Consider the following 127,812-nt stretch of genomic DNA (forward strand, 5'->3'; position numbering starts at 1 on the left):
ATATAAAGATAAAGATCCATAAACTCATCGTCTTAAGATTTTGGGTTGAAAGTGGTGTCAATTTCTTATGTGTGAGTTGGACTCATGTCTCATTAGTGTTATATCTCTCTTGTGATTCTTTTTCGAAAGATCCAACAAATAATAATCCATTTTAGGAGAAGAAAGTGTATATATGTAGAGGGAGATCTGTTCGACATTATGTGGAAGTTGTTTGATATCTGGCAAACTGGCTGCTCTCATAGTTATTATGAATGTTTCCAAAATTTGGTTTTACTAAGTTGTTTGTTCGTACTTAAGTGTTATGGTAGATTGTTTTCTGTCACTGATTAGCTGATGTCAATTCTGCAGGCTATGACAACTGCATTTACATGAGAGCTGGGTAAGTTCGATATAGGACACGATATCTGGCTATTCCTTTTATTTTGACCTTAAATTATACAAATTCAATTTAGGATCAGTTATGACATTTGGGTTTTTCTTCCATTGTGCTTTTGCAGAAGTAACAAAACTGTGACAAGCAATACAACGGCAATGTCTTCTTCAACTTCATCCTCTTCCCAGAAGGGAAATTCAACACTAGTTTTTACTATTCTTCTTGTAACTTGTCTCTCCGCCTTGATGCATATTCAACGGTACTGACAAGCTAGATTGTTGAAAGTGCAGCACGATTTTGCTTTGTTTTAGATGTATGCTGCATTAGACATGGTTGGGGAAGTAATAGTTTAGTGGAAAGCGTTGGTATGCTCTGTGTAATGTATGCATCAGAAAAAAAGTGTAAACTCCGTTGTTGTTATATAAGAATTGTTTTTTCTTCACTGCATTGGTACCAGTTTTGTGTGACAAGTGATAAAAGAAAATGGCTTGCAAAGATAAGCTGTTGGACTGGTCAATTATGCATGTGTAATGCGTTGCTGCACCTCATTGTTATTGGTTCAACACAGTGAATTATTAAATAGTGAACCCGTGTAGACCATCCAACAATTCGTAGCATATTCTGTAGCAATGATTTAGGAAACTGTTAGGTTTTCTTAATGAAAGGAAATTGTAGGGTTGTTGTAATAATGGGTCTTTTCAACATCCTACCCAATATTCTTTTATTCATTAAAACCAAAAATAGGAATCCACTACTACTATTTTTAATAGTTAATGAGTCATAATAAGTTATATTGAATGTTACTACTAGCTAGAAAAAGAAAAATGGATTAACCAAGTTGATCCAAATTAGATTTCTGAAAAATTAATTGGATTGAGTTAGTCCATGTTTGAAAGTAAATTGGAAATCTTGACCCAACCCAAGTAAGAGTTAGGTTGAGCCAACTAGACCTAACTTGAGACATAATGCAAATTTTGAGGTGAGATATTTTTAAAATCAATAAACATAGCATATTATACCGACAAAATATAAGTGTTTTTTCTGTTGGCACTGTTCGAACTCATCCACCAAGAAAAACATACACTAAGTTGCATTGCAGTGAACCAGCCAATAATTATATTTTGCCTAAATCAAGAACTTGGTTTGTTTGTCTTATGCCTGACCTTGTTTTGCCTAAGCTCGGCATAATTTTTATAACAAAATATATGAAGGTAATAAATAATCTAAAAATAACAATAGTAATCATTAATCATTCCACGAAAACATATAAATACTTAAAAACCATCAATGATCTTCAAAATTTAGTTTATCAAGAGATGCCATTACCATGAGAGCACGTTAGTGGCTAATCACTACATAATATCATCAGTTTATCACTTTAATTAAGCCCTTTCTCACCAATAAAACCTTTTTTTTTTCATTTAAATTGTTTCACCAAATATACTAGACTTATTAAAATATATTTTACTCGTAAAAAGAGTTTCAGGTACTATTAACCTAAAAAGTTATTGTGAAGAAAGCTTATATCAACCAGTCATATTTACTAAAAAGGAGCAAACATGTATAACACAGTACAGTCGTATAATAGTGCAATCTTTTTACCTTACTGTAACATGGATTTTCATTTATATTTATGTTGCTACGAAATACAAGCATAACAGGTGTAGAATCCTTCAAAGAGGTTAAATTAAGATAGTTTTATAATACTTGTAAAAAGAAACAAAATATAACAAGATTAAATTTATTTTCCTTTATTTAAAAAAAACTAAAAAATATTTATAGAAAAAGGATTTTCCATTTACTTTTTTTTTCCTGATATTAAATTAAACTTAAACTCACTCAGCAATAACTTTCAACCGTGCAAAGTCATCACTAAAAGTGAGATACAATTATGGAATATGTGGCTACAATTAAGGTATGAAATGAATATCTGGGGATAAAAGCTTCTTTTTCAAATCCGTAAGAGTGATGAATTTATTCTTGAGCTTGGACAAAGGTGGTGTTCAAAGTATTGGAGTCATAGTGTTCCTTTTCTTTAAAAGTAGTCAAAGAATCCCTTTTTGTCATTACAGAACATAGTTCTCATATCGTAGTAGAATAGAATAAGTACATTCCTGACTTGCATTTATATCCACAAATACAATACGTATCGAATAATATTATATCTGATATGGTATGGCCATAGATTTAATTTGAAAATAAAATATATACATATCGTAAAATATACAGGAATTTTTTAAATATAATAAATATATGTTATTGCGTGAATCTAAATTAAAATAATATATATTAAATATTATAAAAAATATTAAAATATATTATCTTTATAAAATATTAATATTTTATAAACTAAATATTCCATTCATAAATATTAATACAAATATATTGGTGTATTATATCATGCAATATATTGTTGCTTATTATAGCCTTTAGTTGTATTTTACCGATGGATGTATCAAAGTGAGATATTTGAATTTACACCGATTGATTAATATTTCACTTGATTGAGATAATAATACACTTCAAAACTTGCGTTTCGTTTTGTTATTGAGAAGCAAATTCAAATTATGAGCAGACTAGTATGGTATTGATTTAATAAATAGCTAAGAAAGTTAACATATGTGTTTGATTATGCTTAAACACACACTCGTTGTTAGTATCATGTCAAATATTAAAAAAACGGGGAAGCTAGCTCATGCAGCATTAAAAGGACAAGTATGTGGAGTAATTTTATTTGTTGTAATAGATTATTACATTCCAATAATGACATTGAAAACAATTTTAAATTCAAATCTATTTCCAGGTCAAGACTTTTAAAGGTGCATTGTATACTTTATTCTATTAACCAACCAAAACCTGGTTTTCCTTGCGTTTCTTTCATTTGTCTAATTAATTTCTAGTATTCACCGAGTTGAAACAGTTGCAGGAGAAGTGTAAAATTAGAAAGTACTTGATTTTATCTAACACAATCAAGTAAAGGGTGTAATGATGTACTTTGGAGGATAAGCTTTGACTGAAAAGATAGCACCTACCTTCATTCTCCAAAATGAAAACAGAATTTATACAACAATATTGAAACTTCAACAGATTCTTCTATCTTTTATTAAGCGATGTCTGTATCTATTAAACCAACAAGAAGCATTTTTTGGTTTAGCTTCCGATCCTAGAACACGAACAAGGACAAACAAATATTGTTAGAAACACGCTTTCGATTTTAATAGCCCAATAATGACCATGGTATTTAAACAAATGAGGAAAAAAGGGGAGGACTTCTCTCAGCACTCCGTATACCCCAATAATTACCCTTTTGATTCTAATCAAAAATATGACACGGATTTTGAAATTCGTTTCATAAATTTTCATGTTTTTTTATGAAACGAATTTCGGAATCCGTTTAAGAAAAGTATGAAACGGATTCCGAAATTCATTTCTAAAAAAAAAATTAAAATTTGTGAAACGGATTTTGGAATACGTTTCAAAAAAGTATGAAACGGATTCTGAAATCCGTTTCACAAAAAAAAAAAATTGTGAAACGGATTTCGGAATCCGTTTCAGAAATATATGAAATCGATTCCGAAATCCGTTTCACAAAAAGAAAAATTATGAAACGAATTTCGGGATTCGTTTCAGAAAAGTATGAAACAGATTTCAAATTCCGTTTTAGAAAAGTATGAAACGGATTTCGAAATCCGTTTCTAGAGAAAAAATTAAAATTTGTGAAACAAATTTTAGAATCTGTTTCATACTTTTCTGAAACGTATTCCGAAATCCGTTTCACAAAAAAAATATTGTGAAACAGATATCAAAAATCCGTTTCAGAAAAGTATGAAACGGATTCCGAAATCCATTTCTAAAAAAAAATTAAAATTAAAAATGTGGTTGTCGTTGATGTCGCTGAGAGAGAGGTCGAAGGTAGTGTCGAACTTGACGACGAAGGAGGTTGAGCTGAGGGAGGGTTGGGGGAGGCCCATGGAAAGGACAGAAAAGTGGGTGGATGAGGCAATGAGAAAGGCAATACCTTCGTCGGAGGGGCAAGAGGGAGAGGAGAGGATGGAGAAGGAGAAACGGGAAGAAAAGGAGGCAGTAGAATTGATTTAGGAATCAAAAAACAAAAAATTAAAAAAGTAATTATTGGAAGTCGAGGAGAAAGTTTGGGGGTTCATGGACAAGCCCCCAAAAAGTGACACCTGAGCATGGAAACTTTCCAAAGCTAAGCGTTTACAATTATCCAAGGTCCTCACCGACTAAAATTAAGCTTTATTATAAACTGTCTTATTCTAAAAATTAGATTTTGAAATGGAACATTTCATGTCTCCTCAGATTTTTAAATGGGACATTCAATGTGTTTTGTTTTTTTCCTTAAAAGGACAATCAAATCCAAGCCCAAATCCTCAACAACTTTATTAAGAGATTCCCATGCAGGAAGAAACAAAATTATCGCAGATTTTTTATTTTCAAGAACAGATATTTTAAAAAAGAAATAATAATATTTTACATCGTCATCCTAATCATCACTCATCACCCATCACCACATTTATTACCATCATCACCGAGCTATTATTTGCGTCTACCACTATGATTTTCATCAACACCACAATACAATATTAAATTTAACCTAACTTTGATGTAATAAAAAAATTAGTTTAATCTGAAACTCAACAACTAAATTAGTTGTGACTTTTAAAAAGAGGAAAATTAATTGTGATACGCTTTTGATCAAAGTTTATTCTGTTCCTATACTTTGAAATTGCAAAAAATAAAAAGCAAAATCAAATTTAACAAAAACTCGACCTAACGGGATTTTATATAACTAAAAAAATAATTACTTTTAAAATAAATAAAGGGTGGTAGGAGTACCAAGATGGTATAAATATGAAGGAAGAATATCTGCCAGATGGATAAGAATCTGCCAACTTCTGATAAATGTGAGAACCATTATACCATATCAATAAAATTTAAAACCAGTGTAATGTATACAGGTACCCCACTAAAAAAGTACAATCATAGAGAATAATAGTCATAATTCTTAAGCACCAAAACACTTTCTTCGCAACACGCACATGCCCTGACTTTTGATACCCAACAATATTATTACACGGCAATCAAAGCATTCCAGTAGAGGTCGAAGCAAAAACTTGTACAGAAGCCAATGAAATATGCACTATAACAAGTCACAAAGAGGGGATTAGAGACCCTGATCAATGAGATAATCACCAAGCCTTTCAACTATCATGTTGCATTGACCCGGAGTCATGGGCTCATCATAAATGCCAATGACCAAGGCCAAATTGGTCTTCTTGACGGTAACACCACCAGGACCCTGGTTTGATGGAGATAGATAATTAAAGTCTCATATTACAACTATAATGGCTAAACTATGCTAGAAGAATATATCTGGACTAACATGTGCAAGAAATACAACTGATGTATATTCATTAAATTTCATTGAATTTAAGGCAACGATTGCATAAGACAACACTGGTACACAGCATTTACTTGTTCAGAGGATGCAAACAATAACCCCACTGCTTAAAGGTATCTATGTACATCTGCATTTGCTTGAAAACTATAACTTAAATGATGAGCATTTCACATCCACATGAATGGATTGCAAAAATGTGTATTGCTTTAAAAGAGATGTTAGATATTGTGCAAATAAAATCAAATAGCAGATATTGTGCGTATAAAATCAGATGCAAGATGCAGTTGCATAACTAAATTACTGCAGTACACCATAAGCACAACCCAAATAAAAGACTGAAATTTTAACTAGATCATAGTTTTGACAACAATATATGATTGGAATTCACTCCACAATCTATTGCTTGATTCTAACTCTAACAATGTACACAAAAATGCATCACTGTCATAACACAAAAATGCATCACTGTCATCACATAGTCGAGATCATCATCACACTAGATATCAACCTATGCACCAGGTTCACAAAAGATCATAAAGAGTTACCTTCTTGCCTCGAATGACAGCACCAGGTTCACCTTGGATGACCATATATTTAGTGCCACCAATATACAATCCAGTGGGAGCAAGTGTTCCAGGCTCATTAAAGTCATTCATGATCCCAGTTATTTCCTCAGGTTTAAACTAAATAAACAAAAAACATAATATTAAATCTCCAATAACAACAGATCAACAGAAACAAAAGCAGATCCGTTAACACCATTGTTCATAAGAGCATCAGACACAAATAATCAGATAATCAATCAATCAAGCACGCATCAAACTAACGACATCAAATTAAAGCATAGTTGTTGTATCAAACGGTTCAAAACTACTAAGGTGCAGTTCATTTCAATTCGGATTGGTTTCCGATGCAGATCAGGTTTAGCAAATTGACAAACATGCCGTGAAATTTGAAGTGTATTGCAAAACGATCCTTCTGGAATCTTGACTTGATTTATAATTGAAGGCGGTGAGTAGAGATCGGAGAATCTAGAGACTTGAGTAAAGAATTGAGAATAAACAGCGAAAGGAGGCGATTGAATAAGTGAAGATGGAAACAAAAACCTGAGGGAAGCTGGAGCTCTGAGCCCAAACGCTGCCGTCATGGCCGATGATAGCGGCGTGAGTAAGGTGGTTTCCCTCAATTTCGCAGAGGAGGTGGTCGTCCACGTAAACTTGCCACGACATGGTTCAGATTGTTTTGGGGATTTTCGAGAGTGTTCGGTGATCGGATTTGAAGAACTCTCTGTAACTCTGTATATCTATCTTTATCTCTCTCTCAGCTGCTGCGTTGATATCACGGAACTATATATAGCGATGAAGTTACGTTTACACCCTTTTCATTACCCTATTTTCACTCTCTCAGGTCTTGCAGAAAATATAGGAATTGTAAACCCTCTAAGTCTCTATAAAAATAAAAATTAATTGAATATTATCCAGTTATGTGTGGTTTTCTTACCCTAGATATACTTAATTTATTTTAATGTTGAATCATAAAACACACTTTATCTAGCCATTCAAAAGGAAGACAGACTATGATTAAAATAACATAATGAACTATTCATACCATCTCATCTTCTTGAATATACAAATAATTACAATAGGTTAGATTAAAAAATTATATTTAATGTGACGAATTTTTAGAAATATGTTATGTTTATGATCAGTTAAAATTTTTAACAAGTTATTCAAGACTTCATGTATAAAAAGAGTACGAAGAGATAGAAAGTACAAATATTAAAATTTATAAAAGAAAATTATTTTTTAATCAAAGTCAAGTAATTATTAATGTAATTAGGGATATGTATCACTTGTAAACGTTGTCCTCCACCTTCTTTAGACAGAGAGTTAGCTGTACTAATTTATATCCATTAGTATGTTATTGGTTCAAGTTTTATATATACATAGTATCATCATTAAGATTGATCAAAATTTTATGATATTGTCATTAATAAAGGTTCAATTACATTTTTAAAATAAATTTTTCTTTGTTGTTTGGGTTGCAAGAATAAAAAAAATAAAATAAAAAAATGATTTAAGTATATTTTTAAAACCTTTTAGGCATGTTTGCAAATATCGATAGACAATATTCGAACCATAATTTTATATATTAAGTATTTAATTCATGACAATTCTCTTTAATGGAGTATAACAAACAAAATTTAATTACTTAATAAACTAATAATGTTTTGATTGTGCATGTTCATACCTTCTAAGTCGGTGTGAAAAGAAAATGCCATATAAAGAGATATTAAGAAAAAAAATAGTTTTATAATTAGGTTCAGTTAAAAATCAATTATCAACTTATTTAGTTTTATTAAGCAAAAATAATGTTACGAAATACAATACAAATATTCTTTGTACTCGTAATCATTTCTTACTGAACTATTAAGTATTGTTTACAGTTGTATTTCACTTTTGTCAACTCTTTGAGTACTCTTTTAACAATTTTTTATTTAATTTGAGTACTTTTTTAGCTTCTAACCACTCTGCATGGCCATATTCAAGTAATCTTTCTACAAGTCCTTTTTTACCTAACTTGGGTATTCTTTTTTGTTCTCAGCCACTCTTCATGATCATTCAAGAATTACTTCTATAAATTACTTTGGGCTTAAACAAGTGTTCATTCACAAGTCACTCATGACTTACACAAATATTCTTTGAACAATAACTACTTATAAATAATAATCAAGCATTTTTTTCTTATCAAAAAATTCAATCTTTAAGATGTTTGTAGTTAAGTGATCAATGATCACATGATTACTCACCAGAGGATAGTTTGTTGATGTACATCAAATTGATGTTCTCTCTTCTAGCTTGTTGGATATTAGCTCAAAAAAATTGAATAGCATTTTTGCACTATACAAGGTGGTCTATCTTATTGTTATTCTTCTCAAAATTGTTTTATATAGATTTTAAAGAAAGTAACTCTTACAAAATTTGTTTTTGGTTATTGAGTCACTTAAGCTCTTTTGAATGTCTTGTCTTTTAATAAACTTGTTCATGATGGATGTAATTAATGCACTCCATGTGACAATAAGTGTTATTTTCTTCTTCACTCATCATTCTAATCTTCTTCTTGTGTAATATGCATATGTTTTCATTTTGTATGATTAACTCACTTTTATATACTTAATGTATGAGCACATTTATGTCATGATAAACATAAAGGAAGATCGCATTGTGTTGTATCAAACAAAACGCTTTTATCTTTTATGATTTGTTATTGATTTAAAATATTATCTTTTAAACCAAGCATGATTATGATTTGTTATCAACACTACATCGAAAATAAAAATATGTTGAACTTATTCTCTAACAATATCCATACATTCACAACACTAATTACTCTAAAAGTTGATTATTAAAAATATTTCATATCATAACAAGTGTTAACCATTTTTCATATATTGAAAACTATGAAGTTGTGACAATTTTCTATATTATAAATGGGGCAAACCAATAAAACTATCAATAAAGAGTATCCCAATTATAAACACCAAAATAAACTTTTAATTGTTCGGCATTTTGCAACCATATTTATACTAATCTTAACAAAGATGATGTGTCATTCATGCACATCAAATAATGTGAAAGTGTTCAATTATATTATACTTATAAGACTTGTGCATGATAAAGACTCTAATATAAGATTTGTGCATAACAAAAGGTCTAGCAATTTGAGTTGGTTTGTATCGAAGATCAAGTTAAATTGGCTTGAAAGTCGAAGTTTGGTCTGAGTCAACTCAGGCTAAAGGTCAATCCAAGTAGTCTAGTGTCAAGGGTCAAGTTGAGACAGCTGAGCCAACTTGAACCGAGAGGAAGCTTGTACTAAGTCAGGCTGGACAAAAAGGCGAGCTGAGTCAGGCTAGGTCAAAGGTCATGCCAAGACGCTCCAATTGAAGGTTGAGTTGAGTCAGCATCATCAAAGGTCATGTCAAGTCGTCCCTGACCAAAAAACATGTCAAGTTGTCCTTGACCGAAGGTCATGCCAAGTTGGTTCCTACTGAAGGCCTAGTTGAGTTGGCTCTAACTAAATGTCGAGCTGAATGAATTGAACCCAAATTGACATAAGTGAGCTTGGGTCCAAGTCGATGTTGATGCGCTAGTGCAATCAATTTCCAGCAAGTATACTGGGTAGTTGTAGTACATCTTCATCAGCCTGAGTTTGAGGCATATTTACATCTTCATCAGCATCAAGCACTAACTGCTATTTTGTTGGAGTTATTCAGACTTTGACAAACTTGTCCTGATACATTTATTCCTTTATATTCACAAACTCTGGAGATGAACAGAGAGAGTAAGGTAGAGGATAGGAGGAAAATCTCTTGGCCTTTAGCATAATGTCAGTTAACATAATGTCAATTACCAGACTTGGCCAATCAATAGGAATATTATTGATAATCCCATACAGAATAAGGATATCAGTTTCTGTGTATTGGGCATGATTGCTTGCTCTTGCACATAAAATCCACACCGAATATAGTGAAGCAATCTTTCATTGATCTAACAATCACTTGGCATTATGTCACTGATGCATATAAATTATAGGGTGAGAAGGGTATAATATGCAAACTTATTGAGTGGAATAACTGTATTATGCGCTTACAACAATTAACACCTGGGATTTCTTAGACAAGAACCTGTAAGATAAAAAAGGTTGTACTAAGAGCATCTGAGATACGAATCATTCTGAAAACTTGAATATAAGGGAAGATCAAGAGCCCTTTCAGCAACTCTGCGATCTTCATGAATTTTAGCTACCAAGCTTTCAAGGGAGGGAAAACTGGCCTGTTGTGCACAATGCCCAATTTTAGTGAAACTTTATAAGTATTCAGGGGACAGTACAAGGATGACAAAGATAAATTGTAAGAAAAATACTCATTCAGCTAATACCTCGGGACGTATATGTAACCAACTATAACAAGCCGTAGTTCTTCCCCATAGAAATCCTCGTTAAAGTCATGAAGTAACCATGGTTCCTACAGTAAAAAGGCAGAAGATAATATGAAAATTCATTGGTAAATAGTTATAGTTAGGGGTGGATAATAACACTTACTATAGTCTTTTCTTTGTTGTTAAAATATGGATTCCAACCAATGCTCATCACCATTTTAAAAACACCTCTTGCTGACAATCCAGCCCAACCAAAATAAACTCCCGTTACCCGTAGGATGTTCTGAAAGGAGATCTGAATATCCCATTGTCGATAAATTTGCTGGAAGAAAATAGAGTTCATATTACTATCAATATAATGATACACCAAAGATGTTTAAGACAGTAAAATGGACCAAAAATTCTTTGAGAAATAAGTTGAAACAAAGTACAAACCTGTAGGGATCCCAAGTACCTTCGAGCCACGACCAAATCCCTTGACAATAGGACCACCAATATACCAAGGATCTAAGGGCAAAGTTCCCTCCACCACTGCAATAATTTAGAATACTATACTAGTTCAAAAAGAAACAATAACAAATGCAAAGAGGACTATCTTATAGTATTTGGGGTTTACAATCTTCAAAGGGAGGCAGACCCCACTTTTCAAGTTACAGATCAAGTAGGAAATTGATCACCTCATCTGCTGTAGTGTAGATATGCAACTGGTTTGGAATATATATATATATATATATATATATATATATATATATATATATATATATATATATATAACTGATTATATATGTAAAATAATTCAATGGACCATAACTAAGATTTTTATCAGGTCCAACACTGTTCTTGATTTAATGCCATGAAAAGTTCAATGAGATAATAACCAAGTCATAAGAGGGGATCAGAGACCCTGTTCAATGAGATAATCACCAAGCCTTTCAACAATCATGTTGCATTGACCCGGAGTCATGGGCTCATCGTAAATGCCAATGATCAAGGCCATATTGGTCTTCTTGACAGTAGCACCACCAGGGCCCTGGTGTAATGGGGATAGATAATTAAAGTCTGATATTACAACTATAATGGATAAACTATGCTTGAAGAATATATCTGCACTAACATGTGTGCAGGAAATGCAACTGATGTATGTTCATTAAATTTCATTGAATTCAAGGCATTGATTACATCAGACAACACTGGTACACAATATTTACTTGTTCAGAGGATGCAAACAATATCCACACTGCTTAAAGGTATCTATGTACATATGCATTTGCTTGAAAATTATAACTTCATTGATAAGCAATTCACACTCACATGATGTGAAACGCTTTAGAAAAGAGATATTAGATATTGTGCAAATAAAATCAGATATTAGATATTATGCGAATAAAATCAGATGCAAGATGCAGTTGCATAACTAAATTACTGCAGTAAACCATATGCAAGCACAACCCAAATAAAAGACTGAAATTTTAACTATATCATAGTTTTGACAACAATACATGATTGGAATTCACTCCACAATTTATTGCTTGATTTTAACTCTAACAATCTACACAGTAAAAAATACAAAAATGCATATCTTCACAGAAACTGCGACATTGTCATCACATAGCCCATATCATCTTGACACTAGATATGAACCTATGAAATCAAAATGAAGCAAAGATCATAACAAGTAGTTACCTTCTTGCCTTGAATGACAGAACCGGGTTCACCTTGGATGACCATATATTTAGTGCCACCAATATACAATCCAGTGGGAGCAAGGGTTCCAGGATCATTAAAGTCATTCATGATCCCCAGGTTTTAACTAAATAAACAAAAACCCACATAATATTAAATCACCAATAACAACAGACCAACAAAAACAAAAGCAGGTCCGTTAACACCATTGTTCATAAGAGCATCAGACACATATAATCAGATATAATCAATCAATCAAGCACGCATAAAACTGACAACATCAGATTAAAGCACAGTTGTTGTATTCAACAGCTTAACTAAAGAATAAGTGAAGATGGAAACAAAAACCTGAGGAAAGTTGGAGCTCTGAGCCCAAACTATGCCGTCGTGGCCGATGATAGCAGCGTGAGTGAGGTGGTTGCCTTCGATTTCGCAGAGGAGGTGGTCGTCCACGTAAGCTTGCCACGACATGGTTCAGATTGTTTTGGGGATTTTCTGGCTGAGAGTGGTTGGTGATTCGATTTGAATTTCATTACCCTATTGTCTCCATAAAAAACTTTGTAAGCATCAAATTCAAGTAATTATTAATTTAATTAGGGATATATATTACTAGTAAATCGGCCTTCTTTAGAGGAAGAGTTAGCTATGCTAATTTATATCCTTTTGTATGTTATTGGTTAAGTTTTATATATACATAGTATTAATCATCCTTAAGATTAATCAAAATTTTATGTTGTTATCATCACTAAAGGTTTAATTACATTTTTGAAACAAATTTAGCTTCTTTTTGGGTTTGTGCAAATAAAATAAAAATATAAAAGAGATTATTTAATTATAATTTTAAAATCTTTTAGACATTTTTATAAATATAGTCAAATAGATCATGTTCGGACCATAATTTTATATATTAAGCAATTAATTTATTACAATTGTATATGATGGATTACAACAAAAAATTTATGACTTAACAAATTAAAGATGTGTTAATTATGTGTTATTAATATGGCTTTCCTTCTAAGTTAGTGTGAACAAAAATAATATGCAATATAAAAAGATGTAGGAGAGAAAATACATATTTTACTTTTATAGTTACATCTAGTTCTAAATTTTATTAAGCAAAGTAATGTTGTGAAGTATTTTTTTGGACTCTAGTTATTTCTAATCAAATTATGAAGTATTCTTTAAACTTGTATTCATTATTGGTAAACCCTTTGAATGCTTTTTTAATAACTCTTGACTCAATTTGAATATTTTTTCATCTATTAACTATTCATGTCTAACCTTACTCAAGTCATTTTTTACTCAATCTGTGTATTCTTTTTCCTCTCAGTCATTCTTGACCATTCAAGTATTCATTCTACAAATTACTTATAGTTCAAACAAGTATTTTTTTCACAAGTCACCCATGACTTACACAAGTATTTTTTCAACAATAGTCACTTATAGATGATAACCGAATATTTTCTTACCAAACAAATAAGATAAGATATTTGTAGTTAAGTGATCATTGATCACTAGTCACTACAGAGGTTGATAGTTTGTTGACAATGTTTTCTCTTCTAACTTGTTGGACTAAACATGAACAATGTTTCTTCTAAAGCCTTTTATTTGTAAAAAAAAAAATAATAGGATTTTTGCATTGTACAAGGTGGTTTATCTCATTCTTTTTATTTTTCTTAAATTGCTTTATATAGACTTTAAAGATAGGAATTCTTATAAAGAATTTTTTTTGTTATTGAACAACTAAAACTCTTTGAATGTCTTCTTGTAGTTTAAAAAACTTGTTGATGATGGATGTATTTCATGCACTCTAAGTAGAAATAAGTGTTTCTTTTTTCTTTACTCTACATCTTAATAAGTGGATATCTTAATAATTGAATGTACTTTTTTTTTTTCTTGTGTAATATACATTTACTTGTCTTATCTATATTGAAGTGTCTTATGATATATTTTTCGTATTACATTTATTTCCTAACTTTATTCTTTAAGTTAAATTAATTATTTTATCAATTTTGTCCAACAAATTACTATTTCTTTAAATTTAACTAACTATTGTTTTTGATTTATCATATTTTTAAACCCAACTATTTTTTAACTAAAAAAATACATATAAAATAAGTAAATTTATTTATAATAAATTAATCAAAAATATTTTTATTTAATTTTTTATGTATAGTAATAATTGTAATGATACTTTTTTTTATTATATTAGTGAAAACACATTACATATGTTCACCTTTCTATGTAATTAATTAATTTAATTTTAAAAGATAACTAAGTTGAAATAAATTATGATTTAAAATGATAAAATGGTGAAATAAATATTTTAATTTAAAAATAATTAAATTTAAATTAACAGTGATTTAGAGGATAAAAATATAGTTATTTTAATTTAAAAAAACGGTTACCAAAATTAAAATTAAAATATATATATATATATATATATATATATATATAAAAGAAAATTCCTTTTATACATAATTATAGATAATTGATTCTATATTATTATACAAAGAAAAATAATCTCTTTTAGTTGGTGTTCACATCATTTTTCATTTTCACTTTTTAAAAGTGAAGATATAAGAAATGTTTTTTCACTTGTAAGAAAGTTAAAACATGTAAAATTTGGTTTTCACCTACGGGCTTGGATCGATAGAGAGGGAAATCTCCGAAGTGTTTCAACTTACTAAAGCTTGACTTAAACAACTTGATAGATTTTCAAATACATTTTTTATCTAATTTATTTCTAAAAAAAAACAATGGGACCAGTCCCAACTACTTTCAATCTCAGCACCATAAACCAGGCTATTGCAGTTACCAAAGGTTGAACATGTCCACCTGGTCATCATGATTATTATCAGCGATTCGCAAATAGGAGTACGAAAGTATAAATATTAAAGGCTTTTTTGCCAGAAAGACAAGAATTCGCAACATTTTGATAAATATGCCAACCATTATACCATAGCATTAAAATTTTAAAAGCACTGTAATGTATACAGGTACCCACTAAAAAAAGTACAACCATATAGTCATCATTTCTCAAGCATCAAACACTTTCTTCACTACACGCAGATCCCGTGACTTTTGACACCCACGAGATTATTAAACTGCAATCAAAGCATTCCAGTCGAGGTCGATGCAAAAAACTTGTGCAGAAGCCAATGAAATATGCACCATAACAAGTCATAAAGAGGGGATCAAAGACCCTGTTCAATGAGGTAATCACCAAGCCTTTCAACTATCATGTTGCATTGACCTGGAGTCATGGGCTCATCATAAATGCCAATGACCAAGGCCAAACCGGTCTTCTTGACAGTAGCACCACCGGGACCCTGGTAATGGGGACAGATAATTAGAGTCTGATATTACATTGAATTAAACTAAACTAAATTACATTGAATTAAAGGCAACCATTACACTAGACAACACTGGAACACGCATTTGTTTGTAGATTATAACTTGATTGATAAGCAATTCACAATCACATGGATAAATAGCAGATATTAGACACTAGATATTGTGCTTATAAATCAGATACTAAAAGATTAGATGGATGATGCAACTGCATAAATAAATTACTGCAGTACACCATATGCAAGCTCAACCCATGCTGATCTCACCCTCAACATCAACCCAAATAAAAGAATGTAAAATTTAGACTAGATCATAGTTTTGACAATAATACAATAATACCTATGGAAATTCAATCCACAATCTATTGCTTGATTTTAACTCTAACAATCTACACAATCAAAACATACAAAAATACATATATTCACAGAAACTGCATCATTGTCATCACATAGTCCAGATCATCACCATCATCCTAGATATGAACCTGTGCAATCAAAATGAAACAGAGATAATAAAGAGTGGTTACCTTCTTGCCTCTAATGACAGAGCCGGGTTCACCTTGGATGACCATATATTTAGTTCCACCGATGTACAATCCAGTAGGAGCAAGTGTTCCGGGCTCATTAAAGTCATTCATGATCCCCGTGATTTCCTCGGGCTTGTACTAAATGAGTAAACATCCATACATCATCATCATTACTATTATTATTATACCACAAACAAAAACAGATCAACTAAAACAGATACAGATCTCTAGCAATTAGATTCAACCACCATCTGATTTGTCTCGTGAATCAACAAATCTCTCACACATCAAACTCAACTAAAAAAAACCATTATTTTAGAATTAAGATATAGTTGTTGCTGAAAAGTACATACTCAGAATTAACACGTCATTAATCAGTTAACTTTACAGAATCATGCAGTGAACTGTGTTGCATGTTAATCATCATTCCATTAGCAGGAGGAGTGATAATAGATCTGCTAATCTAAGCTTAACAATATTAAGAATTGAGTAAAGAGTGAACAAAAATGGAAACAAACAAAACCTGAGGGAAGCTGCCGCTCTTAGCCCAAACGCTACCGTCATGACCGATGATGGCGGCGTGAGTGAGGCGGTTACCTTCGATCTCACAGAGAAGGTGGTCATCAACATAAGTTTGCCACGACATGCTTCTGATTTTCTCTCCAAACTTAGAATTTTCTCTAGAGTGTTTAAGTGCTCAGAGAATGGGTTGGGATTTTCTTTTCTTGGCTGCGTTGATTCCACGGAACTATATGCATATATAAATGGGTGCAACCACCTTGAAATTACGCAGATGCCCTTTTCATTACCCTATTTTCGCTGTTTCGGGCTGGCAGATAAGAAAAAAAAAATCTTATTTTATTATTGGCAGCACTTTATTAGAAATGAGCAATTATAATTATAATTATTACTAAATAAAACATTAATGGTTAAAATTATTATTATCATAGAATTCAAACTTAAAAACGCATTCTAAAGAATAGGTAAATCTTTTATTATTAATTGAGTTTAACAAAACTGTCTGTAAAAACTTTTAAGGCAATTAATTAATATTTTGCTGAAAATAATAAATAGCAAATAGTAAATTTATTACAAAACAGTGGTTACTGATTTGTTTTTCAAGTTACCCGTGAGTATACAATTTATTTTTAATATTTTAAGATTAATAAATATGATATTAGACGTTAAAAAAGAAAAAGAAAAACTTGGAATTGAGAGTTCACCATCACTTCTAACTTTTTCTTTTTCAGTCAGCTTTCTTTTTCAAGTAGCGACGTTCTAATTATACTATTTTTATAATTTATCAGCATGATTCATTCTGCAGTGGTGATAAACACTAATAAAAAATATATTCATATGTTAAGATTTTGAATTTTATGAGTTTAAGATTAAATCCTATGATACAGATATAAATTCATTATATTAATTAATGTGCAATAATTATTCTAATTAATTTATATAAATTATTAATTAATTCTTTTCGATTTTTATTGAGACAATAAAAACTGTTGATTGTTATTAATGGAGTGAAAGAATGTGCATTTTATTGTACATATTAACAATGATTTTTTATATTTATGCATAGTTGAATAGTAAAATTGTTTATTACAAAATTACTTAACTATGGGGATAGAGAAATTGAATAACAAACTTTAATATCATATTTTGTATGAGAAAATCTTATTCAGTTTAAGTTATTGCTTTGTTTTTGTAAATTTAAAAATTATTATGTTTTACCTACCTGTATTGCTTCTTAATATTTATTTTTATTTTCCATTTTCCAAATGAACGTGATGGTTTGTGAAATAATTTAGCTACACTAACAACTAAGTCAAATAGATACTGTAAATAGAACAAAATATATAAAAAATATTTAAATAATGATTGATATTTAAATTGAATAATTGTTATAAAAATATTATTAATATTGTTAATTTATATATATATATATATATATATATATATATATATGCTTATGTTATGATTTAAAATTGTCACATTAAAAATGGAGATAAAAATGGAGAAGATGAGTACGTTATTGTGAGTACAAATTTATTTTGTTGTAATTAGTTGAAAATATAATTAAATGTTTCAATTGAAAAATATAAATACAAAAATATATTGCACCCACTTAATTGGGTTAAAGTAATCTTTTATTTGTTTATTTATTTATTTTTACCTATTTTATTTCTTGGAATTTTATTTGATTCTTAATTTTTCTTCACACACTTTTATTTTGTTTATATCAATGCAATTGAATCTCACAATTAACTAATCGAAAATAATATAAAACATTACTTAAGTAATTACAATTTTTTCTTCTTTTTTATATTAATTAGATTTTCTTTCTTTTATATATACATTTTCTCACCTACAATTAAAATACAGTAATAAATTAAAAGTGCTTGTAAGAAACTAAATTTTTAGTTAGAACTATGATAAAAAGTCGGTTGCTCATTTTTTTTATTCTAATGAGAGTAATTAGTTCTAGAGAGAACTAAGATGGAATAACAATTTTTGCTAAGTTCTCTTAGTCTTGTTAAAATTCATGATCTCACGGGTACAAACTAGGGGTGGGCAAAAAATTTAATTTTCTTGATCCAATCCACTTTTGCTTCGATCCACTCTATTTATAATCCATTTTATTAAAAATCTAATCCATTTAAAATCCATTTAATGGATATAGATTCCAATCTAATTTACATTTTATATATCTTATGGATTGAATATCCATTTTATAAATCAAGATTTTTAAATATGGATAATCCAAAAAATTCAATCCAAATTTTCAATTTAAATTTTTAGTTGGGTTAGACTAAAGGTTGAGATGAACTATGCTGAATTCAGAATTGGATGGGTCTTGTTCGACGACCTATACGGATCGGACAGGCTCGACAACCATAAGAGGTTGGACGGGCCTAAAGATATGAATGAGATAGGCGGGCCCGACAAACCGAACGAGTTGATCAGGCCCAATGACCTGATGAGCCAGGTGGGCCCGAAGATCCAAACGGGCCAAACGGACCCGAAGACTCGAACAAGCTAGGTAGGTTCGAAGACCCGAACGGGCCAAGTGGGCTCGATGACCCGAATGGGTCAAGCAGGCTCTAAGAACTGAACGGGTCAGGTAGGCCCGAAGATCCGAACGGGTCAGGCGAACCTGATGACCCAAACGAGTCAGGCGGGCTCGAAGAATCGAACGGGATAAGGTGGGCCCGAAGACTCGAACGAGTCAGGCAGACTCGAAAGGGTCACGCGGACCCGAAAACCCGAACGGACTAGGCAGAACCAATGACGAAAACAGGTCAGGCAGCCCAAAGACCCGAACGAGTCAGGCAGGCCCAAAAACCCGAACAGGCATGACAACCCGAACGGGCCCGAAGACCCGGATGGGCCGGACGACTTGGCGACCCGGACAGACCCGACGACCCGGACGGGCCTGACGACCCGGACGGGCCTGGCGACCTGGATGGGCCTGACGACCATACGGGCCCGACGACCTACGAGGGCCTTACGACCCGGATGGGCACGACGACACGAACGGGCTGGACGACCCGAATGGGCTGGACGATCCGGATAGACCTGACGACTTGGACGACCCTGACGGGCCTGGCGACCCGGACGAGCCTGACGACCTACACGAGCTTTACGACCCAGATGGGCTCGACGTCCCGAACGGGCCCTACGACCCGGATGGGCCCGACGACTCAGACGGGCCTGATGACCTTGACGTACCTGACGACCCAGACGGGCCCCACGATTTGAACGTACCCGACTACCCGATTGGGCCCGACTATTTGGACCGGTCCGTCCGGGTCGTTGGGCCCATTCGGATTGTCCAGCCCGTTCCCGTCGTCGAGCTTGTTCGTGTTTTCGGGTCCGTTCGGGTTGTCCGGCTCGTTTAGGTTGTCGAGCTCGTTCGGGTCATTGGGCCTGTTAGGGTCGTTCGGATCGTCGGGCCCGTCTGGGTCGTTCGGATCGTCGGGCCCGTCTGGGTCGTCCGGGTCGTCGGGTCCGTCCGGGTCGTCGATCCCATCCGAGTCATTCGGGCCTTAATGACACAAGTTTTAAGAAATTCAATTTAAATTTCTTTTATTAAAAATGGATTCTGGATTTTAAACTTGATCTAAATATTTGGATTGGATTTAAATCTTGATCCAAATATTTGGATCTGAATTTTAAAAAAATCCAAACTACTTTTACTAAAAAAATGGATTTGAGTCAAAAATCTAATCCAATTATTTGGATCTAAAATAGATGTGGATTGGATCATTAAATATCCAATCCATGTCCACCCCTAGCACAAACATATTTGACACTTTTTAACGCTAACACATCACATTATATTTCTTCATTTATGTTTCATGTGTTGGACATTGATGCTCTAATACTCAAATCACCTATTACAAAGATGATTTGAAATATATGCAAAAGAAGTTATAATTTTCTTTCTGATATGTTGCACAAAGTTTATTCTATCACCAACTTAATTAACCACGAGAGAAGAAAGGATAGAAAGATACAATGAAAATTTAGAAGAGACATGAGAGAAGAGGAAGAAAAGGGAATCATAACTTAAAAATTCAAACAACAAACAATTGTTCAATTCTCATATGGTTATTGTTGGCAACAACTCCCGGATTTAGGGTTGATATGTAGTAGATACAACTCAAAATATAAAAAAGAAATAATAAAGTATAGTATCCGAGAAATAAAAAATGTTCCAAAACATGATGTGTATATCTAGAGACCTTGATCAACTAGGTAATCTCCCAGCCTCTCCACAACCATGTTGCATTGTCCTGGAGTCACAGGTTCCTCATAAAGACCAAAAACTAAAGCTTGACCAGTTTTTTTTATGGTGATTCCTCCAGATCCCTACCACAATACACCAAATATGTTACTGCCTTCAAAACATATTAAATTTTAGGAAGTGATAAATTTTATATTTAATCAACTCTACCGAATCGACTTAATCAACTTATTATAATGTATTATTTATGTTCACTTATATATTATAAAATATTTTTTTTTTCGAATCGAAAATGTAACTAACATGTATGTAAATGATGTGAATACCTTCTTGCCACGGATGACAGCTCCCGGCTCTCCTTGGATGACCATGTATTTGGTTCCAGCAAGGTGCAAACCTGTAGGAGCAAGATGACCTGGTTCGTCGAAATCTTTCATGATATCAGACACCTCACTGCCTTTAATCTACAGAGGAAGTAACAAAATAAGGAGGTTGTGAGAAGAGAATTTATAGATGGTAATAGAAGATTGATTACCTGAGGAAAAGAAGTGCTTTGAGCCCAAACAGAGCCATCGTGACCGATGATGGCAGCGGCGGTGAGATGGTGGCCTGTGCCATCAATATCACACATCAAATGTTCATCGACGTAAGTCTGCCAAGACATTTTGTTTCTTTGTCTCTTGTTGTTGTGATGCTGATGTGATTTTGTTTGTGTCTCTGTTTGTCAACTTCAAATTTTGTTTTAAATAAGGGTTGGATCGTCGATTCTTGGATGCAAGTTCATGCTCCTTCTACCGTCTCTTTGTCTCCGTCCAATTCTTGCCACAACTTCACTTTCTCCTTATTTTTAGGATCAAAGCTTTTTATTTTCCTATTCTTATTCTCATTCTTTTATGTCCACAAATATATTAGAGATACCTGATTCATCAACCAATTCACCCATCACAATTCACAATTATTATTATTATTCTTATTTTTTTTTCATGAATAATTACGGAATATAACAATAAAATGCTACATAGTTTATGTTCTGCTAGATAAACAAATATAAAGATATATGAAATTGTTGTACTTTGAAACTGAGTTCTAACATTTACTTGAGGACATTTTTTTTATTGTTTAATTATCTGTAATTTTTTATATATTAATATTATTATTTATACTAAAAAAATTAATAGAAGTTCGAATAAATAGTTAATTACGACTAACAAAAAGAAGAAATAGACTTATGAGATGTTTTGGAAGGTCGAAGTTGTAAATAACTAAGTGTAAAACGTGTTAATCATTTTCTTGAATACAAATGCAGATATTACAGAGTGCGTATGAGATGGTAAGCACGTTAATTAGCCGAATAGGTAAAATATTGCACTATTATTAATTGTTATTGAAAAAAATAAATAAACTAATAAGACGCACGATCAAAACTGTTATCACTGCCAAAGAAATTGTCTTTCTTCTTTTCCTCTTTGCTACTTTTAATCCATTATTTTCATTTTGATTTATTCAAGGGAAGAACATTCTGTTTACACATACTTTTTATTTTTTAAATAAAAATCATTTTTATTTTATTTTAGTTTGTCACAAATTTAAAACATGTAATATGGAAGGTTCATATGTTTAACTTTCTTATTAGGTTTTATTTTATTTTAAGCAACTCTTATTATGCGATATAAATTTAGAGTTTTTGTAAATTTCGTTCCAATGATAAGTTTTATAAAATCATATTTTTAGTTTTTTTATCATTCTCTAGTTTTTTTTTCATGACTTAAAATTTTAATTTGATTAAATATAATTACCAGCAACCCCTAAATAAAGTAGAATAAGTTATAAAAAATTACTAACAGATAGTTAAGTTGGCCCACTGTGTAATCTACCTCCACCTCAAGAGCTATTTAGAAAAAAGCTTGGCAACTCTGTTCAAATATTGGGTTCTCACCGAAAACATTCATGACTCGAGAATAATCCGTAGTCACTAAATGACAAACAAGTATCCGAAATCGACTTTAATCTGACAAAATTCGGCTCTGGTTGCAACTTTTTTTATTTAAGAAACATGAAAATACGATAAAATCTAAACAAATGCAAAGCGCAAGTTAGAGGGAGAAAACCCCCGTCAAAAGTATAGACGTCTTGAAAGTGAGCACAAAGTAAAGAATTCAGAATGAAAACTCGATGATTAATTGATAAACCTTCACTAAATCTTTCTTACAAGTAAAAGCTCCGCATAGAATACATTGAAAATTATGAGGATACCTCAAAAGAAAGTTTGCTTTTCAACGAACAGTCAAGGTTCATACTCTGCTCCCATTCTAATTCCCAACTGATGTTCAGCTCTATTTGTCAGTGGTGTCAATAAGCAATAAGAGAAGACGAAACAACTCACTCTATTACATCTATCCACCAAGTCGATAGGATCTTCCCCTGAAAGCAACTCCGGAGCCACTCTCTTGCTGAGGGTTACTAGCAGCAGCCTGCGAACGGCTAATCGGTTGCATTCCAATTCTCCACCTTCCAACCAATTTACGTCTGAAAAAATATAGTTAAGAACACAACAGAGCTACCCCCGATTATAAGGAGTTAGACGTCATTGACTAAACAATAAGACCATGGCTAGGTCCTGCCCCCTACAATGCAGCAAAAACAATATGAGGAACAACTACTAAGTTTCTAAATGTTTATCTTTGATCCATTCCTGTAATTTTGATGTGTTTAGATGGAAGAGTTTAGAAAGGAATGGTGGTTTTTAAAGGTGAGGGGGAGGATGTGCTTCCTATGTTGGGTTCAGCTTCACAAAACCAATGAATAAAGCTTCAAGACACTATAAAATAAAAAGAAATCAAATAAATAAAAACTTAAAAATGAATACAGCATATGCATAATAACACCCTAAGCAACAGGAAACTAGAAGGATACACCCACATTGGAGTCTTCAAAATGTTCTTTCCACCTGCTAGTGGATGCAACACCGTCAAAAAGTAGTATAGATGTCCTGCGATGATACCTAAGAGGTCAGGTATAAGAGGCGAGCCAAAAATGACATCTAAAGCAAGCATTGCCCATGGAAGATAGAAGGCCTGGAAAAACAAAAAGATGTGGATCCTATCAGACAATGAAAAGATGTATCTCCTAGAGCTTATACAGCAGAGGCATAAGAACAAAGCTAACTTACAGAAGAGTGAAACATACCTTAAGAGCAACAAGCCCATATATGTTGATTTGAGCATTCGGAAATTCTCTACTCCAAACATAAAGGAGCATAAAAACAAGTGGTACTCCCAAAAATGGAGACCACAAAAAAGGGATAGCAGACAAAACCTATAATTGAGGAAATAAAATTAAAAAGAAAAAAACTGATGTCAGGACTTAGAATATCAAAGTGAAAAATGAAACTAGAAAGAAAGAACCTAGAAGTGGGGAAATGGAATTGGTGCAATTTCAACAACAATCAGACATGTGATCTTTCAATCAGAATTTTGTATCAGCAAAATTAACTTCCCAGATATTTTCTGAAATTCCCAAATCCCTTTCTCCACTGAACCAAGTGGTTATGTACAGAACATTCAAGCCTTCATTGACACTTCCTATCCTACCTAACAGAATTTATATTCCTCAGTCTCCTACAGATTCTCTCCAACTAACAGTAATCTCATACGAAATTAGCAACTAATCTTCACTTACCATTGATCATTTCGGATAATCAATCAGAATAATCATTCATTTGATAAATGAACCACCGATCTGAATATTTATCCATCTAACTTTGCATTCACTAAAATCAAATCAAATATAATTTGATTACCAAATGTTTTGAGATGTGACATATGCTAATGCATAAATTCTTAAAGACTAATGGAGCATAGCTTTCACAGGCACAATGGCCAAATGGAACACAGATAAACAAATTAGATTGGATATATCAATTGCCCATCATCTTTACCCCCAAAAAATTAAAGTTTTGTTATCTCTTGTCCAGTTCATAATCCAGAACCACTAGAATAGATTCTACAAAATATATCTTCCAGCATTTTGAAGGATAAATGTCACATTAGCAATCATAAGATGAAAAAGATATCTGGAGGATAAACATACTAATAGCGCAAACGAACCAAATATCATCATCCACAAGAAATCAGAAGTCCGTCTGTCAAATGGTCCCTTCTCAAGTTGGACACCGTACCTTAATCTGTACATTATAAGAATATGAACCAATTCAGATGAAGTAAAATATACCTCAACACTTAATATAATCTGCTTGTTCGATATACAGAAACGTAGAAATTGATGTAACAAATTATTCTTCAATTACTTACATCATCAAGAGACGGATCCCAAAATTGATAGAAAATGGTCCAAGGAAAAATAAGTTTGTGAATAACCTCCAGACCTACATATCATGGCAAGTACAAAAGATTTATTAAATCGGTCAATGGGAAAAGAACAAACTAAGATTATTACAAAAGATTGTCAACAGCAAGTTAAGCTTAAGGAAAAATCACAGACTTCAACAATAAAACTCTAATTGACTGCTTAATGTAATTGGCGGCCTGTCAGTCGCCAAGAGATTAAACCATTGCTACTTAAAGAAGCAGTATAATGTAATGTAGTGCCCAGATTACATAGAAAATATGGCAAAAAGGAATTGGGGGGATGCCACAGATAACATAGAAATTTCCTATATCAGTCTAGAAGGAAGTGGAGAGCACTCCATTTAACCCATACAATCATTCGATACACATGGCACAATTATAAATAACAATGAATGGAATGTTGACCTCAAAAATACAAGTATGTCAGCACATGATATGATAAACAAACATTCACGAAAATATGGCATAATCTGGTTGGCAATTGGAAGGCAGTGTTTGGCTGCAAATCTGGTTATGTAACAAAAGTTAGGATTAAAACCAAGTATGTCTCCATGATATTCTTTCAATTTGGCAACTGACAAACACAAAAAGATACTGAATCTGTCTTATATATAAAAAAAATTAAAAAAATCTTCACATCAAAGACGCACAGAATGGGATATCGAAAGCGAAGCTTTAGAGAATGAGTGCAACACTTGGCAAGAGGATTAACAGCACATTCCTCTTTCTTTGATACTGATACCAATGATATTAAGGAATTCTCACCTGAAAACCGTAGAACACTTGTTCGTACAATAGTGCAATATGAATTGGCTTATATAATCCAAGATGGTAAGCGGCAGTAGCCAACACGCAAACAGTGCCATATGCCTTGGTTATTGGCGGAAGAGAGTGATAAAAACTGAAAGCATGAAACATTTGAAGTATTAAACAAAGTGATTGAAGCAATTATAAAAATTTCCAAGAAAATTTCTACACCTAATCCAAGAATATCAATGAAAGCAGAATTTGTAATAGCACGCTTAACTGAATATTTCTGATACTAATGAAGCTGGAAATTGCTCAGATTAGGTTTAGCGAAAGAGAAAAAATTAATCAAAAACCTCTTAATCGACTTAAAGTAACGAAATGGATTAAAGTTGGCAATGATTCGACAGTAGAAGTTTGATAGGTCAAACGAACAAGAATTAAAATATTCATCAACATTATCTTTATTTGAAAAACGATAAAAAAAAAAAAAAAAAACGAAGGATGAAGAGAATTACTCAGCGGGAGAAGACATTGCGTACTGAGGAAGAAAATAAGAACAGAACTCTGACTCCAGTTTGGAATTCAGATTTTTAGATCTTCCTTGTGATACCGTCTCCCTGAGACCCAGAAGCTTCCGTGCAACCTTTTCGCACGTGACCGTCGAAGCCTCACATGGCCCAAATTTTATGGGCCATTTGAAGGCTTACTCTTTCAATGTCTTTCCTTCACGAACCCCCCAAATTCATCCCTCAACCCCCGAATTTCTTCTTGCACCCCCAACTTTGAATTCAAATTGTTCTATTGGGCAATAAAAAGTCTTGATAAAAAATCGCTATAATTGCTTCACTTATGCTTTAAAAAGTGTTCTCATTGCTTTATTATGAGTGAAGGAAAATACACGTAATGTTTATTTTCGAGGATTAAAATTTATATTATTTTCGATTTTTACAAGAGTAGTGATGGTGTACCTAATGGTCTTGTTAGATGTTCTCATTGAGTCATGGATTACGAATTTTTAAAGAGATTTCGAATATATTTGCAAAGTTATTTTTCTTGACTTATAAATTAGTTCAAAATTTTAAATTTATTAAGAAAGGAATTCAAGTTAGTAATTTTTAACACATTTTCACAAATTAGTAATTTATGAAAATAAACTAGCTTGTTAGTTACTATTTTTTATCCTCGCTTGTTTATTTGAAATTCGTTTTTCTATAAAATTATTAAATATATTTTTTATGCCATTTTATTTTTATCAAGTATTTTATTATCTTTTTCAAACACTTTGAAGTGAATAACACAACTTACATATTTTTTAGCTTAGCATCTGCAGTTTACAAGTGATTGCCAAGACTTTTTTAGTAGCTTATTAGTTATTTTGAGAAAATTATAAACTAATTGGAAAAAATTAATCTTGATTCAAATACAAGGTTTTTTTTAATAACGTATAAGTTGTTTAGGTAGTTTAAAAAAATAAGTTAATTTATAAAATATTTTTTTTAATTTAATTAGATCCCATTTTAGTCGTTTAAATTTGATTTTTTTTATTCTATCCATCATTTATGCACGTTGATATCTATATATGGATCAAGTTTTAAAAAATAGTGTAAAAATAAGTATTGATATCCAAATTTAAAAGTTAAATGTAGCAATACTTTACAAAAGTATTTTGCAAATAAAAACCTTACAGTCAAATTTGTTATGCAATTAAAATTCAATCAAATAAAAGTTACTTTTCAATTCAATTTTATTAGCACAATGATACTATAAAGATATTATGACTACCATCTTTTTATTTTCATCATTTACTTTTTGATGTGACTTAATGTGGACCATTGATTATTTCAAAAGAAAAGATAGTGGTACATTAATCAATTATTCATAAGTCATGTTAGGAAATAAATGATGAGAGCCAAAAAAATGGGAGTTAAAGTATAATTTTCTCTTATAAAGCAGGGTTTAGAAAATAAGGTCGAATTTCACTTATATACTATAATGTGAAATTTTGATACATTTTATTACTTAGATGATCAAACATATCCAGATATTATATATTTATGAATGATCTAATAGTAGTTTAATAATAAATTTTACCATAAATCCAACTAGGAGAGTGATTTCACTGAAGAACCACATAATTAATAAGATATGAGTCTAACTCAAATTAATGATTGATATTACTCATAATACAAAACCTCAAAACAATGAGTTGATGGTTTTTTACTTTATAAACTATTCAACTTTCTCAAATATATAAAATGTGAGACCTATACTTAATTTAGACCTATACTTACAACCAGCTAATACATGAAAGCAATAATATTTTTAAATATAAAGAACAAATAAAAAAAAAACCTAACTGATTTCACTTTTAATATTTTTTTTCAAACGAAATGACATTAGCAATATTTTAAAAAATTCCATACATTAGTAAAATTGACTTGAAAAATTATTTTAATTTTAGTAGTATGTAATATTGTAGCTTTAAAGTGTTGTCGAATTAAATAAAATTAAAAAAAAAAGTATATAGATCAATCACATATAATACATACACTTAAAGCACTTCATTCCATTTCAATCCAAGCTTGCCTCTTTCTATTACTTAACAAAAAAAGAGATAGATAGAATAAGATGATAATTATATGGTACACCCATAAAGCAACAAAGTCGAAAAATGATGTAAGTTGTAACATTTTGAGCATATAGTATATGGTTGGCGTTTGTCCATGCAATGGATTCACACAATTAATTAATAGCATGATAGGAATTGGTGAAGAAAGTGTATGTGTGAGTGTGTGCAGGAAGAAGAAAGGATCATAGTTTTGGTGGCGTAGAAACGCAACAAACATTAATAAAGCAGAGAGAAAAGGAAAGAGAATAGCACATAGCACCAACACGCATGCCCCCATGCTTTTATCATTTATCTTACTCATGCTCACTCACTCTCCGCTGCCTTCAATTGGGATCAATGAAAAAGACGAACCCAAAAAAGTGCAAAACTCACCAATCAAAACAAAGGGATCAACTTCAATAACACACTCCTATGCAATTCATCTGCTTTTCTTCTCACACCACAATCATTTCAATATCAGTAGACTGGATTTTTCAATTCTTAGTTAATCAAATAAATTATATTTAAATTATATCAAATATAGATCGAATGTACTTTTGTTAATAAGATTAAATTCAATAAAATATATCTGATATATTTTTAATTTAGACTTATTCAATTAAACTTTAATTCGAAATTACTTGTTTCGATTTTCGATCTAGGATAATCTATTTCAATTTTCAGTTCAAATTGACTTTGATTGATCTAGAATCTAAAACAATTTTACTCAACTTATCTTAAACTATCTTAATTCAATTTAGACGTACCTTAATTTTAGATTTTTAAAATATAAACGATAACTAAATCTAATTCTGATTAAATTTAATTAAGTAGATTGAACTTAATTAAAATTCATATGTATAAATTCAGATTTGGAATAAATTTATTTAAATAAAATTATTATAGATTTAGATTATTATGGATTGAATTTTACAAATTTCCCCCTTCAATTTTGAATAATAATTTGGCAATCTTTTGATCAAAATATTATGGATGTTACAAAACCTTTTTTTTTTTTTCTATTTTGGAACTGGTTGAAAGTTTATCTCTATTTTTGTGTGTGGATAAATTGAATTGAAGTACTTGTCCACTGAAAAGACATGATTGATTGTTGTAATGAATGCATAGTATAGGATATACATTATAGTTAACATGCGTCACTTCAATCTATGTTCAACCAATGAAATTGGTAATACTCACTTGTTTGTTTCACTTCAACAATGTCCTATGTCATTTTTTATAATTACCGACTTATGTACTCTTAAAAACGGTTGATTTACTCTCTTTGTTATTCATTTTTAATTTATTATTTTAATATTTTTTAATTATTTATTTTAATTTTTTTAAATAATATGATGTGATGATTTAAAATTAATATGAATAATAAATTAAAAATGATCAAAAACAATAAATTAAAATATTATTATCCTAATTACAAGTATTAATGGGTATAGTGCGTAACTTAAGGTTACTTAAACCATTTAAGAAGTTAAGATATCTCTAATTCTTTTTTCTCACTCAATTTCTTGAAATTAAAAAAAATTCAAAGTAAGAACTTTTGTTTTGAAAACTATTTTTTTTAATAGTTGATAAACTTGCCAAATTGATTGAACTATAGGTTTGATATCATAATAGCATATGAAATATTTTGGATTATTTAACTAGATGAAACCATTTGTTTTTATTTAAATTTACTTGTTCATTTGAATATAGATACGTTGAATTTTGATATCAAATGTTATATTTTGAGAATTTAAATTAATTGGAAAAAAATAAGCATATTAATTAAAAAAGTAGTCAAATTCTGGTTTTAAAAAGAAAATAGAAGAGAAGATGACATATCAACATCAATATTTGAAATAAGGTGATATTATTCCCATATTCCTCCACGTTTACATTTAATAAAAATATCTTTTATTCATTTTTTTGGTTTAAACAAATTAATTATCAACGAAGAATTGATAGAGTAAAAACAAAAAGTACGCAAAAAAAAAAACTATTTAAATTAAAGATTAATGGTTGGAAGGTAAAAAAAGAATAAGTCAAAATTAAAAAAAATCAAATGAGAAACATTATGGTTTCTATCTTATTCACCTACATGATTTTTTAAAAATAAATTTACTTCCAAAGGCAAATAAAATGAAATAATAAAAAATATATGAAAAAAGAGAGAGAGGGGAAGGAATGGTATTTAAAATTAGGGTTAAAATTTGTTTTCCTTAACTTTCATTAAAATTTAAATATTATTTTGATATTTTTGACCAATTTAGTCCTTCAATTTTAAAAATACATAGATTTAATCATTTTAACTAAATTTTATTAAGTTTATTTGACGTTTCAATGAAATTTCAAACACGTTTCTCAGTTAGTATTGAGTTGAGAATGTATCAAATGTGTAAACAACTCAAATATTATCATAAAACACATTTGAAACATTAAGTAAAACGAGTAAGTAATTATACCCGGAATAATAAGAGAAAGGAAGAACTAAGAGAACAAAAAATATAGAAGAGGAGAATGAAAGCTCAAGTGGTGTGTCTTGGAGGAGGCAAATGACATCTATTTATAGATGAGAAAGAGCTCTTCACGGTAACAAAATTAAATATCAAATCAAAACTGATTGTGAAATAATGGCCAAATCAAAATTAAAACACCAAGACTTGCAACACAATTATGGATGAAGATGATATTAGGAATCAAAACATGGTTTATAAAATAGACCTGCAATGCATCATGTATCATTGATTGGTTCAAAATCGCTGCCATAAATGTAAAGATTTTGTTTCTAGACTCTTCTTTCCTTTTGAAATATTCTCTATTTCCCAAACATAAAAAATCTAAATTCACACATTTCAAAAATTAAAATATTAAATTGGATCTTTGAAAAATTATTTAATCGTATGTCGATGGTAAAGATCTTAGCTGGAATGAAAAACATATATTGTTTTCCATTGAATCATGGAAAGAGAAAAGTAAGTAGGAAAGGAAATAATAATGGATAGAGTTAGAAGATATAGAGGATGTTGAGTATTGGTCGTAAGAAAGTGATGAATGTAATGAGAAGAAAGGTGGGCGAGGTGGGGTCAAAAAACAGCTTGGTTTAGGGTGTCATCCCTTTCTCATTCTCATTCTCATTTCTCACTCCAAACAAGGAACAATCCCTGCTTCTCTGCCACCACTTCACTTTCTCTTTCATTCACCAAAATTTCAGACACAAATTTCAGCCACAACTTTACACCTACATTCATCACTTCATGCCAATCTTTTACACAAAAATATTCAAATAATAAGGACATGCATTTGTTCAGTTTAGGACCAAATCCCTAAACTTGGTTGTTTATTCTTAATCCTCTACCAAATTAATCTTTAATGAAGAATAATCACGCTTGGACTTGACTCCGATTAATAAATAATAATAAAAAAAAGCATCGTGAATGATTGATCCAGCCTGTGCTGGGTTCATCTGAACTCATATCTAGCCAGATATGAAAGAAAGAATGTCATCAATTGTATGAGAAAATGTTCCTTTCACATATTGTTGTTTAATATTCTCTTCGTTTATTAAAAGATAGTCAAATTAATTATCACACAATAAAAAAATTTGATTATCTCTTCGTTCTCAAGATCATAATTGTACAATTTTAGTTGTATTTGTCTCGATTAAACTTGATTCAAACATTATATTTTTTTAGTGTTTTTTTTTTTCGAATTTCACTTCAATGTTTAACAAAATTTGTAAACGTGATTCGGAATAACATTATAACTTAGCGTTTGACACATACGCTAATATTACTTATGCATTTTTGGTTTTTCGTGTCAGAAGGACCACAAATATAAACCAGTTATGTCAATAAATAGTTATATTTTAACGACGAAAAGAATTACACATTTATAATATTAAAGAAAAGTTCACTAATTCAAACTTGAAAATTCAAAATTGTATAACAAGGATTTTCTAAACGGATAAATGATGCAATAGTTGGAGAACCATTCGCGAAGATTAGCTCAAAGATTGAAAAGATAATAATTTACGCAAAAATATTACATATAACTTTGTTGTAATTTTCTTAGAAAGGCATGAATAAAATCTTAACCTAGGCAAAAACATATATGTAATGAATTAAATACTTAAATTCTGAAATTTTGAACGGAAAGTGACCATGAGTTTACTTCAAAATAATCAATAAACATTTTTAAAAGTAATGATTACTTCTTGAAAATAATGCAGTAAAAATCATTTTTAATCAGGATAACGATATTGTTTTATATAATTCATTTTTCTACCCCTTATTTCATTCCCTTAGACACGTTTTGGATTTCGAATTATAATATTTTTTTATAACGTAGTGGAAAATTAAATTTTGATTTGTAGACCAAAATTTTAAATAATTTATTAATTTTCTATTCCTTATTTCATTAATTTAAAGAAGTTAAGCTTTCTCTCATCTAAACAATTGTATATTTCTATTGTTTCTCTCTTTACTATTTCACTCTTAACTCAAACATAGTTGGTTGGCGTGAGCTGCGAGGGATCCACATGCATATATCTACGAGGCAATTGTCCCCACAACAATTATTATTTTTTTAGTTTTTGCACCCCAAAAAAAATAACACCACCCATCAGAATGTTTTTTTTTTTTGTAAGAGATAAAAAAATGCATTTGGTATTAATTTTAATTTTTAAAAGTTATATATATATGTATAATTTTATAATTGATTTTTTAGTCAATATATTAACAAAGAAAATTATATATATTTTTAAATGCTCATAACTAACTAAAATAAACTTGTGTATTAATACAACAAAAATCATTATTTTTGTTAACAGAAAAACTGTTCCACAATCATGAAGTGATGAGAATGAGAAACCACCCATCGGTTACTTCAGGAAAAAACTGGTGACTACAGTGGATACACTTTGACCCTACATTTACCGGTGTATTATTTTCTATTTTCTTGACATCTGAATGTGCTGTATCTTTTTTTTTTCTCATTCGAGAATTGGATTTCAGAGAAAAATCCAGAAACTTCATTATTGTAAAAAATATATATTAATTTAATATACCAATCTCTCCCTAGTATTTATTTCAATGACTATTTAATTAGAATAATTGACTTCTCATTTTTTTTCCTCTGCATAAGGTTTAGTCTATGGTAAGAGTATCTATGTAGATTCTTATCATGGCAGACATTAATAAATTATAGTGTATATTATTAAGGAGAATTATTATTATGACAGAACAGAAGCAAGCATGCACCAATCCTCGTATTGTGATTGAGTCATTTTCCCGCGAAAACAGCCAAAAAAGAGAGAGAAAAAAAAAGAGAGAGGATCTCCAAGAAAGTGTTTTAAACCTCGAAGCCGACACCCACATTTGTATTCCACAAAGGTAGATGTTTGGGCAGTTGTGTCTCTGAAACAACCACCACAACTATTCTCACTTCCTCTCAAACTTTCTTCTTCTCTTCCTCGTTACAATGGATCCTTGTCCCTTCGTGCGTCTCATAGTGGAATCTCTGGCTCTCAAACTTCCCTCTCCAACAAAACCCCCTCCACTCTCCGGGGTGCACCCCTCCACCACCCCTTGCTTCTGCAAAATCCGCACCAACACCTTCCCCACCCACACGGCCCTCCTCCCTCTCTCCGCCTCCGCCTCCACCCCCGACACCACCACCTCCACCCCGGCTTTCCACCTCGACCCCGCCGCCCTCCGCCGCCTCTCCGGGAAGCCTCTCAGCCTCGTCCTCTCCGTCTACAACGGCCCAATGGGCCGCTCCTGCTGGGTGCGCGGCGCCAAGCTGTTGGGCCGGGTTCATCTCACCATTAACCTCTCCACTGCCCTCTCTCACTCCAACACCTTCCACAGCGGCTGGTTCAACCTCGCTGGGCCCCACAGCACAAACAAACCATCGGCCCAGCTTCACCTCGTCGTTCGCTCCGAACCGGATCCCCGGTTCGTCTTTCAATTCGGAGGCGAACCGGAGTGCAGCCCGGTTGTTTTCCAGATTCAGGGGAATATACGACAACCCGTTTTCAGTTGCAAGTTCAGCGCCGATCGCAACTACAGATCCCGGTGAGTCACTCACTGTCTCACTCACTCAATCTATTAAATTTTTATGTATTTGATTGAATGATGTTATTGAATTATGCAGATGAAATTATAGAAGTAAATTGTTGGAGTGCAATGTGTAATTTTGATTTTGGGTTTAGGTATGGTTTAGGCATGTGGGGTGTTTGGTTGGGCCAAGCCTTATTCAACCGAATTCATTTTCATGTTCCTTTCCTTGTTGGTGGATATCATTACCTACTGTTGTTTCTTTCTTTTTCGCCTGAAAAAAACGTGAAAAGTGACAGTGCTGCTGCGATGTTTTCGTTCCCATCTGTCGTTTTCAATTGGCTGGATCGTAATTCCAATCTTCGAAACGGTCTGTCATTGACGTTACAGTTTTCACGTTCCGACACTGTTTTCCTTCACATGAACGAATACTGTGCCGGTTTTATAATTTCCCTTTTCTCGAAAAATAGACATATCTACCCTTTCGGTTTAATCTCCCAATTTTATGATTATTAACTTGAGGATTACGATAAAAGACAATCTTAATCGAGACGATTTAGTGAAGACTAACTGCCTCCCCCTCTTGAAACATCAATATCTCATTGTTTTAATCAAACTCTTAGTGCCTTTTCTTTTCTCAATTACCGGCTTAACTGGTTTTCGTGCAATTCAAGAATCCATTGCTCAGTTTTATTTTGCCCCTTCTTTTTCCTTTTCGCATATACTCCCACTTCAACTTTTGGTCCTCCACCTTTTTCTTTTCCCCTTCAAATCCTAGACTACTACAACTAAATAAAAATAATTCCGTTTAAGAGTAACTGCTACTTCATGCCCATGTTCCGTAAAGCAGAGACGAGTTAACATCATCCATCCAAACTACCACATATTCTACCTAGGATTCCATCTTATGTGAAAGCCATAAGACAGCAGTAACAGTGTCTTGTTGATTAATTACCTGTCACTGTTTGACAATTTCATTGTGTTTGTTATCCAATAATTATACTTATCCACTTTATTTTCTTTCATTGGTCCCTTTGACTAACGAGGTAGCATGGGTGGTTAGTTGAATGAAGTTTGATTTTTGTTTCCGTAATTGAAAACTCAGGTCTCTTCCGTCAGATTTCAGAAGCAATGGCTCAACAGGTGACAGAGAGCGTCAAGGGAAGGAGAGAAAGGGTTGGATGATAATGATCCACGATCTCTCAGGCTCACCCGTTGCTGCAGCATCAATGGTGACACCGTTTGTCCCATCCCCTGGCTCAGATCGCGTGTCTCGTTCAAACCCCGGAGCCTGGCTCATCCTCCGCCCCAACGGAGCCTCCGTGAGTAGCTGGAAGCCATGGGGTCGTCTGGAGGCGTGGCGAGAAAGAGGCCCTGTGGATGGGTTGGGCTACAAGGTTGAGCTTTTCTCTGACAGTGGACCAGCCAACAGAATACCCATCGCTGAAGGCACAATGAGTGTGAAAAAGGGTGGCCATTTCTGCATCGATTACAAGGTCATGAAGGATGCAGGGTTGGGTTGGCGGTTGCCGGTGGCAGAAGGGTTCGTCATGGGTTCAACCGTCGACGGTGAAGGCAAAGTTAGCAAGCCCGTTGTTGAGGTTGGTGCACAGCATATCACGTGCATGCCTGATGCTGCTCTCTTCATTGCGCTCTCTGCTGCAATCGATCTCAGCATGGATGCATGCACGCTTTTCTCCCATAAACTTAGAAAGGAGCTTTGCCACCATCAACAAAATTCCCTATCATAGATAAAGATGACATTACTATCATGATTCATGAATATTCTTTTTGCCTTCATCTGGGAGTGAGTGCTTGAAGCTTTAGCTGATTTGGGTTGTTAATGTTCTTAGGCCTACCTCTACAATTTGTTTCGTCTTTGCATTCAGAGTGTTGGAAAAAGATATCGCAAGCAGTTGCTGTAGTACCTACACGTTGGGTTTTTTTCAGCAGCTCACATTTTAGGGGTGTGATTTAACTGCTCAACCACGTTGTCTGGTTATTGGGTGTATAGATCTCAACGGAAGATTTCAAATGTACAAAAATATTAAATGCACATGTCTATTCATAAATATTTCAATGCAACTTTCTCTTATCATTCCATGTCTTTTCTATTTTATTTATTTATTTATTTACCTGAAAAAAAAAATCCAATTCACCATGTAACAACTATTTCCATATGTATACGGGCGTGTTTGAAGCATCGTTCCATTAAGTTCAATGTCAATCCTTCATGAGAGAAACTTTCACTTGAATGGGAAGTTTGGAATGTATGTTTTACCTAAAACAAACACACACCAAGTCCTAACCACGTCCCCTACATATTTTACACGTATCATATGAAGGCATGCCAAAGCCACATCTTCTAACATGTCAAAATGACACCAATAAAACTTAGTGACAGAAAACAAAAATGACACAGTGATAATATACTCTTCACACGAAAATGGAAAAAATTCTTTAACAATTATTTTACATTAATAGAGAATAAGAGTTTATTTATTAATATTTTCCCATCGGTCAAACTTACAAGTATTATATACGATTTTGATAATTTAAATTTTGAGGCATATTAATAAACTATTTTCAATAATTATTAATGACTATTTTCCCATTGATAATATAGTGAGTAAGATAATTTATTCTTGTCTGTTTTTGAATATATATATATATATATATATATATATATATATATATATATATATATATATATATATATATATTGAGATGATTTTGGGTCACGCCATTATGATCATCGGCCCCATGTTTGGCGTGGTGAATGTTTGAAGTGATTGTGGTTTCCATGGTCCATGATCCACACTTCAAAATAGTTGCCAACTTACAAAGGAAATTACATATTTTATTTTTACTTACCAAAAATGTGTTATATGCATTTTATTTACTGAGTATTTTTCTTTTCACTTGAAATATTAAGTGCGTCAAACCTACAGTGAAACCTCTACACCTTGTTTCTCCAATAGATTATATGATTCACTGATTGAATATGAAATGATCCCTTAAAAAAACTTCATATAATCCAGAATGTCATATACTTGAGCAATTCCAATTCAAGGAAAAAAAATTATGCTTCAACGAATTCAGCAAACAGTATAACTAAAGAAAAAACAAAATTCTTGCTTTACACGATACTAGTTATTAGCCCGAAGATTTTTAGTGATCGTGGTTTTGTTATGTGATCCATGTCACAGATAAAGCTTAAAACTGAGGAGATGAATAATAACAATACATCAATAGCGAGAGAGAACAACAGGACCAAATGAATGTAGCAGTTTGTTGTATTTGGAAGGTAAAAGAAGTACTAACGTAACTTAAGCAGCCTACATCATGACTCTGGTGTGAAGATTCAGTAGTCAGAAAACAAGAAATGAAACAGGAGGTTCGTGATATTTATGAGGAGAAAAAACGTAGCAGAATACTGAATACACAGTCTTAAAAACCCTTGGTGGTAACCAAATGGCACGTGACATATAAACTATCTTGTTTGTTAAAACATCATAGAACTTTCTCATTGCTGGTTGCCCACAAGATCAAGGTGAATCTTATCCGTGCGGGCCAAGTATAACAATAATAATAAGATACTAACACGTATACTGAAAGCACCAAGAATAAAATTAGCAGGGTGTGATTCTGAATTAACTTGGCAGCATTAGTTATAGGATGAACCTGTATCAGGGAGAAGAAGAGTAAGATGAATTTGCGTGGTTGGACAAAGTTGCAGCCAGAGTTGCACAAACAAGAGGCTTTGGAGCAGGGATTCTAAGACAATTGAGACTACCCCCAGGGATCCCAGAACACTCTGGTTGTGGTCTCTGCATATTCCTTCCAGGGATACAGTTATCCGAGAAATCAAACCCCAGATTGAATAGCCTTGAGCATCCCTGGCTCAGCCCAGAGAAGAAATTGTGAGCAACAGTTAGATTCAGTAGGCTTCTCAAGGAGCACACCACATCAGGTAATTCCCCTGAAAGCTTGTTATTTGCCAAATTTAGAACCTCTATATCCTGCAAGCAACTCATTGTGTCAGGCAAATGGCCCATCAGAGAGTTGAAACTCACATCAAACACTTGCATCTCGGTGAAGATCCCTACACCCTGAGGAATGCAACCTGTTAACTGGTTGTTAAGGAAGAGAATCTCCTTCAGTCTTGAACCCATGAAGCCAAAGCTAAAAGGGATGCTTCCGCTCAACTTGTTGTTGGCCAAGTTGATGACGGAGGCGGGTGAGTTTCCGAGATTCTCTGGAATTTCACCCACAAAATTGTTGTTGTTGAGGAATATTGCATCGAGTTTCTTGTTGAAGAGTTCATCGGGAAGTTGCCCTGAGAAGTTGTTGTATCTGAGGTCCAAGTAGACGAGGCTTGGCATGGATAGAGTGGCGGTGGGAAAAGGTCCCGAGAGTTGGTTGTTGCTGAGGTCCAGCTCTCGGAGGGAAGTGAGGTCTCTGAAAGACTCGGGAACTGAACCAGAAATTCTGTTGGTGTTGAGATGGAAAAGAGTGATATCTGATAGCAAAGAGAGGTCTTTGACGAGAGTCCCTTGGAGATTTGCATGGTTGAGATCTATTCCGGCAACAACAGAGGACTCGGTCGATGCTGTTGTCGCAATTCCATTGTCGTCCTGGGAATTCGAGCAGAAGACACCTTTGTAGGAACACACATTGGGACCAACCCAAGTGTCCAAAATCTTCAAAGGGTCATCGGTGATGGCAGATTTCCAAGCTTGGAGGGCCGTGAAAGCATTGTTGAGGTTCGACACCGAGGATCCTGGGGTGTTACTGCCACCACTACCCCCATTGCCAATACCAATGCCAACACCTATGCCACCTCTTCCACCAACACCCACACCCACACTAATGGCCCCTTTTGCTGCATTTGAACGGAGCAGGAGGAGGAAAAGAAGAAGGAAAAAATTGAGGAACAAGGTGTTCTCCATTTGGAGCTGAAGAAACAGGATGATTGTTTGATGAAAGGCTTTTGAGGTTGTCGAAATAAAGTTGCTACATTGAAGGGGGAGGAGAGGGTGGTACACTAATAGGGTCTTCATTCACCATTCTCTTTTGGAATCACTCATAACTCACTTGAATTCTTCAATTAACTTATTTTTATTATTTTATCACACTGTCTTTTTCCCACTTCCTTCTCTAGGGTGTGAAAAGTGGTTGCTAAAATTCTTAGTAATCAGATTATAACATGGAGTATTATTGTTCCCACTTCCTTCTCCTCAAACAACTTCCAATAAAAATGAATTCAGATTAAACACTTTAGTAGTTGCAATTTTTCAATTAATTAACTAATTAAAATCGAATGTATTTGCTCAAACTTAAGACATCTGATTAAATTAGGAGAACTCATGGCTAAAAATATATCTATTATTTTAAGAAATAAATAGGGTGTAGTGTATATGTTAGGTTACTTACTAGCTTACAAATTTAATGAAAAGCTGGTAGATTGTGCAGACATAACCATCAATATAATGTTGTGGCTGCGCTTTCATTTAAGTTTTTGATGGAGATAGACATAACAGAACCTATGTTTTCTGAATTTGTATACGACCTTGATTCTTTTTTAGTGTGTGGTGTGTTCCAAACGAATAAAGAAATGAATCATGTAAGGGTAAGAAAACAAGAGCGTTACCAGGTGGAAATTTTTTGATAAACTAGTCAAAAAGATGTCATAAAAAACAAGGGCTAATCATGTATCTGACCAAATCAATATCATCATGATTATTGATTAATCTGTTTCTTTACACTTGACTTACGCCAAGACCAAAGTCCTGTTTGATTACTTGCACAAAAAAACAAATCCTTCTCTGTGACACTATGGCATAATTAATACATCACATAGGTTTGGTTATGTTAGTTCCCATCAAGAAGTCGAATCCTTCACATTTCCACCAAGAAAAAGCAGAGAAAAAAACACAGATATCTGCCCTTGTAGTTGTAGCAGCAGGTCTGGTAGAGGGAATTGAAGTTGCGATAAATGGTTGGCAGATGGTAGCTACCAGCCAACGGTCGTGAAAAGTTGTCTCTTAATTTCTAGCTCTTAACTTTTTTCCAAACATAATAATGTGTTACTCTTTAAAAACATCCTCGTCATGCAATCAAAAACTTAGAAAAGGAAAAGTCTTAAAATAATCAAGATAAGTTTACCAACGCGTGCTCTGCAAAACATCCACAACCAAATGCTACAAACAACACTAATTATTGGTGTGAATGAACTCGAACACGGTTTATTGCTAGCAACTCGGGTTGATTCAAAGTGGAGGAGTAAGGTTTTGTTGAATTATGTATTTGGCTGAAATATGTACAGTTCAACAAAAGTTAGTGGGATGCGCAGTTCAGTTCCCTTGCCTAAATAATGGGAGAACAGTCCATGAATCAATGATTAGAAAAAAAGTGATCTTGCAATACGCAATTTAAACTTCATTCTTAATGGATAATCATATGTTACATTGAAACAGTCAAAAGTCTACTTCATTCACTTTGAAAAAATTTATATACCAAACATGAGGCATGAAACACACATTATAAATATTCTTTTTTGATGATAGTTTGAAGCAGTTGATTAAACCACAGAAAGCAGCTAGTTTGGATGTGAATGGTGGTGTGAAAAGGGTGAGCATAGAAGAGCGCACACCATTTTGAAGAGTAATATGGAACAGCTAGTTTCCAAGTTCTATGGTTGAGAAAAAGGAGAAAAAGAAAGGAAATAAAAGAAGATTGAAAAAAAGAAAGATTCCTCTTCCGAATTCTCCATCCACTCCACTGCATAAAAGGAAGTTTGAGTAGTAAGTAGTTGCGTTTTCAAAACGTAGCCACCAAGCTTATATTAGTAGCAGTAGATTTTATAAACATGATGGCACCTACCAACCCAATGCATGCTCTTAAGTTAGGTATTCATCCCCTTAAACTATTCTAAACCAACCTTTAAGGAATTAAACAAATGAGAAACTCAAACTGATTTAACACAAAAAGTTACATTAAACTTGGCCAAAGCCTTCCTGGTTGTTTGGATTGAAGATCCTACATCAAATAGAGATAAGATGAGTTTATGGTATGTAAGTGGATAAAAACTTCACTCTACAAATCGATTTATAAAGTTGAGTTAGACTTAAAATTCATTTCTTAATAAATATAAGAGTGATGAGTTTGAGTTTATCCTAATCAAATTGGATATTTTTGAATTTATTATGTCAGATATTAAGTGGATTTAAACTTCATCTTACATGGTTCTTTACTTTGTGGAGTTTACATGGTTCTTTACTTTGTGGAGTCTGTGACCGGTGTAACCAAGGACAGACTTCCATGTGCTGTGGTCACCTTCAAACATATGTGATTAGACAAAAAGTGTGGTACTTTAGTTCGATGTGGTGTTTTTATCCAAATTAACTAAAGTTTCGTTTTGCTAATTTGCTCATTAAAAGATTATGGTAAAGATTAGTGATAAGTTTCTAATTTTAAGAAGAAAAAAAAAAGAGAAATTGTGTGGTTAGTGGGACCCATCTTTAATCCTTGGAAAGAATTTGTTGGGTTAGTTGGTTTGGTTGCATAAATGTTGTTTTACTTGGCCTTTACGTTTACTCCCTCCTCTGTCTCTCTCTGTCTTTATCCTATGAGAATATTGGTGCACAGCATTTGTGTATGATTGTGGGACTAGGACGTGCAGGGAAATGGTAGACAAATATCTGTAACCTTTTTCTACACCATTCAAAACAAATACTCCAATATATAAAATCTAACAACATAAAAGAAAAAAGAAAAATACCATAAATTTAATTTGTTAAGATTTTGGATTGAATCTGAATTTAACTCGTGTTTCATCTATCAATCTGTTTATCTTGCTCGTGTTCCTATTGACCATCAATTTTAAACTTTATGTTATCCTTAAAAAACGAGGAGGATAAAGAATCTATGATATGATAGTTTATAAAAGATAAATATACTATAAAAAGTTACACTGAATCTTAAAATAATAAATAAATTAAACGTTGTTACCATTAAATGTTTACAGATATTAAAGAAAAAAAATATTATTGAGTTTCTTTAATAAAAAACATTATTAAGTGTGACATCCCTTTCAAATAGATTAATCTATCAAATAAAACATCACATATTTATAACAGTAGGGAGCAAAAACTGACAGATAAATCATAGTCAAGGAAGACACTTTTACAATCATCCACGGAAGTACTTGCAAGGAAAACTAGGTATACAACCATGCCATAACCAAAACATAATCCAAAAGTTCAACAATTACACCAAATCAAGACTCCTAGAACTAGAAATAACAAAATACTATTGTCATTTAAACACTGCTCCCAAGAGCCAAAGGGGACAGGGCCCTCTACTCCGCACCATTGTTACCCTCAGGTCCACCTTCCACATGCTTCCCATCTGCTCCCACCAACAGGGTCATCATTGCAAAAGAGAAACATACAAGCACAACACGAAAATAAAAGGGTAAACTAGAGTGAAAATATGGGTTAACAGATTATAGAGCACGTACAAGGCAAAGCAAGTCATTACATTTAACAAAAGACACTCAGATCATGCAAGAACAATCAAATGCAGTTACTATGACTTGATATCTGGATCATACACTTGATATAGGATTCTAAAGGAAGTATGCGCCTGTGCTGGTTTCTAAACTCTGCAGAGTTTAGACGCAAGGGGTTATCAGCCAACCACACACAAGGTTAATCCTCTATTGTCTCAGGCCCAAACTGTCCTAAGACAAGGACCTTCTGCCACTCTCACCACATAACCCATTCTGCTCTACATGAGCGTGAATGCTTATTAGAGTTCAGGATACCCTCCTTTATCTAGACATCTCCTATATCAAGGTATACACTAAGCATGCATCTATATATACATATATATACATATATATATATATATATATATATATATATGTATATATATACTTATCACTAGGGGTTTTCCATGAAACTCCCTCACCAACACTGTTCACATGCCTGTCCATCACCCAATTCTCATGAAATTTCACCAACAAATATATCATGTTTCTCATTTCATACTTATCACATGCATACCAACATTCAATCCAACGAAATCATAGCTTATTACCTAACAACACTTTCATTCAAAACCCATTCAGGCATACACACCAAGCATGGCCACATACTATAAGCAAAGAATTAATTAACACACATATAGAGTCACATCAGCCAACACAGCAGTCCCTGTCATAACATCTCACCCAAGCTAAAGGTCCTCATCCAGGCGAAAGGGTTCCTTTCGCTCAGGCGACCCCTCCTCGCCTAGGCGAGAACGCGACAATGGCCACTGCAAGATTCTAGCGGGTTCTCGCTCAGGCGACAGCGTCTCGCCTAAGCGAGACTGCGCCTCGCTCAAAAATAAAAACCAGTCGCCTAGGCGACAACACGAACTGGAACTCAGGGCGAGTCCCTGCTATTCTCACTTAGGCGAGGTCACTCGCTCGGGCGAGATTAGCAGGTTCTGCACCTGTTGATACATGCACTACCATTTCAACCAAGCATACACACGGGTTTAAAATAGATTCACACCACCACAGACATCAGTCAAGCACTAGACTCACAAAACAGACCATAAATGAGCAAAATAACCTAAGAGCACAAAGTTTCTAGCTTCCCTTACCTTTTTGGGGTACTAACACAGAGAATGGTAAACCAAGCAAGACCAAACGAGTTCTGGAGCAACCTACAGAACTGAGAACGAACACTCACGAAGATGAGAATGGGTATTAGGGGAAACCTACAACAAAACCGAAGTTTTTAACTGGAAAAAGAGGAAGGATGAAGTTAAAGCTCAACTTACCTGAGAGCATTAAACAGAGAAGCTAGCTGGAAACAAAAGGACTTATGCCCTAGCAGAGCTCTAACTGAAGTTCCAGAAGTGTTTGAGGGAGGGAGACAGTCTTTATAAAATGGCACAAGAGAGGGAGCGAGCTGCAAGAGTGACAGGGGCTCCTTACAAGACAGGCCTTGGGCCTGCGAAAGGCCAGGCCCAAACACAAAGAGCTGAAAAGAAATGGGACTTACATTAAGTACTCTCAATATATAGTTATAACATTATAAAATTAACAAAAAAAATTATAATTATTTTGCATGTACATAATTTTTTTATAATTTCAATATTTCTTTTAAATCTAAATTATTATATTAATTAATTTTTATTATTATTACTGTACATAATTGAATACACGTGTTTCGCTTATATTTCCACCAAGTTAATATAATGTAAATAAGTTTTTGCTTATTATTTTTTGATGTTTTAAAAATTAACACCGCACAAACAATTTTCAACTATATTAATTTCAATTAAAGGAAATTTGTTTCATCCGATGTATTCTTTTGACTAAATAAATATCATAGACATAATTTTGTTTTCTGGCTTTTGTTAGATGGTTTAAATAGTGAGTTGGGGGTGCCAATAGCAGGGCCGAAGTAAGGACATTGTATCGATTTAAGCTTTTAGCCCAATTATTTCTTTGGTTAAACTCGGATATTCATTTTGTGTTTGGTCAAATTTTTAAAGAAAATGGATTAACATGACTTCGTTCTTTCATTAAATTTATAATTGAGATGTCCCAAATAGGCTTGATTTTTTGAAAAACTATTTTTGCAAAATTAGACAACAAAGAAAAAATAAATCATTAATTCATTCACTAGTCAATGAATAACTAACTAACAATCCACTTTAATCCTTCTTTTGATATCACTACATGTGCCTACAAAACAGTATAATATGAAACCATTAATGTTAAAAGTCTAATATAGGAATAGCGTAATAAGTTTACCAATTAATTATATTTAACAGCTAATTTTTTTCCTTAAAATTGATTTAGATAAGGAAATAAATATCGTATAAGAAACGTGTATCGTAGATAACTTAGGTAATTGTGACCATGCTTAAAAATACATATTATTTTTCATTGATGACGTGGATAATTTAATTTCACATGTATATAGAAAGACATGGGCTTAGTCCATTCTTTCGTACATTTCCTTCTTTCTTTTCTTTTTATTTCATCTTTTCAAAAGCATGCAGTCTCTCTCCACATCTTATCATCTTCCATTTCTCTAAGTTTTTTTTTTTTTTTTTTTTTATCTGAAAACCCAACGATGGGGTGCACTAGCATATAACGAGTACAATATCATTTTCATTCAAAATGATTTCAGTTTAGGTGAGTAACTTTTTTTATTTTAAAATCTTTTCACATGTTCTACGTATCTAGTCTTTTGATGAAATTTCAACTTTTGCCTGTCTTTTTTATGAAATTTCAATATCTGGTTATCATTGTTTGAATTGCAAGCAATTTTTATATAAGGAAAATTATTTCAAATAGCAATTAATCATAGATTTGTATATAATTTGTTTATGTATTGAGATTAAGTTGGATAAATGTGGATGATTGATTACATAAGTTTTTTAACTACGTAACACAACTTATAAAGGTCAACATGAGTACTAGTGACTATTTTGACTCATTTGTGTTTTATTGAGTGTGAAGTTATTTTAAACTTGTTCAAATATTGATTTTAGTTGAAATTTGTTTTTGGCGAGTTTTAGATTTTGAATAGAAATTGTTGTTTTATGTGTACCTTATTTAAGTGTAAAATTATATTCTATGTTAAATTTAGAATACAAATTACTATTATTTGAACTAATTAATCATATGTTTTGCAAGATTAAGGATGATATCGGATCAAGTCAGGCATGAATAGTGATTATCCAATATCGAATCACAACAAAAAAAATCACATATTACTAAGGGTGACAATATGGACTTAGCCCAACGGGCCAGCCTGCAGGCTCGCCAAAAAATACGGGACAAGTCAGAACATTGAGCCAACTAGCACACAAAAGTATGGCTTGCAAAAGCCCACAACCCGCACGGGCCAACTCGTATAGAAAAAACTTTCACTTGTGTATATTAGTTACTTTCCTTCTGAACTTCTATATGAACGTTTCAAATTCTTGTATAACTGGAAAATACAAGTATTATGTATTTTTGAATGTGCTAAAATTTGACTAGTACATCGTGTATGTCAAAATACGAATATGAATATGATAATGTTAAATTATCAATTTATCATCCAACTTCCAAAGGTATTTGCTTAATTTTGTGAACTTTTTAAAGTTTTCCAATTTATTGAATATTGAAAATTTTATCATAAGATTTTTTTTTTTAAAAAGGCAAGCTGACCCGTGGGTCCGCACTTATGCGAGACGGGTCAGAATTTTCAATCTGCATTGAAAATGCGGATCAGACCAACTCAACCCACATTTTACAGACCAAGTGTAGGTCGAACCTAAATAGGTCGGACCAACCCACATTGTCATTCCTATCTAATATCCATTATGTTACCCACCGAATACCCATTTAAAAAATATATACAAATATTAAAAAATTCACGTATATTCGTGAATACTTACAAATGTTTAAAAAATTTTAATTTTTAGTGATAAGAGATCTTCATCGTCTATGATACTTTCACCTAATCTGTTTGGGTAAAATTTTGGATTGAATCATGTATTATTATTCGGTAAAGTTATGTTTAGTATGAGGTTTTTTTTTTTTTTTTCAAAAGATGAATGTCTGTTTTTCTTTTTTTTTGTGCCGGTTATAATAAAACAACATTTATCTAACAAATAGACATATGAATATATTAAAAAAAATTCACACACTCTTTTTGGGTGACACAGGCCACAAAATTTTGTAATTGTACATTTTGAATTAGATGAAGATCCTTCTTCTCTTGTTCCATTTTAACTGAATGATCCTGTGGGGTCTCTTCACTTTTTGTCCTCAACCGTAGTGAACTTTTCTTTCTTTTGTTCGTTACTCACAATAATAATAAAAAATAGTCACTCTTATCCGTTCAAAATATTAGTTTCGCATATCATTCTTTTTAGATTATGAATAATACTAATAGCTACGTCGTATATGAAATTTGTACCCTTGTATCACTTTTACAAATTTTAATTAAAGTATTTATATTTTTCTTATTTAAAATGGTAATAAGATTGTTACGTCATTTGAAAGGAGATTTATCAAATAAAGTTAAGACAGATTTAATAACAATCAAATATATGGCTTCAACTCATATAATATGTTTAAATAATTTTTAAACTAAAAATCTTAATATAACTAATTTATAATATATATATATATATATATATATATATATAGTTTTCTTATTTTCTCAGTATATATTTAGATTTATTATTGAATTCCTAATTGTTGAAACTAAATGTTTGATAAATAACTTTTCATGTAACTATTTTATTAAAATAATATATATATATATATATATATATATATATATATATATATATATTAAATAATACGCTTTTTACTAATTTAATAATTTGTATAAATATGTTTTAGACATATCAATATATTTGTTGACTTATTTGATTATCTTATTTCACCTCTCAAATGTCTATTAATGATAAAATTGTGATAGAACTCCAATTTATTAAGTGAACAAAACTTCATATATAATGATTGATTATAACAAAATTATTGACATTGTTTATGAAATGTGGAAGAGTGATTCTAATAAATGGAAAAGTGATTATAGAGAAACTCTGTAGGAATTGTTTTAATACGTCTAACAATTCACGTCACTTGAAAGTTGAAACTAAAAAAATTTTAAATATATTTTACTTCTTTCTCAAAGTCTTATTGTAAAGACAAAATTATGACAAAATTATGAATTTTAAAATGAACATTTCATGTATTTGAAATATTCATTCCCTTAACTTTTTAACTGAAAATAAAAATATAAAAATTTATTTAAAAGAGAAATTCTCATTCTTCTTAGACATTAAATTGTTCTGATATCCTAATAGTCTTATATACCTTAAAAATAATCTTTATAGTTATTAGAAATAGATACAAACAAATTATATAAATGAATGTTACCAACAATTTGAGATATGAGTAATTATAAATGATTTTTTCGCTTATATAAAGAAATAATTGATTCAACAAAAGTGTTTTTGAACTCGGCACGTTTCTTGATCATGTAAGTTAATTTCCTTTATTATAATAGATACAAATTAAATATTTTCAATGATGGAATAAATATGTAGAGTTCAATTGTTTAGGGTTTGTCTTCCTTAGATCACCCCCTTTTAAGTGTAATTTTGAAGGAAAAGAAAATGTTAAAGAAATTATTTTATGTTCAATAATATTTAAATTTGAGTTTTTCTGTTCATACTAATCTATTTCACCAAAGTAAAATTATCTTTCGTGAAGCATATACATATAAAGTTGAGCGATTATAAATTATCCTATAATATTTCCTCGTTCTACTTTGCTTTAAAACCGATTACTAAATGCATTTCATGTTAGTAAGATATTAAATAGATAATTTTTTATGTAACTTTTTTGTATAAAACAGGAATTTTTGTAAAAGAAAGTATTGCTTTGTAAATAAGGAGAAAGACATTGTAATAGAATTTAAAAGTAATTTTTTAATTTATGAGATGAGAAATAAAGCAGGGATTTATTTTAATGGGGGAACCTATTTTCAAAACCTTACAATATCATTATTAGGTATTATATAATTTATGTGACACGAATTTCTCCCTATCATGAAAAGTTTGTCACAAGAAGAAAAAAAGTGTTGAAACTATATTTTTCCATTACACGTTAATTATTATTATTATTATTAATGAAACTATATGTAATTTAATTGCCGTGATGTTACTATTATTATTTTCATTACATTTAATAAGATATTAAAACATAAAATACACAGCAGCCGAAAACATAGGAAATAAAAAATATATTAAACATAAGTCTCATGAACATGATACCATTTTCAATTATATTTATTGTTGATTTTGCAATGTCTTCAATTTATTAAGAAATTTATTATTGTATCCATTTCTCGTACATATGAATGTATATAAGAATGAATATATATATAGTCTTTCATGAAAGAAACATATAAAGGTATTTTATGTTTTTAAATTGTAAGAAATACAGAATAGTATTAGGTGTATTAATGATTACCTTTTATATTTCCAATGTTTGATTGTTCTGTTTCACATATATTTATAAAATATTTCATTTATACAAATTCAATCCTATTTATTGTTTCGAAACAAACAAAAAATAGGAAAACACCTAAGGTTACAAATATAGAAAATAATTTATTTTAAAACATTAAATATACTGTGAAATCAGACACTTATTTATTTCCCTTAATATATTTTTTCTTGATCAATTAATAAAAAATAATTTGCTAAAATCATTAGAAGAAAATTTATCAGTAGCGGTGCAATTAAATATAATATTAGGTAATAACTTAAACAATTGAGCTTTATGAATATTTCTAAGACAAAATTAATGTTTTAATTATCAATTAAAAATAATCATTCTGATTATTTTTATTAATTTTTTGCATTAATTATTTATCATGAAAAAATAAAAAAAATGAATTCCAGAGCAATAAATAAATAGATTTAATAGTGAATTTATTGTTTCATAAATTTGGGGCATTGACTATTACTAAATTATAAATGATGGTACTTACCAAAAAGCACACCCGCTACCCATGCTTTCCAGCAATAATATTATAAATATTAATAGAAGGGTAATTTAGTTGAGAAATAAGGGCATTTTTGTGAAGGATCTTACACAATCCACACTCTACTCTTGTGAACATTGCATTTCTTTCACCATTCTCTTTCTCCTTCACACCCAAAATTCCTCGTTTTCTCTTTCTCTTTTTCCTTCTTCCATTCCATTTCTTGTTAATTCGCTTGTTCCTTCGTTCCCAAGTCAGCATTAAGGTACGATTGCTTTTCGATTCCCTTCGTTTTTTCAGATTTCTAACCGAACCAATTTGGGATCCGTGTTGCGGTTTTTAGGGTTTCGTTTGGCGCGTGCGATGAAGATCGAGGAATTGGACGACGCGGAGTGTAGTATAGACGAACAAGAGAAGTACGAGAGGCAGATTGTCAGCGTTGAAGTGAAGAGAGCGATTGTGGGCGCAGGTGCTCGGATCCTGTTCTATCCCACACTCTTGTATAATGTGCTTCGTAACAAAATTGAAAGTGAGTTCAGGTGGTGGGATCGAATTGATGAGGTTTTGTTCTCTCTCTCTTTCTCTATCAACTTTAATTTTGTTCTTGATTAATTGTGGTTTTGAATTGTTGTATGACCTGTTTATGGATTTGTGTGCCTTGTTTGCCGAGAATCATAGTTGGGATTTTGTTAATTTTGGTTGTTGCTCCTTTTTAGTTTTTGTTACTGGGCGCTGTTCCGTTCCCCAAGGACGTTCCTCTTTTGAAGAACCTTGGTGTGGGTGGTGTGATTACTCTCAATGAGCCATATGAAACCTTGGTGCCGTCGTCGCTGTATCGGGTGAGTGACATCCCCTTTCCTTTTCTGAAGGTCTCTCTTGACTTTTCAATTTGTGTGCTACTAGAGCCTTCTTGTAGTTAGGAAGTCTTGTAATCTCTGATATTGGTAATGTGCGGGTTTGTAAGTTTAATTGACACGTACGGGAAATCATGAATTTCTATTTAAGCAAAAATAGTGTCACAATGTATTTGCTTTAGTTGTTTTAGTATAAATAAACCATTCATGATATCTAGGTTTGTTACTTGATTTTTTTCAGGCTCACGGGATTGATCATTTGGTAATTCCCACTAGAGATTATCTCTTTGCCCCCTCGATTGTTGATATCAACCAGGCTGTGCAGTTCATTCATCGTGGGTGTTTTCTTGTTAATTTAATTTTGAGAAAGGGGGGGATAGGGTAAATGCATCCGTCAATGTGGTTCTTTGTTATTTTTTGTTGCTGGTGATGAACTGTAGTTGTGTATTACCTTTGTTTTTTGGCAGAGAATGCAACTTGCGGCAAAACTACTTATGTTCACTGTAAAGCTGGACGTGGGAGGAGTACAACAATTGTGCTCTGTTATCTGGTAATTGATGGTCTTTATGATTGAGTTTAGGCATTACTGAAGCTTGTAGGTGCTGAATGTTCTCCATGTGGTCTACTTGTGTTTTCTAGGTTGAATACAAGCACATGACACCTGCTGCTGCTCTGGAATATGTGCGGTCTCGACGACCTAGAGTCCTACTAGCACCATCACAGTGGAAGGTATGACCAAGTCCGTTTTGTGTGTGTCTCCTTCTCTGCAGAAGGATAGTGGTTTTATGCAATGATTTGTAACTGTTGGTTGTGTTTGTGGGCAGGCTGTTCAAAACTATAACAAGCGCAGGCCGTGTCCTTTACCCTACTCCCCCTCTGGGGACGCAGTACTTATAACCAAAGCGGATCTTGAAGGCTATCATAGCACATGTGATGCTGATATGGAGCTGGCTATTGTCCCCAAACTTCCAAGGACTATGCCCATGATTGCAAGATTATCTTGCCTGTTTGCATCATTGAAAGTATCTGGTAGCAGTGTACCAATGATCAGGCGGCTGCCGGTTTCTGAGTCACGTGCTTGCTAAGCTAGCTTGATATTCTGTCAAGCAGGTGGCCTGTACAGAAGATGATGATGAAAATAAGTGGAGTTTCATAATTTCCCAAAGTCGGTACAATTGTGTAACATGAAGAGAGGATGCATAGAAAGATAGGAGAGAAGGTTTCTCCAATGTTGTGTTACAGATTAAGGGGAATATGTAGTTTCTTGTACATATATTTACCTTTTACATGTTTGTTAATCCAAGTGAATCATCGTGCAAGTTAAAGCATTGTTAATGTGAGATCAGGTGGTGACCTAAGGGTTACTTGTCTTTACATGAAGAACCATAGCCAAATCACTCATTCGCTACCTATTTTGTACCTGAATTGTTTAACTCTCTAGTTAACCTGTTGACTCTAGTTTACAATTCTAGACAGAATATAGAGCAGAGATTCTCTACAGTCCTGCAGCCCCTACAGCAACATATAATAAATCTTTCGTACTTATTTATATAATAAATTTATTTATACCCTAAATTTTAATAATAATTGGATTAAAACCAGTGGTTGAGATAATTGCTGCAGAGGATCCAAGTAGGAGAACATGGATAGCTATCTATCAATCTCGTAGGAATAGTGACTATTTTATCCAACTCATGAATTGTTTTCGAAGCCATCTCTGTTAAATTTTCACGGGTATGTTAAGTTTATGGAAATGTTTTTCAGTTTGACAGCCTTGCAGGCTATTGCGAATCTACCTAGTGGCGTGTGTTTTAGTTTTGGTTGTATAATGATAAGACAGGGGAATGAGCATGGAGTGTGGATTGTTCCTCACTGTCATCACTCCTATTAAGCTGCATCAAAAAGAGCCGCGAATTTTACTGCTCTAGTTACGCCTATTGTTAACATCAACATTCTTTTTGGGTCAGGAAATGACTCCACATGCATGCCCTTGCTTCCTGCGAGATATTCTGATGGACCAATTTCATTTAATTATAAATTGTACTGTGCAATAACAATGTTAACCTTTTGTAATTGCTTTAAAACTCGTAGGATGTATTGTATTATAATTAAGTTGATAATGTAAATTTTTTTACATAAAACATATATAAAAACTAAATTAAATTTAGATAGATATTTTATTCAAAAAATTGACAACCAACCAATTTAAGCAAATGACAAGAGATACTGGAGTGATGATAGCCACATGTATGTGGAATGGAGCATATACTGTCAGGCATCAGCATCTCCAAAAGGTTCAATACTGAATATTTAAACCCTAATGATTCCATGTTGCAGTAGGATTGGGAGGTAGATTCACGAAAGAAGGATAACTAAACAAAGTTCTCATTAAAGACAAGAATTTATATTCTCGATTAGCGGGCAGTGTGCATATATTATGATATTACCATTCCACATCATGCTTTTGCCTAAACAAATTAATTTGGGCTTCAAATATTAGTTTTGAAACACAGTACATGCACAAAGGTCCAAGTTCGTTGTTTTTTCTTTTCTTTTCACAACATCAAAATACATATGCCAACATGAACACTTTGCAGTTGAACAATAAGTCCTGATATTAATTTCTTTGTAAGTTTTTCCCGTTTTATGCAAAAAATATTATACAAGTTGCTGGATTTTCTTGTCCTTAAAATATAAGTTTATTTCCAAAACAGCTTATTGGTATTAGATTACTATGTTAATGTTTGATTATACCTTTTCCCAATGGAGTGTGCTTTACAAAGAAGAATCAACAGTTAAGATCTTTGACACACAAATTATGGTAGACAATTGATGGAAGTAAATTACGTTGGAGAAAAAAAAAATTAAACAAAAAGCAGCCATAGATAAAAGAGTCAGAGGATGGTGCACAATAGATGGCTGGAAACATTTTCAAGTTAATGGGAAGATAAAACGCAAAAGCTACGATTGGTTGTGAAACGTAAAATCAGACATAAAAAAAAGAAAACCATCATTGGTGAGTGAAAATATTCTTAGTCATTGACAAACAAATATTTTTCATAGTGAAAATAGTAGAGGACGATGGAAGGAATAGGGAGGTTATTAATTATTTTTTTTCCTTATATATAAATATAAAATAACCACATTATGCATATATTGTGTTAGGAATTTAAGATGAATAATATACACATAGAAATACTTACAAATCCATTTTAAGATTTTTAGGTGTGTTTCTTTCTTATACGAGTTCTTGTAATTTATTGATGTACAACTCACTTTTAAAATTACTCGTTTAAGTAGTACTCTTTACCTATACATTTTTAGAGTAAGATTGCTTACCTCATTAGTTCATTCATTCATTCATTCTGTCACTATTAAGAATAGAAATGGAGTCAAGAAGTTCCCTACCTATATATCTAAAATCCTTTTTAATACTAAATTTTTAAATAGCGCTACTGTTCATTATATTCACGTTCTTATTAATTTAATACAACCATTAATCCACTTTATTCTCTCATTCTTCTCATAATATAAGAGGAACTCTCAACAAACTTGAGTCATATACCTTTCCAAAATTTACCTTAAGAATCAACCATGATTTCATCTTAGAGCTCTCAGGTGATGAAGGTGTTTTGGACACAGAAGAAAACCTAAAGTTGAACTTGCTATATTCAACTTCGTTACAGTAGAAAATGAAGCAGAAAATTAAAAGAAGCAGTTGGTGGGGTCTTAGGGAAGAATCTGAAAGAGCATGTTTATATATTCGTCCTTTCACTACCACCATTCCTCCTGCGACTTCTTTACGGGACCAAATCTATGGCACACCCAAAAACCATAACACTTATACTCTCTCCATATATGCTCCTTCAAAAGCATCCAAAGAACTCAATATCACCTTTCTTTATTAAATTCCTCTTCCTATAATTTCACATTAACTTTCTCATATATATATCCTTGTTTTTTCTATCTAACAGGAGTAGTTTAAAGATTCTCCTAGCATTTCATTGCCAGAGATCCAAAGCTATAGGTATCGTATCTCGTTTCACACCATCATATATACTTGAGAGTGAATAAAATGATATATAATTACACACCGAAAGAAAGTATGGCTAGCTATAAGAGTTTGGGTATGGCACGCAGTTCTTAAAAAAGAGTACAAGAATAAAAGAACCTAAAAAGTTTATTCTTGTCTTCACATTCTCTATTCACTCCTCTCTTTATTCCCTTCAGAAACTACAATGAAGTTACCCTCTCTTTATTGCATGCATGTCCCTTTAAAGCAATATATATAACATGCAACTTTCTCTCTCTATATGTATCTAAGATGAGATAAGCACATCTTTACTCTAGTAATATATCAGGAAATTTAAAGCTCGAATCTTTATTCAGAATAAAGCAAAAAAGACGTGTTTGTCTCCTAGTATCATCACTCTCTTTCTGAAAAACTAAATAACAAAATCAAGAGATGTGAAAAGCTCATAGTGTTCAATAAGAAATTAAATTTCCCTCCTTAATTCCTTGAATATCACAGACACGAGCCGTACATGCCTTTGGAAAGTAAATGTAGCTTCGTGAAATCATTAATTTGGCAGAAGTTAATTAAAAAATTGGTTGGTGGGTGTGCAATTTAGAGAACAAATGCGTTTGTGTATGTATATACGCAGCGTTTCAAAGTTCAAACTCTTGTGCAGTTGAGGGACCCATGAACACTAAAAGATATTCTTGAAACCCATATCCGAAAGTAAATTTTCTTTTTATTAAGCAAACATCAGAAGCAGTAAAAGGTTCAGGGAAACAGCAACTTACCCCAGGTTTCTGAACATGGTCGTGTCGCAAAGAAAGCATACTCTTAGTAGTGAATCCATCAGATTTGGACATAAAAATTGTTCATTAGAGTTTATTAAAAGTGGGTTTAAAGCCTAACTAAACCCTTAATGTCCAGATATATTCATCTCGTACCTGGGACAAAAAATTAGTGGGTGATCCGTTAGCAGTCCGATATCGGCAGAATGTTCAAGAAAATTTGCTAGGATAGACTTTAATTTGGCTATGATACCATGTTAGAAGTGAGTTTTTAAAACCTAACTCAATCCCACAAAATCAGTTTGTAAATTGAGAATTACATCCACTTAAATATTGTGAATTGGCCTTATTTCTAGACAAACTGAACTTCCAACAAAGTTACTATTCAACATGACTGGCATGGTTCCGAGGGTGTTATAACATTATGTTCGGAATCAAACCTTTTATGACATGATTTGATCTCTAAGTTAAAAATTTTAGTTATAAAATTATTAATTAGGATAGATTTGAGTTTATTAGTTTTTCTGTGTTTGAATATAAATTTTATAGAATTTGAGTGAGTTTAATTTTTTCTATTACTATTGAATTTGACATTTTCCTTCATTTATTGTATGATTTAATAATCTTTTATACCATATGTTTTAGATATGAAATATACAGTAAATCATTAAAATTAAACCAGTTTAATTCAGGTCTAGTTCTTAAAATAAACCAGTTATAGTAACATATATTTCTTCAAATCTATCAACTTAATTAAATATATGTTAAATTGTAATGGAAAATAGTCGATTTTGTCAATTTAATGACAACTGCGGGGCATATTTGCTTTGAGTTTTGTTTTCTAATTTCACTTTAAAACTGTTATTTTTTTAACATGGAAAGTAGTAAAAAGTAATAAAACAATGAAACAATGTTTGCTTTGATTTTCAATTACAAAAGTACTATAAAAATAGGAAACTAAACAACAAGGATTGACGTTTTCTAATTTTACAATTAGATTTCAACAAAATAGTTTTATAGATAACTTGGCCTAATATGTATTTTTTTAACATTGTTTTTAAGAAACATTCCACAATTTATTAATATTTAAAAATAATTAAAAAAATCAATAGATCCAATAGATATAAAGTAAGCCTCGCTAAAAAGTTGGTAGTTTTCATTAAATTTTCGACCAATAATAAAAATTGTGTTAATTAATACGCTAAAAAGTATATTATTAACCTTATAGAATAATTTTACAAAGAAAAAAAAAATCTAGCATGAAGTAAACTGTATATATAATACAAATTTATCACTTTGGGGATGAAATTATATATTTATTCTATTCTAAATTTAAAACACAAAAATTTATTTGTATATACAAAGTCAAATTAATTTTAACTTTCCAAACAACCCAAAATGAACAACTGTGACTTAACAAAGCAATTTGAATTCTGAATAGTAGTAGCATACATAACCTTGGTCCTTGCAGCACTAGCTAGCATGAGGTATTCCCTAAAGTTCTCGATAATAAATTGTAAAAGAAAAGTAAAAGTTATATGATTCCTCACTAGCCTTTAAAAATGTGAAAAGAAGAAGAAAGTTAAACCCTATGACAAACAGTACATAATAAGATCAATGATATAAGAAAAAAAACTGATGTTTAAGCTAATGGTTTGAATGAATTATTCGGTAAAACTGATAAAATGCATATAGTATGAAAAATATATGAATCGTTTGGTAGAAGATTCTCTAACAACGAACATAAATGGTTTAATGTAAAAATATAATCTTAAACTATATATATGGAATAATACCTAATATATATGTATATGGCTCGTTGGGAGAAAAACGGGGAATGTGAACCAATACAAACATCTTAAAATAATAAAATAATGTGAATATTATAAAAGGGATATGATACTGTAATCATAGTAGTGATGATTTTTATGCAGCAACTTTGGTCGTTCTCCCTCACCATGTGTCAGGAGGAAGAGCAGCTTTGTTTCGATTTCTTTTCTTTTCCCCTTTTTTTCTTTCTCCCTTTCTTCGCAATTTGTTCCGTTGCACTCAGTTAATTCCGATGAGAGCCACCAAAGCTTATCACAAACTTGCACCATTGGAAAATGAAAGAAAATGAGCAAGCCCCGATCTCATTACTTGGTTTTTTGTCGAAAGAAACTTTATGTATGCTTCAAGTATTAATGATGACCACAATGATGTTGTCTTGTTTGTGTTTTTTTTTTCTTTGTCTCCTCCTACTCATGATGATCGTGCATGTTGCCAGGGTCTGGCCAGTAAGAAGAGTATTTCAACCATTCAGCCTCTTGTTGGTTTGTAATGGATGACTCCTGCATGAATAATGCAAATAATGAGAAGATTAGGTTTTTGTTTTGTTAAATGAAATAAATATATGCTCACTCTGGATCATGCCTTTCCACCTCATAGTCAAAGTCATTCAGAACTATTCTTTCCTAATAAGGACAGGATTGCAAAAAAAGATATTTTAAGTCACTGTCACCTTTTCCAATATTTCATTCTTATGGCAGAAGTTGAAAATTTTCAAAAAATATTCAGCATCAGCACCAGTGCTTCCATGGAGAAAATGTTAGCAGAAGTTTTTTCATGGCGTAAGGAAAGATATTCTACTGTTCAGATATGCAAACATAATGAGAACAGTAAAAAGTAATAAAGGGAAAAGATGAAGGCTTCTGGTCTTTTGCAATTCAAATTAAAAATGATGAAACTGTATTTTCAACTTGAACACCGTATTTTTATCCAATACTTTTCCCATTTCTGTTTGTCACGTATCAATCATGTTATAACACATTTCGAAAATTTCTGAGTTGTTTATTCTTGAGCCTCTTTTTCTGTCTCCCTAGTCTCGTTATGGCAAACAAAGTTGATACATTTGAGAGAGTCAAAAGGTTGTTAATTACCTCTTTGATATCAGTTGAAGTGCAGCCCATGATGAGTTCCTCCAAACCAGACGCAGACCTTCCTCCTAGTTTATGATGCTGCTGCTGCGGTTGCTGTTGCCATGTGGATGTACACATTACACATTCATTAAAAAAAGACAAAAATCAAATTCAAACCCCACATCTTAATCATCATGTTTCAACTGCAGTACTCCAAAAGTGAAAAGACACTTCCATGCTCCTAATTTATAACAAGCACTTATAAAAGCTTCCTCAGTTACTGAATCAGCCTCGTGCAACACACACACAGCGCAAAACCAAGTACATTTTGAGCTTAATTCAACACACTCCTTTGATTGCACTATCCAAACTACAATTTCCGTTTTCCTACTGTTTTAAACATAAAATCCTTTCTTCTTTGCCAAATGTGATTTGAGTCAGCACCAACACCTTTTTTTCTCTTTTTTAAGAAAATTCTGTCTGTTATTTAGTACCTATCTATATTTAGATCATGAAAATTAAAGGAGAAATAATAATGATAAAAAAAAAAAACTATTACCACTAAAAATTGTGTCCTTCCCTAACTTTATTTTAGAAAACATATCAACCTAACCTCTTTTGACTAACTTTTTTTATACTTATTTACTCATCCGATCTTTATATTTATATATAATTTCATAGTTTAATTCTTATCATTAAAATTTGAGTGTTTTAACTTTTATAATTTTTTATAAGTTGAATTAGTTTTTTACAATTTGCTCAACTCAAACTCAAACTAAATAATGTATGCATTAAATCTAAAGTAATTTCTAAATGTAAAGGCTAACTAAATGAGTGTTAATAATATTTTTAAAATCTATAGACTAAATAATAAAGTGAATATTTGCATATTGGAAAAGCCGAGGGGGAGATTACTGAGGAAAATATTATAAGCAACCAAAAATGATCTTGAAGAAGTGTGGGTTGTTGGGTGATGATTACCTGGAAATTTTCATTTTGAAGCATAATTCTGGAGACATGGTAGGAGTTGTCGTCTAGGATGATGGATGCATGGTGAAGGGGTGGAGGAGAGATGATGGTGGAGATGGGATGCGAAGGCCTACTGATATGGAATGCTGTGCTTGAAATTTGTTGCTGCGCATGCTGATTTTGCTGCTGTTGTTGTTGATGATGATGATGATGCCCTTCATGTACTTCCTCACACGACCTTGATGCTTGCACTTCTCTTCCCGTGGAAGCTTCTCCTATTCCAACCTGCAATGTTCATCGTCGTCATCATCGTCTGAAAAATTTCTTAACCATCACCAAATATCTCATTGAACTAACTCGCTTGCTAGCTAGCTAGCTAGTCTTTTCAGCCTCTTTTCCTTTCTTTTTTTTCTTTTTCGAGCCTCTCTAGATAGCTCCAACTATCAGCATGCATGCATGTGACCAAATTCATTGTTCAATAATTCATTAGCATATAAAGTTACCTTTTTTTAAGGTGGGTGGTTGGCTGACGCTGATTTATTATCAGGCCAGGTCAATTCAATTTTATGCTGTTTATGCAAGCAACGTTTATGTCAACGCCTTCCCTGTAATGTAACCCTTTCATGTTCTTTCACCTTTTTCTACAACTCATTTCACCAAACCTATGTTCAAATCTGACAAATTTTGTATATATGTGTGTGTACCTCATCGAAGGTTTTTCTGAATGGAATGAAGCTAAATTGGTCGGATTTGAGTTGTTGAATGTCCAAGGCAGTGTTGAAGGTTGTTATTTGAGGGACTCCAACGATAGCAGACATTTCATCTCTGTGAGTGAGAACTTCCTTCGAAGAACAACTCCCACTTCCACTGTCTCTTCTTCCATTAGTGTTGGCTTGTTGTTCTCCACTTCCTTCACCGGTTGTGGCACTTCTATCTGACCAATTGCACTGCCTCGGTTGTGTCTGGTAGAAAATCTTGGACACCACAAGCTCTCCCTCTTTTTCTTCTTCGTGCTGTCCCAGATGGTACTGGTGCATCACCCAGTTTGTCTTTTCTGGTTTTCTGTTCTTCCCGAAGTTGGTGTAGAGCACCAGAATCTTCTTGCAACCCTTTTGTTTCCCATTCACCATCACTGGTCTTGTCTTACCTGTCTTGTGCCATCGGGTTTCCCCTCCTTGCAAGTCGCATTCGTTTTGAATCTTTCTCCTCTTTCGTGTCCCTGTTGTGTAAGCCTTTGAGGGCCTGTGGAAGAAGTGTCTGCTTAACCCATCTCTTGTCACTCCTGAAAAACCAAAACCAAAATCAAAGTTAGGTCAACTTAGGTGACCTGTAACACAAAACCCTTTTGACTTATATATCCATCTCTTGCACAAGTTTCAAGGCAGGTTTTCTGCTCTTTAACACAAAATATCAATATTATATGTTTTCAAACGCACTCTAAAACTGAAATTTATTAAAAATATTAAAAATTTGGGAACTCTCATTGTCTGTAGTTGTGTTTATTATTTGAGTATTTGAACCTGGAAGTTTCTCAGGATGGGTGTAACAAATGCCGTCTTCTCCTTCAATAGTGGGAATGAACTCATCTATGAGAGGGTGTGATTTGATGTTCTTTGCTTCAACTTTGGCTTCAAGATGTTCTATGAGTTCTTGGTCGGTTGGATCAAACTTCACTCCCGCCGGAAGGCCTAGCCAGTCCTGGCGTTCCCATTGAAATTCAAATTAAAACTCAGAAAGCAAAAGGGTGGAGATGATTAAGAAGAGGAGCACAAGAAAGAGAGAACTTTAACAAACTGAAAAACTTTTGCAATAGCATTAAATTAATTGAACTAGTCCAATGATAACACGGGCATAAAGATGTGAATATGGTATTGTTTTGTGGTGTGATTCTTGTTGATTTTGTCAAAGGCTTTTGGTTGAAGGCAAGAATATTAGTGAGATTTAATTTTTGTTTTCCGTACCGGCTTCCCTTCAAATTTGTGACCACAACCTGGGCACTGTTTGGATCCACACAGTTGATGCTCTTCCAGCTTTGCATCTATGAGATCAGAGCTCCTAACACAACTCAACTTGCTCATCTTATTCATGCCTATTCCTATTGCTATCTCTCTTGATCAAACTTTACGAGACCTTCAACTCTGTGGAACACTCCACAACCATGCATCTCTCTCGATTGAGATCAGAACAAAGACTTTCCTGAAAAATCAACACAAGAAATTTGATGACATGTTACAATCTTGGCTTTTCCAGGTTTGTGAACTTCCATCAAGAAAAAGATGGTCGATCAGGCGATGATTCAATTCAGAAAGTAGCTCAAGAAGAATTAGCAACAGAAACTCTAAACAAAATATTAAGAAAATAAAAACCTTATTTGCACAAAGATGAGAGTGTGAATTGAGAGAGGAGAAAGAAGAGGAAAAGAGAGTTGAGGTATAAACCTGGTTTAAGCATGGAGAAGCAGAAGGTAGGTACTTTAACTGAAACTGAGTGAGAAAAATAATAAAGGAAAAGTTGTCGTCTTCGAACACAGAAGCAACTTTAAGGCTTTGCTGATTTATGAAGCGCATGTATGTTGGCGGTTTATGAGAGATAAAGAAAGAGAGAGAGAGTTTTTTTTTTTTTTTTTCTAACTAACGTATTCTCTGCTTTATCTTAGACATTCATCCTAAATATACTGTAGCCACCCTACACCTTTCTATTTCACCCTTGACTGCTAAAGCAATAAAGCAATTAACGGCCACACAGCTGTTATTATAATCCATCAAAATTATATACCAAAAATAATAATATGGATCTCATTTTTTTTATTCTCATTTTTTATTTGTTTACGTAACTTAACGTATAGACAATTAATCAATGTTTTATTCTTTTTTTTTTAAATTAATGATTCACCTTAAATTATATCAGACGATAAAAATAAAAAAAATAGAAATCATAATATCATTTTTCATCGTATATACATATTTAGATTAATATATAGTTAAAATGTAAACTGATATACGTTATCTTTATAATAAGTACTAGAAAAATCATTTTAAGAATGAGTGTTTTCATTAATAGCAGTGTAATAGAGTACTTGCCTATTAAACTGAAAACGAAAACGGAATAATCCAAAGTAATTAATGGTATGGTTTTTTATGAATGGTTACATTTCTGAGTTTTAGATGGTTAGATGTAAAATGTGAGAAAGCTTAGAAGAAAGATGGGAGTGGGAAATAGAAAATAAGGGAAAAAGGATGATAGAAAGTGAGATGGGAGTGCAGATGATGATGGTTTTGGCGCATAGACGCAGGGAGAGAAAGAGAGATGCGTCCACAGTATTACTTCATAATCAAGGAAGATGGGGAAACGCACTCGATGGATTTTTTTTTTTTCTTTTTATCGATAATGTTAATCGTTAATTTTTTGGAGAGTTAAACTCATAATTTTTCTCGTTTTTTTTTAAATTTATAAAATAAATTTTATTTATCTAAATTATTAATTAGTTGGGGATAGAAGACAGATAAATCGTCATTGAGGATATTAATGGGGTAGGTTTGGATTTTTTTTCTTTTTAAATTACTAAAATATTTTTTATTTATTAGGTAATTTCTTTTAACTTTCATTTATTTCCTAGTTTTCTAATTTATTTATTAGATACAAATATAATATTTTTACACCTTTTTTTATAATTATTTGATATTTTGTACTTTGTATTAACATTCTTATTCGAGATGATATTTACTTAATTATAAGTTTTTTTCATATAATTAAAAATAAAAAAAAACAAAAAATGTGTATTTTTTTTAACATCAAATCCTTTATAATATTGTTTTTTTTTTGTGATTTTTTTTAGAAAAAGTTATTTAATTAAAATTTGTAACATATAGATGACACAAAAATTTCATTTTCATATAAGATGAAGATATAGATGGTAATATATTTTTACTTTTAAGATAAGGATAAGAGTAAAAAAGTTAGGACGACACGTATTAGTTTGGGTACCAGTCGGGTTTATTCGTCATTTGGCTTATTTAAAAAATTTCACTACTCAATTATTTATGAAAATAAATATTTAAGATTCTTTTTATAACCGTTAATATTTATGGATATCGACAAATATTTGTTTATTTTATTTTTTAAAGTTTTAATTAAATTTATTAAAAAAGCAAGCCTTTAACTATAAACTTAGATAAAAATATATATTAATTTTGAAGTACAATTTTAATCAAATTATGTAATAAAATATTAATGCAAATAAATTTGGTATACAAATTTAAATGAATGGGAACAAAATATAGATTTTATAAAATAACTTCAATTTCATAAATTAAAATAAAAAATATAAATAAATAAAATCAAATTTCAAAATTTCCGGATTAATATTTTTTAATTAATAATTTTATTTTGATAACTTGAATTAAAAAAAAACGTAAAAATTTTTTACCAATAATTATTAATTATTTACGTGATAATAATATTCCAATAATATTCATATCCGTTGCATCGATAAGTAAGTAATTAAATATCCTAATCCATTATTCGTATATATCTCCTAAAAATATTTTTTTTAATATCAAATTTTACTTGCAAATATCCGTCTTTTACCATTATGGGAGAAGCCAATAATTTAGAGTTATTGTTATTTTTATTCAGGGGTTGTCTAATAAAGTTCACATAATCACAATATTTGGTCTCCAGTGGTTACATTTCACGGTCATAAGTACCTTCCTCTTCTCCGCCAAAATTTAACACAACGAAACGGAGAAAAAACAAGACAATTAAATTGACTTCTGACGAACCAAGTCATGGAGCCCACATGTTTCAGAGTTCTTTACCATGCTCGCCATTTCAATTAATGCATAAATAAAATATTCCAATATTTATATATAATAGTGTTATACTAGTTTTGGTAAGGATTTGATTTTATACATGTTCAAATATTCCAAAACACTCTTCTTTTTCTGCATAATTCATCATCTTTAGGAATATTTCTTGTATGACTACAAGGTGTATGTGTATATTCCTCATTAATTTTTCACTTATATATCTGAATATTTTTTCGAACTTAACAATTCTTGCACTTGTTAATTATGGGTATGTATATAGTATCCTTCGTTTTTCTCTGGTCTAAACATGTAATTATTTTAACAACCAATAGAGCTATTATTATGATAATTAATTAATCTAATATGGGAGACAAAAAAAGTTGCATCATGAGGATGAGGGTGCTCATAAAATAAGTACAAGTAATAATTTAGAAGGTAAATAAAAATAAGAAAAGATTGCAAGACAGCAAAGCAGTGAATACAAAGTTGGAGACACATTTCAGGTTTTGTGTTATCAGAAATAATATAATCGTTAATTATTATGTCATATTTACGTTTCACTAAACATTTCATATTATTATACTTAATAATTGTATAGAGAAAAATTTCCTTCTAATTATTATTCTTGACCCTAGTATAGTAGTGAAAGTAATTACTAATAGATTTCATTTTCAATAGTTTGATGATTTTATCTCCTCTCACTAACTTAGATTGTTATCCTAATTATCATTTTGTAATTTATTGATTTATATGTTTTTTCCACAAATTTATAATGACATATGATTTGATGGACTTTAAAAAAAAATCACTCTAACTCAAATGTAAGGTTTATAGTTATGACTAATATAAGTTTAAAAAAACTATTATGTAATAGAGTTATATATATTTATTCTATTTTACAGTATTTAATAAATTTTCAGATAATTTTTGTTCATATCTATTGCATATAAAAACATATAGTAAAACATATTTATAGTAATTCTTTTGGCGGTTATTAAATTTTATAAGAATGGTTTTTTTTTCTCTATTGTTTGTGATAAACACTTCTAAAATTATTTTCTTATAAGACTGATGATAAATTACTATGTAATCATTTTTTTTATCCATAGTTAAAAAAAATAAGAAAAACACACCATGAATTATTAACTTCCAAATAACATTATTTTAAATATTTATACTACTAACATTTTAAAATTTATCGATCATTTCTTATCACATAAAAATTATTAAAAAAGTTATATAAAGATCACGTCAAATTCATAATAAAAAATACTTTACAAAAATATAAATATACACAAATTATTGAACAAAATTTATGTCATGAGTTATTAACTTCAACCATTATCCTTTTTATTCTTATCTAAAAAGAATATATCATCTTTATCCCATTTTTTAAGTAGAAAATTCATGTCATCTCTATCCGAAATTAAATATTCATTCATATTTTAGAACTATACATTTTTTTGTCTGATATAATTTTCATTAGAGAATAAATATACCCATGTCTCTATTCATACCCACGTTAATTAATATTTTATAAAAAATAAAAATTACAACAAATAAAACATCATATAATTAAGTATTAAATACTAATAAGGATTTTCTTTTATCCTAGGTCAATCACAAAAAAGATTATAGTTATAAAAATGTTAAATAATTATAAAAATAGTAAAAATAATTAAATGTGTTTTAAAATTAAGTTAAATAACTAAGCATAAAAGAAAAGTTCGTGTAAATATTCTATATTACTCAATAAATTAAATATAAAATGTTATAGTAATTTTAAAATAAAAAATGATATGGACATGTCCTCAAATACCCAATTTAAAAAAAAAAATCATTAATTATTCATTAACTTTTTACTCAACTATACAGTCCATCTATCATCTTGATCCACAATATCCTGAATATATTGTTTGCCGATATTACTTTAAACAAGTTATTCGTTACATGTTTCTGAAGATGATTTGGAAGTATTTTTATTAGAAAGTTGTTACTGATAAATAGATACTATTATTGTATGATTTTGGAATTTTTTTAAAACTATTGACTGTAATGTATCTACAAAAATTGTTGTCTATTTTGAGTTTTAAGAACAACTTTTTAAGTGTTCAGGAAGGAACAATGCATTTTTTTTAATGTTACATGTTCCGCATATTTTGAACTGTTTTATAATCATTAACGTTAAAAAAAAAGTGTCGTTCTAAACTGTTTTATAATCTATTTTTCAAATTTTTACATATATTAATTTTCTAAATTTATAAATAATTTTTATGTTGATTCTATTCAAAATTTAATAATAATTTTAAAATATTTTTTTCTAAATATTCTTTAATATAATATATAATTATTATTTTTAATATAATATATTTATTAACACTAGTGTTTTCATATTTTTTAATTTTTAAAAATTTAAATTTAAATTAATAATAAATGTATAATTATTTTTTAAAATAATTGTTAAATGTAAAATTAAAAAAGTAAGATATGTAAAAAAATTAAAATAATAATTTAAATAAAAGAAATTTTTAAAATAATGATTAAAAATTAAATTATATATAAAATAATTAAAGATAAAACTGGTATTATAAATTATGGACAAGAAAATTTCTTATATATTATTATAGATAAAATAGTACAAAGAAACATCAATTACTCCATGGATTTCAAACTAGTTTTCTAAAAAATAAAAATGATACGTAACTGATTTACCTTCTTTAAATAAAAAGGTAAGAGGTGAAGTCCTTATCTAAAATTTGTTGAGAACTGACAATTATTTTGACAAGGAAACAACATGATATCATTTCATATAGTGTGTCTAAAAATATATGTTTAGTGAGTGCCCCTGTCGGCAATGGGAAAGGAAATATTCTTATCATTTCTGTTTTTTTTCTTTACAGGAGGATCTGTAAATAATTTAATCCAATTATGGATTGTTTTGACACAGACATCTCTTCCACTTTCCTTGTAAAGTGTAATTCTTCGTTGGGTGAAACATTTTCTTATGAAACTTCATTAGGGAGCACAACTTTACCACATTCTAAGTCAGCTTTCGCTATAGTTCTAGACTTATGTTAGAGATAGTTATTTGATTGGATCTATAATCCACACATACGTACTCAGTGCAAAACAGTTTGATACTGTAAAAAATATTATAAACATAAGTTGTTTTTATCACATGTCATAGTCTTACTTCAAGTCAATATTTAAGAGTATTTAAATATTTTTTTTTGAAACATCTTTTAAAAATAAAACTGTGATAGAATATATATTTTAAAATGGACAATATCTCTATGCATAGATAACAATTTTATCATAAAAACTTAAACATAAGTATTATTAATTGTTATAAAAAGTAATAAATTTAATTTATATAGTGATTTATGGTTTAGTAATAATGTAAAATGATTTTATATTGTTAAAATTGCACTCTTAAAAATTAGAACGTTATTTTTTAATAACCATCTTTTAGGGTCTCCAAAAGAATGGATAAAGGTACAAGAGTGGGTATGACCCCATGAAATATGGCAGAGATTATCTGCTACTTGATAACTTACTTCTCTTTTACTCACCAAAATATGTTTTGACCAACTGGAACTAAGGTAAATTCTCAGCAACATGTTACAAGTACAACAACAGGAAGAAGAACAACACACATATGACGTGTTTGGCAGGAAACTGTTGAATAGTCTTATAAACTTGTAGCAATGACATATATATGAACAATTCTTTGAATATCTCACATGACATGTATATTGCCCAAATGTTTCTTATAAAAATTACTCCTTTTCTTGATCAATATTTTCTTTAATGGAAGTGGTTAAATACGGTTGAAAGTTAATTTATGAGATATGCAGAAAAAATCGGTTCTTTTTGGTTTTAGTTTAGATTTAAGGTTGAAATTTCTCTAGAAACACACCTAGATAAGAATAAAGCATTTATCAACTTGCGGTTGTTTTCTATGGTTCTAGGTAATGATGTTAACTAAAACATGTAATAATCATCAAAACAAGTTGGGTGAACTTTAAAGAAGACAGCATAAATAGTTTCACGATATTCTTTTTTTATCCAGCAACCTGGCTAAGATTGAAATTCAGTTCGGGAAAGAAATGCAATAGAAAATTATAAAGTAAACAAAGACTTCTACCAAAATGAAAATAAACAAAATCGGACTTTACTATTTATATCTTACAAGAAAAAACATCAAAACAACCATTTAATATTATTATCTGAGTGAACCTTTTCTTTCAAATACCTATCCAATTATGATCCGAGTGTAACAGAAGTCAAAATATACTAGATTTTGTACTATCTAAATTTATTCAAAACGACGAGTTCATGATTTAGTTTCTTGAAAGGATTTAACCCAATCTAATCCAGCAGTTGTAAGTTAAATCCAAAAAATATTCTCATACGCCAATGTTTATGTACCGATAAACAATGAGTTTTGCCTCACTAATTTATTGACTACAACAACAACAATTAGGAGAATTTTACACCTTTTAATAGTACAAGACTTCTTGCATGACAAGAAAAGTTAAATGAGGTGGATGGAAATAATCTCATTTGGTAGGGAACTTGCTGCTCACTGATTCATAACTCGGAACGTACAGAACTGCATGAAGTGGGAAGATTCAGTAAGATATAAAGAAATCAAGAACCGTCTTTCAAAAAACAATGAAATATATACAATCAAGAAGAATTTAAAAAAATAAATAAATATACCATCTCCATATGATGCCATTGTCAGAGGAGAAGAAATGAGTTTTTGCGAAATTGAAGAAATATCCTTCAAGGTTACTTCGTCCACTGCCTTCAAAAAATCCTCCACAGGTTTCCTGAATAGGGATAAAGACATCCTTTAACTAAAGGCACTAACATTTCAAGTATACAAATGCTAGTTAGGAATGGCGGCATTCAATACAAAAACTAATAGCTACCTCTTTTTTATTCTTTTTGATCAAAATTTCAAAACTATATGGCGAAAATCCACATTCAACGCATAACATTCAGTTCACCATAAACAAAACTGACACCAAAGACGACATCTTCAATCTAAGAATACTCTAGGAATGGCCAAGAGTTGCTCGACACAACCATGTCAATCTAAGTGTCTTTAAACATGTAGCTATGAATTGAATTGCTATAGACTCGGATACTAAAATCCTAAGAATATGAAGTTCAAAAGAGGAAACAAACAAGTATAATGAAATATCACTAACCTAATTATTAAGCTTAAATTAGCAGCAAATTTAGACTTCTCTTCATGATACATACCTCTCACCATATGTTAAAACTTGTCTTCCTATATCTTCTGAAACAACCATCTACAAAATGTTCGGTTTAGAACTGATTAGACGATTACAAAAAACATAATCATAAAAAAAAAAAACTTCTGCTATTGTAGTTTCATTATAAAACTTTAATTTGAGGTGCATTTACTTACTCTAGATTCCAAATTCATCAAAATTGCAGATTTGGTAGCTTGTTTGGCTCGATCCAGTTGTACCTGTTCAACTACAGATAGAGAAAAAGCATCAGTACAAAACTACTGATACAGAAGAAACAAAGATGACAGAAATGGAAAAAAGGGGAATAGGATTGAAACTATACTGTCGAGTTGAAAGGAGATGGGTTCCCCCTTAAATTGGCTGGAAAGGAGACGGGTGAAAGAGTTTATTTCTTTTATTGAGCTTTAATTTCGTAAAAAAATAATTGTAATATAAAATATTGAAAAAAATTATATTAAGAACAAAAAAATAATGAAACAACAAACTAATTTTTTAACTAGTACAAAAATATTTTTCAAACTTTTGTTCCTACACTTTTTCTACTGACCACAGATAACAAAGAAAGGTCAACTTATTTTTTTAGTTTTTCAATTAAACCAAATGATTCATCCAATAGAAGCCATTTGTTTGTGATTCATATAAACAAAAAATATATATTTTCACTTTTTCCTGTATTTTTATCCATTTCCACTTTATTTCTCTATTTTCTATGTTTCCTATTTATTTTCTCTCTATTATATTATACGTCTAATACAACTGAGCTCAAATAAAGTAGATAATAAGAAGCAAATACTAGCTATAAGCATAACAACCAACCTTTTCCATGAGTAGCAACAGCAAGAATCTCATTAGCAGTTATATCAATGGCCTTTGATACAAAATCTGAGCTCTGACACAAAGACAAATGGAGTCAGAGTAGTAGATGGCATAGGCAGCCATAAGAACAAGGAAGAGATCAGATGGATCACATCCATCACACGCTCACGCACATATATAAACTCAACGATTCCCAACATTTGGGCCAGTAAATATAAGCTGTGCGTATAGATATTTATATTACTATACTGTAGAGATTCCACACTATATCTACATACACATATAGAAACCATGAAATTTTGGTTCTAGAGTTTCATTTCAAGGGTTTAAAAAAAGCACTCTTAATTACTACATATAAAAATTGACTTAGATAAATATTCGTCATTCCAATATATCCAAAAATTCATCATTTCATGATGGACGGGTATTTCAATATATCCAGAAAAACATGATTTCATAAAGGATGGATAGTATTCAAAGGGGCTTACTGTTGTAAATTGGGTACCGTAAACTACTATTACTAGACATATAAAAATTGACTTGCATAAACATTCGGTCTTCAAAAATATCTAAAAACCATTATTTCATAATGGACAGGTCTTTAAATATATCCAAAAAATCATGATTTCATAATGGACAGTATTTGAAGGGGCTTACTGTTGTAACTTGGATGCCAAAAATGCCAGTGTCATTATAAATATTGTTGAAGGCTGAAATTGAATGAAACTGTGGATATTGGTTCAGAACATTGAGATCTGCATATCATAAAACCAAGAATGTTAAGGTAATAATCAAAAGAAAAGAACACAGCTTTTGGGAAAGAGCACGTATGTGCTTAGTTGCAGAACAATTGTGCCAATAAAGAAAGTGAGCACAAAAACTATACATCAAACATTGATTATCATTCTTTGTTCATAGTTTCAAACACAAACGAAGAACAGATTGAATATTTCAAGATGACTTACATAGCCGTGAATACATCCCTTTACCAGGACCACCAGCTGAGAATGACCCACCACCTCCCAGTAACATCTATAGTAAAATGACATAGTCAGTTAAATACAAATTTAAATAACAAAAATATTACTAAAAATAATAAGCATACTTAAAGAGACCAGCAGAAATATTTTTAGCCACCTTAAAGTAAGGAAAACAATTTCAAGTTAAGAAAATCAAGTAAATATATGACATCATCAAAACCTGAAGAACAGTCAAAACCATAGCATCCTTCAACTTATGCCAGCCGCCAGGAAGTTCAAATGCTAGAGCAAAATGGGTCCTCTGCTCATTCAAGGAACGTAAGACTTTCAGCACAAAATTTAAAACCCGGAGTGTGAACAGAAGCTATATTTTTTTCAATTGCATACCCCTGTTTCACTTTGACATCGATAATCACCACCAGTATATACTGATCTTGGCTCCCCTGGACGTGGGACACTAGGTAAATCTGACAGGAGAGGCTCTGCAACGGATAACAATTCCTCATGTTCAACACCAGAAGCAGCAAGTACTATGCGAGGTGCTGTATAATTCTCCTGATATTTCATAAAAGTTTAAGTCTTGTAAGAAAGATAAAGAAAGAACAACTTATAAAAAGAATCTACAAATTCTGAAAATTTAGTCAATAATATTTAAAGATTATTTTTGAAGACTTACAGCAACAAACTCCTCCAGAATTGTACCATTCAGTCTATTTATGGCTGATTCTGAAGCTAAAAGAGGATTTGCCAAGGCGCCAGAAAAACCAGCGGAATGAATTGCTTCCAAAAGCAAGTCTTGAGGATTTTTGGAAGCTTCACCAATCTCGGCCTTTACTTTGAGAAGCTGCAATTAATAAGGAAATTTTTTTAAGAGGCCATTAGACATGTAATGTAAGCCTTAATAGCTAACAGATAAAAGAAAGTCTGATAACTATTATCGACTGACTTAGTAATGTATTTACTATAGAATATAGAATACGCGGTTCAACTAAACTGACTTATCAATCTTCTGACAGTCTCACTGAATTTAAAAGGTTAATATATTATGTGAATACAAAGTTTTATGACTACACAAGAAAATAGTTATCAACCTTCTAACTGTCTCATTGAGTTTAAGTCTTTTTTTCTAAGCATACGATATATTATTTACAAAGTGTATATCTAACCATACAGATATTTTTAAGTCTCTGTAGCACAAGCTCAAGCTGCAGTGGCACAATTATGCAAGATTAAGTTTTCAGAAGATCAACAATTTACCCCATTTAAACCATAGAGCAGTGACTGGGTTATGTGAACTAGTATGACAATAAATATGTAGTTTGACAATTAGATTAAGCCAACACAACACGTGTAAGGGGAGACAGGGCCTGGTTCTCCATTTACAACTATTTTATTAACACAATTTTCCTTTCACGTTCTTTCTCCAGTTTTATCATTATGTCCATCGTAATTTATGAGTAAACATCTGCTTAGCGCTTACTAGAGTGTATAAATTATTACACATGTTTCAAATTATTAGGTAGCCACTTTTCAAATTTCCTGTCTAAATATATTGGAAGAAATCCAGAAAGTATAAACAACAATGTAGAAAGTACCTGCTCGTTAACCTCCCAATCAAGAAATGCAGGATTCCTCACACAATCAACAAGAAGTTCCACCATTTCAGGAACATATGTCTTCAAAGCATCAAAAGTGTAACCCATCTGTTCTCTAGAAGCTGAGGCCTGCACATTGCCACCAATTGCCTCTACTTCTCGAACCACACGAAAGTGACTACGGTTTCTAGTGGTCTTGAAAGCCATTCGTTCGAGCAAATGTGTAGCCCCTAAACTTATTGGACTCTCATATATTGAACCACAGTCTACGTATAAACCTATTGATGCCGTAGGAGTCTGAGGAACAAAGAATTGAGATCAATTTATTTAAAGTTTAGACATCTTACATGTGCGTGTAGATGGATAGATATACATGTTAAACGATATAAAATAATCATTCATACCGAGGATGTTTCAGAGGCCACTTTGACTCCATTTGGGAGTGTAGTAATAATAGTTTTACCCGGTGCAACATAATCCGGCAATGGAGGAGAAAGTATAACACCTGGAAGCGGAAAATCAAGAGGTGTAGCAGAACTGGATCGGTCGCCCGTGAGCCATCCAAACAAACCACCCAAACCAGAAGAGGATTGTTTGGTTGCAACAGAACTTGAACTTGAACTTGCAAATCTCACAGGCAACCTGCTGCATGAACGGGCCTATCAAAAATCAAAACTATCAGACGATCACTTCAAACCAAGCTCATAACCTAAAACTTTCAGGCACAATAAACCAAGTGAATAAAGTTTAACCAAAAGACAAACGAATCATAGGAAAATGCTGTGAGAAGAATATAAATTGTTCAAGATTTTTCGCCACGAGCCAAAGCAATTAACAGGAATTCCGCACACATGGACAAGTGAATTTAAATCCTAATTCAGTAGTTATTGAACAAAGAACTACAATTGAGGGACTAGTCAATGGAATAAAAAATATGAGCTTCGATTTAGTTCGTAATTTAAAGTAAGTGCAAGTAAGGGTGAGATCTAGGGCATAATTATAACAGGTAACATTTGAAAGGGAAGGAGATGAAAGATACGAACCCTAATGGTCCTGAGGCGTGAAGCAACGTTCCTGTACATGACTGATCGACAATTCAAAACCACCTGATTAGTTGATTCTGTAAGGCTTTAGTGTTAGAGAAGAGAAACAACTTGATCGAGGTTTCGAAGATGATGGTTCCGGTATCTGCTATACGCTTTTGAACAATGGGCCGTAGCCAGAAGCAAGCCCATAACATGATCACTATGTTACAGAGGTTGTCTTTAAACACAACACAACCATTACTTCAGAGATCATTCTTAAGCATAATTATATCAGTAAATGTACAAATTTAATATGAAAACAAATATTTTATTTATAAAAACATTAGATATAGTTTTAATCATAAAAATACAAAGGAAAAAAAACAATTACTAGAAAATTATTATTATATTTTTTATAAGTTATACCATTAATAAAAGGGATCGACCCTTTTGATGTACAGAATGGTTTTTTAATTTTAACTTTTCAATAACTATTTTACTTGTAATAACAATAACTTTTCTACGTAGTAAATAGATTATCTATAATAAAATTATAAAAATTATGTATTTTTTTATTTTAATTAATAAAGAGAATTTTCTCATGTAATTTTTTTTTCAATTTTACCTTTTCTAAACTTAAATAATTATTCATAATAAAAAATACATGCGTAATAAACATTTTTTTATAATAATATTATAAAAATTAATTACTTTTATTTTAATAGTAACAAGTAACAAGTGTAACACTCCATTAGTAAGACTTTTCTACTGATTGAGAGCATATATGATGTTAATCAATAAAACTATATAGATAAAGAATATATTTATTACAAGATTCCTCAATTATATAATTATATCGTTCTATAAAATATTGAGATTGTAAAAGAAAGAGAAAAGTCATGTAATATATAAATATCAAGGGACGGTATAAAATGAGATGAGTTTTATTATCTCATACTTATAAAAATTAATTTTAATCTTCATTTTACGACTAACAGATATATTCTCGTATTTATATTTATACATTTTTATTTATTTATTCAGTATCAGCTAATTATTTTTATAAAAAAATATAAAAATTACATTAAAATAAATATAATATTATCAAATATTCAATATTAAAAAATATATTTTTATATTTTTGATGTCAAATATTTAAAAATAAAAATCACCGTAGTAATTAATTTAGATATCAATTTACGAAATAAAAAAATTATTAATTACTAAAATAGTTATTATTATAAATAAAAGATTATAATTGGTCGCTATATTAATTTCTAATTTTTTTTTCTAATTAATTAATAATAAATTATAATTTTTAATTTATAATAATAATTATTTTATTAAAAAAAATATTTTATAAATTAATATCTAAATTGATTATTATACTCCTTAACAAATTTTAATTATTAAAATTTATCGGTAGTACGATTTTTTCTGACGCTTGTCTTTTTATTGCTCTTTTATTTGTTTCCGTTAAGAATAAGTTTTCTTCTTTTACTTAGTTTTATCTAAGTTTTTACTTTATAAATCAAATCAGTGAGTTGATCAATAAAGTTTCTTTAAGACGTTATTTTGTTTCGGTGTTTTTCAAACACTAATAATGAAGTCGAAAGGTTTGTTAATCTGAGATCATTTTTATATTTTTAGAATTTTTTTCATCATTTCTTTCCTTTCCGGATGTGAAGTTACCATAAACGTTAACAATGAAAGTGGAAGAAGGTCTTTGTTAATAAAAGATCATTTTATACATTTTTTTTTTCATGATTTCTTCTCTCCTCCTACAACTTCTTGTCATTGTTGTTTATGAATTTTAGATGATAACAAAAACATTTAACAATAAAACACAAATCAAATTATATAAGACTGACACAATTCTAATCTAAAATTTAAAACAATAAATCTATAATTTTTTAATATAATTGTTCAACTTTTCCATTTTAATAATCTAAATTTTAAACACAAACTTAGAATGTCTAATTATTAAATTTCTTTTTATATATAATCCAACTTATCTCAATTTACGAGTATATTTTTTTTTAATACTGTATATAAAGACATAGGAACTTTTACGAAACATTTAATTGGTTGTCTTTGAAATCAAACTTTATAATTTTGTTTTGGGTTAAATATGCTTTTGTTCCTTAATTTTTTAGTAAATTTTGAAATTAGTCAATTTCGAAATTTTTGATCAATTTAGTCATTCATCCTTTGAAATATGTGAATTTAGTCATTTTAATCAAATTTTGTTAGATTTATTTGATGTTTCGTATGCGTTTCAGTATCGTATTTGAGTTATTTATAAAATTTGACACATTTTTGCTTCAATGTTAAGTCAAATACTATTATAAACACGTTTGAAATATCAAAATAAACTTAACACAATTTAATTAAAAAATTAAATCCATGTATTTTGAAAGATAAATGACTAAATTGGTCCAAAATTTTTAAATAAACTAATTCCAAAATTCACATTAAGGGACAAAAATATACTTAACTTTTTTTTTACTGTTCTTTTCATTTTTCTTAAACCAATTAAGCTATATTCTTATGATAGGTTCTTGTATATTTTGTTCTTTTCCTACTTATATATTTCCTTTTTTTCTTTTCTTTGTCAAAGAAGGCTTATAGTCTGGTCCATGCAAAGAAATTAAATTAAAAGGTAATAATGAATCTTAAAAGAACGGTGCCTCCCCTATCCACATTTTCTTAGACTGCACTAATTCAGTATAATTTCTTTTGACTGATTCAAACAATTTTTTTTATTACACTTAACAAATGTACTCCAAAAATTGTGAAAGATTTCTGGGATTTTGTATATAAATATTCTTATTTTTATTTTATGTAAAAAAATCTATTAAATAATTGTTCTATTGGCTATCATTGAGAAGCAAGAGGCAGATTATAGGAGTCAACAATTTTGGAATATTCTCTAAACTGTTTAATATTCTTTGAAATTGAAATCATGCACAACGTTCGAGTAATGAAAAAGTAATTTGATGAGCCATTTTGAAAACTTTTCAGCACTTCTTATATTACAGATGGACATTCATTAAATTTTCACAACTTTCTTTTATGAGATGATATTTTTTTAAATAATTTTAAAATATTGAAAAGAAAAAAATAAAAAATAAAAAATAATTTAGAAAATAACACCAACAAATTTAATAATAAAATAATTATTTTTCATTATATACAGTATTGAATTTTAAATATGTATACATACACAGGCCCACACCATTTTTGAACGCATGTTATAGACCAGCAAGACTTCAAAACAAAAACTCCTGCACATATTTTTATATTGAAATCCCGAGTGATTAACTATTTTAATTTTTTTAAAAAGACTTTATGGCTCAAGATAAAAAAAAAAAAAACAAAGTTTTTATGCAACAATTCAAAATGTTGTTAAATCATACCAACAACCTATTAATAACTTTCGACAATATGCTAAAATATCTCACCTATGCTATAATCTCATGCATGTTCTAATTCTTTTAACTCAAAAGGATAGTTAAAAGCACATATTACATTCTCTTTCATTCAATCTATTCTTTAATACTATTACGACTATCTAAACTACAAACTTTCAAACTTAAAATAAAAGAGACTTTTTATTTCAACATGCATTTCATTCAATCAATGCAAAGGTATTCTACAAAACTTTCTTGAAGTTATAATTTTGTATGCATACACATCACCTTTTATCTTTAGGGTAGATTTAATATTTTTTTTTTCTAACTCTTTTTCATACGTGTAATTTTAATTAAAAATATCTCATTTACTATAATATAATAATTAATTGTCATAAATATTTTTATCAACATTCATCATAAATTTAATTATAAATTCTAATTATTGTTATTTTATTTTATTTTCTCTTTGAGTCATTTTATTTACATAATGTATTATAAGGGTTATTAATATAAAAAAAAAGTAAGAAAATGGATACAAATATATTTACTATTCCATACTCGATATGATGAAGACGAGACAAGAGATTATTATTTAGAAAAGACAACAATGAAAATGTGACAAAAAATTTTCATACAGGGATTTAGTTGAACCCACCTGCCCTTACCACTGTTAAAGAGAAAAAAAATCTTGTTGTTTTACATGTATATTAAAATAAATATTAATTTATATTATTATTCACGATATACTTTATAACATTTCTAATGATATTAGTAAGTTTGAATTACATACTAATATTTATAAATTATGACATTTAATTCTTTAAATATTTTTATTAATTTCACGTTAATATAATTTGAAAATAATCATAAATTATTAATAATTATTATATTTTATACATTTTTTAAATATAATTCTTCAAGTCAAAATATTTTCGAATTTTAAAAATAATTTATAATATTTTTAAACTTTATAATAACAAATGCATTAAATATAATTTTAGTAGTATTTATATATACTATTATATTTTTAAAAGATTTGGTAAACTTAAAAATTAATCAATTAAATATATTTCCTTTCTAAACTTTCTATTTTTATACTATTAGATTAAATTTAGAAAACCCCGCAAAGAAACCGGCGGGAAAATGAAAAAAAAAAAAATTGGTTCAGGATCTAGTCCGTCCTGTATAGTAGTAGACTAGTTAGATTGAAATCTCTCTAAATTCCGTAAAATTTTACTTAATTCTAATTTCTATTTTTACATTAATTATTTCTAATCATTTCATTTAAAAAGTATATCATAGAAGCATTTTTTTCATTTCTGCAATAGAAAAGGATGTAAAAATGTAAGATCACGAAGCATTAAATATATTTTTTGTCTCTTAATTTTTAGTAAATTTTAAAATTAATTTATTTCAAAATTTTAAATAAATTTAGTTTTTAATTTTTTAAAATACGTAAATTTAATTTTTTTAATCAAATTTTATTAAATTTATTTAACATTTTAAACATATTTTATAATAATATTTAATTTAATTTAAATGAAACATGTCTCTCTATAAAATAAATTAGAACTCAAAGAGAATCTATATAAAATAAGTTAGTGTAATGAAGTTTATTTGAGAGGCATTGTGAGGAAAAGTTAGTGTGTGCAATTTAGTTGAATAAACAGGAAGGGTTGGTGGCAACTTGTCCGAAAGATGATGGTGGTGGACTCTCCTATTTCCATCTCTGCGTCAAAGCGTAGACTTTGGAAAGCATCTGGTGCCACCTGTTTCACTCTGATTTTCTCTTTTTCCTTTTCAACCGTGAAATCACAACTTGCTAAACCAAAACCTACCCTAACTTTCGGGTTACCCCTTTTGCAAGCCACTCTCTATATTCATTCCTTATTTTTTGTATTTCTGTTTCATTATCATCACTCGTTCCTTCCACACCCTCTACTATAAATAAACAACAACACCTTTCTCTGTTCCACTCGTTACACCTTAATTCCACGCTTCATTTTTCTTTCCTCAATCACAATACCACAACCTCTTTTCGACACTCTCACGTTACAACAACAACATCATGGGTTCCTCGCCCAATTCAAAGCCTAAGATCGTTAGAGGCACCGCAGGTTATGTCCTCGAAGATGTTCCACATTTGGCTGATTACATCCCTGACATTCCAGTACGTCGTCGTTCTCCACTTTTTACCTTTCTCATACGCCCTCTCAAAAACTGCTTCTTCTCCACCGCATAGTCTTTTTCTCTTTCTCTTCATCTCTCTGTAACTTTTTCTACTTAATTACTCAATTAATGTATCATTTTTGTGTAACTCTCTCGCAGACATATACTAATCCTTTGCAGATCAATCCTGCTTACTCAGTTGTCAAGTAAGTTTCATATCTATGGAAATATGCGTTTATCTCTTCTTTCTTCTACTTATTCTTTTGCTTTTTTCTTTTAATTATGCTTGTTTAGGCTTATTTTTTGTCTCACCATTTTAATTTACTTGCCACTCCTCAGACAGTATTTCGTTCACGTCGATGATAGTGTTCCGCAGAAGGTTAGATTTTATTATGTTATTTATATATTGTTTTTTCCGGTGAATTTTCCTTCTCTCTGAAGGACTTTTTTGGATTATTTTATCATGCATTAACCAAAGGGGCTCTGATTTGAACATAATACGTGTTATTGAAATCTGAATTTACATTGTCTCGGGATTCTTGCAATAATAATAATAAATTAAACTATGTCGTACTCGTATATCTCGATAATTCACGATTTCTCCGAATACGAAACGTCATCGGATCTTAGTTATTGAAAGGAAAAAAAAAAAAAAAAAGAGCAACCACCTTGTGAAAGAGTATAAAACGCATGTCATCACTAATTCACGTTTTCTCCAAGCTAGTAATGGACATCATGGGATGACGGTTGGACTGGTTTAAATTGAATTGGAACACGAGAGTTTCGGATAGGTTCTGGTACGAGTTGCTTGTTACAATTTAACCACTATTGCATTACTTTATGCATTTTTCTGTGTATGTTCATCACAGATAATTGCTAATAAAGATAGTCCAAGAGGGGTACATTTTCGGCGTGCAGGACCTCGTCAAAATGTATGTTTTGGTGTGTGTGGCTTTATCTTTGGAGGTACCATTTTTGTATTTATGACCGTATGATGGTGGATATCCAGGTGTATTTCGACGCAGATGATGTTCAGGCTGCAATTGTGACATGTGGTGGTCTATGTCCTGGCCTAAACACCGTGATTAGGGAACTAGTATGTGCACTGTATCACATGTATGGTGTCAAGAAAATTTTGGGAATCAATGTAAGTGGACCCTATTACTAATGGTTTTAATGATTTCTCATACAAACTCATTTTCTTCTGTTGATTAGAAAGGCAACGAATGCAAAATTCAAACGCACTTCTGAATTCTGATAGAACAAATTTACAATAATTCTAATCGTTTGATTTGTATTAGTCTCGTTAACTGAAAGATACTGTGATTTGAAGGGAGGATACAAGGGTTTCTATGCTCACAATACTATAGCTCTAACTCCTAAAAACGTGAATGACATACACAAGCGTGGGGGAACTATCCTTGGTTCATCAAGAGGTGGACATGACACCACTAAGATAGTTGACAGTATTCAAGATCGGGGAATTAATCAGGTATGTGCCTCATTCTCTCTATTACAACATGTAACTTCACTTTGAATGTAGTAATATCAGTCTAATATCTCGAGCAATTTCAGGTTTACATAATTGGAGGAGATGGTACTCAGAGGGGTGCAGACAGGATTTTTGAGGTATATATATACAACTTGAATGATGAGGATATTACACTATTGAATGTTGATATTTGACATTTGACATTCTGAGCAATTTATTAACAACGCCCGCGCAGGAAATTAGAAGGCGACATCTCAAAGTTGCAGTAGTAGGAATCCCGAAAACCATAGATAATGACATCCCGGTACATCTCTTGGTGGATACAACTCTTGCAGTTATTGCTCAGAATCCATTAGCATCATTAACTTGTAATGCGGTTTTATGTTGTCTCTTGCTCAATAGGTTATTGATAGGTCCTTCGGCTTTGACACAGCTGTTGAGGAGGCTCAACGTGCTATAAATGCAGCACATGTTGAGGCTGAAAGTGGTGAAAATGGCATTGGTGTTGTGAAACTGATGGGCCGGTATAGCGGTAAGAGTCTTGTAGAATGACACAGGATATAACATACCATGTTAAGTTCTTTTCTTGATGTTGTAATTATGTATGCTTTATTGTGGATTCATGGTGCAGGGTTTATTGCAATGTATGCTACTCTGGCCAGTAGGGATGTGGACTGTTGCTTGATTCCAGAGTCACCCTTTCACCTTGAAGGTCCAGGTGGACTTTTTGAGTATGTAGAGAAAAGACTGAAAGAAAATGGCCACATGGTTATTGTGATTGCTGAAGGTGCAGGACAGGAACTTGTTTCTGAGAGCATGCAATCCATGCAGAAGCAGGATGCTTCCGGCAACAAACTTCTCCAAGATGTCGGGCTATGGATATCCCAAAAGATAAAGGTGTCGATTGTTCTGTACGCTGGATGTCTCAAATGTGACTATTGACTGCGTTATGTTAAGCATGTTGAATCTTTGATCTTGCAGGAACATTTTTCCAGGCTGAAGACAATGCACATAAATCTGAAATATATAGGTTTGCGAACATAAAAACTAAATAGCTAAACATGTTTGTGCAAGAATATTTATGTATGGATACTAAAAGGAGGAAATAAAACCAAACATTGCACAATGTTTTACTGTGTGGCAGATCCAACGTATATGATCCGAGCTGTTCCAAGCAATGCTTCTGACAACGTGTACTGCACTCTTCTTGCTCAAAGTGCTGTTCATGGAGCCATGGCCGGTTACACTGGCTTTACCAGTGGGCTTGTGAATGGAAGGCAAACGTACATACCCTTTTATGTGAGTTTAGATATGATTAATTTGTTAAAACATAATGAAGTTTTGAAGTTATGCTAAGGAGAATTAAGTTGCAAATGCAGAGAATCATCGAGGGCCAGAACAAAGTAGTGATAACTGATAGAATGTGGGCAAGGGTTTTGTCTTCAACAAATCAACCCAGCTTTACGGTTTCCAAGAATAACGCTGAAGAAAAGACGGGAGATGAACCAAACGGGGAGCAGCAGCAGCAGTAAGAGCATTCGTTCAAATAACCATTTGACTCAGAAAGAAGTCAACAACATTTTTCACCTGCTATGTACATCATGTTACTATATTCGTTTCATGTTTCATATCCTGCATTGTAAGTAGTAGTACATATTTCAGTTTTCTTTTTCCTCTTCCATGTCCAAAAGATGGCCCTGGAAGAAACCTTGAATATATTCATTGTATTATTCTTTTATTATGCATTGTAATTAGTATATATTTCATTATCTCTTTCTTCTTCTTATCATGTATCTAATTAGGTTACTTAAAAACTCGTTTAAAATTAGCTCGCGGTACTCTAATTACAGTTAACTTGATTACTTTCCACATATAATTAAAATCGAATACAAATTACCCATTACACGAATTATTTCTTGAGCTAATGAGTGCAAAATGTCAAATCATCACACCAATTTATTGGATTTATTTTATTTTCTTGGCATTTGTGTAGAAATTTCAACGAACTTTATATGATTGAATTTATATCCTTAGTCTCAACGAACAATGTGGTGGTTAATTATTTTCACAATAGTTCATATACGCGTGCGTTGAATGCTTGAACGTTGAACCGTTGAAGATGCGGTGAATCTATCCACTGGTAGTATTGGGTAAACGGGTTGAAAAGAGAAACTTAGAAGGTTTAATATTTTTTTATTCACTTTGGAAAAATAACTCAATGGTCTTTGTTTTGTAATTGTTTAGGTCGCCGATGTGGACTAAAAGTAGTTTATTTCTAAATTAGCAGATGAAAATAATCACTTTTAATTATGAGAGATTAAAAGCAGATATTAGAAACCGTGTAAACTGATAACAAGTATTGAACCCCTTTGTCAAGTAAATTACCAAAATCAATTTCCACAAGAATTGAATGAATGCATGTCATAGTTCAACTAGAATCATCATCATCATCATCGTGACTTTCAAGATTGAGTTTTGTTTACATTACCTTTGTCTTTGCTACAAAAGTCGAAGATTGATAGTTTAAGAAGGATGCTGTTGTAGTCAAGGTAGAGAAAATAGGCTTATTAAGAGGATTTATATTCCTCAATTAGACAAGTGGTAACTTCAACATGCCACGTTTAACCGAGTCAAAGTTCGATTTTACGTTAGTTGACCGAATTCTTAACATTAAAACAATTGTTTCGTTGCATAGATTCAAACTAACTCCTATAATTTATTAATTCTTTATTTATTTTTTCTTCATCATAATGTGTTGAAAAAAAAAAGTCAACTTTCTTCAATTTAGTTACGATGTTTCTTTAGAAATATTCCTATTTGAAGTATAAATGTCAAGCTAATTCTGAAAAGCTTTTATTATATCTGCAATTATAACTCAAGATTTTGATTAAGGAAAATAAATTATCTATTAGTTGTTAAGTTTCTTTACCCACTATTGATATAGCATTTGAAGTAGAAGATTCAATAGTTTTTATAAAATATTACATGTGAATTTTTATAGAGTAACTTTCATTGAGTAGCTTCAGATATAGTGAGTCATAAGATTAATATATAGTTTTATATGACATAAAAATCAAAATTCAAGTTTTTGAATAAGTTTACGAGAATAAATAAATTTTAATTTTTTTATATCAGAAATATATATTTATACAAACAACTAAATAAAATAGTGATGAGAATGTGAAAATCATAAAACTTTTATATTAAAATAAAAATTGCAAAAATAGAAAATCCTCGAAAATGAAATTAGTTTGTCGATTAAATTTCTCCAATAGATTAATATTTTGTGAGAAGAAAAAAGAGAAAGATTAATGCATTAGGTGAGTGCGTTTGTGAAGGATCGTTGGAATGGGAATCAGATTCGTGTTAATGGTGAACAAGCAAGGACAGACTCGTCTTGCACAGTATTATGAGTACCTCACTCTCGAAGAAAGGCGAGCACTTGAAGGCGAAATTGTTCGGAAATGCCTCGCCCGTAGTGATTACCAGGTACCTTCTTCTTTCCTTCTCTCTTTTCTGCGTTTTCATGCATTTTAAGATCACATGTAATTTAACAAAATGACAATTCCTGTTACAATTTTCTTAGTTTTTAGGATTCAATTGCTTCGATTGCCAATGTAATGGATGTCAATTAACAACAAATCATGTTTGCAATACTGTATGTATGTATTATTTATTCTGATTAGTTACATTCAATGGTGGTTTAGCTTACTTTTTTTGATTTATTAATATAAAGATTTTATATTGAGAAATAGTTACAATTATATTTAGGTTTATGGGTTATTATGTGTTACTGTCACTATGACTGTACTTTTACTTTCTTACATTTTTCATGTACATAATTGAATTACATAGTTGTTGTAGCTGATGGATGCATTTTCGTTATGGACAGTGTTCATTTGTTGAGCATCGCAACTATAAAATTGTGTATAGACGCTATGCATCTTTGTTTTTCCTGGTTGGAGTCGATAATGAAGAGGTAAATCAAATTATAGAATAGTATTTTCCTTTCTGAATTGATTTAAACAAGGTTTAAAGAAGTGCTTTCTTACGAGTGCTCGTGGCTTCGACAAAGTTACAACGTATAACAATTTTGGTACATCAATATGATATCATCTGAAAACCTGCTTCTACATTGTACCTTCTGTGAATGATTTTTGCAGAACGAGCTTGCAATTTTGGAGTTTATACATCTTTTGGTCGAAACAATGGATCGACACTTTGGCAATGTGGTAAGTACCACTGGGATTGGAGATTTACGTTTTTTCACTCCCTGCCACACTTTCCATATGTATTTTCTTCCTTCCATTTCCTGATCTTAGTTTCCACATTTCTTGTCTGCACTTAAATCTGCAGTGTGAGCTAGATATTATGTTTCATTTAGAAAAGGTTCATTTTATGTTGGAGGAAATGGTCATGAATGGCTGCGTTGTGGAGACAAACAAAACAAGTATCCTGAGTCCAATTCAACTGCTGGATAAAAATTCATAAGAGAAACAAAAGAAGCACTCCTGGTAATTTTTATATTAATATTCGTTCTTTTGCAATTATTTTAAGCGTACAATAAAGTGAATTACAATAGTAAATCTCCAAATTTCTTTATCTATAAAAACAGCAAAGTTTTTTTTTTTCATTTTAGTTTTCTCCCTCCTTGATTGTAATGAATTGACTATTGATCATGTTCTGAAAGAGTAAAAAGACTTGAATGATACTTGGTGTAATCAATACTCTGAAATTCAGAAGTTGCTTACTTGCTAACCGAAAGTCGGATGGAATTGTTTTCATGTTACTTGTCTATCTCTAGTAATGCCTAAGATTGTCTTTACAGTTTAAGCTTCATATCCTTATACAAGATAAATTCAAGCTGGAATTTTTATTCGTTTCAATAAATAAATCAACTTCGAACAAATTTTTTTCCAAGTAATTGGTTTGCCTCAATTACTATACATCTCTATGTGACGTCTAAAGCACCCAGACTTCTTTTTACAATCTGTTCATGTAATTTTATCATAACAATGTGCATGTGTAATATCAAAATTTATTAAAAATCAAGAAACATGATAAATCTTATCTTAGAAAAACGTCTTCGATGTGGATGGATGTTTCCTTTTGCTGTATCCTGAGATTATGTTTCCTTGTTTCTCATCATCTCCTCTTCTCCTAATAAACTGCCAGTTGTTGAATGGACGACTAAAATGAGATAACAGAGATCAAGAAATTTCAGTCGATATATGTCAGATGCATATTTTGACAGACTCGCCAACCCTTACAGAAGGACTGAAGCCTTGAATTCTTCTCAATTGTATAACTATACTAACTGATCATCAAACACACTATAATCAACCCATTCCATAGGACACATTTTACTGAATCTTTTACTAACGTTTATAAAATTTACAGTGTCACTTAGTGACTGCTCCCACCCATTTAAGCTTTACACTTTAATAAATACAAAAAGAAAGCAAAATAGTAAAACTTTCAAGAATTCCAGAATACGTTAGTGTCACTACTATACAATGAGGGATCTTGTATTTCCTGGTTGGCCACATGACAATCAACAAGGCGCGCTTGAATAATTTTACAGAGGGCCAGACCAGAAGGAAGAATCCACCATTCACTTTCATCCCTGAAATGGCCCAGCATAACACATATATGCAAAAGGTTGTCAAATAGTGACAGAAAACAAATCTGTGGCATCAATTTTCTTTATCTGCTAAAATTATTGTTAATGGAAAAAACTAACAACTACTTACATGCTAAAACTCCAGGATTGAAAGGTAGAAAGCTTGTTATGTGAATGAATTGTATAATGTATAAATCCACAAAAGAAAGCAACTACCTGTTTCAAAGAGACCCCAATTTATTGTCAAAGATCTAAACAAATACTTGAGAGCCTATTTGACACCACTTTGAAAAATGAAATTGAAATACAACGAAAACTATGTAGTACACTCTTAGAATCCAGGTAAACTAAACAATTCAACACTGCGAACTACTGTGTCACGTAAAAACTAGTTAGAAACAGGTACAGTTTAGCACAACTTACAACGTTGACTAAGGACATTAGATTCCACAAAGCATAGAGTCGAGCAAGCCCAGCTGATCGCTTAGGTCCCTGACTAAACAAAGCACTGATTCCAGATGGAAATGGAAATAGGACACCAAGAGGGAGGACAAATAAAACTAAGAAGAAGCTCAACAGCGAAAGTGAGTACATCTGAAGTAAGGTGAGCAATACTAAGATAAAATCTCCCAGCAGAAGTATAGAGATAACGAGACCAACTAGATCCTGCAATAAAACCAGAGTTAGAAATCGTCCGAGGGGATAACATGCAGTTGACAAGGGAAATATTTTAATACCTGATGACCTAAGGGCTTTGTATTATAAATAATAAAAGCAAACGGATAGTATACAGTTTTCTTCTCTTTAAGCGTTCTTAGGCTTTTAGCATGCAATATGCCACCAGACATCCTTCTAGGCATCATCAGGTGTTCATTGCTTGTCATGTGATGCACTGGGTTTCTGGGACTTGAAAGTAAACTGCACATAACAAAGCATTTCTTAGAAAGTAATTTTAGGTTTCATAAAATTATCAACAAGATAAATAATAAGTTATAGCATTACCATGTTTGCTTCTCAGTTATTCTTGAATCATCATAACCTTCGCAAGATGAGGACATGCTTTCATTCTCGGTAGCATATACGACGATTCCAAATTGGCAATATCCCGATGCTGTAGGCTGAAACCATGCAAGATCAACACGTACCCCATATGTAGCCAACTTAGGGTTAGCAAATATATCAAGCCAGCTGATAACAGGGCCAAAAGTTATTTTTAGATGTCCACGGCGAACCAAGCGTAATTGGGCATTAAGACCGGCAACTAATCGATACCATATAGTTGGTGGAACAGCCTAGGGAGCAGAAAAACATAATAATCAGCCAACAAAATAAACACTCAGGATTTCACAAAAAAGGCTAAGTTCTAAGTTGAGCAAACCTGACTCATGATGCTAGTGAGAATATTATCACTAACAAGAGAGAAAGGACTCGTGTAACTTCCATCTCCTCCAAAAATGATAGACATGGGAAATCTTTGATAAAGACGAGGAGGCAGATCAGGTCTTTTCTCATCCCCGCCAAGAAAGAAGTCCAGATATGCCAGCATCAGATCAGATGTTGCAGCTACCTGTAAAAATGACAGAGTAACTAACCATTGACAGATTCTAATTTTTAATAAATAAAAATCCCTGCATTTGACAGAGAGAGAACAAGGTAAAAACAACTGAAGAATCAAACATGTTAAAATCAACAAGCAAGAACGTCCATAAAAAATAAAAAAACAAGTTTTAGATACCCCCGAAAACATGCATCGACATAGTTAATTGGAACCATAAGTTGAACAGTATAATTAGTAGGAGGGAAATGATGGTGAGGAGTGCTTCGGTTTTGGACTGGAATTTGGTAGACAAAATTCTGGTCTCTCGAAGATTTGAACACCTAGAAGGCTCCAAGAGTTTTGTAATATAGCATATCCATATTCCCCTCATCCCTGATCTCGTATCTCTTTGATACAGATCCAGGGACAAATGGCTTCTGTTTATAAACACTGATCCAGTTCTATCACCAGGTCAACTAAGGTATTATAAAGGAAACATGTTTAGCTTACAGATATTTTAAATTATATGAACATATTGCACATTAAGTTCAGCAGGGTAACAATGAATGCGCTGCAACATAAACTTAGTATGCCAGGACCAGAGCCCCAATTAAGGTAAGGAACAAAATTCATAAAATTAAATACGAAGTACCTTCAGCCCTTCATAGAGTGCTCGAGAACGGCAAGAACGCAAGCATGCGTGATCATATTCTGATCGAACAAATTCTCGAAGTTTCTGTAATTTATTTCTACGACACCTCTGAAGCCATGACCAAGCAAGGGGATATGCAATGATGCAAAGGATACTATAAATAGACCCTTCCCACCAGTGATAAGTAGCTAAACTATTGATGTCATCCACAAATCTATTGAAGGCATCTTCATATCTGCAATAAGTGATATACTTAATATTTAAAAAGCTGAACTTTAATGCATATCTGATAGGAACCCAGAAATCTCCATTTGTCCTAACAATATCATGAACTAAAGCCTCTTGCAGGGGGTGTTCAAAACTAAAATACTAAATACATTTACATTAAATAGGGATCAGCTATATTTTAATGAAACAGAGGCATACACAATATCTTTTACTTGCTCTGGAGGACAATGAGGTAGATGCCACGGTTCACTGAATGTATTTGGACCCTGGAAATACAACCGGTGCACATGACTCTGAGATTCCTCACTTCTGTTTGTTTCCATTATCTGAAAGAAGACAGAAACACAAGGTTAAACTTGGTTGTAACATTGAACCGAGTTCCAAAGGTAGAGAGTGTCCATGAGATTCACAAGGAAGAAGTTGGTTACGAACCTCATTCAGTGATTCCAGAAAAGGAAAAGAGTGATTCAATCGAGTGTCATTTCGAGCAGGTGTAACGGCTGGTAAATCATCCCCAGCTACATACTTCATTCGTGCAAAACTGAGAACTATAGCAAGCAGGATAAGAAGGCCTAACAATAGAAGACCAAAAATCCACGGCCCACCAAAAGTGTATACCAACTCTTCAAAAGCTGTATAACAGTTTGGCATGTGATATCTATCAGATAAGCACTTGTATGGACAGGGAGTCTCTGCCACACCACCTTTGGGAAAGGAAATGGGAAATCAAATCAATTGAAGTTTATGCAATAAATTTTATCATAATAAAATGAGATTATTAGAAAACCTTCTAAGTAAAAGCACACTCTTAAATAACTTGGCCTTTATTCTTCCATTCAGGTGTGGTGAAAACAACATATTATTAAAGATACCTCGAACAGGAATATAAATGGCACGATACGGAAGCTCATGAGGTGGACAATCGTGACAAAGAGCCCTGTCAGATCCAGTGACATTTTTATATGTACCAACAGGGCATTCCTGAAATACAGTTAAATGCAGGTAACCAAGACAAGCAACTGAGAAGTTGATCTTCAAAATTTCATTTCAACAATGAAACAGGAATTCACAGATTTATTGATAAAATTATGTAACAGAAAACAATCAGAAAGAACTAAAGTTCATGTATCGAGCCAGCTAATCCTTTATCCGATTCCAACTACACAAATAATTACTGAAAATTGCAAAGGATGGTTGTTCATGTACCTCACAAAAGATACCATAAAGCCCTCTGGGACAAGCAGTTCCACTGATAGATCCATTTTTTCCAGGAAGGCCCTGACCTCCACCAAATCCTCCTCTGTAATGAGAAAAAAACTCAACCAAACGGGTCCAGAAAGATGAAACTTTAAGTACACATGAATGCACATGCCCATGACTTACACTAGCTAAAAACAATCCAAAACCCAAAAAAGTTGGAAGGTATGGTCCAGGTCTGCTGGACGATTTATGTAAATTATGAGAGAGTCAAAGCATAAAGTCTAAATTACAACACATAATCCTTGCAATTCAGTTTAAGGAGCAACAACAGACGACCGTGTAATGTTTTGATTTCAAATTTACAGCCACATCCCCTACCAAAAAGAAAAACCCCAGTATCTCCTTCGGGTAACATATTCAAGTATGCATTAATTTATCTACATAGAGTAACACTAGAAAATCACTCTGGTTAGAGGCCTGTTGGATTTATCGAACAACATAAGCCAAAAAAACTACACCCAGCAATGATATTTGCAACACCAATTCAATAATCATAAACCAGCTTCTAACTCTAAGAATCAAATAATCCATGAACTAGGACAAACAAACAAATCTTCAGTCACAGCCGCTTAAAACAAAAAGCAGTATATTTGAGTATACTTTGCTATAATACCAACCCAGTAATAATGCTTCCCTTTCCACTTGCTAAAGGAACGTATTCATCTCCAGCTGGAATATTAGACCAATGAAAGTGAACTCTTCCACCACCTCCACCCCCACCACCGCTAGGACCACCTTGTCCACCAGCAGCTGAGACTATAGAAGACTCACCAAGTACCAAAGTCTGAACAAACAAAAGAACAGTTCCACCAGAACCACCACCAGGACCAATGCTTGAAGTAGTCCCCCCATCCTTCCCTCTTGTGTCATCTCCAAAGCTCTCTCCATCAGCTCTAAGAGCACCATTCAAAGTCAAACTTGACAATAAGTGCTCCAGAGAACCCATCACTGTCAAAGAAAATAAATAATTAGACAAAATCACCCTTTCCTTCACCTAAAAACGCTGAGCAACAATATTTCTTCTGTTATAACTAAATTTTAATTCAATCTTACCAATGATGCCACCACCCGCAGTTGCCCCAGCTAAGCTATTATTTCCACTGCCACTGCCAAGTTCACATGGCAAATCAACATCCCCATATGTGGAGCCACCTTCAATGAAATTTCCATTGTAATATCCATCCCCACCGTATCCTCCATGTCCACCTCCACCACCAATTCCATTTCCAATATACCTTCCCCTACCTAATCCACCAGTACAGCCTGTAAATGGTTGAAATAACAATAAAAATTTAATAAGACATCATAACATAATGCAAGCTATCAAGTGATGTATGAAATTCAGTAGGGAGCAAAGTATTTAGAGGAAATGACAGTACCTAGCCCAGACACACTGATTTTTCCTGAATAAGAAACATCTACATTTCTAACCCAGTGAAAGTGCACAACGGAACCTGTTATGATCCCTTCAACAAAAACATCTTCAACCCGACATATCTGCAGTAGAAACCCATAACAACTATTATCCATATTACAAAGAGATCTGACCAATATAAGGATTTCAGTTTTTATGGGGACTAAAGAAAAACCTGAAGTGTGAAAGCCAGTGAGGAATTCACATTACAATCTTCAGGTGGATGCAGCAATTCCACAGGACAATTTTCAACTTCACAGTAGAGTTGTGGAGCCCTGCCATTTAACAGTGACAAAATAAAATATTTAATACAGAAATTTATGCCGAAACTTTCTTATGTTGTGCTGAATAAACTTACATATTATCACCAGAAGCCTCTAAAGGTCCTCTTAAAGCAGATCCAGGTCCAACCTTTTCGTTTCAAAGATGATGGTTAATGAATTAGCACAGATATAATAATACAGCTCCACAATTGAGGGTCAGTAAATTAATTTTATAAATTTCACAATCCCAACTCACAAATATACAGGGAACAATACAAGTTTCCAGCTCCAGACAAGTTCAAATATACTATGAGAACGAAAGACCTTAACTTACATTTATACTATAAAACAATGACAAAACCAGATGTTGCGCTTCAATCATGTTTCCAGCTCCAGACAAGTTCAAATATCCTTGCCCATGAACTCCCAAATTTGCATTAGAATGAATAACAGATGACTCCTGATAAACGCCACATGATTTTGCAACTCAGAATAAGCAATGGAAATTAAAGTTGAGCTGGAAACGAGACAAAATAGAATAGGACGACAACCTTGAGAACTACTAAGTTGCTAGCTTCAAGCAAGGATGTTGCAACAATTGGATCACCATTGGCATCTATATACATCTTGGAATTCAACATCAGATGAATCTTGACAGACATACGAAGAGCTCCATATATCTAATTTAAAAAACAAAAAGAAAGGTAAAAAGATCATGAATGTGAAGACATCATTAGTCTCTAAAAATAAACTATCCCATACATATAAATACTAAACTAATAACTTTTAGATTTAGTTTGTAAGATATGATTTTTGAAAGAAAAAAAAAATGGAAAACAGGGAAATGAATAGTAAACTCGATATCGGAAGTTCTTAGAAAGAGGCCTTATAGTTCTACTTGCCTTGACTACAGAGTCACTCATCAGAAGCTCTTCTGCCATTAACTCAAACTCCGAGGAACCATAATGAGCAAGCCCAAAGCTTAAAACAGCACCAAAAGTCAAACGAATAAGTCCACCAACCTGCAAGTAAATAAAAATGGTATTTTGGATATCCTTCAAATTCTCAAATGTTATTATGCAAAAGATGGCATAGAAAAACCCAATAACAGCTCCTCAAATGAAGCAATCTAACTTCCTTATAAAGTTCTAATATTAACTAAACATCTGAAATTTGCTTTGTCTGTTGTCTATCAGTTCCGGTAATTATTTCAAATATACCCAACAGAGAAGTCATAAAAACATTGGTCAAGAATAAAAGGCAATACGTAGTCATCCAAAATCAAGTAACTTAAACTATATATAAATTACCAACAGTAACTAATTATTGGCCAGATATTCTTCTGAATATGTTTATAAAGAGTTTTCTCATCTTATTTATGTCACTCTTCTCACTGAAACTTTTCTTATTCTTTTTCCTAATATGAGTAAGTTATTCCATTTGGCAATGAGATCGGTATTTGAATCACCTGAACACGACTCCAATATAAAGGAAATAATGCTTTTGCCTGATTCTGGACATAAACATTTGTCCAAAGAGGTACTTTAGGAAACTCTAACAGAAGAGTATCAGTTTGAGTAGAAAAGTTATAATTGCAAATGGTAAGACTCCGAGGAACAGCATCATAATATGTCCCAGCAGCACCTGCGTTGTCGGAACACCCAAGACTAATACCTCCTGCAAAAGAATACAGAACAAGCTTCATATGTATGTACTTATTTATCTTAAATCAAAACAATATTGAGGGTTTTTTCTAAATTGAACTAGGACAAGAGTATTGCTTTCTAAAACAGTAATCATCATAGCACACCATGAATGAAGAAATTTGTATTGTCATGTCTGCTGAAGACATTAATTGAAACTCGTCCTCCTCCACCCCCAGCAAACCCACCACCTCCAGTGGCACTGATTGTGCCAGTTCCAGTCCTGCACTAGGTAGAAGACATGAATAGTTACAAACTATTTTATTTAGATCAAGCAACCTGAAATTGCACAGAAAATAATTGAAGCTCATGAAAGGGGTGAAACGTTTGGTTAGTTTTTGCATATCGAAAACTACTCAATTGCATGCAATCACTTTGAAAACATTCTTTAACATTCCACACCACAACAATAAATACATATTTCAGCAAAACTATGCAACAGCTAACACAGCATACTGAGATCATGTACTAACGACAGGGACACCAATTGGTAACAACAACAAGAAGGCTTTTCCCATTAGGTGAGACGTGTGTGCCACACAAATCAATCAACAACATAACATTGTATCATAAATCACGCCTGGAGAGTATAGACAAATAATTGTCCCTAGATACTTTTTAATACTTTTATATGTTTTTCTTAGACTCCTCTGCTTCTATGATTACACTACCTGCATTAAAATATTCCCATAATTTGGGGATCCTACAAATCTTCACATGGGTGCAAACCAATAGCTGAAATTTTACCATTTTTTCTACCATTCATGCAACCTCCACTATAATTGCACCACTCTGAAGACATTCTTTAGCATTCCGCACAAAAAACAAGAAATAAAAAACATTAAAAAATAAAGAGACTCCATCAATCTCATTTACATGTATTTCGGCAAAAACAAATAAGGGTTACAACAGCATACTCCGAGAATGAGATCACGTACTGGTTGTCACAATGACACTGACTACCAACAACAACAACCAAACCATTTGCTGAGATCAGATACACTGATCAAACAACACCATAACATTCTATCACATATGATGTCTATAACTAAATCGTTAACCTCTAAATCCTTCATGATAGTTTTTCCTAACTTCCTATGTCTTTAGCGATTATGATACCCAGTATTTGATCCCAAAATTGATAGATTTTACGAATCTTCTTCACGCATGCTCAAACCTCCTAAACTGAAATTCTTACCATTCTTCTAAATTTCATGCAACCTCAACCTTCTCTCTAACAATCATTCCTAATAACTTACGGCTATATTGACTACCAAGCACAATACTTCGACAACAACAACATCAACAACAAAACCATATCCCACTAGATAATGTAGGCTATATAAATCACAATGTCATTCGGCTCCTTAAAGACCATCGTTTCAGAGATGTTATCATAAAACCCAATTAAAAATGCAAAATCAAGATTGAAAGGCAGACACGAGACATTACATTCTATGAGCTTTAATAAAAATGCTGCCACCGGAACCTCCTCCACCTTTGATCCCACCATCTCCTCCATTTGCCAAGAGATCCCCAGACACATCAATGGAATCAACAGCCTCAAGCTTAATTCTCCCCCCTCCTTCCCCTCCATACTTCTCCTCCTTACTAGTCGTCCCACCCTTACTCCCATAACTCCACGGCTTATCCAGCGTCGACCACGAGTACGCATCCCCACCCCAAACATCATCCGGAAGCTTCGTATTATCCGAAACACACGTGGCTCCCCTCCCGCCGTGCCCTCCTCCCGCCCCCTGCGTCCCCGACGGCGTCCCGCTCGTCTGCGCCGGAGGCGCCCCGGCCAGTCCAGTCACGTTTATCAACGAACCGCTGAACAAACTCGCGTTCCGCGAAACCACCATCACCGTCCCTGCAACCATAACAGCACCACTCTGCAAACTAAATTCGCCACTCACGTTAATCAAAATCGCGCACCCCAACACGGGGCAACTCAAATTCACGCCGGGAAGTATGTTCAAACTCCCGTTCCCTTCTATGTACACGTCGCCATCGAAAACCAGACTCGAATTGAGATCGCAGGTGGTGGCGAGCGAGCCCGTCCCGTTGAGACCCTCCTGGCACCTGAGCGAGGGCGGATGAGGCAGCGGCGGCGGCGGCGGCGGCGCCGGAGGCGTGTAGTCGCCGAATAGCGCGTCGAAATCAGAATCGAGGATCGAGAATCCATGGTGCGAGTTCTGAGAAGCGAAAGATAAAGTGAAGTATAAGAGTATTGAAAAGATGGTTAGGTGTGAAAAAGGTTTGTGAAGAGTGTAAGCCATTAAAAAGGAGGCAAACTCATCACTGAGAGGTATAAGGTGTTGAAATCGATTCCAAAGGGAATAATTGAATAGGGTTTCGGGTTTTGGTGAAATGGTGAATTGGAATGAAGAACGGTGAAGAAGAAAACTGTGAGAAAAAATATTATAATATTATTATTATAATGAGGAACAAAAAGAAGGTATAAAGGAAATGTAGCAGAGGAAGTTAAGTTAGTGTAGGAAAAGAGAAGTGAGTAATGCGGAAAGGGACGAAGAGCCAGCGTCTGAACTCAACAGGTGGCTGCTAACTACATACGCTGGGGGCAACAACACGCACGTACGGCACGTGCGCTTCTTCTTCTGTTCTTTTCTTTTCTCTTCTTTTCTCTTCTCTTTTCACTTCACTCTACTCTTCTTACCAACGAATTGGGCTCACACTCTCAGTCAAACCACCAGCCCAGCCCAGCCCATAACACTTCTTGATTTCTTCCACAATTCAAGGGTTGACTTCGCAAAACTTCATTGCAGAAAAGAAGTTTCTTAGACATCAAATTCTTATCTTATCATAATTGGTAATAACACGTGATAGTTAGAGGGAGTTACACCAAATATTAGGCGTTAATTTTTTTTATATAAAAGATTATTTATCAATATGTTTTTCAAAGATAACTATAACAGTGCTTTAATATATATTTTTTATCTATAATAATATAGAACGTATGATTTCAAAGATTACTTTAATGATTATAATTATAATTTTATTACTTTAATTAAAAAGGAATTTAGAATTTGTTTGAACTTTGAGGGTGTATTTGAAAAAATATAAAAGAATGAATTTGAGAGAAAAAATAAAAGTGAAAAGTGGAGTGTTTATATTAGATTAAGGAAAAAAAAGTTGAAAGCGAAAAGAATTGAAGTAAAAGTTTATAAAAATTTATTAGTAATTTGATTGGTGTAATAAATAAATAAAATTAATTGATAAAATTGTAAAGTTTATAATTTTACCTTTTAGTTAATTTGAAATGAAACGTATTAAATTAAGTTATATTAAAATAAAATGTGACTTGTTATTTAAAATAAACAAGTTTTAATTCATGAACTTAATTTTAAATAATGTGATTGATAAATTAGTTTAAATAAAATAAAATACTATATTTATTTGATTAAATTATTTTAAATTAAAATGTAATTGATTAAAATTCATTTAAATTTAGATTTGAGTGATTTGTTAAATATGTGCTTTGATTGATGAAAATAATTTAAACCAAATTGTTGAAAAGGAAAATTGATATAATAAAATAAAATATGAATTAAAAATAATTATAAAATATGATTACTTAAATTTATAATGGAATTAAAATGTAATTAATTTCTTAAATAAATCATTTTAATCCATATAAATATTAAACTCATCTCATTCAAAAGAAACAAGAGTTTATGAACCTAAGGCGCAAAGGTACATTTATTACTACTTCTTTCTTATAACACTTTAAGGTAAAACTATTAAGTGAAATTAAATACATCAATGTCTCAATAAAAACAATATTTAATAATTACAATTTTAAAAATTAATTTCTCTTCTGGACATGATCAATATGTATATAAGTAAAATATTATTTTACTTAAAAATGTTGACATTAGTATAATACTATTATTGGGAAAACTATGATAGATAATTTGCTTGAAGGAAGGCAAATAAAACCAAGAAAGGCATCATAAATTGTTTCACGTCTTCTTTCACACACATGGATTGGGCACTGAAAATTCTTCTTCTATCACCCTTTTTGTTTTCATATTGTTTTTCAATTTTACTTTTTAATAAACAACGGTTTCTTAAATCAAAATAGTTAACTTATATCTTTTTAAGTGATTTTTTTTCTTATTTGGTCATTTTTATAATTTAATTACTTTTTTAAACTGAAATATACTTATAATAAAAAAATTACCTACGAAATAATAAAAATTACTATTTATCGTAAGAATAATATATTTACATTTGTAATAATAATTTTATTATTTTATGTTATTATAAAAAAAAAACATATCTACATGTTTTTTACAAGTGATCTTTAAAGCCCTTTTATTCATAAACTTCTCTTTAACAAATTTATATCTAACATGGGTTAAAGAAAAATAAATATATTTATTTACAATATTTAAAGTTTACATTTAAGTAACTAAAAGCATTTAATAATGTACACTGATTTCCTAAGCAATTTTTTTTGTAAAAGTGTTTTCTTGTGTATTAAGTTTCGTTAACTTAATTATTGAATAGTTTAATAACACCTCAACAAACATTCATAACAAAACTTAAGCATTAGTAATTTTGTAGTTTGAAGTGGTTTTTATTGTTGTTGATTTTATTATAAATTAGGAAATTAAAGAAATTTTATTGCTATATATTTTATAAATGCTATTTAAAAATATATTTTGATTTAATAATATCAATTAATTTGCAAATTACATATATTTTTATTATTTGTTTCCAAAACATATCAAATAGGAATAACAATCACTATCCTATTTTGACCCATTCTACATAAGAAATATGAACTAATTTATCTGACACGCTTCACAAAACGTTTGGTCCATGGGTTTACGCGCCGGCCTGCGACCCAAATGTAAAATTATTTATTTTGTATTTTTTTCACTAATTTTAATAACCTTATTATTATTTAATTAAATTATAAAAAATAAAAGATTCTATAATTCTATTTTTTTTAAATAATTAATATTCAAATTTTATAATTCATAATTTTTAAGTACAATTATGTTGAAAATAAAAATGATTTTGATCAATTAGAACAAAAAAAATGCGAACAATAAGATTACTTTTGGATGGACTAGAAAAAAAATTATAATAGATAACTGCTTATAAAAAACACACAATGTACTATATTCGTGCCACCAATTTAGAGAGATTTAAAAAGTCAACAGGACTATGCGGACCAATACGGATTGATCCATCATTATACGTGTTGTGAATTAAGAAGGACAAACCTAAGCAGACCAATCAACAAATTAAAATACTCAATTCATTTAGATTTTTTATTGCGGGCCTCACACATCAATCATTGTCATCCTAATATCAAAATGAATCACACACATATACATATATATATATATATATATATATATAATCAAAATATTTGAATTATCTTACTATATATTATTGGAGTCAGTTTTATGAAAAAAGCTACATAATGTAAAGGATTTAAATTTTTGTTAAAACTAAGTTTAATAAATTTAGTGAATAGGTTGTCTTGACTAATGACGTATTTCAACAATTGGAAAATACGAAATAATGGATCATAAAATTAATGATTCTCTTTTTTTGAGTTATTAATAGTTCAATCTTTCAATTAGTCTTGGATAAACGCACGTACAAGATTGTTTAGGGTTTTTTAAAAATGACAATTTGGGGGCGTGGATAACTCACTTATTAGTCACACACTCCTAAGTGAAAGAGAACAGTTCACTTTGTGCTTAAAATGAGATGGAGACTGGAAAAGAAAAGCTCAAAAAAATAAAAAATAGTGATAATTGAAAATCCTATATACAGATCTATAGCACTGTACATCAATTACAAGTTTTCAACATATATAGATAGAACAATTTTTGAATCTCTATTCTATTAGAAAGTTCATCCTTCATATCTTTAAATTTATGACAACAGTAATACTAACCGCTCAATCGCATTGTAAAAGGATTTTTTCTAATTAAATGAAATATCAGAATTCGATAATCCTTTTAAGTGGTAGGGATGATGAAATTTATGATTGATTATTCGAAGACGCATTCAACATCATTTAGTGAATCGCCGTTGATCTCACATGGTTCACCATCACCATCGAAGTTTGGCAGGGAAATACTGCAATGCAAGTGGCCAAATTAAAAGAAAATAAGAACCCCAAATATATAAACAACAACATCGACAGAATAAAATAAAAGTTCCCACTTTCTCGATCAGTGACAAATAGTATGGCTTAACTTTCTCCACGTCGACTAGAACTTTGCTCTTGCTATACAGATCATATTTGCTGCATGATGAATAATGTACAAAATTATATACATTATATGACAGTGAAATAGATCAATGCAAACAACTCAAAACTATAGATACGTACTTGAATACTTTGAGCCATTTCAAATTCTCAACATCTTCTTCATTCATCAAGTGAGTATATCCACCTTCCCTGTGCAGAGCTACAAAATTAATTATAAGTTGTTCTCATTTACGTTTGTTGGCCAGAGATAAAGCAACATATATATGGTCTGTGTCGAAACTGCTTACGATAGAAAGAGTGAAATCTGATTATGAACAATGCTGGAGATGGCAAAGTGCTGCCATTTTTCTTAGCAACCTGTACATTGCAATGCACCACCATGCATTGTTATTATATAATTTTACATATATATATATATATATATATATATATATATATATATATATATATATATACATGTGTGGTGAAGTTTATGTATAGCTTACCAAATACATATATTCATCGTGTCCCCATGACATCATTACGTTGTGTAGCCCACATCCTTCGGTGTAGATCCCATTCTTAGTTCTATATGCAGGGCATTGGCAATCTGGGTTGTTCTTGAAATACTGCATTCATCAAGAATGCAATTAGGGTTTATCAATATCTATTTAAGAATAAAATGCTTCGTAATTGATAACACGAAATCGGTTTACCTTATGATGAATATTTGATTCGTCAAAGGCGCAGCCTAAGGGGAACGTATCTCCTGCAAATATTCCAGTAATTAACTTGTTCAATCAAAATTCCCAATTATTCAAATTTCAAAACAAAGTGGAATCAAGAAGAAGAAGGTTGTTACCAACAACGGCCCATTGAGGAAGTGAACCAAAACGAGGAAGAAGAAGGATCTTTCCAAGATCTGAAACATGGCAACAAGATCATTGATAGGGTATAGCATCGAAATTGATTGATATAGGGTTTATGTACCATGAATGAGAGCGGTCAAATGCAACCAATCTTGATCGGGATAGTCTTTTCTGATGGCCTCAGCAGATTGCAACAAATGCTGAATTTGAGGTTCGTCCAAATCAGGATCGCTGTCATCCACCACTTCATTCAGCATCTCACAACATTCCCATATACCCATTTCAGCTTTGTCCAGTGTCATATATTTCCCTCATTTTCTTGGCCTAGATCCAAATATCAATAATCATCATTTTAATCACCATTTTCATTAATTCCTTCGTTTGAATCGAAAAGTTTTATTGGTGAAAATAATTCAACATATTCCTCTGCTTACAAAGTCGTATGTCGGGTTTATGTGTTGCAACCTATAAAACTCCTCCACGCTCTTCTTCCTTTCGCTTTCAACGTCATAATCTCTGTTTCATTCAAAAGAGAAAGACTAGAATAAATGTAAAGATATGATTAATACTTCAAATTGGAAACAAAACAAAACACCTGCAGTTAATTTAGAAGATGAACATATGAAATTAAACCTGAAGGAGTGGCCATATGAATTGATAGGTGGAGCCATAAATCCATCTTTCGCCTCATTCTTTGACACGTTATTCCCTTGAAGTTGTGACCCAGTGCATGCAATGTGAGGATAAGAAATATTAATTAGGTTAGCGATAAGAAATTAATTTGTGCAAAAACGAAAGCTATGAGCAAAAAACATTGATGCTAATTACCGTGTGCAGGTTGGTCATTGAGGATGGCCATTTGATCTTGACTGAGAAGAAGAGAGAAATGGATGGGAAAATAATATTATTTCAAAACAAAAAAAAAGGTAGGGTATTTATATGTTTTCATGTATCGGAAATATTAATGTGATCATAAGGTCAAAATGAATTGGAAGCTCCAAATACAGATAAAAAATTGTTATTTGTTTTGGCCAATTAATGTCATTCTTTATGAAGCAACGGAGTTACCGGAATACCCCTGTCCCTGCTTTAAGGATTTGATTCGTTGTATGATAAATAACAAAATAGGATATTTTCGTCATAACATATTTGTAATTATATTTAGTGTTTGAGAAACACAAAATATTAAAATTAATAAAAATAAACTTAACTAAATTATAAAGATTCATATATTATTTATATAATTATTTTCATATTATAAAAATCTATATAAAAACCTAAAGGTATGATTAAGATCTTAAAAATTGTATTATTTAATTTATAATTTAATAAATAATATAATTTAAATTTATACGTCACAGTAATTATAGATACAATATAAATAATATATGTTAAATTAAAAATTATGATATATATATATATATATATATAAATACTAACAAAGTTGTAGAAAATTTTATTTATTTACATATATAGTTACTCCTTTTAAATATATAATAAATAAATTACACAAAATTCAAAAAAAAATAAATAATATTATAATGCAAACATTTTTCCTTGGAATTATATTTAAATAACGATAAATTATTTTTATATTTTAATTACTTTTATAATTTAAATTATTGTATAAGTATTATGTAAAAGGAGGGAGAGAAAATTTATCCTATCCTATTAAACTTAATTAGGTTAACTTATATTTTTATTAGCAACAAGAATATATTTATTTACATATAAAAGAAATACTTAGAAGGTTCAATCCATACATAATTAAAAAGATAAAATTTTGTAGATAAACTATAAACGCGGAGTACATAAATATTACATAATTAGTTATGCTTAATTACAAATGAATTTTAGAGTTAAAGATGTTAGATTGAATATTAGGAAACTCATTACACAAACCATTAAAAATATTGGATTGGGTTGAGTTGAGTTTATTTACTTTTAGGTTAAATGAGATTCGATTGGATTAATTGAGCCAAAATTTAAGTTTTTGTTAAAAAATATATAATTTTAGATATCAACCGTTTTAGAAAAAATAACACAATAACACTTAAAGTAAGTCAATAAATTAAGTCATAATAAATTATTCAAACTAATTCAAAGTATATAAAAACATATATATGACATAATTTATCCATAACATTACCATAAATTGAATTTTAGAGTGAGTCACAGATCACTTGTACTAAATTAATCATTTAAGTAAGATATTATTTGGATTAAGTCAAGTTTAATCCAATCACAAATAAAATTCAACCTTATAAGGTTGGATTGGGTTGGATAGGATCATTTCCTAACCCAAACCATTAAACAACCCTAAAAAAATTGTTACTTCCTTACATTGCAATTTGGATAAAAATATATTTTATCCATAAAAAAATCACCAGCCAAATTATCCCTATATAGCTTTAATTTGAGTTTAAAACATTCCTTTTTCGTCCTCTTTTGTATAATTGGACAGTTTTTCGAAAATAATATAATTTCCATAAATCATATTTGTGATGATTTTGTCTCATGCCCAAGTGTTAATTCACCAATATAAATCATGGATTATGATATTTTAATCAACACTTTTTTATTTTTTAAAGTTTATTTTTCAATCCACATTTAACTTTTTTTTCTTTTCAAGTCACATTAATAATTACTTTCGTTCATTGAGGTGCTCTTATATGTATATTGTCAAAATTTTATCAACAAAATTTTGTTAAAAATAATTTTCTTTATTTTTATAAGGATTATAACATTTTGACAAACTTTTTTTGTGACGAAGTTAGTTTTTCAACATACACCAAACATTTTTATTTTCTATTTAAGTCTATCAAATCTTTTTTTTTTTCATCCATTGAAATGATACTACATATATATTGTCAAAAGTTTGTCAACAAATAATTTTCCATTTTATAATATTTTTCCTATGTTTAATATAATTTTTTAAAACTAAACTTCATTTACTCTTTCTTTAATATAAGGAATACATTATAATGATAGATAAGTGAAAAATAATATTATCATATCACGTTCCCATTACAAACATGAAAAAATTGAGATCTTGTGTTGATGCAACAAACATGAATAAGTTAGGAAGTCCTGTGTATATTATATGCAAAAGGATTCTAATTTTTTTTTTATCCCAAACTTTTATTTAACACGTTTATAATTAAATAGAGAACAAAAATTATTTTAAAAGTTTAGTGACAGTAATTAGAAAAATAAACTTCATATTTTATTTTTTTTATTGGTTTTTTCAACCAAATATTTTAAATTCATCTTATTTCTTTAACATTTGTTAACATGGAAGATGAATTTAGTGTCCTTCCAAATTTTGTGGGAATGTTATATTTTAAACCGTAAACCAAACTTAAATACATTTTTTCCGACTTCAAATTCAAATAAATAAATAAATAAATAAAAGTTTCCTATCTACTATACGAGTAATTCTAAAATTTTCCTTAATATGCATTAGTCCTTTAACTTTGTTTACTTTTATTTTAGGACTGTTTTATATTGAATATTTAACATTTTTAGCATATTAATTATATTTGTTTTTATTTATTATTTTCTTCATGAAATGATTTTAAATGAAAAATAGAGATAATTAATTAGAATCATTATCGTCTTTCTTGACTTATAAGGAAGGAGGTTTGATTACAATAAATTATGATATTTTTTTTCATAACAAAAACATTCCTAATATTAATGTCATTTTAGACTTATCCTTTTTTTTATTAATAGAATATTCTTACTTATCTTTTTTCTTATGATAGAAAATAAATTATGTTGACTTATAAAACATCACAAGTCAAGAAAAGGAGGAGGACGCGAAAAGTTGAAGTATGTTAAACATGAAATATTTAAGCACTCAATGAATCTCCACCTTTATCGCACAACGACGAAGAAAGATGTGAATCATATTTTACATTATACATATGAATAATTTTATTGATAGAAGATACCAAATTGCAAGTGAATGATAGAATGGATTTTCAATATAATTCTAACACGCTTGTGAATAAAAGAGAAAAAAAATCCAAATAATTCGTTGAATCGCTTCGTCAGAATAATTAAAGTCATTCTCCTCACTCCCTTGACCTCAAATGAATCACCATTTAAGCTTCTTGGGAAAATACTGCAAGTAACAATAAAGAAAATAAGAAAACACATCGAAAAAAATTTATTAAATACAAAACAAAATAGGCAGAGTTGGAATTTAACTCTCACCTTTTCAATGAGTGATATGTAGTATGGCTTAACTTTCTCTACATCAACAAGAACTTTGCTCTTGCTGTAAAGATCATACTTGCTACACAAAAATATATCAAAAGATTATATATGTGAGAAACAGTAAAAAATGTGCACAGATGACCAAATTCACAGAACAGAAAACAGAAACATACTTAAATATTTTGAGCCATTTCAAGTTCTCGAAGTCTTCTTCATTCATCAAGTGAGTATATGCACCTTCCTTGTGTAAGGCTACACAATTATGTTACACATATTATATATATGCTGGTTTACACAAAAACAAAGTTCACAGACAAAAAGAAAAAAACACTTACGATAGAAAGAGTGATATCTGATAATGAACAATCCTGCAGATGGCAAAGTGCTGCCATTTTCTTTAGCAACCTTCACAAAACCAATGATTGTTCACATTATTAGACCTCAAAAGAAGCACTATATGCTAAAAACATGTTTACATAAACTTTGCAGAGACCCACCATATACATGTAATCATCATGTCCCCATGACATGGCCACGTTGTCTAGTCCACATCCTTCAGTGTAGATCCCATTTTTAGTGTTATAAGCAGGAGAATTGTAATCAGGGTTGTCCTTGAAATACTGTGTCAGGAATGATATTAGGCTTGTTAATTTTATTTAGAACAGAAAGTACTTTCCCTGACATATTTCTCAGAGAAATTGATTACCTTATGATGAATATTTGACTCGTCAAAGGCACAGCCCACAGGAAATGTATCTCCTGCAAACATCCAATTAACCATTCAATTCAACTAAAATGTTTATTCACACTTGAAAAGAAATTTGGAGTGAAGAACATAAAAACAAAGCTAATTATTATGCAGATGATAACAATGATTGAATGACAGAGGAAGGTTTCTTACCTACAACAGCCCATTGAGGAAGCTCCCCAAAGCTGGGAAGGACAAGAATCTTTCCGAGATCTGAAAAGTCAACAACATCACGTTAATCTCTATTGGTGGAAACAAAGATTGAGATCCAAATATTCAAATCATAAGGGTCAAACAAGGATACGCATAAATATCTCTCTAAATTATACGTTGAACTCTTAGCAAACACCTTGCGTACAAGAAAACAAAAGATAAATACTAGAAACACTGTTCACGCAACATTTTTAACTTTTAATACCAGAAATATATAACCAAATTCAAAGGGTATATTTACCATGGATGAGAGCAGTCAAATGCAGCCAATCTTCATCAGGATAGTCTTTTCTGATTGCCTCAGCAGACTGAAGCAAATGCTGAATTTGAGGTTCGTCCAAATCAGGGTCGCTATCGTCCACCACCTCATTCAGCAATTCACAACATTCCCATATACCCATTTCAGCTTTGTCCAATTTCCCATATTCCTCCCTCATTCTCTTCACCTGCATTATTAGTAAAATGAATTTTCATCAGCATTGCGTTTTCTTCTCCAGAAATCTCCAACAGACACGAAATTGGTGGAAACAATTGAACAAAACGCTTTGCTTACAAAGTCGTGTGTCTGGTTTATGTGTTGCAACCTATAAAATTCCTCCACACCCTTTTGTCTCTCGCTTTCGGCCTCATAATCCCTGCCAGATATTTCAAAACCCCCGAGTCAGTTTCATTCAAAACAAAAAAGCATATAATTAAGACTTGAAATTGAGAAAAACCAAGATCAGAAAATATGGAATGGAATGGAATGAAATTAAAACCTGAAGGATTGGCCAAATGAATTGATTTCCGGGGCATTAAATGCATCTTTCGACTCATTGTTTGGCACTTGAAATCCACCGTCCAAAACAAGCTCATTGGTTTCTACAACCTGAACATTTTTCCCTTCAACATGCGACTCTGCAATGCATGCAATATGCGAGCTTAGTTACGTAATGTAAAATCAGAAACCAAAATAAAAAGAAAAGAAAAAACAACCATACCAAGTAGAACGGGTTGCTCAATGAGGATGGTCATTCTCTCCCGCACGGAAAACAAAAAATACCAGAATAGCTGGCAATGAGCAGAAAAATGCAGAGAGAAAATGAATGTGGTAACAATGTTTGGGAAGAGGGTATATATATAGTATATAGTCCTTGAATGTCCTGACCAGAGAATTTGGAAGCTGGGAGTCCTGAACAGAAAATTCCAATTAAGTAGAAATGAGAAGTTGTTGGTTGGGGAGGGGTTATAAGAAATATTGATATGATTATTATTAGAATGTGTGAATAAAAGATGAAGATGAGCATGAGTCAGCATTACGTGAGAAACATATCTTTAGGTTATGGTCAAAGGTTTTGGCAAACTTCTGACGAGGCATCTACTCAACCATGATGAAATCTTATAACTCCCAATTTTGTTTCAGCACCTTACATTAATATCTGTCCGTTTCGCCGCATTTATTATATATATAAACCTATCTTAGCTCATACACACCGTTCACTCTTTCCATATAAATAAATTATCTATTAATAAAACATTTAAATTTTCTTCAATTCCCTCGTTTTTATACCAGTAAATGTTGACAACTAAGTAATTTGAAATTAAAAAAAGGACATTTAGGATTTTTTCTTTTCTTTTATTACGACGGGGTCTTTTTCATTCAAATAGATTTAAAAAAATATTTCAGTTTTTTTTTTAATTTTTTATATAATGTTTTATCTTATATCTTTTGTTGATCCGTTGGAGGGTAATTTATGTTATTACGTAAATTTATAAACAAATTTCCGTTTAATTTAACTTTTCTCGATAAGGCATTCTAACATTGCATCCCATGGAATGAATGCTTCGACAGTAAAGGAAGCGTGTTCCTGTTTCCCCTTAAATTATTAATTATATAAATAATAGTTGAGTGCTGATATAGAAAAGTGTAACGATTTGCTTTCAACCAATAGCACGCGAGTATTACAATTAAATTAATATACTTCAAAAAAAAAGTTATATATATATATATATATATATATATATATATTGCATAATCAAGTAGAGTCAGAGAGTTAACACAAGTGGTCGATTGACATACAATAGTTTTCTTGGAAATTGACTGCCTTTAAATAGGTACAAGCTTGTAGAACAAATTTTATTCATTGTGGAGCGTTTAACCTTTTTCGGATGTGGCGATCACTACGAATATCATGAAAATATGAGTCAACGAGCAACCAGCTGCTAGCAGCGCTAAGCGAACAATACATTGGTTATCAAGACTCAATTGTTGATCATATAAAAATATGTCTCAATGAGCATCCAACCATCTCAGCGGAACCAAGCAAACGATACATTGGTCGTCAAGGCCCAAATATTGATCATATGAAAGTATATGTGTCAATGAGCGGTCAATCACCTTAGCAATGCTAAATATAAGTAGATATATGTCGGACAACGACGTTCGACATGTAATGCTGAACAACATCAGAAATAAACAAGTTCATCGACAAGTAAGATTAAACATAAATGGATGCACGAAATGAAATTAATGGATTTCTATTGACTTGTTAACAAGTACTCATGATTTATTACAATGAAGTGAATCTAAATGTTCTAGACATTGCAAACTATCGGCAATGAGAACATCTTACAAAAGTCTAAATGTGTGAGAGGTTTATCCCCTTTTATTAACAAAATACGTCAATACAAATGATTTTTGTCATCCTCCAAACTAGTAATATAAACTTCTTCAACAATATGCACTGAGATCATATCTCTCTTTGTGCAAAGAAAAGGTAATTGTGATAGAAAATATCACAAGTATTCTTAAGAACCTAGACAAATGTACTTTTAAAAAATATTTAGATAAATGGAAAATTTCTTGATCTTAATCTTGTAAGCAATTTCAAATGATATGAAACCCTAAAATGCATTTACTTAGCTTTTCTTTTCATAGTAGGCATTTTTTTTTCTACCAGTGCAATGTAATTTTATTATAACTTTGGTATCATCCCATGTTTTTTTTAATAAAATTTTATTACAAGCATGAGTCTATTTAGTGGGAAGGTGTCGGTTTTTTTAAGGAAAATATTTTAGGAAATTTGATAATGTTTAATAAACGAGTTTGGTATGAGAAATCCGGTATTTTTTTTAATTAATAAAATTTTATTGCAAGCATGAGTCTATTTAGTGGGAAGGTGTTGGTTTTTTTCAAGAAAAAGCTTTTAGGAAATTTGATAATGTTTAATAAATTGATGAATAGGAAGAGTTGGAGTGCGAAGGAAGCTACGATCATTGACAGCAGAGTGCGAGACGCGGCTTTTATGCTTCCACCGAATCCAAAACACAGACAAATAATTAGCTGTAGGAAAAGGACCAATGCGTTGTATATATATCAGGGAAAAATATCGCATTTATTTCTTTTTTTTTAACAACAATAAGTACCTGTCCACAATTATTAAAATTAAGCCAAGCATCATAAATTTTATATATTTAAAATTAATTGCCTAATTCCATTTTTTCTTAATTAATACAATAGTACTGTTTTTAATTAAACTCATTGGAACAAATAACTATTTTATAAAGAATAACGCGTACTCTTTTTTATATATTAAAAATTAAAATGTTATAATATTTTTAAAAAATTAAATAAGTCTTACGTTTTTTTTAATTTGTGTAAAATTGAAATTTATCTTTATTTAAACTTTTAAAGTTTTTATCTCCAAATTGTATAAATAAATGAATATAGTTTTTATGTCCTGACCAAATTAAAAATTTACTAATGTGATAAATGGTGTTATCGTATGGATGCATGCGTAACAATGTCATTTTCCAGGTCAACAAATTTTAAACTAGGTTTATTAAAGAGGGTTATATCCATTTAATTTCAAGGCTTTGATATCAAATTGCATTAAAATTTGAAACATAGATAAATTTGATTTCAATTATATTTTATAGACTAAAAACATATTTCCATCTTATTAGTATGATCGTTATATATAAAAAAAACAATTATAACTTAAATACTTTTTCACTTCTTTTTTTCTTTTTTATTATTATATTTTATGTTTAATTACTTATTTGGTTTCTATTTTTGTTTAAAAATATTGGTCTTCCAATTTTTTTAATCTTAATTTGGTTATGATTTATACAAACTAATACGTTTTGGTCATAATGTGTGACAAATTGATGTAATTTAATATTTTTTTTAAATTTATTAAAATTGATAAAAAAATTCATAAAAAATCAAAACAATTATTAAGGATGATGATTTTTTATATTTGTATAATTAACATAATCTTAATATCAAAATTTAATAACAAATTCATAACCAAATTATATTAATTTTAAAAAATTAAGACCAAATGGTAAAAAATTAGAGGAATCTCATTAATAACAAGATTTAAAAATAAATTAGCAATTAAATATTAACTAGGAGTCTGCTTTTTATTTTCAAAGTTTTTATTATTATTTTATTTAAAATTTATATTTAAATAAAAGTCATGTATCACATAAAATGTAATTATTATTCTCTGTAATAAATGAAACACTATTATTGACATAGAACCGAAAGAAAGATATTAAAATTTTTGAAGAACAAAGAAACATTGGAGGGGAAAAAATTAGAAAACACTGGTCCAATGGATTAAATATGATTTTAATTCTTTAATGCAATATTGAAATTTGTTTTTATTCAAAATTTTATATATTTTAATTTTCAAAATTAAAAAAAATGCATATAGTTGTTTTAATTAAATTATATTAATTTTTTTTTTACATATTAAATACGTTTCTCAGTTTACATTAAGGTTAAAATGTGAAATATGTCAAATAGAATAATTGGATTAAAACTAGTATATTAATTATTTTTAAAATTTGATATCCAAAATGTATCGATATTTCGAATATAAATAAATTTCAATTTCACATAAAAAATTTAAAAACTAAAAATATATTTAATATTTTTTTTACTAAATTTGCTAAATATAAACTCTTCATTTTTTCTTTCTCTTTTATTTTATCCAACAGTTTGACCCGATGTTCAAGATAGTCCTGAATTCTGATGGGCCTCAGCCCGTCTATAAGTCCGTTTTCCTATTTTCTTTGGTTTCTCATTCCATCCATTAAGACATTATTATAAAATATAAAAATTGTATAATAATAAAAAAAATTGCTTTTAACTTGTTTGTTTCTATAAAAATACTTTAATAACATACTATCCAATATAACATCCGAAGTTGACATCTCAAAACACACTAATAATTCACTCTCACATAAAAAAATATTATTAAAAAGATAAAGTAATAACAAAAAAAAAATGAAAATAACCAAACAAAAACCATACACAAACAATATTAGCAAACTTTCTACAACAAACTAAACATATTATGTTGAATTACCCTTATACTTTTAATAATTGGAAATATACATTTATTTTATTTTCAATAAAATAACATTTATACTTCGTTTGATTTTTAATAGATGTTCTCCTCTCTCATACTTTTAATAAAAATAATGATAAACAGTCGATATAAGTTATATAACGACTTAATTATTTGATAAAATATTAATAAATTCAAGCATTACTGTTTATAAAAAAAAAATGAGATATAACAAGTTTAGTATACAATATATTATCCTAAAATACATAACAGTACTCTACATATGTTTAAACTAACTTATCTAGCATTCATTTTACAAATAAAAAATTCAGATACTCGTAATAATATATTACTCAGTGATTCAATAATCGATATCAATCTTATTCATAATATATATTAAGATCTAGTAATATATATTTAATTATTTTTTCCTTAATATCGTAAACTTTATTCTTCTCAACTAAATCATATTAGTTTCATTTGTTTCCTATTCCAAATGACTCAATATCATTTGGTGGCATTATTTTTTTTCCTCAAAATTCAATTAAATTTGAAATTAGTTTTTTTTTTTAAATTTTGACTAATTTAATCACTTATCTATAAAAATGTATGAATTTAATCCTTATAACTATATTTTGTTGAATTTATCTGACGTTTCAAGTGCATTTCCTGATAGTATTTGAATTATTTACACCGCTTGACACATTTTCACTATAATATTAACTCAAATATTATAATAAAATGCATTTAAAATGTCAAATAAACTAAATAAAAATTAATAAAAAAAACTAAATTTATATATTTATAAAACTGAAAAACAAAAATGATATAAATTTTTAAAAATAAACTAATTTTAAAATTCACTTAATAAACGAAAATCATATTTAAACTTTTCGTTAGAAAGATAAATGATAAAAAGATTAAAACTTGGGATAGGCATGGGCACAAATGGACCCACTGCACCTACCAGTAATAGGATAAAAAAGTTAGGTTGGAGTCTATGATGGAGCTTCATTTCATCACAACAAAAGTTCTTGCCAAATTATTATTCAGGTTGAGTTAGGTACATTATAGATTTCAAAACACTTTATTTTCTTAGAAAAAAAACATAAAAAACAAAAACTTATATTCATGTTTCATTTTACAAATTTCAGTTGTTTTCTTTTTGAGAAAATTCACTTTTGTTCGAACCAATTAAGATTTGGTTTAGTTTAACCTAAGCATTGGTTTTTCCCAAAACTGGGAAACTTTTCCCAAACTGGTCTCTGTTTTTCATTTTCCTTACAGTATTGAGCTATTGAGGTTGAAGTTGATCTTCCAAAATTTGTTAAAAGTCACAAAAAGAACCCTTCGTTGATTTCAACCAATCCAACACTGTTTGATACAGTTCAAATTTTTCAATTTTTTAAATTTGTAACAAACAGCAACAGTTATTTATTTTAAATAAACTGAATTAAGCTCCTAATCGATCTGTATTAGTTAGTTTTATACTCCTAACCCTATATTATATAGAGTGTGGCCAAACATTCTTAATGAGTGATTAGTGCGCATGGTCTGTTAACAGGACATAATTGGATAAGAATGCAAATTCTGTTGCCTTTTCCTTTCTCGGATGCAAGCTTCACAAATCAGATATAATATCCCATCTTTATCAATAAAATAAATAATAAATAAAACTACACATAAATTTATTATTTTAGTCTGTTATATATATATTTTTTTTCAAATTCATTACTATAGAATCTTTGTAATGTTTTCACAAGAAAAAAAAAACTGAGTGATATCGTTCTCTTTAAACATCAAACCAAATAATACATTGGAATTCTATAATATGCTTAAGAGATTCACGAATTTGACAATTACAAAATCTTCGTACTTTTAACCAAGTAAAGTGAAATAATAAATAATAACTCGCATATCAGATACCAAAAAGATACCAAAAGTATTTAAAATATATTTGACTTTAATTCTATGTAAACAAATAAATAAATTAAACTTTGTTTCATTTCAACTCTTAAATAATATAAAATTTAGGATTAAATATATTGTTCATCTTTCAAATTTCAGTTAAATTCAGGAAAATTTAGATTTGATTCATTTTTAATTTTTTTTTTAATTTAGTCATTCATCTTTAAAAATGTATGAATTTAATCGTTTTAACCAAATTTTGTTAAGTGTTTATGTAACATTTTAAGCGCATTCCATAATAGTATTTGAATTGTTTATATCGTTTGACCCATTTTTACTTAAATGTTAACTCAAATATTATCATAAAACGAGTTTGAAACTTCAAATAAACTTAACAAAATTCGATTAAAATGACTAAATTTATACATTTCTAAAGATAAAAAATTAAATTAGTCAAAATTTTTAATGAAGAACTAATTTCAAATTTCACTAAAACTCAAGGGACAACAACATATTTAATCATAAAATTTATTTAGTATACCGAAATAAATTCTTAATAAAAAAAATTAAAAATGTTGTTGTTTTTACATACAATACAAATATTCCAACCCGACCCATGTATCTAAATGAAACTAAATTTAAGAAGAAGAAAATATATATATATATATATATATATATATATATATTAATATTATGATACTTAAACTATTGACCTTGAATTTTGTGAATTTGATTTGACAAAAAGAAAAGCAATGAAGCCCAACCTGCTGAATATGCATGCAGCATGTGAAAGTTGGATAGATCCAAAGGCAAAATCTCAATTGCAATAATTAAATATCACATTGTAGATGCGTGCATTTCAATTATTATTGATGTTCTCAGATTAATTTTCGAGATGTGTTGTTTTCAACTGTTGATCTTCATTTTTGAACGGTCACAAAGTGGTCAAAAAAATATTAGTGTTAATTAGTGACCTATTGTGAGAGAGGTTAATCATTCATTCCTTTTCTCCTTCACTTTCACTTAATTGTAATAAAATTTGTATTGAAATTATTTATGAATGTTTTAAATTATCGATTGACATTTTTCCACGGTCACGAAAGCATTATTATTATTATTACTTTATTAATGAGCTTTTTAGAAACATTATCATCCACCCATCTTTTCTCTCACCTCCTTTTTATTCTCATTGTATGAAGTATTATAGACGTATTTATGTTATTTTCAAATAATATTTAAATTCTGAGTTCAACGATGTGTGATAACTTTGATAATATTTAATTATTTAAATGTCTTGTAGTTTTATAAAAGCATATGACATCATAATATAGATAATATAAACATTTTGTTTATGATTATTTTTATGTGGATGTTGTATCTATTGTTTATATGTCAATATATAACTATTGCTATTTCGAGTACATAATGTCTATATATAAGAATAGGATGGTGAAAATAAAAATGAAGATATTCAAATTTAACTTAATCATAAACATAACGAAGTTTTAATATTTTGAATATGAAGTCACATTTCACAATTTCATTCAAAAAAATTTCATTATAAGGTTGTCTTTTAATTATACTTTAAACTTTACTTAAACTTATTGAAAATTAAAAGAATTTAGCTTGTTTAGTAACCCGATAACTTCTAAAATACAATTATTTAAAACTTTGGATATTATTTTTTTATCCACTTATCCGGTAGCTCATAAAACTCATTACACTAATATAAGAAGCAACAATCATGACTTCTTACATCTAATGTCTTGATCTAAATGACATAGATATCACTAAAATCAGAATGTTTCTTACTATTAATGGTTCTAGTACTCAACAAAAATTAATTATATCACTCAATTTAACCAAATTCAATTAAACTCAAGTAATACAAAATTTTCCAATCAAGTAGGTGTTTTAGTCCAATTTTTACATGAATTGATACATCATCATTATTTCTCATCACACACTAAAGATTTCATAAAATTCTAAACATATAATATTAATTTATTTATTTTTACATTATTAACCATATTATTAACTTTCGACTCACAAATTCTTTATAATTATATGACATTTGAGACTTTATATACAAAACTTTTTAAGTTATATCAATTCTATCAAGTTAGTTTTTATAATGATTGAAACATAATATAGCTATCTACACCTCTACTCTTTTTTTTTTTTTTCTATTTCATGCAAAACCATATTTAAATGGCATTAAAAACCTCCGACCTATTTCAATACCATAATTTTTCATATTTTATAAGATTTTTCTTAAAAAATTATTATTGAATTTTGTAAGAAATGATTTTTTTTTCTAAGAGTTTTAATTAATAAGTAATTCTTTATAGATGATTATTTTTTACAAAATTATAAAATTTACAATTTTTTTTATAATTTTTTTTACAAACAAAAAAATTGATAACGATTTCTTACAAATTATTATCTATAATAAAATTTATAAATATTTCCTAAAATAAATTCAAAATTGGCAAAAAATATATTTTTTTAGTAGTACTTATAAGATATCTGATTAAAAAAATAAAAACACATTACCATGTATCCAACCTAATAGAAATTTATCTTTTCAATTCTGATATCACAAACAACATCAAATGTTCATCTAGAAAAAACAGTATACAAAAAACTAGAAATTTAAAAGAAAATTAAATTTTACTCCATGTGGGAAATATATTTAGGCTAATTATAAGTCTTTTTGATTCTTAGAGGGACTGCTATCATTGATTAACAGAGTATTTAATTATTTAAGAATGAAATTAATGATAGGTTATAATTTTATTATTTTTATTAAGATGTTTTTCTAAAATAAAATTATGACAAAGTTATTAAGCTTCAACGCATACAAAATATGATACTGTCAACAAATAAAATTGAAACATTTGACATCAAGTCGGAGTTTTATATTGTTTCACTCTTGATATCAAATAACTTTTCAAAATTCACATTTTATTTAAAAATTGAAGTTAAAAGATACATTCTTCAGAAATGAATTGTAATATAACCAAGTTTTAAGCCCAAACAATATAATGCTTCTTCCAATAGACCCGTCAAGTTTTACATTGTTTGTTTATGGATTTAATATCAGTGATATTTGTAAAGAAAAAGAAAGATTAAATCAAATAGTAAATATAAAGTGTATATAGAAATTTATGGGATGTGAAAATAATAATACCATAAACATAAAAATAGGTGTGAATAATTTTTTTTATGTCGACTACCATGTAAGATATTATCCTATGAATATCATGAATAGTTTGAGATGCAAAACTCAAGAAAACCAAACATATGATTAAGACTTGTTTTATGACATTTCAAGTACACAAAATTTATAAAGGTTAAAGGCTCAACCAGTGGCGGAACTTGGACTAAAATTGTAAGAGAGTTAAATTATATTTGTTATATATAATTTTTCTTTAGAAGAAAAACTATTAATTTTTTTCTCTTTATTTCCTCTTCTTAAAACAAACACACATAATAGTAGAATTCAAAAAAATATTACTATCATTTGCTATTATATCATGCTATTATATCATGATACCAATTCATGAATACCATTTTAGACAAGTCATTCGTATCTCATCAATTTGATTTGGTGGTATTGTCAAATTTGATGTCGTTTTTCCCATATTACGTTATAATGAATTGTTAAATTCATTATATGTAACTCTAAGAACTTTAGATATTTGTTTTATATTGTCTTAAATTCTTGGTTCTTATGAAATTTCTCAAGTTTAGTTAACGTAAATGTATTTCTTTTTCATCTTCATCACAAACCTTCCTCTTTGAGAAAAAGAATCAATTTTTTTACTTTTTATCATAATCTTTCTAATATAAATTTATCACCTCTTACCTATTTAAAAAAATAAAATTTATATTCACAAATCACAATTATCACAATGCAAAACATAACAAAACTCATACTACTTTAATTAAATAAGCTATACTGTATAAATTCAAAACTTAAAAAAAAAATTACCATAGGTAGCGAAAAATACAAAATCCCTAAATTTCATAATTAAGGGTTATAATAATTTAAGAAAAATTATAATTAGGATTCATACCAATTTCATAAAAGAATCCCTAAAATTATAATTAGGGTTTATATTAATTTGTGATGAACTTAATTTGGAAGAAACATCCTAAAAAGAATCATAAACTAACATACATATATCATAATAAGATACTAACATTGATTTGTGAGAGATCATGCAAGAATGTATACATGAATCTCAATCTATGTGTTTCCAACCTCTATTTTCCAACCTATCTATTTGTATTTATCTCTCTTCATACACTTTCATGATAATTTACACGATGAAAAGATCTTATAGTCAGAAAAAAAACCCTAATCTCTTTTATAAATTAATGTCTCTATTAATTTATTTTATTTTATCTTTTATTATAATTTTTTATAATATAATTTTAATATAAATAATATATAATATAATTTTAAAAAATATATAAATATATATAAAAAAAATTCAAAAAAAATTGGGAGCCGTGGCTCCCCCGTCCTATCCTAGTTCCGCCCCTGGGCTCAACCACCACAATTATTATTTTTTTTATAACTTTTCATATTCTATTACGCTATAGTTTAATTAAATCCTGACAACATTCAACTAGAAACACAGAATATAGAAATCAAACAAATATAAAATTTTAAACATAATTAATCTATAAAGATTTTATACAAATCCAAATTCTTTTGAATAAGTCCTCTAAAGTGCACAACATAATATTAACTTGACCAAAAACGTACTATATAAATGACACTTCATGCAAAATAACACAAAATTTCTTATTATTAAGCGATGTCTCCAAATAAAACATTTGTTTATTTTTGGATAGCTTGAAGTTTATAATTATAATGATTTTTAAATTTTGTAACTACACATTTAAACAAATAGTCTTTGCTTCAATTTATTTTTCTTTACTGGATATCATGGTATCAAAGTTTTGACTAAAAAAGTGGATACATGTCACTTTCACACCCACACTCAACTCAACACTCTAGTTAATGTGTTTATTAACACATTTTATGATTACATTTATTAAAAATTATGAAAGGATAATTAAATATGATGTAAATTAAAAAATGCTTAATTTTTAATCTATTTTAACTAATAAAAAAAGTGTTTTTGAAAGAATGGTCGAAGAATATGTTAAATTTGTTTAAAATGATGCAAATGGTAATATTCAGTTATTAATATTATAATTTTGACTTAATTACCGGTTTGTTCTCCATTTTGGTTATTAATATTGAAAAAAAATACATATTAATATTAATATGTGATATGTCGTTAGTATTTCTTTTTTAAATAACTTAATTGAATTTTTTTTTTTAAAAATGAAAACGTAATTGAAACAAAAATGAAAGTGAACTCTAATTTAATTCTTTTTTAACTAAAGTAAGAACGAAACTAGTAATTAGACCTATAACTTTTATTATAATAAAAATAATAATAAAGAAAAAAAAGTCAAAAGAATAAATAGACATGTAGATATACAAGTGAAATAATTAATGAATTGGAGTGGAAAAGGAAAGTAGATACTGGAAATCCCGGGAATGTTGACAGCCCCACACAAGTGGGTAGTTAGGTTACTTTCTTCTCTCCCGTCCCTCTCCTCAATTAATTTGTAATCTTAGATTTTTAGATAAATCAAAAACAACTCAACACAATAAATAAAAGAGTTAAATTAGTGCATTTCAAAATTTTAGATCAATTTTTTTATTCTTTATGAATTTAGTTTTTTTAATTAAATTTTGTTAAATTTATTTAATATTTTATATGTATTTTAAGATTATATTTAAATTGTTTATAATATTTAATATATTTTTGTTTTAATGTTAAGTGTAATACTAACGGTAAATGAAATAGTATCACATGGGTGAAAAATAAAGTGTAGACAATATTTTGATTTTTAAATTTTTGAGATAACCTTATGACGATTAATTTGTCAGTTTTAAAATTTAGAATCTCGTTATGTTTTCGTCTACAAAAGTTGCCGTAAAAGCTCGAGAGAGATGTATAGAAAATAGTTCGATTTTAAATTTCTTGAAATAACATTATGAGAGATAATTTGTTAGTTTTGAAAGTTAGAATTTGGTTATGTTCGTTTTCAAAAGTTGTCTTAAAAGAATTTTAAGAAAAAAAAATGAAAATTTAAATTGTTTTTAACACCAACGTCAAAATATATTATGTCTTTTAAAAATAAACTTGTAATGAAGTTTTGAGTTAAAAAATAAACAATCCCTCGTATGCAAAACGAATATCTCAAATTGTGAAAGAATTAAAGATTATATATATATATATAATTTAAATTAATTACAACTGAATTCTAAATACCCAAAATATATTTTATTAATAAAGTCAAATTTAAATTTGATTTAAAAATATTATTGAAGTATGTTTACGATATATCAGCTACCATGCTGTAGCTATCAGTTAAGTTTCCGACAGTTTTACAAAATTGAGATATGTCACGGTTTTTCTCTTTTAGTTAAATTTTAGTTTAACTATATTTGCCATACATGATTATATATATAAAGCCTAGACTATTTACGTCATTTAATTATTTTTAATTTGGTGTATTAATTTTTAAAAATAACAATTTAATTTTTTTATAATTCTAAAATACCTTCAAATATTTTTCTATTAATACAATATATCAGCGAATTAAACTCTCTCGTTTTTTTTTTTTACTTTTTCTAAAAAATAATAATATTTGTTGAGTGTTTTATATGTAGTTCCCAGAATGTTTTTTTTTTCGTTGTTGGTTATTTTATAAATTGTGCTCTTCTAATATTCATACAAATTTTTATTTTCAAATCAAATCTATACTAAATTATTAATATATTTAATATATATATATATATATTTTTTTTTTTTTTTTTCTATTTCATATTCATCTTATAAAATAATATATATATATATATATATATATATATATATATATATTATTTCAGAATATCTCTTTCAGTTTTGAAAGGATAGTCGTAACTATATTTTATTAATTATAGTATTATGAATAATGTATTAAACATAATCAAACTTTATAATTATATATTATGTCTTTACTGTCTTTACCACAAATTATACAAAGTTTACATACCTAAATTATTGTTATTCACTATTCAATCTTCGCCAATTTTATCGTAGTTCATTTCTTCTATCTGCATCATCTTATATACTCACATATAATATATGATTAAAACAAGTGGATATCCATAAAAATAAATAATAAGCTTATTTATTTATATAGTTTTATCATGCATTTCATATCACATATTTTATTGTTTGAACTAGATAATTATCATTTATTAAAACATTGACACGATATAGGCTTAATTTCGAAATAATTATTCAGCAGAATACACATGAAGTAATTTAAACAAACCAAATCACACCATATAACAGATTTCTAAGCTACCCTTACCTTAAAATATTTTTACCTCCAAGCTAAACTCTATCTCAATAACACAACTAAATATTTAAAGTAGGTCATCTAAACAAGACAAAAATTTAATACAAACTTACTTTATTTTGAAATTTATCAGTTCAAAGTGTTTTTTAATTCTTAAATTTCAACATGGTGGTATGATCAGATTTTGAACATAATAAAATTGAGAGAAAATATAGGATAATAGTTTGGAGGAGAGAGAACATGAGAGAATTACAAAGTGCATTTCTTTTAAGGTGTTAAAATATTATTCTTGGATACATGAATATATATATGTTTGATTATCTTTTGATATTTAAAGACTATTTTTAAATTTAAATTGAATAAAATAAAGAATATAAGTAGAATAAAATTAGTGGTTTGATTAAAAAATTAACTTCACACCTTGCGAGAATAAAATAATGTATAGATATTTAGACAATCAAAAGTATTATAACCATTTTAACAAATATGAAACTGATTTTTTTTTTCACTTTCATATGTTTGGAAATTTAAAAGGATTTCGTAAAATAAATGCCTACCGAATTTTGCCTATGTATTTTCCATTATTCAATTACTGTTAATTAATTTTTCTAAAAAGTTTTATGAAATGATTTCAAACATAAATAGTTAATTTAAATAAATAACTAGCTATAGGAAAGAACAATCCAGAGCACAAACCATTCATGTTTGACTTAGCTTAAATCAATGACAGGATAAATAGAAATTAAACTAACATACATAAAACTTAATAAAAATGCTCGATAAAAGGAATGCATTTTACTTTTAATAGTATATTTTAAAATTTCCTTATACCTTTAATAGTTTTGTTTTTATAGCTGCATATCTGGAGTTTGTTGTATCTTGTCTGTATGATGTTTAGTTCGTAATCTTTTGGTTTATTGGTTTTTTCATTGTAGTGGCCTTGATACCAAGTTTTTGTATTTATATATACATGTCTTGTATTTTTTATAAAAGGATTTGAGCACCTAAAAGTGCTCTTTTAATTAATTATAAATATTTTTTAGTGATAAAAGAAAGTACCATTTTTTATTTTTAAACCTCATTGGTATTTATATAGTACTATGACAAAGGTCCACTCAAATAATGAAAAATATATTATTTTTTTTCTTCTTTATTTTTAAAATAATTTCAAAAGTAAATTTAAATAAACTATTTTATATAATTTTTTAAAATTGTTCTCTTCAAAACCTTTTTAAAATATAGAAAAACAAGATTATAATTAAAAAATATAGAACATTTATAATTTTTTAAATGTAGTTCCATAGACTACCACGAATAACCTTTATCATTTTTTTTCGTAACTTTATAATTATAATTATTTAATACTTTTATATAAGTTGAAGATTTTATTTTTCTATATATTAAAATATTATTTAGTAATATTTTAATAGTTTAAATGTTTAATTTATTTATTCTATGAAATATTCCAGTTTTAACTATTATTTTATCATAAAATCTAGTAAAATTTATTTATTATTTTTCATTCATAACTTCAAAATTATTTATTACTTTTAATTATATAAATGAGTAATTTAATTTTTTTTATATATTAAAATGTTGTTTAGTAGATTCGAAGATGTGGTAAACTGGTAATATATTTTAATAAGATCGTACTTCATCCATATTAAGAAAATCAAAAGCATGAATGAGTTGGTTCATTAGGGTTAGCTTCGTGCTTTGAAAAAGATGGTAACAATTATAAAAAAAAAGCTTACCTAAAACATTATATCGATGGTGATTTCAGAAATCAAATGCCAAGGGTTTTGCACATGTTCATACCTTACACAGAAAGTAACCAACAGTGCCCTATTAAAGTTGAACTTTAAAATCAAAGATTAGTGTCCTGCATCTTCATACCTTGCACAGTTCCTACACATACAATGCCCAAATTAATGTTTTTCTCTTCCTTCAAATAAAAATAACCCTAAAACTACGAATTTGGATTTTTTACTTGATTTTGTTGTATTATTTCTTTGTGTCTCAATTTTGATATTTTAAAATATATTAAAATGTTACTAATACATGTATTTTTAATATTCAGACAACGTAAAAAAATCACCAGAAAATTTCGACTCTAAAATTATCCAACCCCACGTCATCCTATTCTTAACCATATCACAAATTAAAAATCAGACACCTACTCCCTACTATATTTAGACTCATAATTCAAGTCCTATACTTGCATAAAATAAATTTAGGGTTACCATGCTACTCTTCCTTCGATAATGATCTATGAATTTATTCGGTTTAGGGAAAAGTGTTCATTCATTCTTTAACAAGTGTTTATTTTAACTATAAATTTGAAGCATTTATTTTCTAAAATTATAAAATTCTAACTTAATATATAAAACTTTAGTCATGGTCTCTATCAAATATGTATAGCTTCACATCATTGGACAACTTAATAAAAAATGACATTAAACGTTATCGTTACATCAACACCTAACACCTAACCTAATAGAGTTAACTTAAAAGGAGGTACACAAAGTCTATTTCTAAACCAAAAGAAGAGATGGCATTTTCAAGATACTAAAAGCTCAGTCATAAATATGTAACCTAAAAAATAAATTTAATACTCCTATTAGATATACATATATCTCAAAACATAATAAATATAAAACATAGACAAATTTAACGGATATTAGTAAATTACAAAATACTTAAAAGTTATTTGTATAAAACTACATATATTTAAGATCTTCAAACATAGACATGTTAAACTTATTTTCTTTTCATTTTAATTCAAGTTAAATATTAAAATATGTGTATTTCAACTTTCTATTACATTTGGACAAATTAAAATTAAGGTACATATTGTTTTACACTGTTACGACCAAATCATTCCGAAATAAAATGGGAGAGTTAATTGAGAAAAGAAAAAAAATGAAGCTTATGGGCGAAGAAGGGAAACGAAGATAAAATAATAAGAAGATTTGACAGTGTTGATTGTTTTTGAGACGATAATATCAATGCGGTCAAAGGGAATTTATTGTTTTTTAATAAAAAAGAAAAAGAGAAAAGAAAGATGGATAGGGATGGAGTTAGGCAAGAGCGATCACGCGAATCTCGAGAGCAGAGAGAGAACAAGGACACGGCACGTGGCAGAGCATGGAAAGATTGTGAGAGAGTGGGAAAAGGACAGGGCACACGTGTTTGGTCAAAGGAGGACGCGTGGATAAGGGCTGAATCCGTACATGTGTCGCACCCTTGTTTTACTTCATCGTACGGACACCTTGTATTCTGTCGGCTAGTGGACTGTCTCTCACGTGACTCCCTCATGTGACTAATAAATTTCTCATCCACCATGCATATCTATGTATGAATGCCATAACATGCAATGAATGCAACAGGGTAAATATTCGAACAACCAACCACACACATGCAAACCCTTGAAATGGAAACTTCTTTGTTTTCATCATCTCCGTGTAAGATGAAGAATGAATAAATTGGATTCGATTATGAGCAGATTGATGCATGATTTGGATAAGGACTTCATGAGTTGGTGTCGGAGATAATATCTATGAATATATATAAATAAATAAATAAATAAAATTAGATAATTTCTTAAAAGTATTTATAATATTCTCACTTAGAACCATCCTTGTCACCAAGAATTGATGCTCCATCAAAATGCAGAGTGGCTTTACCAATATTCAAGTCTGATCACGACATCTTACGATTCCAACAACCATTTGTCATACGCTTAAGAAACATCAAGTTCCAATTAAGCCACCTTTATTCACTAAAATGCGACACAATATATAATTATAAAACTATTTTATAGTGTCCAAAATAGTTCAAGTAAGCTAAAAATTATAAATTATAGAATAATATTTTGTAATAAGTATATTATTTTTAATCTAAGATTCCAACCAAATCAAAGGGATAACTTACAAGAGATAAAAAAAAGTAAAGAAATTGGCGCACGCTTACATCATAGGATTTTGGGCGAATAATGTTGTACGTGCGGCGTGACATTATTTTATTTCAGAAGCAACTTCTTAAGAAATGTTATATGTGATATTTTATATAATTTTCTTCTTTTTGAATTATCTTAGAAATTTAATTTTTTGTCTTTTGCTGTCAATATTTAGTTTTAGAAAGTTATACTCAGATTTTGTTATGATTAGAGTTTTTAGTTGTGTTTCTTATACATGTTAATATGTTACGTTAGATAGAAAACTCATTCTTTATAAAAACAGCTCATTAATAAAAACTATTAACCAATATATATCAATATTTTTAATCACATCTATCATTTTAATTAAAAATATAAATATAAACTTCAATTATTCATAAAATAACAAAAAATGAAATAAAATTAGTTCTCTTTTTTTTATTGTGGGTACTAAGTCGTCGTTATTCTTGACAAGCCTATCCTATTTCTGGTGATGCATAATTCATATGCATTAGAAACAATTTTTTTTGGAGCTTTTATTTTAGTAACGATAAAAATAATGTATGTGCTTTTTGTTTAAAAAATTAAACATGATAGTGAAGTTTAGGATAGTGTTATGAATAGTAAACCTAAAATGTTGACTTTCCCTAAACCTCAATGGAAAAAAAAAAAAAACAGCTTTTGTTCCTGTTAATGATAAAGTTTGATTAATTTATTATTATTTTTTGTATGTTTCTCCTAATTTGTTTCAGAATATTTCTGTCTCGTTATTATAACATATTATTTCAATAAAGACTCAACTAGTTCTGTTTACTTAATGAAGACTTTGATCTTAGGGTAAGGAGGGTCTTATACTTTATAGTTGGGAAATTTGTTTCTTAAAATTTTATGAAATAATAGGAATTTTAATTGAATAGACCGGTTCAACCTTTTACATTTTTTATTTGTTTGCATACCTAAACGAACCACAAATCTTAAAAGATCTGGATGAAAATCAGAATAAGGTCCAGTGAGAAGGAGAGAAAAAAATAATAATAGTAATGAAAGCGATGCAATGATTTAACCCCACTTTCATCTAAGGGTTATTAAAATAAAGAATCGTTATTTAAATTTATTGAACAAGACAAACTATAAAAAAAGATACATATTTTTTCAACGTAAAAAGTATGGGATAAAATGTGATTAAATTCCTAGTTAACTTTTTATTATTTAATCATACAGTATTTGAATCAATAATAAATAATGTATTTTCATTTAACATTTTTATCTGGTGCTAAATTTTTAGAAGAAGCGATTCTTCCATGGTTATCAGGCCAGCTCAACGTTCAATATTGTTTTAGATTTAAAAAACGTTTTTTATTACTAATTATTTTAGGTTTGAAAAAAACCCTCAATTTTTTTACTATGATAAAAAAATTCATTTTTAAATTTATTTTAACTCTAAATTCTTAAGTTACCCCTTATGATAGTAATAAAATAATGTTGGTGCTGTCGACTACAAGAGACAGATACAAAAAAGAAAAAAGTAGTAACAATATCTATCCTCATGATAAAGACAAAATAGACTATTGTGAGATAAATTGTAACGATAAGATCGACAAGGTAAGGGGCCAAAATCACTATTCATTTGAAAGTCAAGTATTGGATTTTATATCATATGTCCATAATACCCAAAAATAATTCTTATGCATTTTTTCTTCATACCAAGGAAAATCAAACGTACCAAAGTTTTGTAGAAAACATATCTGGATCATTAACACTTAATTAATACTAAATTGAAATTTGTTATGTGTAATTTTCATGACTAGTAATTGATGAATGTGTTGAAAAAATATGGTAAGAAAATCCTGAAACGAGCATAAATGACTACTACAGTGTATGGATAAGTGGAAGAAATGACAAATGACAGTAAAACATAAAAATAAAAAATAAAAAATGGAAGTGTAATGATAGCAAGAAACGTTATTTTCCAAGTGTTGAAACGACCGAAGAAATTCAATAACATGCCTACCCATATTAAATTCCCACACGACTTCAATGCCCCTATATTAAACCACACTTCCTTTTCCCATTGTTTTTTTTTTTTTTTTTTTTTTTTTTTTTTTTTTTTATCTTTCTATTCACCCATTCCACTATTCTCTTCACCCATAAACTATGTGCAAATTAAATACTATTTTTCTTAGTACATATTCGGTTCCATATCTTTTCTTCTACTTTAAAGCTATATCCTTTTAAGTCTTTAAAATTATTGAAATTAAAATTAGTTTCTATTGGTAAGATTTCTTTCTTACATTAATTATTAAGAGGTTGGTAAACCGAAATTAAAAGATTTAGAATATATCTAATCGTGTATGCACTTATTGTCAAGAAAAATAGAGACAACAAGAAATCATACTTAGCATTTTTTTACATTATGAAACAAGTTTGCACAATTGAACTAGTAGTTGATTGAATATGTGGTTTGAAATTTGGTGTCACTGTCTGAGAGGAAATAATTAGAACTTTATAAGATATGAAAAAAAATGATCTGTATTAACTTAATAATATTAATTAATAATCTGTATTAATTTATTAGGGTTATTTTTATTTATGTACATGGGCGTGTCTTTTTGTAGCGTATGATACGCTTTGATAAGAGGAGGAAGAATATAGAAAGTGGTGATTAGGGAGAGCACGTGAGAATCC

The 127,812-nt window shown here is 30.5% G+C and overlaps 14 protein-coding genes, 1 long non-coding RNA gene and 2 pseudogenes across 16 annotated transcripts in view; 5 read left to right on the forward strand and 12 right to left on the reverse strand.

Annotated features, from left to right (window-relative positions):
* LOC114179823 (glucan endo-1,3-beta-glucosidase 13) overlaps nucleotides 1–815 on the forward strand; it is a 3,252-nt gene extending 2,437 nt beyond the window's left edge. The window contains exons 3-4 of the mRNA XM_028066288.1: nucleotides 349–379; nucleotides 498–815. Coding sequence (XP_027922089.1) covers nucleotides 349–379; nucleotides 498–639 — 173 coding nt within the window. The 3' untranslated portion in view covers nucleotides 640–815. The remainder of the gene's footprint in view (nucleotides 1–348; nucleotides 380–497) is intronic.
* A 4,453-nt stretch (nucleotides 816–5,268) lies between these two features.
* On the reverse strand, nucleotides 5,269–7,204 carry LOC114178642 (profilin-1). The gene is made up of 3 exons (XM_028064659.1): nucleotides 6,902–7,204; nucleotides 6,341–6,478; nucleotides 5,269–5,693 (listed from the first exon to the last, which is right to left on the reverse strand). Exons 1-3 carry the CDS (start codon nucleotides 7,022–7,024, stop codon nucleotides 5,559–5,561), a joined length of 396 nt encoding a protein of 131 aa, XP_027920460.1. The 5' UTR covers nucleotides 7,025–7,204; the 3' UTR covers nucleotides 5,269–5,558.
* Nucleotides 7,205–11,167: 3,963 nt separating this feature from the next.
* LOC114176024 lies at nucleotides 11,168–12,998 on the reverse strand (annotated as a pseudogene).
* Nucleotides 12,999–15,301: 2,303 nt separating this feature from the next.
* LOC114178861 (profilin-1-like) lies at nucleotides 15,302–17,058 on the reverse strand. The gene is made up of 3 exons (XM_028064986.1): nucleotides 16,819–17,058; nucleotides 16,296–16,433; nucleotides 15,302–15,747 (listed from the first exon to the last, which is right to left on the reverse strand). Exons 1-3 carry the CDS (start codon nucleotides 16,939–16,941, stop codon nucleotides 15,613–15,615), a joined length of 396 nt encoding a protein of 131 aa, XP_027920787.1. The 5' UTR covers nucleotides 16,942–17,058; the 3' UTR covers nucleotides 15,302–15,612.
* A 3,795-nt stretch (nucleotides 17,059–20,853) lies between these two features.
* On the reverse strand, nucleotides 20,854–21,948 carry LOC114179455 (profilin-4). Its single transcript, XM_028065800.1, has 3 exons — nucleotides 21,584–21,948; nucleotides 21,375–21,512; nucleotides 20,854–21,173 (listed from the first exon to the last, which is right to left on the reverse strand). Exons 1-3 carry the CDS (start codon nucleotides 21,710–21,712, stop codon nucleotides 21,039–21,041), a joined length of 402 nt encoding a protein of 133 aa, XP_027921601.1. The 5' UTR covers nucleotides 21,713–21,948; the 3' UTR covers nucleotides 20,854–21,038.
* Nucleotides 21,949–23,200: 1,252 nt separating this feature from the next.
* Nucleotides 23,201–26,826, reverse strand: LOC114175016 (derlin-1). Its single transcript, XM_028059769.1, has 7 exons — nucleotides 26,681–26,826; nucleotides 26,181–26,316; nucleotides 25,359–25,432; nucleotides 25,138–25,231; nucleotides 24,235–24,363; nucleotides 23,962–24,122; nucleotides 23,201–23,574 (listed from the first exon to the last, which is right to left on the reverse strand). Exons 1-7 carry the CDS (start codon nucleotides 26,695–26,697, stop codon nucleotides 23,442–23,444), a joined length of 744 nt encoding a protein of 247 aa, XP_027915570.1. The 5' UTR covers nucleotides 26,698–26,826; the 3' UTR covers nucleotides 23,201–23,441.
* A 7,222-nt stretch (nucleotides 26,827–34,048) lies between these two features.
* LOC114176518 lies at nucleotides 34,049–36,927 on the forward strand. Its single transcript, XM_028061583.1, has 2 exons — nucleotides 34,049–34,847; nucleotides 35,935–36,927. The coding sequence occupies exons 1-2, from the start codon at nucleotides 34,252–34,254 to the stop codon at nucleotides 36,578–36,580; spliced, it is 1,242 nt and encodes a 413-aa protein (XP_027917384.1). The 5' UTR covers nucleotides 34,049–34,251; the 3' UTR covers nucleotides 36,581–36,927.
* Nucleotides 36,928–38,099: 1,172 nt separating this feature from the next.
* Nucleotides 38,100–40,042, reverse strand: LOC114176675 (leucine-rich repeat extensin-like protein 6). The gene has a single exon (XM_028061785.1). The coding sequence runs from the start codon at nucleotides 39,890–39,892 to the stop codon at nucleotides 38,519–38,521; it is 1,374 nt and encodes a 457-aa protein (XP_027917586.1). The 5' UTR covers nucleotides 39,893–40,042; the 3' UTR covers nucleotides 38,100–38,518.
* A 2,918-nt stretch (nucleotides 40,043–42,960) lies between these two features.
* LOC114175913 lies at nucleotides 42,961–44,760 on the reverse strand. The gene is made up of 3 exons (XR_003602944.1): nucleotides 44,667–44,760; nucleotides 44,487–44,557; nucleotides 42,961–43,241 (listed from the first exon to the last, which is right to left on the reverse strand). It is a non-coding gene; the product is annotated as an uncharacterized LOC114175913 (long non-coding RNA).
* A 5,708-nt stretch (nucleotides 44,761–50,468) lies between these two features.
* On the forward strand, nucleotides 50,469–52,752 carry LOC114175640 (putative dual specificity protein phosphatase DSP8). Its single transcript, XM_028060410.1, has 7 exons — nucleotides 50,469–50,663; nucleotides 50,742–50,959; nucleotides 51,115–51,237; nucleotides 51,494–51,587; nucleotides 51,720–51,802; nucleotides 51,892–51,981; nucleotides 52,077–52,752. Exons 2-7 carry the CDS (start codon nucleotides 50,762–50,764, stop codon nucleotides 52,335–52,337), a joined length of 849 nt encoding a protein of 282 aa, XP_027916211.1. The 5' UTR covers nucleotides 50,469–50,663; nucleotides 50,742–50,761; the 3' UTR covers nucleotides 52,338–52,752.
* A 5,002-nt stretch (nucleotides 52,753–57,754) lies between these two features.
* LOC114176561 (NAC domain-containing protein 75-like) lies at nucleotides 57,755–62,554 on the reverse strand. 2 transcript variants are annotated; one of them, XM_028061636.1, is made up of 7 exons: nucleotides 62,360–62,554; nucleotides 61,883–62,117; nucleotides 61,442–61,619; nucleotides 60,626–61,203; nucleotides 59,934–60,206; nucleotides 58,974–59,066; nucleotides 57,755–58,385 (listed from the first exon to the last, which is right to left on the reverse strand). In XM_028061636.1, the coding sequence occupies exons 2-7, from the start codon at nucleotides 62,006–62,008 to the stop codon at nucleotides 58,293–58,295; spliced, it is 1,341 nt and encodes a 446-aa protein (XP_027917437.1). In that variant the 5' UTR covers nucleotides 62,009–62,117; nucleotides 62,360–62,554; the 3' UTR covers nucleotides 57,755–58,292. The 2 variants fall into 2 exon arrangements, with proteins under 2 accessions (XP_027917437.1, XP_027917439.1); XM_028061638.1 differs by lacking the exon at nucleotides 62,360–62,554 and adding an exon at nucleotides 62,288–62,358.
* Nucleotides 62,555–69,046: 6,492 nt separating this feature from the next.
* On the reverse strand, nucleotides 69,047–74,678 carry LOC114179447 (mitochondrial-processing peptidase subunit alpha-like). The gene is made up of 13 exons (XM_028065791.1): nucleotides 74,455–74,678; nucleotides 73,816–74,070; nucleotides 73,412–73,708; nucleotides 72,493–72,660; nucleotides 72,204–72,371; nucleotides 72,037–72,117; nucleotides 71,802–71,868; nucleotides 71,494–71,591; nucleotides 70,837–70,909; nucleotides 70,176–70,246; nucleotides 70,007–70,056; nucleotides 69,455–69,567; nucleotides 69,047–69,344 (listed from the first exon to the last, which is right to left on the reverse strand). The coding sequence occupies exons 1-13, from the start codon at nucleotides 74,491–74,493 to the stop codon at nucleotides 69,292–69,294; spliced, it is 1,533 nt and encodes a 510-aa protein (XP_027921592.1). The 5' UTR covers nucleotides 74,494–74,678; the 3' UTR covers nucleotides 69,047–69,291.
* Nucleotides 74,679–79,646: 4,968 nt separating this feature from the next.
* Nucleotides 79,647–83,286, forward strand: LOC114177095 (ATP-dependent 6-phosphofructokinase 3-like). The gene is made up of 13 exons (XM_028062331.1): nucleotides 79,647–80,022; nucleotides 80,181–80,227; nucleotides 80,361–80,400; nucleotides 80,891–80,953; nucleotides 81,031–81,168; nucleotides 81,355–81,513; nucleotides 81,597–81,650; nucleotides 81,749–81,817; nucleotides 81,916–82,045; nucleotides 82,145–82,410; nucleotides 82,495–82,543; nucleotides 82,658–82,812; nucleotides 82,893–83,286. The coding sequence occupies exons 1-13, from the start codon at nucleotides 79,921–79,923 to the stop codon at nucleotides 83,043–83,045; spliced, it is 1,425 nt and encodes a 474-aa protein (XP_027918132.1). The 5' UTR covers nucleotides 79,647–79,920; the 3' UTR covers nucleotides 83,046–83,286.
* Nucleotides 83,287–84,833: 1,547 nt separating this feature from the next.
* Nucleotides 84,834–86,598, forward strand: LOC114177163 (AP-4 complex subunit sigma-like). Its single transcript, XM_028062418.1, has 4 exons — nucleotides 84,834–85,002; nucleotides 85,406–85,492; nucleotides 85,677–85,745; nucleotides 85,870–86,598. The coding sequence occupies exons 1-4, from the start codon at nucleotides 84,862–84,864 to the stop codon at nucleotides 86,002–86,004; spliced, it is 432 nt and encodes a 143-aa protein (XP_027918219.1). The 5' UTR covers nucleotides 84,834–84,861; the 3' UTR covers nucleotides 86,005–86,598.
* Nucleotides 86,599–86,723: 125 nt separating this feature from the next.
* LOC114177162 lies at nucleotides 86,724–96,731 on the reverse strand. Its single transcript, XM_028062417.1, has 22 exons — nucleotides 95,646–96,731; nucleotides 94,301–94,416; nucleotides 93,959–94,167; nucleotides 93,393–93,512; nucleotides 93,042–93,170; nucleotides 92,825–92,950; nucleotides 92,586–92,638; nucleotides 92,403–92,502; nucleotides 92,193–92,310; nucleotides 91,867–92,076; nucleotides 91,431–91,761; nucleotides 90,760–90,853; nucleotides 90,426–90,534; nucleotides 89,986–90,257; nucleotides 89,752–89,879; nucleotides 89,326–89,560; nucleotides 88,515–88,703; nucleotides 88,139–88,428; nucleotides 87,874–88,054; nucleotides 87,560–87,802; nucleotides 87,267–87,352; nucleotides 86,724–87,139 (listed from the first exon to the last, which is right to left on the reverse strand). The coding sequence occupies exons 1-22, from the start codon at nucleotides 96,473–96,475 to the stop codon at nucleotides 86,992–86,994; spliced, it is 4,317 nt and encodes a 1,438-aa protein (XP_027918218.1). The 5' UTR covers nucleotides 96,476–96,731; the 3' UTR covers nucleotides 86,724–86,991.
* A 3,310-nt stretch (nucleotides 96,732–100,041) lies between these two features.
* LOC114179623 lies at nucleotides 100,042–102,185 on the reverse strand (annotated as a pseudogene).
* A 2,959-nt stretch (nucleotides 102,186–105,144) lies between these two features.
* Nucleotides 105,145–107,726, reverse strand: LOC114176763 (inositol oxygenase 2-like). Its single transcript, XM_028061911.1, has 11 exons — nucleotides 107,475–107,726; nucleotides 107,253–107,391; nucleotides 107,048–107,129; nucleotides 106,736–106,940; nucleotides 106,435–106,494; nucleotides 106,240–106,292; nucleotides 106,031–106,153; nucleotides 105,869–105,938; nucleotides 105,707–105,785; nucleotides 105,531–105,612; nucleotides 105,145–105,438 (listed from the first exon to the last, which is right to left on the reverse strand). Exons 1-11 carry the CDS (start codon nucleotides 107,506–107,508, stop codon nucleotides 105,412–105,414), a joined length of 954 nt encoding a protein of 317 aa, XP_027917712.1. The 5' UTR covers nucleotides 107,509–107,726; the 3' UTR covers nucleotides 105,145–105,411.
* Nucleotides 107,727–127,812: the final 20,086 nt, after the last annotated feature.

The sequence above is a fragment of the Vigna unguiculata genome, chromosome 3 (genome assembly GCF_004118075.2).
Source record: "Vigna unguiculata cultivar IT97K-499-35 chromosome 3, ASM411807v1, whole genome shotgun sequence".
NCBI classification, from domain to species: domain Eukaryota; kingdom Viridiplantae; phylum Streptophyta; class Magnoliopsida; order Fabales; family Fabaceae; genus Vigna; species Vigna unguiculata.

What these genes read in the sequence shown, in the direction of transcription:
- LOC114178642 (XM_028064659.1), bottom strand. Translation starts at nt 7,024, where the DNA reads ATGTCGTGGCAAGTTTACGTGGACGACCACCTCCTCTGCGAAATTGAG. An exon ending in AGAGCTCCAGCTTCCCTCAG is followed by an intron (nt 6,479 to 6,901) that starts GTTTTTGTTTCC and finishes TTGTTTATTTAG; the next exon opens with TTTAAACCTGAGGAAATAAC. An exon ending in CTGTCATTCGAGGCAAGAAG is followed by an intron (nt 5,694 to 6,340) that starts GTAACTCTTTAT and finishes CCATCAAACCAG; the next exon opens with GGTCCTGGTGGTGTTACCGT.
- LOC114178861 (XM_028064986.1), bottom strand. Translation starts at nt 16,941, where the DNA reads ATGTCGTGGCAAACTTATGTTGATGACCACCTTCTCTGTGAGATCGAA. An exon ending in AGAGCGGCAGCTTCCCTCAG is followed by an intron (nt 16,434 to 16,818) that starts GTTTTGTTTGTT and finishes TTACTCATTTAG; the next exon opens with TACAAGCCCGAGGAAATCAC. An exon ending in CTGTCATTAGAGGCAAGAAG is followed by an intron (nt 15,748 to 16,295) that starts GTAACCACTCTT and finishes CCCCATTACCAG; the next exon opens with GGTCCCGGTGGTGCTACTGT.
- LOC114179455 (XM_028065800.1), bottom strand. Translation starts at nt 21,712, where the DNA reads ATGTCTTGGCAGACTTACGTCGATGAACATTTGATGTGTGATATTGAT. An exon ending in AAAGCACTTCTTTTCCTCAG is followed by an intron (nt 21,513 to 21,583) that starts GTAATCAATCTT and finishes CTTCCTCTGTAG; the next exon opens with ATTAAAGGCAGTGAGGTGTC. An exon ending in CTGTCATCCGTGGCAAGAAG is followed by an intron (nt 21,174 to 21,374) that starts GTATTCACATCA and finishes GTATTGTGGTAG; the next exon opens with GGATCTGGAGGAATCACCAT.
- LOC114175016 (XM_028059769.1), bottom strand. An exon ending in AAGTGTTCTACGGTTTTCAG is followed by an intron (nt 25,433 to 26,180) that starts GTGAGAATTCCT and finishes CATGATATGTAG; the next exon opens with GTCTGGAGGTTATTCACAAA. An exon ending in TTGGTTCGTTTGCGCTATTA is followed by an intron (nt 24,364 to 25,137) that starts GTATGTTTATCC and finishes CCTCAATTATAG; the next exon opens with GTTTTGTCTGCTATCCCTTT.
- LOC114176518 (XM_028061583.1), top strand. Translation starts at nt 34,252, where the DNA reads ATGGATCCTTGTCCCTTCGTGCGTCTCATAGTGGAATCTCTGGCTCTC. An exon ending in GATCGCAACTACAGATCCCG is followed by an intron (nt 34,848 to 35,934) that starts GTGAGTCACTCA and finishes TTGAAAACTCAG; the next exon opens with GTCTCTTCCGTCAGATTTCA.
- LOC114176675 (XM_028061785.1), bottom strand. Translation starts at nt 39,892, where the DNA reads ATGAAGACCCTATTAGTGTACCACCCTCTCCTCCCCCTTCAATGTAGC.
- LOC114175640 (XM_028060410.1), top strand. Translation starts at nt 50,762, where the DNA reads ATGAAGATCGAGGAATTGGACGACGCGGAGTGTAGTATAGACGAACAA. An exon ending in CAATTGTGCTCTGTTATCTG is followed by an intron (nt 51,803 to 51,891) that starts GTAATTGATGGT and finishes TGTGTTTTCTAG; the next exon opens with GTTGAATACAAGCACATGAC. An exon ending in TAGCACCATCACAGTGGAAG is followed by an intron (nt 51,982 to 52,076) that starts GTATGACCAAGT and finishes GTTTGTGGGCAG; the next exon opens with GCTGTTCAAAACTATAACAA.
- LOC114176561 (XM_028061636.1), bottom strand. Translation starts at nt 62,008, where the DNA reads ATGAATAAGATGAGCAAGTTGAGTTGTGTTAGGAGCTCTGATCTCATA. An exon ending in TCAGAAAAACCTTCGATGAG is followed by an intron (nt 60,207 to 60,625) that starts GTACACACACAT and finishes TGAACATTGCAG; the next exon opens with GTTGGAATAGGAGAAGCTTC. An exon ending in TTCAAAATGAAAATTTCCAG is followed by an intron (nt 59,067 to 59,933) that starts GTAATCATCACC and finishes ACATGGCAACAG; the next exon opens with CAACCGCAGCAGCAGCATCA.
- LOC114179447 (XM_028065791.1), bottom strand. Translation starts at nt 74,493, where the DNA reads ATGTACAGGAACGTTGCTTCACGCCTCAGGACCATTAGG. An exon ending in CACGCCTCAGGACCATTAGG is followed by an intron (nt 74,071 to 74,454) that starts GTTCGTATCTTT and finishes GATTTTTGATAG; the next exon opens with GCCCGTTCATGCAGCAGGTT. An exon ending in TGGTTTTGACTGTTCTTCAG is followed by an intron (nt 71,869 to 72,036) that starts GTTTTGATGATG and finishes ATTTTACTATAG; the next exon opens with ATGTTACTGGGAGGTGGTGG.
- LOC114177095 (XM_028062331.1), top strand. Translation starts at nt 79,921, where the DNA reads ATGGGTTCCTCGCCCAATTCAAAGCCTAAGATCGTTAGAGGCACCGCA. An exon ending in GTGCAGACAGGATTTTTGAG is followed by an intron (nt 81,651 to 81,748) that starts GTATATATATAC and finishes ACGCCCGCGCAG; the next exon opens with GAAATTAGAAGGCGACATCT. An exon ending in CCATAGATAATGACATCCCG is followed by an intron (nt 81,818 to 81,915) that starts GTACATCTCTTG and finishes CTTGCTCAATAG; the next exon opens with GTTATTGATAGGTCCTTCGG.
- LOC114177163 (XM_028062418.1), top strand. Translation starts at nt 84,862, where the DNA reads ATGGGAATCAGATTCGTGTTAATGGTGAACAAGCAAGGACAGACTCGT. An exon ending in TCGCCCGTAGTGATTACCAG is followed by an intron (nt 85,003 to 85,405) that starts GTACCTTCTTCT and finishes CGTTATGGACAG; the next exon opens with TGTTCATTTGTTGAGCATCG. An exon ending in ATCGACACTTTGGCAATGTG is followed by an intron (nt 85,746 to 85,869) that starts GTAAGTACCACT and finishes TTAAATCTGCAG; the next exon opens with TGTGAGCTAGATATTATGTT.
- LOC114177162 (XM_028062417.1), bottom strand. Translation starts at nt 96,475, where the DNA reads ATGGCTTACACTCTTCACAAACCTTTTTCACACCTAACCATCTTTTCA. An exon ending in CATTGTTTTATAGTATAAAT is followed by an intron (nt 92,639 to 92,824) that starts GTAAGTTAAGGT and finishes TGAAACGAAAAG; the next exon opens with GTTGGACCTGGATCTGCTTT. An exon ending in TCACTAGCATCATGAGTCAG is followed by an intron (nt 88,429 to 88,514) that starts GTTTGCTCAACT and finishes TCTGCTCCCTAG; the next exon opens with GCTGTTCCACCAACTATATG.
- LOC114176763 (XM_028061911.1), bottom strand. Translation starts at nt 107,508, where the DNA reads ATGACCATCCTCATTGAGCAACCCGTTCTACTTG. An exon ending in TTTGACTGCTCTCATCCATG is followed by an intron (nt 106,495 to 106,735) that starts GTAAATATACCC and finishes TTGACTTTTCAG; the next exon opens with ATCTCGGAAAGATTCTTGTC. An exon ending in AGTCAAATATTCATCATAAG is followed by an intron (nt 106,154 to 106,239) that starts GTAATCAATTTC and finishes TTCCTGACACAG; the next exon opens with TATTTCAAGGACAACCCTGA.